The sequence below is a fragment of the Amblyraja radiata genome, chromosome 1 (genome assembly GCF_010909765.2).
Source record: "Amblyraja radiata isolate CabotCenter1 chromosome 1, sAmbRad1.1.pri, whole genome shotgun sequence".
NCBI classification, from domain to species: Eukaryota; Metazoa; Chordata; class Chondrichthyes; order Rajiformes; family Rajidae; genus Amblyraja; species Amblyraja radiata.
In genome coordinates this window covers 182,784,810-182,928,988 of record NC_045956.1, presented here as the reverse complement: position 1 = coordinate 182,928,988, position 144,179 = coordinate 182,784,810, and the positions used below count along the sequence as shown (strand labels likewise).

Here is a 144,179-nt window from a genome sequence, read left to right as displayed (position 1 = left end):
ATTAAAACCTAGTACACCAATATAATATCAGCCATGATCATATTGAATGGCAGTGCAGGCTCGAAGAGCTGAATGGCCTACTCCTGCACCTATTTTCTATGTTTCTATGTTTCTACATGACAATAAACTCACTTGAACTTGATTCTCTGAGATTCTCTGCCACATCTCTGGAATTCTCTGCAACAGAAGGTAGTTGAGGCCAGTTCATTGGCTATATTTAAGAGGGAGTTAGATGTGGCCCTTGTGGTAAAGGGATCAGGGGGTATGGAGAGAAGGCAGGTACAGGATACTGAGTTGGATGATCAGCCATGAGCATATTGAATGGCGGTGCAGGCTCGAAGGGCCGAATGGCCTACTCCTGCACCTATTTTCTATGTTTCTATTCTGCTTCATCCATTCAATAAGAATGCTGAAGGTAGACAAAAATGCTGGAGAAACTAAACATTCGGGTCTCGACCCAAAACGTCACCTATTCCTTCTCTCCATAGATGCTGCCTCACCCGCTGAGTTTCTCCAGCATTTTTGTCTACCTTCGATTTTTCCAGCATCTGCAGTTCTTTCTTAAATAAGAATGCTGATGTGACTTTGGCCATAGCTCCAGTTTCCTCAGTTCAGTTCAGTTCTATTTGTCATATGTAGGTTAACACAGGGTCAACGATACAATGAAATGTGTTTGACGGGTCACCTCAGCAATGATATTACAAGGAGAAAAAAAAGATTTAAAAATAGATAGGATAAAAGTGACATTGGTAGGTAAAAGACAATATTAATAAATAAAATAATCAACATATATGATGTGTTTATGAGTTCAGAATCCTGATGGCCTGATGGTAGAAACTGTTCTTAAGTCTGGTGGTACGTGCAGCCATGCTCCTATATTGTCTGCCTGACGGTAACAATGAGAACAGTCTGCATGCTGGGGGGCTGTGGTCCTTGATGATGTTTGCTCCCATAATTTTTGACTTGCCTACTAGCCTAAACATTCTGTCCATCTTGGCCTTGAATGCTCCTTTTTCCTCAGTCCTTTGTGCCCAAAGGTGATGTCCTGTATGTTCTAAGGTGGATGACGAACCCAACGAGAGATGTGTGGACTTAGCCACAGGTAGGCTGGTGGTTCATGATGGCTGGTGGTTCAAGATAGCCTCCTATTCAAGCTGGCAAACTCGTCGTGGTGTACCAATGCATCCACACTGTGGTCAACTGCTCTTGCGCTGTGCTACCCTGCTGCAGAGTATGCTTGTCCTGTTTCGGAGAGATCATCTCATGCAAAGAAAGTTGATGCAGCTCTTAATGACAGCTGCAGATGCATCACTGGCGGCCTAAAACCAACGGATTTGGATAGCCTGCATGTCTTGGCTAGTATTGCTCCAGCAGGAATCCGCAGATCAGTAGCCGGTGGAACTGAACGTAGTAGGCAAGTTGGGGACACCCACCATTCCTGTCACTCCCATCACACAGCCCCAAAATGGCTGAAGTGGAGGAAGAGTTTCCTTCACACAGTTCAGCCACTGTCACAGTCTCCTCAAGCAACCAATAGACAATAGACAATGGGTGCAGGAGTGGGCCATTCGGCCCTTCGAGCCAGCACCGCCATTCAATGTGATTATGGCTGATCATCCCCAATCAGTACCCCGTTCCTGCCATCTCCCCATATCCCCTGACTCCGCTATTTTTTTTAAAGCCCTATCTAGCTCTCTCTTGAAAGCATCCAGAGACCCTTGCTCCACCGCCGTCTGAGGCAGAGAATTCCACAGACTCACCATTCTCTGTGAGAAAAAGTGTTTCCTCGTCTCCGTTCTAAATGGCTTACTCCTGATTCTTAAACTGTGGCCCCAAAGTGTGGTCTCACTAGGGCTCTGTACTACTGCAGAAGGACCTCTTTGCTCCTATATTCAATTCCTCTTGTTATAAAGGACAGCGTGCCATTCGCTTTCTTCACTGCCTGCTGTATCTGCATGCTTACTTTCATAGACTGATGTACAAGGACCCCCAGATCCCGTTGTACTTCCCCTTTTCCCAACTTGATGCCATTTAGTTAGTAATCTGCTTTCCGGTTTTTGCTACCAAAGTGGATAACCTCACATTTATCCACATTAAACTTCATCTGCCATGCATCTACCCACTCACCCAACCTGTCCAAGTCACCCTGCATTCCCATAGCATCCTCCTCACAGTTCACACTGCCACCCAGCTTTGTGCCATCTGCAAATTTGCTAATGTTACAAGCATCGAAGCAAAGATCATAAAGGCCCAGCTTCCATGGACTGGACGTGTGATCCGGATGGATGAATCCCACATGTCTCGTCAAGTCCTGTACGGTGTTCTGCCACAGGGAAAGAAACCCAGGGAACCTAAACAAATGGTTCAAAGACTGCATCAAGGACCACCTCCAGCATGCAGTCAGTCCAAGCCTCAAAAGGACAGGAAAACCGTGCCAGTGACACGACTGGCTGGCGTGCAACCACTAGGAAGGCAGTCAGCAGTTTTAAGGACAATCGCCAAAGTCCACTCGTTAGTGTGTCAGACAGGAGGAAGGCTGCAGCCCTAAATACTCCCAAAGCGGCCTCTATGTGTGCCCCCCCCCCCCCCCCCCCGCTCCGGCATGTGTGGCTTGCGCATCGGACTCGTGAGGCACACTCGATACCACAAGACATGAGACTGCACAACCGTGCTATCGTCATCTACCACGGGCCACCACCACCATAACATCCTCTGAATCTGGGATCTACAAGCCACTAAACAGAAAAATGGGGCAAACTATATATTTTTTTTAATGGAGTTTGAGATTCCACTGGTGAGACTACACAACATTCAAAACTACAAGATATTGTTATGAGATAGAGTTGAATCATTGAGGCAACATGTGATTGCAGTCTTAGGACTAGGTAAGACATAACAATATCTTGTGTAAGATATCTTGTTTACACAGAGAGTGGTGAATCTCTGGAATTCTCTGCCACAGAATGTAGTTGAGGCCAGTTCATTGGCTATATTTAAGAGGGAGTTAGATGTGGCCCTTGTGGCTAAAGGGATCAGGGGGTATGGAGAGAAAGCAAGTACAGGATACCAAGTTGGATGATCAGCCATGATCATATTGAATGGCGGTGCAGGCTCGAAGGGCCGAATGGCCTACTCCTGCACCTATTTTCTATGTTTCTATGTTTCTAAGGAACTGCAGATGCTTGTTTGAACCGAAGATAGACACAAAAAGCTAGAGTAACTCAGCGGGACAGGCAGCTTCTCTGGAGAGAAGGAACGGGTGACATTTCGGGTCGAGACCATTCCAATCTGAAGACGTTACCCATCCTTTTCTCCAGAGATGCTGCCTGCCTGTCCCGCTGAGTTAATCCAGCTTTTTGTGTCTATCTTCGGTTTCAACCAGCATCTGCAGTTCCTTCTTACACAAGATATTGTTATGTCTTGCCTAGACCTTGGACCGCAGTCACATGTTGCCTCAATGATTCACGGGTAGCTGAAGGAACTTGCCTGAAGATATCAAAACCAGTCTGACTGGAACAACTTCTACTTAATCCTATTTTGTCTACCTATCAGTACGTGCGGCCATATAAATACATTTCAAATCCACAAATATACTGCAGACACTAGTATTAAATGCAAAAGAAAACAATCATGCCTTAACAGGAAAATAATGCATCTGTCTCCTTCAGTTGTGTGATTGAAAATACCTTTAGATTTGGGGAAACAGCCCTTAGATTGGAAAACAGCTAATACTTCCCAACTCAATGTATAGAAACATAGAAAATAGGTGCAGGAGTAGGCCATTCGGCCCTTCGAGACTGCACCGCCATTCAATATGATCATGGCTGATCATCCAACTCAGTATCCTGTACCTGCCTTCTCTCCATACCCCCTGATCCCTTTAGCCACAAGGGCCACATCTAACTCCCTCTTAAATATAGCCAATGAACTGTGGCCTCAACTACCTTCTGTGGCAGAGAGTTCCACAGATTCACCACTCTCTGTGTGAAAAATGTTTTTCTCGTCTCAGTCCTAAAAGATTTCCCCCTTATCCTTAAACTGTGACCCCTTGTTCTGAACTTCCCCAACATCGGGAACAATCTTCCTACATCTAGCCTGTCCAACCCCTTAAGAATGTTGTAAGTTTCTATAAGATCCCCCCTCAATCTTCTAAATTCTAGCGAGTACGCCACATCTCTTCCACTAACATCCCTTCTGTCCCGTTCCAGTCACTCAGCTTATTTTGCCTCTTATCATATGCTCATCGGCCATCCCCGAGTCACCCATTTCCCTTTCATACCCTCTCCCTTCCATGTTGTTCCCTTCCAACCATATCCCTACTTCCACCATTACAGTTAGCCGTTTCGGCAACTAGAACATCCAGGAGCAGAAAAGACCGCAAAAAAAGTTGCGAACACTGCCCAGTCCATCACCGGCTCTGACCTCCGCACCCTTGAAGGGATCTATTGAAATCACCATTGTCATTGGGAAGAAGGTACGGGAGCCTGAAAACTGTAACGTCCAGGTTCAGGAACAGCTTCTTCCCTGCAGCCATCAGGCTATTAAACACAACAACAAATAAGCTCTGAACTACAACAGACTATTATTATTATTGCACTCTATTTGTTTATTTATTGAGTATGTGTGCATGTGTATATATACACACTGAACCTTTTTCGCTCCCGTTATGTACCATGACAACCTACGACAGCACCCACGTCAGGAAAAGTCAACCGACGCTCATTGGCACCAACCCACTGCCGCTAAAATGTTTTGAACATGTTGAAAATCCAGCGACGACCAGAAAGACACTACGACTCTTTGGGCGACTGAGGAGACGACTCATGGCCATGTGGCGACAGCCTAGTCGTCTGGCAGTCGCCTAAAAAAAATAGCTTAATAGCCCTGTCCCACGGTACGAGTTCATTCCAAGAGCTCCCCGATTTTTTTTTTTAAATCACTCGTGGTAAGCACGGAGAATGAACGTAGTGGGTACTTCGGAGCTCGGGGACGTCTCTTAGCTCTAACGGCAGGTGCTCGGGAAGACTCGCTAACGGCAGGTAAGCACGGGAAGACTCGTGAAGATTTTTCAACATGATGAAAAATGTCCACGAGAGCCCCGAGTACCGACGAGCGGCCATTACCGTAAATCTCCGAGTACGAATCAGGGCAAACTCGGGAGAACTCTTGGAATGAACTCGTACTGTGGGACAGGGGTTTAAGTGGGACAGGCCCTTTAATTCAAAAAGGGAGTGAGGAAGAAGGCAAGTACTTACATGCCAGGTGGCTTAACATCTGTCATTGAGGAATTTTTGGCAGCTGTTATTTAAAACCTTAATTCAAGGTAATCACTCAGCCAAAGACAATGTGGTTTTGCGAAAGGGAAACCATGTTTGTCCAATAAGAGTCTGAACGTCAAGTGCCTTGTGAATAAAGGGTGCACTTTTCTTGGATTTCCACAAGGCATTCGATACGTTGCCACATCAAAAAGTCATTGAAGGAAAATATAAATGTGTGTGGGAGGTAACACACTGATGTGAATAAACAAAAACAAAATAACAACAAAGGTACACAAAAATGCTGGAGAAACTCAGCGGGTGCAGCAGCATCTATGGAGCGAAGGAAATAGGCGACGTTTCGGGCCGAAACCCTTCTTCAGACTGATGGGGGGTGGGGGGGAGAAGGAAGGAAAAAGGGAGGAGGAGGAGCCCGAGGGCGGGGGGATGGGAGGAGACAGTTTGAGGGTTAAGGAAGGGGAGGAGACAGCAAGGGCTAGCAAAACTGGGAGAATTCAACGTTCATGCCATCCGGACGCAAGCAACCCAGGCGGAATATGAGGTGCTGTTCCTCCAATTTCCGGTGTTGCTCACTCTGGCGATGGAGGAGACCCAGGACAGAGAGGTCGGATTGGGAATGGGAGGGGGAGTTGAAGTGCTGAGCCACCGGGAGTTCAGGTAGGTTATTGCGGACTGAGCGGAGGTGTTCGGCGAAACGATCGCCAAGCCTGCGCTTAGTCTCCCCGATGTAAATCAGCTGACATCTAGAGCAGTGGATGCAGTAGATGAGGTTGGAGGAGATACAGGTGAACCTCTGTCGCACCTGGAACGACTGCTTGGAGTCCTTGAATGGAGTCGAGGGGGGGAGGTGAAGGGACAGGTGTTGCATTTCTTGCGGTTGCAACGGAAAGTGCCCGGGGAGGGGGTGGTACGGGAGGGAAGGGAAGAATTGACAAGGGAGTTGCGGAGGGAGCGGTAACAACAAAGAGGTTTTCTTCATGATGGGAAGGAGTAATGTGCGACAGGGGCCGCCATTGAAGGCTCCACTTTCCACAATTTGTGTCAATGATTTTGATGAAGGTAACAACGGAACAATAACTACATTTGCTGGTGAAATGAACAGGCAGAAAAATACACTTTTTCTCAGAACGGAGATGAGGAAACACTTTTTCCACACAGTGAGTTGTGAGTGAGTGGAATTATCTGCCTCAGTGGGTGGTGGAGGCAGGTTCTCTGGATACTTTCAAGCGAGAGCTAGATAGGGCACTGCAAGATAGCAGAGTCAGGGGATATGAGGAGAAGGCAGGAACGGGGTACTGATTGGGGATGATCAGCCATGATCACATTGAATGGCAGTGCTGGCTCGAGGGGCCGAATGGCCTACTCCTGCACCTATTGTCTATTGTCTATTATGAACATTGTAAGAAATTTGCAGTTCAGGCCAGAACATTTCATAAGTTGTAAGAGCAGAATTTGGCCATTTGGCCCATCAAGTCTACTCCGCCATTCAATCTTGACTGATCTATCTTTCCCTCTCAACCCCATTCTCCCGACTTCTGACCCATAACCCTTTACACCCTTACTAACGAACAACCCATCATTCTCCACCTTAAAAATGTGGACTCTCCCACCAGTGGAAACATCCTCTCCACATCCACTCCATCTACGCCTTTCATTATTCTGTAAGTTCCAATGAGGTTTCATACTTCATACTTCCTTGTGCAAATGTGTAGGTTCATGAAAAGCAATGTATTCAGGATTGCCACTGTATCATGGACTAGTTATTGTTATCTCCTTAGACTTCACCTACAGGAGAGAGGATAGCAATGGTCCGTGAAGGAGCTGGCTGTAGTTTTGCTGAATGGGTGAGCTCGATACTGTTGAATGGTGCCGCAGCAATAACATCAAATGCCAGGGATGGCGACTGATTCACCAATAAAAGAGTAAAACAGACATCGCCCCAGCTGTTCCACTGATAAATCTTGCAAAAAAAAACGTACCTCTTGATGTGTTGTTGCTGTTTCGCTGTTTCATAAAGTTTCAACAAAGTTTGCTCTCATAAACTTCTGATTCACTTCCTGTGATCAGCACTGAAAGTATGTCTATTGTAATCCATTGCCAGGTAGGTTAGTAATCTTGTTTGGGGCGTAATCTAGTACAAGGCCATCTGTTGGCAAATAATACCTTTTATGTGCAAGAGTCATAAAAATGATGACTTATGCTTCAATAACTGAGGTACTTCTGGTAATACCATTACTTTATCAACTCTGATCAATTTCTAAAGTGCTGTGTAGGAATAGACAATAGACAATAGGTGCACAAGTAGGCCATTTGGCCCTTCGAGCCAGCACCGCCATTCAATGTGATCATGGCTGATCATCCCCAATCAGTACCCCGTTCCTGCCTTCTCCCCATATCCTATCTTTAAGAGCCCCATCTAGCTCTCTCTTGAGACGATCCAGAGAACTGGCCTCCACCGCCCTGAGGCAGAGAATTCCACACTCATCACTCTCTGTGTGAAAAAGTGTTTCCTCGTCTCCTAAATGGCTTACCCCTCATTCTTAAACTGTGGCCCCTGGTTCTGGACTCCCCCAACATCAGGAACATGTTTCCTGCCTCTAGCGTGTCCAAACCCTTAATAATCTTATATGTTTCAATAAGATATCCTCTCGTCCTTCTAAACTCCAGAGTGTACAAGCCCAGACTCCCCATTCTCTCAGCATATGAGCTGCAGATGTTGGTTTACACCGTAGACACAAAAAGCTGGAGTAACTCAGAGGAACGGGTAGCATCTCTGGAGAGAAGGAATGGGTGTCGTTTCGGGTCGAGACCTTTGTGGTTCTTTAATGGAGAATAACAAAGTCTTCACCAATGTATTTTCAATGTTCCAGCACAATTTTAGATCTTGGAGTGATGCATGCTTTTCTATCAAGCTGCTTTCAACTTCTGCTGTAAATATTGATCATGACTTGGAAAACAAATCATCAGGGAAGGCTGTCACTTGAAGTGGATAGTCCCAGCGAGACAGTGAAAATATGCCACGGTATATAGGCCAAAGGACCTGAAAGTCACGTGGTGTCAAGGGTAGGATTGAAATTGCCCGAGATATTATCATCCAACTGGGGCTGCTGGATAGTTGTTCTCAAGAAAACATGAGCCAAGACATGCACCCTGTAAACAAGTCCACCTGGGTGCCTTTTAGCATCAATTTGTTCCTCAGCTCGAGGCCTTCAGTCAGGGCCCAGGCCTCAAAGTGTAGGTCATGAGGTAAGCAACAGATAATGAAATTGTATTTCATTTACGGTGGTTATGGCGGCACGGTGGAGCAGAGGTAGAGTTGCTGCTTTACAGTGACCCGGGTTCGATCCCGACTACGGGTGCTGTCTGTATGGTGTTTGCACGTTCTCCCTGTGACCTGCGTGGGTTTTCTCCGGGTGCTCCAGTTTCCTCCCACATTGCAAAGGCGTACAGGTGAGGAGGTGAATTGGCTTGGTAACATTTTGTGGGTGCTATCCTAGTGTGTGGGATAGTGTTAGTGTGTGGGGGTCGCTGGTCGGCGCTAGCCTGGTGAGCCGAAGGGTCTAATTCCATGCTCTAAACTAAACTAAAACTATTTAATCCTCTCCAGGGACTTTTGCAAACCTCAAAATCATAAGCAGCCCTCATTAACTTTAGGAAGAACTCAGCCGCTCATCAAGTTATACAGCACGGAAACTGGCCTTATGGCCCACCAGGTGTGTGTCAACCAGCGATCCACACACTCCCACACTATCCCATACACACTAGGCTCGCACGCACACAATTTTACCAAGCCAATTAAACAACGAACCTGCCCATGCCAACAAAGATGTCCCCTCCACACTAATCCCACCTGCCCGCACAGGGCCCTTTCCCATCTATGTACCTGTCCAAGTGACTCTTAAATGGTGTTATATTACCTGTCTTAACTACTTCCTCTGGCAGCTCATTCCTGATAAATCCTTCCCCTCTCACCTTAGACCCATGTGTTCTGGTTCTTGGCTCCGCTCCTGTGTAAAAGACTGTGCATTCACCCAATCTATTCACCTCAAGATATTATACACCTCTATAAGGTCACCCCTCGTCTTCCTATGCTCCACGGGATAAAGTTCCAGCCTTCCCAACCTCTCCCTATAGCTCAGGGCCCCAAGTCTTGGCAACATCTCTGCTCTCTTTCCAACTTAACAACAACCTTCCTGTGGCAGAGTGACCAAAACTGAACACAAAACACCAAATAATAATAATAATAATACATTTTATTTGTATAGCGCTTTTCAAGGACTCAAAGTCGCTTCAAATCGAATCAAATACGGCCTCACCAATGCCTTGAACACTTGTAACGTAACATCCCAATTTCTATACTCAATACCCTGGTTGATGAAGGCCAATACACCAAATACCTTTTTCCCCAACCTATCTCCCTGTGACACCACTTTCAAAGAACCACGTACCTGCATTCCTAGATCCCTCTGCTCTACAAAACTCCCCAGAGTCCTAGCAAAGGGCCTGTCCCACCTGGTGATTTTTTCAGCGCCTGCCGGCATCATTGACTGACGTATCGGGCCACTGAAAAAAGTCACAGCGTCATGACATATTGACGCACGGCGTTTCCTCAAGTGTCGCAACATTTTTTTTGTCGCCGCTGGATTTCGAAATGTTTTAAATCTTTTGGCGACCCTGATACGTCAGTCAATGACGCCGGCAGTCGCTGAAAACATCGCCACGTGGGACAGGCCCTTGAAGGTCCTCCCGTTTGACTTTACAAAATGCAACACCTTGTACTTATCTGCGCAAAGCTCCATTAACTATTTTCGAAAAACAAAAACTATTTTAGTGTCATCTTCCAACTCACTAATTAAGCCTTCTACATTCTCATCCAAATCTATCTATATAATTAAAAGTCTCATCTTGACCACTTCCAGTCTGCGCTGTATATTGATTTTAGAAAAGACGTTACCATATATCGCTATGATTTTTGGTCATCTTACTCAGTCCTCCTCCGCTGAGCAGGACGCGAGGGTTTTTCCCATCGATAAAAAAGAAAAATGTTATGAGTGTTTAAAAAACCTTGAGATCCTCTCGCCTGTCAATCACTGCGATGAAAGTAACGCCCCTTACCGGGGCGGGGGGGGGGTTTATCTTCATCGATTCTAGGCTGTGAATCAACTGAACTGTGAGTCTGCAATGTACTTGAAATAAATTATTTGTTAGCCGTTAATGAAAATGAAATGAGTTGTTTGGCCTGCCCTGTGCTTGAAACTGCAATGGCAATGGAAATGAAATCAGCTGTTTGGCTTGGCCTGCCCTGTGCTTGAAACTGCAATGGCAATGGAAAAAAAATGAAAATGGAATCAGCTGCTGGGTTGGCCTGCCCTGTGCTTGAAACTGCAATGGCAATGGAAGTGAAATGAAAACGCAATGAGCTGTTTGGCCTGCCCTGTGCTTGAAACTGCAATGGAAATTGAAATTAAATGAAAATGCAATGTGCTGTTTGGCCTGCAGTGTGCTTGAAATGAAATGGAAATGAAATGAGTTGTTTGGCCTGCCTGAAACCACTAATTTTGGCCCACAAGGCCCCTATTAGCTGAGAAACCAGTCCCTTTTGCCCAAAATGCCCGTATTTGCCCAAAAGGCCCGTGCCAGGCCAGGAAAGTCCAGAAAAAGTGCCTTTCACTGAGATTTTACTCAGACTTTTTTTTAAATAAAGAGCCCCTTTGGCCCATCAGGCCTGTACTAGCCCAGGAGTCCCTTCGGCCCATCAGTAAGTATTCCCCCTGCAAGTATTAAACCTCACCCCAGTATTTTTCTCCCTCCCTTCATTTGCTCCCTGTGAGATCCAGGCCAGGATATACTTTCCCCCTTCATTGCTGTGATCTGCAGAAAAATATGAAAAATTTCTAAAATTGATTCTCCACCCTCTCCCCCTTCTCTCTCTCTCTCTCTCTCTCAGAGTCTCTCATCTGTTTTGGGTAGATTTTCTGGCAGTTTCTGAGCTGCCAGCCCACCAGGCCTGAGTGACTGAGGTGCCAGCCCATCAGGCCTGAGTGACTGAGCTGCCAGCCCAAGAATCCATTAGGCTCACAATGTCCACACTAGCCTTTTGGAAACCAGTCCCTTCGGCCCACAACGCCCATACTAGCACTCCAGAAAGCCCCCCGCCCCCACCACTGGCCACCAATATTGAAAGGTGGAGAGGTGGAATATTGCCAAAACTGGACACAATACTCCAGATGTGTTCTTACCAGAGCCCTATACAACTGCAGAAGAACCTCTTTACTCCTATACTGAAATCCTCTTGTTATGAAGGCCAACATTCCATTAGCTTTCTTCACTGCCTGCTGTACCTGCTCGCCAACTTTAAAATTCATATATATATATATATCTTAACCCTCAGAATCCTCTTGCCTACCACAAATGTTAAGGGGCTGTCCCACTTGGGCGACCTAATTGGCGAGTTTAGAAGAGTTTGAAAAAATGTCATGTTGAAGACCTCCTTCGACGATGTAGAAGACCTCCTTCGACTATGTTGAAGACTAGCTTCGACCAGCTATGACTAATTGGACACCGAATAGTGGACTGGGAAGATGACCTCCTTCGATCTTCTTAGACCTCCCTTCGACTATCTACGACTACCTTCGACTAACATGACGACCTACTACGACTAAACCTACGAGTAAAAAAAAAAAGTATTGATTTTTTCCATGGAGACCTTTTTTTACTCACGGGCATTTTTTAGCATATTGAAAAAAACGCCGCGACCTAGCTGAGGCCTCGAGTACGCGGAGACCACTCTGGAGCATGAAGGAGAGTTTGAAGACCTCCTACGGCAAACTCACCAGAACCCGCGGATTAGGTCGCCCAAGTGGGACAGGCCCTTTGGACGCGCTCGTCTCTAGTTCCCAGGATTTTTCTTCACAGCCCTTCTCAAATAGAGGCACATTAGCCACCTTGCAGTCTTCTGGCATCTCACCAGTTTCTAATGCTGATTTACATATCTCAGCCAGGGCCTGTAATTCGTTAACAGCTACCCAAAGTGCCCTCAGATATACCTGGTCAGGCCTGGGAGATTTCTCCAGCAATTGAGTTTCTCCAGCATTTTTGTGTACCTGGGAGATTTATCTACCTTCATTTATCTACCTTTAAAATGGGCCCTGACCTCGGGTGTTTCAGAGGAAGAGGACTTAACTTTCTGGTGCCTTTCCCCACAGTGGAACTTTTTGATTCTGCTGTGGGGGAACGTTTGTGTTGAACTCTATAATGTGTTGTGTCCATTTTCTTTATTTTTTTTAACCTTTTTCTCTGGTTTGTATGGAAACGTATTATCTATTTTATGTAAAGCACTTTGGTGTCAATGAGAGTTGACTTAAAAAAACGTGCTATATAAATAAAACTTACTTACTTCATTCACCTTAGGATATCTAGCAATTCCTCCACTATAATCGGGGCTGTCCAGAGGACATCTCCATTAACTGTCCCAAATACCCCAGTCTTCATGTCTTTCTCCATGGTAAAAGCAAAGGAGAAATACTAATTGAAGACCATGCTCATCTCCTGCAGTTCTACACAGAGGTGACTGCTTTGGCCTCATATTTTCTCTCTAGTTACCCTCTTTCCTTAAGATCCAGCCATAAAATCTCTGGCTGGGTCAGGCAGCATCTTGAGAGGGAATGGATAGATGACCATGAAGGTGGAGTACATGCCCCAAGTGGAATCGGTTGAGAGCTTCAATTTCCTCGGCATTAATATTATCAACGAACGGTCTTGAACTAACCAAACTGATGCACCAGCCAAGAAGGCACACCAATGCCTCCACTTGCTGAGGAGTCAGAAAATTCATCATGTCTCCAATGATTCTCACAAGGTTCAACAGATGCACCACAGAAGGCGGGTTGCATCACAGCTTGGTTTAGGAACAGCTTCTCTCAAGACCGCAAGGAATTGCATCGAGTAGTAGATCACACAGACCACTATTGACTCCATCTGCACCTCACGCTGCCATGGGAAAGCAGCCAACAAATCAAAGACTTTTCCCACCCTGGTCATTTTCTCTTCTCCCCCAGAGATAAAGGCACAGAAACTTTAACGCATGCACTACCAGACACGGGGACAGCTTCTGTGTTTTAGAAGGAACTGCAGATGCTGGAAAATCGAAGGTACACAAACATGCTGGAGAAACTCAGCGGGTGCAGCAGCATCTATGGAGCGAAGGAAATAGGCAACGTTTCGGGCCGAAACCCTTCTTCAGACTGATCTATCTTCACGGGGACAGCTTCTTCCCTTCTGTTATCAGGCTTCTGAATGGTTAATCCATAAACTAAGGTGCTGTCCAATTCACCTCTGCCCCATTGCGGACATTGGACTTTGTCTACGGAACTGATGCACTGCTATGCTAAGAACAATATTGTGAACTCTGCATCTTCCCCTATGCTCTATCTATTGTACTTGAATTTGATGGCATTTATGTATAGTATTAGCTGTTCTTACTGGATAGTATGCAAAACAGCTTTTCACTGTACCTTGGTATCCATGACAACCATAACCCTAAAGGTTATGTTTAAGTTTATTGGGTTGGGTTGGGTTGGGGGGGGGAAGAGAGAAGAAGAAAACTTGAAAGGAAGTAGAGGTGGGACAAAGTCAGACAAGTGATAGATAGATGCAGGCAAGGGTGGCAAATTAATTGGCAAATGGGTGGTGTAAGTAACAAAGGGATGGCGGATAAGGAGGATAAAATGCAAAGCTGGAGGGGTGATTATGGGTGGAAGGGACCGTGGGGGGAGGGGGGAGAGATGGAACAGTGTGTCTCCTCTTATGTTATCTCCCTCGACATCTCTTTAGTCATTTCCTTTCCTTTATCCTTTAATTGCAACATGACTCTTTGCCTCCAATATTTCCAGTAAGCATTCTATCTACAATTCATGTGTCTGGTTTATACAGAAATAAACTAAACTGGCTGATATACAAGCCTAAAATAAATAGGCTAAGTTCCTACTCCTGCGATCACTCAACTTTTACTGTAAAGGGTCATTCGGCTTCAATGTTACTTCATCTCACGCTGCAAACATATCTTTTAGTGTTGACCTCTAAGGGTCACATACAAATAGTAGTTGTATGCATTTAAACATATCTTTTAGTGTTGACCTATAAGGGTCATGTACAAATAGTAGTTGTATGCATTTAAACATATCTTTTAGTGTTGACCTATAAGGGTCATGTACAAATAGCAGTTGTATGCACTTTAAAAAAAAAATCACAAGATGAATAACATTTTAGGTTAATTAAAAAGTACAGACATTTTCATTAATATTTCCATCAAGACTGTCTCATTTTGCATGTGGCAAAGTGCAAAACATAAAAGAGACAAATTTGAAGTGCATCTCCTATTACAGTCTGGACAACTTTTGCCACACTGAAGACATGAGACTGTAGGCGGGGTAACATTGAGCAACAAAAAAACAAAGTGTTGAAAGAACACAGCGGAGTGAAATAGACAAACAACATTTCAGGTCGGGACTCTCTATCAGCTACCTTTACTCATTATTCCATCAGTCTGAAGAAAGGTGCAACCTGAAACATCATCTGTCCATTTACCACCACAGATGCTGCCTGACAAGTCACGTTCCTCCAGCAGAGTCTGAAGAAGGGTCTCGACCCGAAACATCACCTATTCCGTTTCTCCAGAGAGGCTGTCTGACCGGCTGAGTTACTCCAGCTTTTTGTGTTTAAGAAAGAACTGCAGATGCTGGAAAAATCGAAGGTAGGCAAAAATGCTGGAGAAACTCAGCGGGTGAGGCAGCATCTCTGGAGAGAAGGAATAGGCGACGAAGGAATCGACCCGAAACGTCGCCTATTCCTTCTCTCCATAAATGCTGCCTCACCCGCTGAGTTTCTCTAGCATTTGTGTCTACCTCCAGCTTTTCGTGTCTTCAGTTTAAACCAGCATCTGCAGTCCCTTCCGACACTGATTCAGCAGTTTGGTTTTGCTCAACTATTACCACACTGTAAAATTATCCACACATCAAATAAGATGAGCATGCAGTTTCTAAGTGGTTTTTTAAAATATAATGTTAGGTCAAAATGGAACATTAGAATCGAAGAACTCTGTTCTCTGCTTCAGAGAGCGGTGGAGGCATGTTCTCTGGATGCTTTCAAGAGCGAGCTAGATAGGGCTCTTAAAAATAGCGGAGTCAGGGGATATGAGGAGAAGGCAGGAACGGGGTACTGATTGTGGATGATCAGCCATGATCACATTGAATGGCGGTGCTGGCTCGAAGGGCCAAATGGCCTACTCCTGCACCTATTGTCTATTGTTCTTCTTTGCTATTATGAAAACTTCAAAAAGTAACCAGTAGAAAGCTGGATATTCATTCAAACGTGCAGTCAATTTAAAACACCACCCAAGTTCACTGCCAACCTTAATGATGTACTCAAGCTCTGGAGTGAGTTAGAACTGACAATACGTGATAAACAAACACAATTAGATAAATCATCATGACACAGACAAGTTGGGCCGAAGGGCCTGGTTCCACGCGGTATGACTCTATGAAAACAATTAAATAAACCATCATGACAAAGGCAAGTTGGGCCGAAGGGTCTTTTTCTGTGCTATATAACCGTATCAATTTGTGAAGAAATAGAAAAAGTTCCAAATTCTATCTGCCACTAAGTTTTCAATAACTGCACCTATCATTACTATAACACATTGCTTGTGAATACTAATAATCAAACAAACATCTTTATAAAAGTCCCTCCAGCAAAATAAAACATGCAGGAGCAATTTCAGTTTAAAAAAAATGACAGAGCTTAATAGACAAGAGGAAAATACGCTGGTCAAACCAGATAGATATCACTACTGCAGGCAGTTTAAAGCAGTGGTATGCAGCATTTATGCAGGACTGGGCAGATTATAATACAAATTATCCTGTAAAGTCACTCACATGATTGCATAGTGCTGAACTTCCAGATAGCTGACAAGGCAAAGAGGATTCACATTCCGCTCGAACTCCTTATGGAACCGAAAAGCAAACACCCATGGTCATTTTTCTTGATCATCGTTGCTTTTTACATATTTTTCGTTCATTTGTGGTATGTACCATCTGTATCTGTCGTTTCCCTTTCCCCCTGAATCTCAGTCTGAAGAAGGGTCTCAACCTGAAATGTCGCCTATTCATTTTCTCCAGAGATGCTGCCTGAGTCGCTGAGTTACTCCAGCATTTTGTGTCTATTTTCGGTATAAACCAGCTTCTGCAGTTACCCAAGGTAATTTGGCCACTAAACCCATGCCAGGTTAGATCTAGTATGTGACTACATTCTTTTCAATGAGGTAGATTACATTTCAAGTAATTTTCACAATTCATTTACATTTATTTAATTATTAAATTTAACTGTTAATATGTTTTTGACATTTCCTTGTGTCTTGGACATTTTAATTATGGTAAAGCTGCAGATACTAGAAATCTGATAGACAAACAGAAAATGGAAGTGTTAATCTTTAAGGATCTGTAACATAAACTTTGTCTTTCTTTCCTGTCTATGCACCATGGAAAGCATTTTATCAACTGGAGGGAATTGTGGACGCAGCCCAGACCATCATACAAACCAACCTCCCTTCCATTGATTTCATTTATACCTCACGCTGCCAAGGCAAGGCCAGCAGCATCATCAAGGACGAATCGCACCCTGACCACTCCCTCTTCACCCCTCTCCCATCATGTAATCAGGTACTCATGACTGTGTAGTCGGTCATAGTGCAAACTCCATCATCAAGTTCGCTGACGACACCACTGTTGTGGGACGTATCACTGATGGGGATGAGTCAGAGTATAGAAGAGTGATTGAGCGACTGTCCATATGGTGCCAACACAATAACCTGGCCCTCAACACCAGCAAAACCAAAGAACTGATTGTGGACTTTGGAAGAAGTAGGATGGGGACCCACAGTCCTGTTTATATCAACGGGTTGATGGTTGAAAGGGTCAAGAGCTTCAAATTCCTGGGCGTGCACATCTCTGAAGATCTTTCCTGGTCCGAGAACACTGATGCAATTTTTAAGAAAGCACATCAGTGCCTCTACTTCCTGAGAAGATTACGGAGAGTCGGTTTGTCAAGGAGGACTCTCTAACTTCCACAGGTGCACAATAGAGAGCATGCTGACCGGTTGTATCGTGGCTTGGTTCGGCAACTTGAGTGCCCTGGAGAGGAAAAGACTACAAAAAGTAGTAAACACTGCCCAGTCCATCATCGGCTCTGACCTCCCTTCCACTGGACTGTTTTCTCTGGAGCATAGGAGGCCGAGGGGAGACCTGACAGAAGTATCTAAAATTACAAGATAGAACAGATAATCTTTTTTGCATAGTGTAGATTGGTTTATGCATGACAACCAATCATAGTAGAAATAGCATCACTAACCCCACCCTACTGAGCGATTTATATTAACACCTACTTCCTGTACTGCTCAGTCCTGGAAGCAGTTATGATGTTCTGACAACTAACAATCTGCTGTACTGCTATAGTTTGAATACTGATTAAAGATGATCTTGGATTTTAGAATGTATGACTCAGATTTTTACACATAGAATGAAAATATCCAATACTAGTGGCATCACTTTAAAAATTAAAAAAACATATTTTATGAATGTACAGAGAATGGTAGATGGGGTTAATGGTAAATGAGATATGATTATCATTATGAGAGAGGCATATCGGCACACATGAACATGCAGGGAATAGGGGAATATGGGTCATTGCAAGCAGATGGAATGCATTTAATTTTTCACCATGGTCAGCACAGACATCGTCAGCCAAAGGCCCTGTGCCTGTGCTACATAGATACATAGACAATAGGTGCAGGAGCAGGCAATTTAGCCCATCGAGCCAGCACCGCCATTCAATATGATTATGGTTGATCATCCACAATCAGTACCCCGTTCATGCTTTCTCCCTAAATCTCTTGATTCCGCTAGCCCTAAGACCTCTACCTAACTCTCTTTTGAAAGCATCCAATGAATTGGCCTCCACTGCCTTGTGAGGTAGAGAATTCCACAGACTCACCACTCTCTGGGTGAAAAAGTTTTTTCCTCATCTCCGTTCTAAATGGCCTACCCCTTATTCTTAAACTGTGGCCCCTGGTTCTGGACTCCCCCAACATCGAGAACATGTTTCCTGTATCTAGCATGTCCAATTCCTTAATACTGTTGCACTGTTCGATGTTTCTGATGTTCACCACAAAAGAATGCTTGGCAGTTTTGACAATTGATAGTCCTGTGAGGGTGACTTCACTGGCTGCCTAGCATTTCAGGGGCTAGAGATGGCATTTAAGGCCGTACACGCCACTAAACCCCACTATTTAGGAGCCAGTAATGAGGACAAAGTTGATATTGCTGGCAAGTACAGATAAGTGTGTAGCAATCACAGGCAGGCTCCTACTCTCTGCCAACTCTCACAGTCGGCATGGTAACCATTGAGGAAAGGGCAGGAGGAGAGTGGGGGAAGCAAACAGTAATCTCTGAAGGTTGTTGGACTGAAGGAGATTACAGCTATATATAAGTGCAAGGGAAATATATTGGATAGAAAATTCCCAGAACAGAATGTGATGTTGCAGCTATCCAAGGCTCTGAACAGAAACAATGGAAATTCCTTTGCAAGAAATTGAATAAAATGAAAATTTAAACTACCAGTTCAGTAAGACTCTTCAAAACTTAAGGATGCATGAATAAGAATCATTCTTCTAATTTTATACAGATCTAGACCAAGGGGGACCTGTTGGGTCCGTCCCCTCAACGCGCGGGGGAGGGGGAGAGGGGGGGGCGGAGGAGGGATGCCGGGGGAGGAAGAGAAAGGCTGGGGAGAGAGAGAGGCTGGGGCGGGGGGGGGGGGGGGGGGGGGGGTAAGAGAGAGGGGGAGGGAGACAGAAAGGAGGGGAGGGGAGAGGGGAGGGGAGGAGGAAGAGAGGAGGGAAAGAGAGGAGGGGGGGAGGAGGGAGGGATGGGAGAGAGAGGAGGGGAGGGAGAGAGAGGAGGGTAGAGAGGAGGAGAGGGAGAGAGGAGGGGGGGGAGAGGGGAGGGGAGGGAGAGAGGATAGAGGGGAGAAGAGAGGGGAGGGAGGAAAGAGGGGGGAGAGAGGGGAGGAGGGGAGGGAGGAGAGAGGGGAGAGGAGAGGAGGAGGGAGGGAGAGGAGAGAAGGGGAGGGGAGTCAGGGGGGGGGGGGGGGGGGGGGGGTGTGGGGAGGTGGGGGAGGAACGGGGGAGGGGTAAAGGGGGTGTGTGGGGGGAGGAGGGGGAGGGAGGAAGGGGGGGGGGGGGGGGGAAGAGGGACTCCACTCAGCGACCACGGCACCACACAGCGCCTCCCGACTCCATACAGTGGTTTGCCCGACTCCACACAGCGACTTTCCCGACCACTTTTGCGGACTAAATCAGCACTTGTGGACTCAGTCCCGCCTCCGGGGTTTTATTCTCCAGCGGATGCCGGAAGGGGCGTTACCTTCATGGTGATTGACAGGCGAGAAGACCAATCTGCTGATCTCACGATTTTTTAAATCTTCATAACTTTTATAATATTCCACCGATCGGAAAAAAACTTGGTGCGCTTAGAGGAGAACGTAAACAAGAAGTGGTCAAGATGAGTGTTTTTGTAATGGTGTAGATAGATAGGGTGCCTAGAACAACTGCCTGGAGTGGTGATAGAGGCAAATGCAACAGCGACATTTAAAACAACAGACAATAGGTGCAGGAGTAGGCCATTCGGCCCTTCGAGCCAGCACCTCCTTTCAATATGATCATGGCTGATCATCCATTCCTGTTCCTGCATGCTCCTCATATCCCCTGACTCCGCTATCTTTAAGAGTTCTATCTAACTCTCTCTTGAAAGCATCCAGAGAATTGCCCTCCACTGCCTTCTGAGGCAGAGAATTCCACAGATTCACAACTCTCTGTGTGAAAAAGTGTTTCCTCATCTCCATTCTAAATGGTCTACCCCTAATTCTTAAACTGTGGCCCCTGGTTCTGGACTCCCCCAACATTGGGAACATGTTTCCTGCATCTAGAGTGCACAATAATCTTATATGTTTCAATCCGATCCCCTCTCATCTAAATTCCAGAGTATACAAGCCCAGCCGCTCCATTCATTCACATATGACAGTCCTGCCATCCTGGGAATTAACCTTGTGAAACTACGCTGCACTCCCTCAATAGCAAGAATGTCCTTCCTCGAATTTGGAGACCAAAACTGCACACAATACTCCAGGTGTGATCTCACTAGGGCCCTGTACAACTGCAGAAGGACCTCTTTGCTCCTGTACTCAACTCCTCTTGTTATGAAGGCCAACATGCCATTAACCTTCTTCACTGCCTGCTATACCTGCATACTTACTTTCAGTGACTGATGAACAAGGATCCCCAGATCCCATTGTATTTCCCCTTTTCCCCCAACTTGACAGCATTCAGATAATAATCTGCCTTCCTGTTTTTGCCACCAAAGTGGACAACCTCACATTTATGCACATTAAACTGCATCTACCATGCATCTGCCCACTCACCCAACCTGTCCAAGTCACCCTGCATCCTCATAGCATCCTCCTCACATTTCACACTGTCACCCAGCTTTGTGTCAGCTGTAAATTTGCTATTTGCTATTCCTTCGCTCCATAGATGCTGCCTCTCCTGCTGAGTTTCTCCAGCATTTTTGTCCACCTGCAAATTTGCTAATGTTACTTTTAATCCCTTCATTCTAATCATTAATGTGTATTGTAAATAGCAGCGATCCCAGCACCGAGCCATGTGGTACCCCGCTAGTCACTGCCTGCCATTCTGAAAGGGACCCGTTAATAAGCAGCCTGCCACCGAACCAAAGGGCAAAAAAGCTTTTCACTGTACCTTGGTACACGTGACGATAAACGAAAGTAACCACAAAAATGATTTAAAATACAATCAACTTTCATTGGAAACGAAATCAGCCGTCTAGGTCCTGAGACCTACCACCATATTCAAGTGAGGGTTAATGATCCTAGTGGCGGCGCGGCTCTGGCTGCAGCGGCTCTCCGGCAGTCCTGTTTGTTTTGTGTTTTTTGTGTTTTTTGGGTTGTTTATTTTCGTTTTGGTTAGTCTAGTTTTGGTTTTTAGTTTGTGTTTTGGAGGGGGGGGGGTTGAAACGGGGCTTGCTGTCTCTCCCTGCGGGGGAATGCGACTTTTTTGTCGTATTCCCCTTCTCTGCCTCCGTCTGCGCTGAGGCCTAATGGCGGAGCTGGCGACCTCGAGGCTCAGGGGGCAGAGCCCGCCAGGACTCGCACTGAGCTCGCTCCCGTGAGGACGGCCCGGCTCGGGGCTGGAACAGGGCTTCCGTGAGGGGCTGTGACGCTCCCGTGAGGACGGCGGGCCCGAGGAAGGAACGGTGCTCCCGTCGGAGTGGCCGAGCTCTGGGAGGTACGGCGCTCCCAGCCCGAGGGAGGAGCGGCGCCCGGTCGGGGCAGCCAAGCCCGAGGGAGAAGCGGTGCCCAGTCGGGGCGGCCCAGCCCGAGGGAGGAGCGGCGCCCAGTCGGGGCGGCCCAGCCCGAGGGAGGAGCGGCGCCCATGTCGGGGCGGCCCAGCCCGAGGGAGGAGCGGTGCCCAGTCGGGGCGGCCTGGCGCGAGGCTGAGACGGTAACGGCACTCACGTGAGGGCGATCCGGCTCGGGGCTGGAACGATGCTCCGGTGGCTGGGACGGTGTTCTGGTGGCGGTGGCCTGAGTCCGGGGTTCGGCCGCGGGCCAGCGGCTGCGTCAGCAGGACTGGTGGGTGGCAGCTTCGACCACCCCGGGCCGCGGTGTTTGTGCCGCGGGACAGTTGTAACATCGCCCGGGGGGTATCGCCTCAGCGCAGAGGGAGAAGAGGAGGGAAGAGACTGCAGCCCTAAGACTTTTGCCTCCATCACAGTGAGGAGATGTTGGGTGGACTCACTGTGGTGGATGTTAATATGTGTTTATTGTTGTTTTTTATTGTATTGTATTGTATGTATGACTGCTTCAATTTTGTTCAGACTTCGGTCTGAATGACAATAAAAGGCTATCTAATCTAAATATCTAATCTAATCTAATGTTGAGAACATCAGAATCAGATTTTATTTGCCAAGTATGTTTTGCAACATACGAGGAATTTCACTGGCCAGGTCAGTCATACAATTAAAAGCAACAGACTCAAAAACACATTTTAACATGAACATCCGCCACAGTGACTCCTACACATTCCTCACTGTGATGGAAGGCGAAATAAAGTTCAAGTCTCTTCCTTTGTTCTTCGTCGGTCGGGGGCCTCGAGCCCCTCCGTTGACGGGATGGTCTTAACTCCCGTAGCCGGCAGCGTTCGGGCCCTCTGTGTCGAGGCGTTCAGCTCCTGCATCGGGGGGTTGTCAGCTCCCCTGCGCCGGGCGATCGAACCTCGCATCGGGGCTGGTGAACCTTCTGCGGCGTTTGAGTTCCAGACTAGCCTCTCGGGAGATTGCAGGCCGCGGTGGGAGCGATCCCAGGCAAGAGATCCGCTCCGATGTTAAGTCCGCGCCCCGCGGTGGGGCACAAGACAGTCCGAGGCGGCTCCCAGCTCCAGCGATGGTAGGCCGCAAAGCCCGGAGAATGTGATCCGAAAAATGATCACATCTCTGGGAAGGTAAGGACTTGAAAAAAAGTTTCCCTCGATCCCCCCCCCCCTCCCCCCACATTAAACAAACCGAAGAACATAAAAACAAACTTTTAAACAGACGCTAAAAATAACAAACAGTTGAAAAAAACTAACAGACTGACGCCAGGGCTGGCCATCTCCCCGACGTCCCAGGTGGTCTTAGCCTGGGTGAGGCAATTCTTCAATGAATTGAGGATTTGATGGCGGCAACATTAGCTCTAGATCTCCAGTGCTTTGATTTATCTGCAGTGGTCCCAAGGGGTGGGAGACTGCAACCTTCTCGTGGTCCACCCTGTTTCGACTAATGCAATCAACCCGACGTGCACAAACAGAAGATCAAATAGAGAAAACTTACCTACAACTTTAGGCTGTGCACGCCATACGCAAGAAGAAGAAGTTGTCCCAAAACATAGAATCGCAAAGCCTGTTGGTTAACAACTCAAACTATCCTTTTATTAAATAATCTGCACAGCATGTTGTTAATGTGGATTGCTGCTGAGACGCCCAGGGTTTTGTACTTGGACAAAACACAAAGTGCTGGAGGAACACAGTGGATCAGGCAGCATCTGTGGAGGGAATGGACTGACAACTTTTCAGGTCGGAACCCTTCAGAGTTTTCTACCTGGTTGCCCACTGCTATTATTCAATTTTTGTTTAAGTCCAAATGTCAGGCAAATATCTCATCACTGTTCCTTCCACTGTTGTTTAAAGTAATTAAATATTGAACACATAAATATCGTGAAGGGTGGTTTACATACACAGCCAGTGGAGAGGCGTGAACATGGGAATATGGCTATTAAGTAAGAAGGTCAAATCATGTTAAGTGGGTTCCAATCCAGCTACAAATGGAATATGTAATGAAATGAACAGCAGGGCATTGATGAAAGTAATTTTGACATTTATTTTTCAAGTTGTTATTCTTGACAGTGCAAACTAATACCAGAACTGATCACAATGTACATTTTAATACAAGTTGGTATGGTTTGATATATTATTGGCGTTTACTGAGATAGAGTGAGAAACGTTGTGTGCTGTCCTGTTAAATCATACAGCAGGCAGTGAAGAAAGAGAATGACATGTTGGCCTTTATAACAAGAGGATCGAATATAGGAGCAAAGAGGTCCTTCTGCAGTTGTACAGGGCCCTAGTGAGACCACACCTGTAGTATTGTGTGCAGTTTTGGTCCCCTAATTTGAGGAAGGACATTCTTGCTATTGAGGGAGTGCAGCGTAGGTTTACAAGGTTAATTCCCGGGATGGCCGGACTGTCATATGCTGAGAGAATGGAGCGGCTGGGCTTGTACACTCTGGAGTTTAGAAGGATGAGAGGATATCTCATTGAAACATAAGATTGTTAAGGGCTTGGACAAACTAGAGTGATGAGTGACGAGTCTGTGGAATTCTCTGCCTCAGAGGGCGGTGGAGGCAGATTCTCTGGATGCTTTCAAAAGAGAACTAGATAGGGCTCTTAAAAATAGTGGAGTCAGGGGATACGAGGAGAAAGCAGGACGGGGTACTGATTGGGGATGATCAGCCATGATCACATTGAATGGCGGTGCTGGCTCGAAGGGCCAAATGACCTATTGTCTATTGTGATAGGAAGCTCTCTACGCGCATCTGTAGAAGTCGATAAGAGTCGTTGTGAACATGTGAACGACGTACCCGCCATGTTAATTCTCCGTGCTTACCATGAGTTTGATTTTTTTTTTTAAACTTGGGAGAGCTCTTGGAATGAACTCGTACCGTCGGACAGGGCTATAAAGATCCTGGGTTAAGAATGAAGTTTAGTTCAGATCAGGACCCTTCTTCACATTGACTGTAGGCATATCAGCCAGGTCCTTCAGCCCAAATCACCCATGCCGACCAAGGTGCCCCATCTAAGCTAGTCCCAGCAGTCCCTCTAAAGCTCTCTTATCCCTGTTCAAATGTTTATTCAATGTGATAGTAGCCGTCTTAACTACCTCCTCTGGCAGCTTGTTCTGTATACCTGCCTCCCTTTGTGCAGAAAAGTTACCCTTCAGTTGCACCCCCTCACCTCCCCTTCCCCTCACCTTATACCCAAGTCCTCTGGTTCTTGATTCTCCTACCCTGGGTAAAAGACTGTTCATTTACCCTATCCATTCCTCTCATACACCTCTATATGATCAACCCTCATCCTCTTCCTCAAACTCTCCCTGAACTCGAGAGATCAAGCTCAGGCCCTTGATTCCTGGCAACATCCTCAGAAATCTTCTCGGCACCCTTACCAGCTTAACATCATATACTTATAAAATAGATTGAATAGGTTGGGTAAATTGTCACTGGAACATCAGAGGTTGAAGGGTGACAAATTTAAACAGGCATACATTGGGTAGACAGGGTAAGAGGTGTGGGGGGACGGGGGCTAAAATTGTTGGGCATGGTGAGAATGAATTTAAAGGCAATCACAAGAGCAAGCTTCTTCAGAGAGTAATGGCTTACATTGAATGAGACAACAGATGCAGGAGTAGGCCATTCGGCCCTTCGAGCCAGCACCCCCATTCAATGTGATCGTGGCTGATCATCCCCAATCAGTACCCCGTTCCTGCCTTCTACCCATATCCCCTGACTCCGCTATCTTCAAGAGCCCTATCTAGCTCTCTCTTGAAAGCATCCAGAGAACTTGCCTCAACCGCCCTCTGAGGCAGAGAATTCCACTCTCACAGCACATTAGAAGCAGTTACAATTAGCTGAGGGATTTGCACTGTTTTGCACTGCGGATGTTTTCACACAGAGAATGGTGAATCTCTGGAACTCCCTGCCACAGAGGGTAGTCGAGGCCAGTTTATTGGCTATATTTAAGAGGGAGTTAGATGTGGCCCTTGTGGCTAAGGGGATCAGAGGGTATGGAGAGAAGGCAGGTACGGGATACTGAGTTGGATGATCAGCCATGATCATATTGAATGGCGGTGCAGGCTCGAAGGGCCGAATGGCCTACTCCTGCACCTAATTTCTATGTTTCTATGTTTCTATGCACCTAATATGGGCAAATGAGATCAGCACATCACATTAAGCATGAACAAATTGGGCCAAAGGGCCTATCTATCTCTGTGCTGTACAAATATGTTCATGCCAATAATATTAGCTTCAATTGATGTTTATAGTAATTCACAATTCAGATAGATTCTTGAATTCAGAGGTACAAACATTTCTGGTATTGGTACATTATTACCATGTGGTATATAGTTTCCCAAAAATGCACACTAGTTTTGAGAATCTAAGAACAATTGCAGCATTTAATTCCTTCCCCAGAGGACAATGGCTTCTCCAGCTCGGCAAGACGATATTGTTTTGTGTTCCAGAAATGCAGCAGAGGATTTTGAACACGTTGTTACCAATCCCGCAGGAATTGTTGTTTACTTATCATTAGGGCACATCTATCTAGTTGCTATTTTTTTCCCATGCACTGTTAGCTCTGGGATAGGATCACCAGTTAGTGACAGCTACTAACAGGAGGTCCTCCCGCTTTTTCATGCAACAAGAAAATCTGAATAAAACTGCCTGCATGACATTGAAATACTCTAATGGTTCAAAAGTTTACTATTAAATCAGGTCATGTTCACGCACAAAGTCGGTCTTGTCTTCAGAGAATCCAGTACAGAGAACTGTATTCATGCTAACTCTAATCAGATTAATGGCCAATTGTTAAGCACCGTGCATATTTGCATTCATTGCAAGGTAGCAAGTTTGCACAACATTATGTCGTGTTTTATGGCGCATCTCAAACTGTTTCAGGAAAACATTAGCGTCAAATATTAAAGCGGAACCCACAGCAGGCAATAGGGATGAAAAAGCTCGAGAGATATAAAGGAAGCAGGGAATAATTTAAACAAGAAATTAAGACGTCTAAAAGGGGCCATGAAATTCCAATGACAAGTAGGGTCAAGGAGAATCAATCAAGGCAGTTTATGAGTATTAGGAGCAAGTGGGCAGGCTGCGAAAGGGTGGGTCCACCCAAGTAAAAAGGTGCGGAGTGCCATAGGAAGTGGGCGAGGTCCCCAACGTGTACTTTGCACTGGTATACACCGAGGAGAGGGACATTGATGATGGTGAGATTAGGGAGCGGCATGTTGACATTCAACGTCATGCTGATATTAAAAAGGTGGCGATGTTGGGTGTCTGGAAAAACATTAAAGTGGATAAGACCGCATCTTCTTCTTAGGCCCCCTTCGGTCATGGCTGACCATGGGTGTCTCCAGGGTGCTATTTCCTATATGGAGGACGCCTGTGCGCGACTTCGTTTCACGTGGGGAGACTTGTGCACAGACAGCCACCCCACGGTCCTTGACGGATCTGGGTCAGGATCCAGTGGCATGGAGTCCAAGACGACTGGAGACCCATTTCCGCTGCAGCCTTCATCCGCCTTCCCAGCCGTTGTGACGCTCCACTAAGGTCAGCCATCATCCTCCGCCTGTTCCACCGTTGAGGTCTTGGTTGGATTGCTATTTGTCAGAGACCTCCCCCTCGACCTTACCACCATGGGTGGCCCTACCAGGAGCATAGATAGCTCCAGACGGCATCGCTCTCTGGACCACACAAGCTTCTCCACCACGACAAGGTGACAATCCACGGAGAAGACTGCATGGCCTGATGAGATCTATCACAAGATAAGGAAGCAAGGGAGAAGATTGTTGGGGTTTCCACGGAACTCTGTATCCTTTTTAGACACAGGCAAGATGCCAGAAGACTGAATAATTGACAATATTGTTATTTTGTTCAAGGTAATAGGGATGAACCTAAAAGCTCTATGCCAATGAATGACAGGAAAATTACTCCAGAATACCCTTAGGGACAGTAATTACTTGCATCTGAAAAAGCATGGACATTAAGAATAGTCAACATGGTTTGTGTGGGGGTAGTCCAGTCTCAGAAACTTACCTTTTTTATTAAAAAAGTGATGAAAATGACTGTTGAGAAGAAAGCAGTGGATGTTGTCTGCATTGACTGGTGAAGCATTTTACCAGCTCCTCAGAATCGGCTGATCCAGAAGATTAAGTCACAATAGGAGCATTGATGCATAGAAGGATCTTTTGGGTGCAAGTTCACAGCAGCCCATAAAGTGACAGACAGTGCAAGTGGATACAGTGGTAAAGAAGAAATAAAGAAGGGATTACAGCATGCTTGCTTACATTAGTTGAGGGATTAAGTATGAAAGTCAGGTTGCAGTTGTACAAAGCCATGTTTGGAGAATTGAGTGGTATTTCGATCACCACACTATAGGAAAGATATGGAGACTTTGTTATCTTTATACCAGTTTTAGGAAACATTTCATGTCCATGTGTGATAGGAGCAGAATTAGGCCATTTGGCCCATCAGGTCTACCCCGCCACTCAATCATGGCTGATCATTCTCACCCTCTTAACCACATTCTCCTGTCTTCTCCCCATAACCCCCGACACCCGTACTAATCAAGATTCTATCTTTAGTTTAGTTTAGAGATACAGCACGGAAACAGGCCCTTCGGGCCACCGGGTACACGCCGATCAGCGATCCCCGCACATTAACACTATCCCACACCCACTAGGGACAATTTTCACATTTACCAAGCCAATTAACCTACAAACCTGTACGTCTTTGGAGTGTGGGAGGAAACCGAAGATCTTGGAGAAAAAACCCACGCAGGTCGCAGAGAAAACATACAAACTCCGTATTGACAGCACCCATAGTGGGGATCGAACCTGGGTATCCGGCGTTGCATTCGCTGTAAGGCTGCAACAGAGTGGTGAATCTTTGGAATTCTCTGCCACAGAAGGTAGTTGAGGCCAGTTCATTGGCTATATTTAAGAGGGAGTTAGATGTGGCCCTTGTTGCTAAAGGGATCAGGGGGTATGGAGAGAAGGCAGGTACAGGATACTGAGTTGGATGATCAGCCATGATCATATTGAATGGCTGTGCAGGCTCGAAGGGCCGAATGGCCTACTCCTGCACCTATTTTCTATGTTTCTATGCAACACTACCGCTGCGCCACCGTGACTGCCATCAGAGGATTTTGCTCTCAAATGAAAGTCTTCTGTCCATGTTCATTATTGTATGTAGCATCATATTCTGCATATTTTCTCTTTAACACAAGCAAAGTTTATCTACTGCATGTGTAGGATGAAACTGCAGATGCTGGTTTACACTAAAGATAAACAAAATACTGAAGTAACTCAGCAGGACAGGCAGCATCTCTGGAGAAAAGGAATGGGTGACGTTTCAGACAAGTCTCAACCAGAAACGTCACACATTCCTTCTTTATCCATTGTATACTGGCAAAGCAAGAAGGGGATGATTTAATGGGAACCAGAGGGAATTTTTTTCACACCAAAAGTGATCGGTACATGGAATGAGCTGTCAGAGGAAGTCGTTCAGACAGGTACTATAACAACATTAAAGAGATATTTGTTTACGAAGGAACTGCAGATGCTGGAAAAATCGAAAGTAGACAAAAAATGCTGGAGAAACTGAACGGGTGAGGCAGCATCTATGGAGGGAAGGTATAGGCGACATTTCAGGTCAAGACCCTTCATCAGACTGATTGATGACTGTCAGTCTGTATTTGGACAGGTACAAGTAGGAAAGGTTCATAAGTTAGATGTGTAGCCATTCGGCCCATCGTCTACTCCACAGGGGTAGAGGTTTAGTAGAACAAGCTTAGATGGGGCATCTTGGTCTGAATCGGCAAGTTGGGCCGAAGCGCCCGTTTCCATGCTATACGACTATGACACTGTGACAGTAAAAACAATTTTTCAGTGGTATTAACAGTTAGGAATTACTCTATATCAAAATAGGGAATACATAGGGTGGACAAAATCATGAGAGGAATAGATCGGGTAGACGTGAAGAATCCCTTGCACATAGTAGGGGAATCGAAAACCAGAGGACATCGGTTTAAGGTGAGCGGGCAAAGATTTAATAGGAACCCGAGGGGTAACTTTCTAAACACAAAGGGTGGTTGGTGTATGGAATGAGCTGCCGGAGGGGGTAGATAGGGAAGGAACTATTGCAACGTTTAAGAAACATTTAGACAGGTACACGGATAGGACAGGTTTAGAGGGATATGGGCCAATCGCTGGCAGGTGGGATTAGTGTAGATGTGGGCAAGTTGGGCCGAAGGACCCGTTGTCACACTGTGAGACTCTATGACTCTATCTGAAAGACAACTTCTTTCCTCAGCTTTTTACCTTAGTAACATCAAAAGATACATCCAATAACTCCATAAATGTGCAGCTCCAAAGAAAAAAAGGCAAAGTGTTGAAGTTGGTATTGGGGATTGGACACAAACTTTCAAGACCATTTGCCATTTTCTGAACTTACTTGCCGGATTTTGTAATTAAAATTAGAAGAAAAACTGAAATCAAAGTAGAAAATAAAAGGAACCTGCAGCAGCATCTGTGGAAAAAATAAACCAGGTTAACATTTCAGGTTGAAGAATATTTGTCAGAACATGAATCATTGACTTTAACATTGCACAAATGCTGGCTGACTTGCTGTTGCCAGCATTTAGTGTTATTCAATCTTGGTATTGGTTTATTGTTATCTAGAGTACTGAGATGCAGCGAAAAACTATGTTTTGTGTTTTCTCCAGGTAAAAACACCCATATATGGTTACATTTAAAACCATCAGTACAACAGATAGTGCAAAGAGAATGGAAAAGAGAATCTGCACAAAGTGCAGATAAAAGTAAAAGGCAAGGGGTGCAATGAGGTAGACTAGGAGATTGGAACTAGCTCCCAATGGCCCTGTCCCACTGTACGAGTTCATTCCAAGTGCTCTCCCGAGTTTAAAAAAAATATCAAACTTGTGGTAAGCACATAGAAAGAACGTAGCGGGTACGTCGGAGCTCGGGGACGTCTCTTAGAGACTCGTAACGTTAATGGCAGTTGCTCGGGAAGACTCGCTAACGGCAGGTAAGCACGGGAAGACTCGTGAAGATTTTTCAACATGTTGAAAAATGTCCACGAGAGCCCCGAGTACTTACGAGCGGCCATTACTGTAAATCTCCGAGTTCGAATAAGGGCAAACTCGGGGAGAACTCTTGAATGAACTCGTACAGTGGGACAGGGCTTTTAGCTTATGAGAAGTCCATACAAGAGTCCAATAACAATGGAGAAGACGTTGTTTGTGAATCTGTTGATTCATGCCTTTAAGCTTCCGTATCTTCTACCTTGGCTGCTTTCACGAGGCAGCATGAAGTGTAGATGGAGTCGACGGGTGTGGGGAGAGGCTTGTCTGTGTGATAGACTGAGCTGCATCCACAACTCTGCAATTTTTTGCAATCTTGGGCAGAACAGTTGCCAAACCAAGCTGCGATGCAACCCTACAGGATGTTTTCCACAGTGCATCTGTAAAAATCACTAAGTGGTTTGAAACACTCTTGGTTATGAGAAATGTAATTGAAAAAATAAAATTTGCAACAAATATCTTAAAAGCAAACCAATGTTTTTATGACATAGAGTACATATGTGTGTGCCTGTGACATAGATCTTTGCCTGTGTGTGAATGTGTGTGAGTGATTGGTGGTGGTCGGAGGGGCCGTAGGCGCAGATTGGCAGCCACGCTTCCGTCAGTCTGCCCCAGGGCAGCTGTGGCTACAGAAGTAGCTTACCACCACCGAGTGTGACTGAGGAGTGAATGAATAATGCGATGTAAAGCGCCTTGAGTATTAGAAAGGCGCTATATAAATCCCATCCATTATACAGTTTGCAGAAGCAGCTTTAACATTGCATTTTAAGTAACCAAAGATTACTTGAAATGGATACTCAAATACAGTGTTGTCCATTCATCACCAATTAAAATGCAGAACAAAAAAATCTTTGAGCCTTGTATCTGCCTCAAGATCTGATGCAATCTCCAATTATAACTGAATAAATTAAACAATACACATTTTTACATTGATTCCAAAAATGTGCACAACTCCTTTTAAGTCACATATGCAAGAAAACAGCTTCCAGAAGGAGGTCAGCCCTGCTGCTCGTGACACCAGCCAGGCACATATTTGCAAGCTGTTCCTCGACATAGATCTTTTACTCCTGTTTTGATGGATTGCATCCATTTAAAAGGCAGAAGGGTATGGAAAAAATCTATAACACCTAATAATCATTTAAGCGCAGCACTAAGGAAGAGAGAAAAGCTGTGTTGAGGTATGAGCAGCTAAAATAAGGCTTTCCCTACTCAAATGAATTTTTGTATAATCACATGACATTATCTGAAAAAGGATCTCGACAGGACCCGTCACCCATTCCTTCTCTCCTGAGATGTTGCCTGTCCTGCTGAGTTACTACAGCTATCTTCTGTGATTCTCTTAAATACTTAGGTATGTTATGGACATTTATAGCTAAAAATACCTAATTGAGATTTGTTGGACACTTCCATGTTATCTGTCAACATCACACTGCAGTTCGGAAGAAGATCCACCTCAAACATTAACTGTGACAAACAGCAACATCAAAAACCGCAATGTTAATTATGTTTGCCTTCAAGGCAAGAGTCAAGTGAGTTTAACTATCATATGCGCAAGGAATAGACCATGAAATTCCTACTTGCTGCAACTTTTCAAGCACATTAAATGCAACATACAAAAAATAGATATACGATAAATTATTAGTTATACCAAGTGACTAGACCATAATCATGCAATTTGAAGTGGTGTAAACTATAAAACACATAACTGTTCATTGCTGAGGCAAGGTTGTGCTTAGGAATGTGCAGAATGGTACAAAAGTTTAACAGTTTACAAAAAGCTGCTCTTGAACATGGAGGAAATAATTGGCAAGCTCCTGTACCTTCTTCCCAGTGGTAGCAGTGAGATGAGAGCATATTGAGACCAAGAGATAAGTCATGATCAAAACTGAACAGCAGAAGAGGCTTGAAGGACTGATTAATCTATGCCTCCCCCTCTTGTGTCCTCAAGTCATTTTTGTTACACAAACAAAATCTCTATTCCGTGAAAACTGACAGTCGCAGATAAACAGCTGAAATTTCAACTGGAGAAGTGTGAGGGTTAGACAGTGTTTGGGGGCAGGAGCATTTTGTGGGAGTAGTGGTGATTGTATTCATGGGCCATAGTTCCATGGCAGCCGGAAGTGGATATTAGTTGCAATTAGATTCTGGTCGCAGGCATCTGCTGCAAGTGGCGGGCTGCAACCCGGAAGGGCGTACGGGAAAACAACAAGCCCTTAGGTGTGCGGCTAGCAGCCTCCTGGGTAAGGATGCTGCGGCCAGTAAGTTAGGGAACACCAAAGGTGCATGAACACCAAATGTCAGGCTTGCAACTTAACCCACCTTGTGATGAGAGTATTAACCACGGTGTACATACCAAATGTCTCACGGCAATGAAGGGCACGTTCCCACAAGAGTTGACTTGAAACAACGCTGTATCTCTACATCGGCGAGGCCAAGCGCGGGCTTGGCGGTCACTTCGCCCAACACCTCCGCTCAGTTCGTATTAACCAACCTGATCTCCCGGTTGCTCAGCACTTCAACTCCCCCTCACATTCCCAATCTGATCTTTCTGTCCTGGGCCTCCTCCATTGTCAGAGTGAGGCCCACCGCAAATTGGAGGAACAGCACCTCATATTTCACTTAGGTAGTTTACACCCCAGCGGTATGAACATTGACTTCTCTAATTTTAGATAGCTCTTGCTTTCTCCTTCCTTCCCCTCCCCATTCCCAGCTCCCCCATAAAGCCTACTGTCTCTGTTTCTTCCTTTCTTTCCCCCCCCCCCCCCCCCCCCCCCCCCGGGCATCAATCCGAAGAAGGGTCTCGACCCGAAACGTCGCCTAATCCTTCTCTCCATAGATGCTGCCTCAGCCGCTGAGTTTCTCCAGTATTTTTTGTCAAGTTCAAGTTACAAGTTACATTTATTGTCACATGGACCAATTGGTACAGTGAGATTTGAGTTGCCATACAGCCATACAATTAAAAAAAAACACAATACATGAGAGAGTTTAACATGAACATCCTCCACAGCGGAATCAACGTCTCCCACTGTGAGGGAAGGCAATAAAGTTCAACCATCTACCTGTATTTCACCCTGTTGATCCAATGCAATGTCACCATGATATCAAGATCATGAAGGTACACAAAAAAGCTGGAGAAACTCAGCGGGTGCAGCAGCAGCTATGGAGCGAAGGAAATAGGCAACGTTTCGGGCCGAAACCCTTCTTCAGACCATGAACACCTGCTCCAACTGATGGGACTACTGGAGTAAAGGCCCTGTCCCACTTTTCCGAGTTACTCACGAACTCTTCCGAGTTTTCCCCTTGATTCGAACTCGGTGAATTACGATAATAGCCGTTCGTAGGTACTCGGGGCTATTTTTTTAACTCGTGGACATTTTTCAACATGTTGAGAAAACGTCCCGACTCACCTGATGCCCCGAGTTCCTACGGCTGGCATTACGAGCCGCTACGAAACATCTACAGACTCCTACGGCCTCCTACTTGCTCGCTACCGACATTCCCCGAGTTCGAATCAAGGGGAAAACTCGGGAGAGTTCGTGAGTAACTCGGGAAAGTGGGACAGGGGCTTAACATTGCACTTTCACCAACCCTAACCCACAGTGACCTCCATCCCACGCCCCAACACCGGCTTAGTGGTGTAGGGGGATAAAGAGTAAGCCACAAGGTGTGTAAAACCTCGGAAAGCGTACTCATTTTGAGTGTTATATATAGTATGATCCAATTTGATTGAATGGAATGCAAAGTAAACCTTAATCACTGCACCTTGGTACATGTGGTAGCGCACAGATTGGATGCAGACTGCAGTGGCAGAGTAGCAATGAAGGACTCCCACAACAGCATCTGTCCAGGCTGACCCAGCAACTTCCAACCCAGTGCTGCCGCTAGGACGACAGCCCTTTATGGCCAAGGCTACATTTTTAACAACCATGTTTCTTCCCAGTTGTTACCAGTCAACAGAACCATCCTACCACAACTGGAGAGCGGGGCGGGAGATTGCAACCTTCACGTGGTCCGCCCTGTTTCGACGAATGCAATCAACCTGGCGTGCACAATTAAATAAGATCAAATAGTACAAGTTGTCCCACAACTTTAGGCTGTGCACGCCATACGCAAGAAGAACTGGAGATCAGTCCTGAACTACTATCTAACTCATTGGAAACCCTGGGACTATCTTCGACCAGACTTTACTGGCTTTATCTTGCACTAAACGTGACTCACATTATTCCCTTTATCATGTAGCTCGACACTGTGAAGTGCTTGATTGTAATCATGTATTGTTTTTCCGCTGACTAGATAACATGCAAGAAAAGCTTTTCACTGACAATAAACTGAACGGAAACTAAACTAACCTTGGGCTTGAATCATACAAAATGGCGCCAGAAATGTGGCAACTCTTGTATACGGTCTCAGTATAATGGACTATTCCTACAAATGAGAGTTCTTGTTCTCACGTCAAGAAGAGGAACATCCAAACTCCAGAGTTAGTTACACAAAAGGAAACTCCAAAAATGGAAATTCTAGATTACAACTCTCTCTACTGTTTCTACAATTAGTCTACCACCATTCAAATGAAAATCTATAGTGCATCCAGAAAAATGGATCCTGTCCATGTTTATCTTCAGTGGATGCAAGGGTGACTTACCCAGTCAACCAGGAGATTTAAAATGTGGAAATACACAGACGCTATTCAGCCTAGCGTGTTTGTCAATAAATAATCTGTATATAGCCACTAGTTTTGTGACAACAGTTTTAGAGACAGCTGCTTAATAGCTGCCTAAGAGTGCAATAATAAATACTTTATTGATCCCCTCAGGGAAATTCAGATGTCCAGAAGCCCCCAACCAACAAACCCACAGATTCAAAACGAACGCAGACAGAAAATACATAGAATACAATGTGGACACTACCTGAGAGCAATAAATACTTAAAAAGACCAATAATTAACAGTTAAAAATTAAAAATTGCAAAATGCATCCCCCTACTGCCTAGCGGTCCGAATTATAAAATCTAATGGCTGCAGGGGTGAAGGATCTCCTGAACCGCTCCGTTCTACAGGGCAGGGAGAGGAGCCGGTTGTTGTTCCAAGTGCTCTTTTGACTCTCCAGAATTACATGCAGGGGATGCCCGGGGTTTTTCAGGATGACCTGCACCTTGTGCCTTATACGCCTCTCAAGCACATCCATCCCAGAGTCTACTCTCCCCTCCAGCACTGAGCTAGCTTGGACCAGCTTCTTGTTGTTTTTTGCACTAATGCTGTTGCCCCAGCAGACAACAGCGTAGAAAATAACGCTTGCAACCACAGTGTTATAAAACATGTGCAGCATCTCATTACACACATTGAAGGTTTTGAGCCTACTGAGGAAAAAGAGTCTGCTCTGGCCTTTTTTGTAAAGGGAGTCAGAGTTGACAGACCAGTCCAGTTTGTTGTCAAGGTGCACTCCAAGGTATTTATATGTCTGCGCCACCTCAATGTCAGCCCCTGCAGCGTTGACCGGCTGAAGGGGGAGCTTGGACCTGCCAAAGTTAACCACCATCTCTTTAGTCTTAGTTGTGTTCAGGATGAGACAGTTCTCTTCACTCCAGGCACAAAAGGCACTGGTCAAGTTCCTGTATTCCTCCTCCTGCCCGTTCCTTACACATGCCACAATCGAAATAGAAGGTTTCATGCTGAGATTTTGGATAACGAATACAGATATCACATCTGTGATGCAGGCTGAATATCTACCTCCCCCATTCAAAAGCCACAGTATAAATGCGAATACCATGGTTAGCAAGTTTGGGGATGATTCTAAAATTGATGGCATAGTGAACAGCGGTTATCTACAGTTACAGCAAGATCAGCTGGGCCAATGAGCCGACAATGACAGTTAGAATTTAATAAGCGAGTTCGGTATTCCGAAAAACGCAAGGAGTCAAAGGTCACTTGCGATAACATTCTCGGCAACTGTGCTGCTGCATGTATACAGACCTGCGTTTTATCCATAGTCGGGATCGAACACGGGTCTGCTGCGCTGCAAGCGTTGTTGAATTGCTACTGGACCATCTCCGTCCCCTCCCGAGTGTCCCATTCCTTCCTGGGGACCGGGGTGACCCTGGACTGATGGGACACCGACCTGGAGCAGTGGTGGCTCAGGCTTACAGCCAGCGCGGGGAAGGTGGTGAGAAGGGAAACATTTAAAAAGGGACCCGAGAGGCAACATTTTCCACCGAGGAAGGTATGCGCGGAACAAGCCACTAGAGGAAATGGTAGAGAGCGGTACAGTAACAACATTTAGAAAACACTCGGACAGGTACAAGGAAAGGAAAGATTAATTCATAAGTGATAGGAGCAGAATTAGGCCATTTGGCCCCTCAAGTCTACTCCACCATTCAATTATGGCTGTTCTATCTTTCCCTCTTAACTTCATTCTCCTGTCTTCTCCCCATAACCCTTGACAAAAATCTATCTATCTATCTCTGCCTTAAAAATATCTATTGTCGGCCTCAACAGCCTTCGGTGGCAAATAATTTCACAGATTCACTGATCCTCTGACTAAAGAAAGTCCTCCTCATCTCCTTCCTGAAGGAACGTCTTTTAATTCTGAGGCAATGACCTCTCGTCATAGATAGAAGGGATGTTATGAAGGGATTTTGGCCAGGCGCCGGCAAGTGGGACTAGTTCGGTTTAGCAACTTGGTCGGCATGGATGATCACGCCTATTCCCGTACTATGCAAGTCTATGACTCTATGAATGAGTTCAAGCAAGAATGCAATTTATGAAATAAGACTTGAAAGTTGTGCACATGTATTGTCACATGACTGGATTGTTTTTGAGAAGAAATATATAATTTCCAGGGGCATTAACGTGTGCAGTTCACAGTTGAACATGGGGCTACTTGTGACAAAGTACACAGTAGGTGGCTGAGGTATTGGAGCTGTGAATAACAAACACTTCATTTGCAGGGTACAAGTGCCAACACTGATGATGAAGCTGGCAGCATAATAGTGGTAAAGTAAATAGGACATTGTATTAATTTCAAAAGTACATTGCTTCTCTCGTTCTGCCTCAAAATATTCTTCTATAAATTGTGCTCTTATTACTAGAGATAGTCTGCTGCAAGTAGACAAATGCCCGAAGGCTGGACTTTGCAAGATGGATGAATTGTTCCATGCAAGCATACATTAAGTGTTTCAAGTGTTATTTAAAAAAATATAATTCCTCTAATTTATAATCATATTCCTTTATCAAAGCAATCAGAAATTATCCTTCAAACAACAACAGTATGGGAAAAGCATAATTCCAGCCAAACTGCAAAATGTTCTACCCATTAGCACAATGGAAATGTTACAAATAAATTTTCAACATTGCAACAAAGGTAATTTTACCGTGGTTCATCTCCAGAAGTTACAACTGTATTTATATTTACTGGATATTAAATATGAATAAGAATCTGAAATGGAAGATGCACGATTCAGTGGATAAAAGCTCAATGCTGCAGTCATGAAACCTTCTGATCAGAGCTTATTTTTCTTCAAATGTAGTTTACAAATTAAATAAAACAATCTTCATCAACGATGCCACAATGTCAATTTAGCCAAGTAGGGTTGGGTAGAATTATGCTATCAACAACAAATCTACTTGTAGTTTAAGAAGGAACTGCAGATGCTGGAAAATCGAAGGTACACGAAAATGCTGGAGAAACTCAGCGGGTGCAGCAGCATCTATGGAGCGAAGGAAATAGGCAACGTTTCGGGCCGAAACCCTTCTACTTGTAGGTTGTGGAAGCAGAAACTGCAGATGCCGATTTGCACCGAAGATAGACACAAACAGCTGGAGTAACTCGCCGGTACAGGCAGCATCTCTGAAGAGGATGACACCACTGGGTTACTCTAGCATTTTGCGTCTATCTACGTGTAGGCTGTTTAGCTGGTTGTTTTATTTTGAGCCAAGAAATGGGGTAATGTGTATTTGCATCCCAAAATGCACGTCAAAAGGTATGGAGAGTGGCCACCTCTCTGCCTACCCCTTGGACCATCTTGGACTATGATATTTTTAAATCGTCCATCCTCCCATTCCAAAGGCCAATGATCAACTGGTCAATGATCAAGTGAGAAAGTATGAGTCAGTGTTGGTGGCAGTAAGTAACTGGCAACTTAAGGATATTACAAAAAGTCAATTAGGTAACTATAGAAAATGTCCTTGAACTTCCCTAAACATGAAAAAAAAATCTGCGGTAGAACACAGGGTGCTGGAATAACTCAGCAGGTCAGGCAATATATTTGGTGGACAAAGAATGCTGGAGAAACTCGGGTGAGGCAGCATCTATGGAGAGAAGGAATTGGCGACGTTTCGGGTAGAGAATCTTTTTCAGTCTGAAGAATGGTCTCGACCCGAAATGTCGCCAATTCCTTCTCTCCGTCGATGCTGTCTCCCCCGCTGAGTTTCTCCAGCATTTTTGTCTACCTTCGATTGTTCCAGCATCTGCAGTTCCTTCTGAAACATAACCCTTTCATGTGCTGGGTTTTCAGAATAGATATACAGTTGGTTCCACATCCAATTCACCAGCTCTGCAAATTTCTCTTTAAACAGGCATCCAATTTCCTGTGCTCCCTGGTGGATCTAACCAATGCACGCCCCTATTTGAAGAACAAGCAAAGGATTCATCCTGAGAAATTAGCCAGTACTTTTTTGACAATCAACGTCTCTCTAAGTAAATTAGATAGTCGTTATCGCAGTATTAATTGTGGAAACTTGTTGTGTTCATAATGCCTGCCACGTTCACACATCACAACTGCAATACAGAACATTTTCAACATATTTATTTAACTCCAAAGCACATTAGGGTGTGAAAGTCACCGTGGAACGGCACAACACATGAGCCTGAAATCTGCAACATCCAGGTTCAGGAACAGCCACTTCCCCACAGCCATCAGACTATTAAACACAACTTCAAACAAACTCTGAACTATAGCAGCCTATTGCACTTTATCTGTTTATTTATGTGTGTGTATATATATATATATCAGATCAGTGGGACCATATACTATATATATATACCTATCTATCATAATACTATATATATAGTCAATATATATATATATATATCTATCTGCTACTATATCTATATCTATATCTATATATATATTCTATAGTATATGGTCCCACTGATCTGATCTGTATTTATGCCTACAATATTCTGTTGTGCTGCAGAAAGCAAGAATGTCATTGTCTTATCTGGGACACAGGACAATAAACTCTCTTGACTTGACTCGACATACAAAGAGTTTTTATTTTTATTTCAGAGACATTTTTATATTTTGAGCTCAGAGCTGCTACTCCACGCACTGTTTTTTTGCCACTCCAAGCTCTCAAAATTGTTACCTTCCAGCAGTCTGACATTCATATTTAAATATTTAAAATCTGGGCAAGCTGCCTGCTGCGAGGGTAGAGCAGGCAGGTGCCACGGCAATGACCCAAAGAGAGAAAGACTGCGGGAGATCACATGTTGGACCCGTCTCATAATCAGCTCAAAAACATGCACTATATTTTAGCAACTTCAGTTCTCTGCTGCTGATTTTGTTGCAACTGCGTGGACCGAGTTGTGTGCCTCCTAGCTTCCGCGTTTCCCTGCATTAAAAAGTAACATCAGTGCAAAGCGATTCACCCAGAGCAGATAAACAGGTCTTGCATTTTTTTTTTCTTTGTGAACTAAGTATCACACTAATCATTTCACGGACGAAAACAACGCATGGCCAAGCGATCCCCCGAAATCTCTCGTTAGGCACACGTGTATGTCAATTAGTTGCATTAATTTCAATAGGAAAAATATAGTTAGGAGAAATACATAAAAGCAGAAAGCAACACCTACCATTGTAAGAGATAGTTTTCCTGGGAAGTAATTCCTTAACCAAGGCCAAAACGAAGACATGGATTGGACACAGAATGGCAACGTAAACAACAAGAACCACCACACGTCCTCCCTTCATCGTGTTGCTTCTATTTAAAACGGCTTTATAACAATATTTTCCAGTTGGGTTTTTTTTCTTGCTTCTTGTACAATCGGACAGAGAAGAGCAAAGTACAAAGACAACCGACCAGGTGTTTGAAATAACACAGCCAGCAGCTCCTTTCCTTCTTCGATGTCTTTAAAACTACTTTTCCTTGTTTTGCATCTGATTGTCGTTCGGTCGCGAATCCTCCACTGTGGCGAAACTTTTTATCTGCTTAAAAACCATGACTTATGTCGACATTCGGACGTATCACGCAGTTGCCTTTTTTTTTATTGTTACTGCATGGAGCATTGCAACAGCGCCAGGTAGCGAAAGGCACTTGAATCGGAGGGGCGGGCCCGATTCTTTGAGTCACAGTTTTCTAAGTACCTAAGAAAACTCCACCCTCTCATTTGTTCCCTACAAAAAGAATACAAGTGATCTCGTTACTGAACTGGAAGTATTTTCTTAGTGCAATACCTAATACAAACATTGCAACATCTGATTCTACCTTCCCGTGTTAATAGATGCAAGTTAACTCGTCAATAAAAAAAATATATGCAGATAGAGATATATATTCGTGATGCTATGAGGGAAACCCAGTGGGGCGTTTCTTCCAAAAAAAAAATCACAAGCTAAAGACCCGCTGAGTTTCCCCAGCAATTTTGTGTACCTTCGATATTCCAGCATCTGCAGTTCCTTTTTGAACACGACCTCCCTTGAGATCCTGCTTCCTCAAGCAACAATCTAAAATGCTGGTGGTCTTTAGCTGGGTTTTCAAGATGACTGGAGGCAAAGAGTTTCGGTCGTATGCGATTTCTTGGAGACTGCAGAAATTAAGTAATGTTCTGCAAAAAAAATAAATAGTTTTTTGGATATTTTGTTGTTTAACTTGAAAAATACCACGAATGAAGCGAAAGGGACAGGGTGACGGATGGGGCGGGAGACGCCTACATGATGAAATCCCAAATCTCAGCTACTGATACATGGCGTCGACCAGAAACGCCGACAATGACTCCCCCCTCAAATGATGCAGCTCTATCTGTCACTCCTCGAGAATCTGTTTTAACCCCCCAGTTTGGCACGGTGTGATGAGTAGCTTCTTCAATGGGCTTGCAATTCCTTCCTTGGTCGCAATCTCCTCTGACGCCAGTGCATCTATTTTAACAGACTGATTCTTAAACAAGGCATCGAGGAAATCAGACTGGGATTCTGTAGCCCAGCAGGAGGCATCCGAATAACAGGACATCCCCCACGTCCCTACTACAGTTAGTCAGAAGAAGGGTCCCAACCCGAAACGCCACCGGTTAATTCCCTGCACAGATGCTGCCTTTAACCCACTGAGTTAGTTACTCCAGCACTTTGTGCTTTGCTCAAGATTCAAGTGGCTGCAGCTCCTTGTGTCTCAATAGACAATAGGTGCAGGAGTAGGCCATTCGGCCCTTCGAGCCAGCACCACAATTAAATGTGATCATGGCTGATCATCCCCAATCAGTACCCCGTTCCTGCCTTCTCCCAACATCCCCTGACTCCGCTATTTTTAAGAGCCCTATCTAGCTCTCTTGAAAGTATCCAGAGAACCGGCCTCCATCGCCCTCTGAGGCAGAGAATTCCACAGACTCACCATTCTCTGTGAGAGTCTCCACCTCAATCTTTTCGGTTTGAAGAGGTACATCAACTGAAGCCTTTCAGCTCCAGTTAGTGTATGGTTCAGCCCAAAGATAGTATCTTTGGTTCAGCCTAACGCACCGAATAGCCACCTACTGGAATGCACGGGGGAATGTGAAACTGCAGCAACTTGCATTACTAGGTTAACAAAAAACATTGGAACACTCAACAGATATGGAAAGTGTTTGGAAGTGTTTAGCAGATGTGGAAAAAAACAGAGCTAGCGTTTCAGGTCATCCGATTTTTCTTCCACAGATTCTGCCTGACCAGATGGCATTAACTTTTTCTTTAACTATTGATTTGCATTTATTTACTTTTTAATATCAGAATAGCAATCAGACACCACATACACGACAGTAGAAAGAGCAAGAGGGATGATGGATTAAATTGCGTTCATATGGCAAAAGGGGAACAAAGGCACAATTTCACAAAGGTAGATAATAGAGGAACATCATTGGAAGAATTATGAGTTGTCAGTCAATTTAAAAGCCACAGTGAAGTTGTGGAATTGTGATACAGAATGGTTGCAGACAAAGAATGTCATACACAATGTTGGTTGTTATGGAGGATGGAAACCATACCAGAGGAACTGAAACATTAGGTAGTGAGAGTGTCAGATAAAAATCTGGCTGATCATACATTCGGGTCACTGAAGAGGAACGGAAAACTGGATACAGGCTAGAAGTTTGCAAAGATGAATTTTCTGAGGAAATTCAGGAAGTGAAATAAAGCAAAAATGTTGGAATATCTAGGTCAGGCAGTATCTATATTGAAAGAAATTGAGTTAATCTCTCAGATTAGTCGATCTTGTTTTGAAAGGGGCAGTACACAAGTAAGGCAATGTGGCCATCTAGTCTTCCAATCTAGTTGGAATGGAGTTTAAAGGGAAAGAGTTGGGCAAGAGAGAGACGTGGGTGAGGACAAAGCATGGGAGCTTTGGGGACGCAGGAATTGCAGATGCTGGATCTTTGAGCAAAAAAAGTTTCTAGAGCAACTCAGTGGGTAAGGCAGCATCTGTGAAAGTGGTTCCCTCAATCTGAAGCAGAACCCGTCCCAGATGTGATCTCACTCGCTGAGTTCTTCCAGCACCTTGTGTTTTGCTCAAGGTTCCAATATCTGCAGTTTCTTGCCTCCATCTGTGGAGGGAAATAGACGGACGATGTTAGGGTCTCAACTGTTCTTCAGACTGAGGAAGAGAAGCTTTGTGCTTGGGTAGCGAATGGAAGAGGAACTATAGCCTTAAGGAATGTCCTTGACTGAACAAATAACAGACAACTTGATGGCAAATAACTGAATGAACTCCTGATAGTTGCTACCACAGCACTGACTATGGGAAGGGGCAGGAAGTAAGCTAACCAGTTATTACTGCAATTAAACACCAATGTCTGTGGAATTCTCTGCCTCAGAGGGCGGTGGAGGCAGGTTCTCTTGATGCTTTCAAGAGAGAGCTAGATAGGTCTCTTAAAGATAGCGGAGTCAGAGGATATGGGGAGAAGGCAGGAACGGGGTACTGATTGGGGATGATCAGCCATGATCACATTGAATGGCAGTGCTGGCTCGAAGGGCCAAATGGGCTACTCCTGCACCTATTGTCTATTGTCTATTGTAATGCAAAAAGGAAATCATATGCATGTAGTTGTCGTTGTTTTCCTTCACAATTCTTTTAATGTCCTATTTTTCATCTCACCTGAATTACTGACTCTAAAAAGATATATAAACAAATCCAAATTTTTAATGCTACCAAAATCTGGATTTATCCAGTCAATCTTCTTCCTTGTTTGATTCATTATTAATGGAATCCTTCACCTCTCCCAGTCTACCTTCTACCCATAACAAATACCTGTATAATATCCAAGTTGACATAATAACCAAAGATGATTTATCTTGTACCATTTCCTACTGTTGTCAACTTTAGCTGTTATCTATAATCTATGTAGTTCGGTCCTTAAATATTTCAAGTAGATTAAATGTAGATATCTCTATACCTATAAAAGTCTCATCTTGTGTGTGTGTGTGTGTGTGTGTGTGTGTGTGTGTGTGTGTGTGTGTGTGTGTGTGTGTGTGTGTGTGTGTACATGTGTTTTCGTATTTTCGCCAAAACGTTACGCGGTAGGGCTTAAATTTTTACGTATTCTGACACATTTTCCACCTCCACGCAGTGATCAGGTTCACTTAAGATTTGATCCTATATTTCACGTTATTGGTGAATAATTGTTTTTTTAAAGACATAACGGCCTTTTTAACCACCTTTCACACACAGATTCTTCAACCAGCTTCGACTGTTGACTTCACAATGAGGTGTGTGGGCACCATGGCTCTGGTCGACGCCTGTTTCACACACGGCCACCCGTGGTCTCCCTCGGTCGGATCCCCGGGTGCTCCATCCTCATCGCCCCTCCCTTGCTCCCTCCCACTGCGCGGTGCTCCCTCCTCACCACCCCTCCCTCCCTCCCATACACTTCCCATCGCGGGCCAAATATGATTTGAAAGTAATACGGCCAACTCTCAACACCACAGTAAAGGAATTCAATCCCACTTACAGACCAGCTTCTAAAGTTATTCAAGGTCTTTCTGTAACTTTACATTCTTGACAACAGCTCAGAAACCGCAGATAACTCAATGCACGTAGTTCTGAAATTTGCTCTGAGGAGAAGGACCAAAATTGCAAAGCCATAAAGTTATCCCCTCCATCCCACACAACCCCCCCTCCCCCCTCCGCCCAAACCCTCCCCCACATCCCGCTGCCCCCCACACACCCCCGTGTTGCATTGGGAGAATGGGATAATAATAATAATAAATTTTATTTTCGGGCGCCTTTCAAAGTCTCAAGGACACCTTACAGAAATTAACAGAAGAGAAAAAACATATAGTCAGAATTAAATAAATAATAAGGACATCACCAGCACACAAATTAAAGACAGAAATCGCTCCAAATACAAAAAATCAAAAAACACAATGTGAAGAGAGAGCAGCGGCAGCTAAAGCGCGCCAGCGTTCACTCTCCCTTCCGACAGCCATCTTGGACACAGACTAACATATTAACTTACACACAAAAAAAAGGCACAGGGGGTATCCAGTCCCCATCCCCAGTTCACCCAAAGTCAGACCTATTGAGGCCACCGCAATTGCCTCTACGGAGGCCCGATGTTCCTGGCCGTTCTGGCCGGGTGGTGTTGCCCCGGCGTCGGGAGAGTCCTCACAGCGGCTGGGCCACCTGGAACGGCCGCTTCCTAGCTGGGGACCGCGGCTCCCGAAGCAGATAAGGCCGCGAGTAAGCAGATAAGGCCCTTCACCCCACATTAAAAAGTCTATTTTTCCCACAAACAAAGCACAGGACTCATTAGAACTACAAAAAAAAAAGAATTGAACGGACGGCTGCTGGTTAGCAGCCGTTCCCCAAGATGGCTCCTCCTCGTTACTCTCATTGGGGGAACCGGTGAGTGTTGGAATATTGCATTAGAAACATAGAAACATAGAAAATAGGTGCAGGAATTGGTCATTTGGCCCTTCGAGCCTGCACCGCCATTCAATATGATCATGGCTGATCCTCTAACTTAGTATCCTGTACCTGCCTTCTCTCCATACCCCCTGATCCCTTTAGCCACGAGGGCCACATCTAACTCCCTCTTAAATATTGCCAATGAACTGGCCTCAACTACCTTCTGTGGCAGAGAATTCCAGAGATTCACCATTCTCTGTGTGAAAAATGTTTTTCTCATCTCGGTCCTAAAAGATTTCCCCCTTATCCTTAAACTGTGACCCCTTGTTCTGGACTTCTCCAAGGAACAATCTTCCTGCATCTAGCCTGTCCAACCCCATAAGAATTTTGTAAATTTGTATAAGATCCCCCCTCAATCTTCTAAATTCTAGCGAGTACAAGCCGAGTCTATCCAGTCTTTCTTCATTGGGGGAGCAGACCCAATGGGTCTGCACTTGGTCTTGTAGACATTAAAGGGATAGGTAGACAAAAATGCTGGAGAAACTCAGAGGATGCAGCAGCATCTATGGAGCGAAGGGAATAGGCAACGTTTCAGGAAACGTTGCCTATTTCCTTCGCTCGATAGATGCTGCTGCACCCGCTGAGTTTTTCCAGCATTTTTGTCTACCTTCGATTTTCCAGCATCTACAGTTCCTTCTTAAACATTAAAGGGATAGGAATGTGTTTACACAACTCCATGCAAACCAGTGTAATGCTAGTGAAAATCTCGTTAACGCACAGCAAAGTCATTTTACACATGTCTCTGGGAACACTGGCGCACATTGGGAATTTTATCTCCTTATCTATCAAAGGAATTTTTGTTCCCTGACACTTTTTCCCCTAGTGTAAGGTTCCCATAAATTGTACTCGAGCATGCAAAATTTCTCTGGTGCGATTTTTAACCTTAGTGACCTGTAAACAATAGTTCTTATTTACTCAAAGGAGAAACCAATTTTACGAACAACAAAACAATGCTGTTGAAAAAGTTCAGATTGCTTTCTTTGTCCTCACTTCTGACCTCCAATTCAACTTCTTGTGCCGAGTCTGCTTTATGCAGGAAGGTTACAGCCATGTTCACTATTTTGTAGCTTCAGAATCATTCCAGGCTGCTCCAGCTAAACTCTACCCAATATCACAATTTATTGCTAACCCTGTAATAGCGAGGTCAGTTAAATTACTTAATTTACTATTCCTTCGGCATACAAGTGGCCAGAGAGGTTGCACAGATTTTTTATCTACATTGTAGGCTTTCTTAAAGTACAGTCATTCAGAAACTAAAGATGAGTGCAGATATCTCCCTGGAGATTTCTGCCAGGGGCATCTAGTTTTAGCTCTCCATGGCATTCCACACAAATCAAACACAACCAGTTTATTTAGTTTATCCCAAACTTGTACGGTCACATTCAGAAGGGCATTTTGCTGGGAAATCGAAAAGGTATTTTCTAAATCTTGTAATTGAAATTCTTGTTCCTTCAAACAGCATTAAGCCCCTCTCCCACTTAGGAGACCTAAACAGCAACCTCTGGTGACCTTGCCCGCCACCCAAGGTTTCCATGAGGTCACCGGAGGTTTTGGTCATTCTTCCTAATGGTCGAAAGTGGTTTCCGCGTGGTCGAGGCTTCATCTAGGTTGCTGCTATTTTTTCATCATGATTAAAACAGGCCTCGACTAAAAATAGGTTGCCATTTTAAACATCGATAATTTTTTAGTCGCTGGTCTAGTCGAAGCCGGTTTTCCTCATAGTCGAAGAAGGTTTCAACATATGTGTGGGAGGTGGTAGGAGGTTGCAGGTCACCTCAACCTTGATTTTTTTTGGGGGTTTCAGGCAAGGTCACCAGAGGTTGATGTTTAGGTCTCCTAAGTGGGACAGGGGCTTTACATAGCTTTTGGAATACCAAGATTCCAAAGTGCCACATCTAACAGCACTGCTGTCCCACATTTCCTGTCATCCAAATTCAATCCTGATCTCCAGCGTTGTCTATATTGTGTGAGAGAATCAGGAGAGAGTTAATGGAAACCTGGAGAGAATAAATTGGGATTGGGGTAAATGGGTGCTTGATGGACGCCAGTGGCCCCCTAAGGACTTGTTTTCCCACCGCGTGACTTCATGATTAAATTACAAGGCCACGATGCTGCATAAATAATTAATAAAACTACCACCTTTGGCAGAGGTACCAGGACAAGGATGTAATTCAAAGTGGTTTCAGAAAGCACAGCGTTACAAAAAGCTCAATAGGCAAAGCCAAGATTCAAGATTCAGGATTCAAGATTCAATTTAATTGTCACATGTACCAATTAAGGTACAGTGAAATTTGAGTTATATGGCCAATTTCAAGAATTAGAATAAGTAGATCTTTCATTGAGAAGAATATTAACAGTTACAGATGGACTAACTTAAGATCTGAATGGTGACACAAGTTTAGTTTAGTTTGGAGATAAGAGTGGAAACATGCCCTTCGGCCCACCGTGTCCACTCCGACCAAGAAGCACCCGCACACTAGTTCTATCCAACATGCTAGGGACAATTTACAGAGGCCAATTAACCTACAAACCTGCATGTCTTTGGAATGTGGAGAAAACCCACGTGGTCACAGGGAGAATGGACAAACTCCGAATAAGGTATGGAAGTTGAACTGCTAATCCTCAGTTCCTTGTTTTACTGTCTGTAACATATACAAGGAACATCCAGTTGCAAGTCTGCTTTCAGTGGCCAGCGCCACACAGTGGATTGGTCACTAACATATCTGTTCTACTTCCTGTTTTAATTGGACCCAAAAATTGTTAAGACTTATTGCCTTCATTGAGGAAAGGAATATGTTAGCTTAATACTCTGCAACAAAAGTAAAATAAATTATAGACACAAAGAGCTGGAGTAACGCAGCGGGTCAGGCAACATCTCTGGAGAAAAAGGATGAGAAACGTTTCAGATTGCGACCCTCATTCTGAAGAAGGGGCCCGATCCAAATCGTCACCCATTCAAGTCTGAAGAAGGGTCCCGACCCAAAACGTCACCTATCCTAAGTGTGAAGACGGGTTCCGAATCAAAAGGTTACCTATCCCGAGTCTGAAGAAAGGTCCTGACCCAAAACATCATTAATTCTTTTTCTCCAGAGATGCTGCCTGTCCTGCTGAGTTACTCCAGCATTTGGGGTCTATCTGGTTTAAACCAGCATCTGCAGTTCCTTCCTGCACCTAACCATAGTTTCAGATGCACAGTAGCTCAAGATGACGGTAGACAAAAATGCTGGAGAAACTCAGCGGGTGAGGCAGCATCTATGGAGTGAAGGAAATAGGCAACTTTTCGGGTCAATAGACAATAGACAATAGGTGCAGGAGTAGGCCATTTGGCCCTTCGAGCCAGCACCGCCATTCAATGTGATCATGGCTGATCATCCCCAATCAGTACCCCGTTCCTGCCTTTTCCCCATATCCCCTGACTCTGCTATTTTTAAGAGCCCTATCTAGCTCTCTCTTGAAAGCATCCAGAGAACCTGCCTCCACCGCCCTCTGAGGCAGAGAATTCCACAGACTCACCACTCTCTGTGAGAAAAAGTGTTTTCTCGTCTCCGTTCTAAATGGCTTACTCCTTATTCTTAAGCTGTGGCCCCTGGTTCTGGACTCCCCCAACATCGGGAACATGTTTCCTGTCTCTAGCGTGTCCAAGCCCTTAACAATCTTATATGTTTCAAACCATAATAGACCATAAGCGAGAAAGCATTGTTGAAAGACCGTTAGTATGCTACATGCCTCTGATATTCCCAGTGTTATCAATTTTGGGTCTGGTTCTAATGGGATTACAAACACAAAATGTTTACATCTGTTGTTTTGAATATCCAAATTATATTTGCTTATTAGACCAGGTGCAGACCTGTTGGGCCCGTCCCCCAGGGCAGGGGTTCACGTTGTGACGCCAGTGATCCCCATTGTGACACGAGTCATGGTCAGCCATGGGGGGCCTACAAATTCTTGACTGAACAGTGACCTGAAAGACAATGTGGTTACCCAACTGTCTTCTTAGAGGAATTGCATTTATTCTTTTCTTTCTTACAAACAAGACCACATAATCCAAATACTTGCAATTTTATGTGAATAATATATTTGGATTTATTAACATTAAACAATCATCAAACAATCCCTGATATGATTGTCCAGAGCACAATTAATGCTTGTGAAAGTGAATTTACAGCTTACCTAATTTCAATGTATTGTGCCGTGTTGAGATGCCTCTATAAACAGACTATAAGCAGCAGGCAGAGCAGCAGGGGGAGCTGGAACATTCCACGTGATGCTGGATGTAACACCAAGGTGTCTCACACCTTGTCTAAGAGCAAAGCACTCAGTAAATGGAAGATCTGATTAAGAGGCCAAGCATGCAGGAGAGATTAATACCTATTTGGGGATACAAAACATTTTTATCATCATTTCGAAGTAATTGCTCCACCGGAAAGTATTTAAATGATTTCAAATGAAATATAAAATATGTAAGCCATTATTCAAATGTATCTAAACATCTAAACGTATGTGTTGTGATTCAACATATAACGCTCGCATCTCTCAGTAAAATTCCTACACATTCAAGCGTATCTGTTGTGACTCAATGTATAACACTCTCATCTCGAAATAAAATTTTTGTGGGTTCAAATCTCACTGCAAAATCACATATTTGCACATAATCTGGAATGGTATTTTGGAGTGAAACTGCGGGAATGCTACACAGTTGAACCATATACAATAAACCAACACTTTGTATGAGTCCCAACCTATCTAGTCTCTCCTCAACTCAAGCCCTCCAGTCCCAGGAACATCTGTGCAAATCTTTTCTGCACCCTCTCTAGGTTCATGACATCCGAGAGTATGGGAACCAGAACCACACGGAACCGTTCCAGGGTGTACAGCAACAGTTTCCTAAGAGTGGTGACACACATAAAGGATGAAGAAGATATCTGGCATGCTTGTCTTCATCAGTCAAGTGTCAAGAATGTTTTATTGTCATATGTCCCAGATAGAACAATGAAATTCTTACTTGCTGCAGCACAACAGAATATGTAATCATAAATAATAATATAACAAAAACTCAGAAACCCCCCCCAAACAATAACAGTGCAATAATAATAATAATCTATTGTAGTTCATAGCTTATGAGGTTTAATAGCCTGATGGCTGTAGGGAAGAAGCTGTTCCTGAACCTGGATGCTACAGTTCCCAGGCTCCTGTACCTTCTTCCAGGTGGCAGTGGTGAGATGAGTGTGTGGCCAGGATGGTGCGGGTCTTTGATGATGTTGGCTGCCTTTTTGAGGCAGCGACTACGATAGATCCCTTCGATGGTGGGGAGGTCAGAGCCGGTGATGGCCTGGGCAGTGTTTACAACTTTTTGCAGTCTTTTCCGCTCCTGGACATCCTAGTTGCCGAACCAAGCCACGATGCAAGCAGTCAACATGCTCTCTACTGTGCATCTGTAGAAGTTCAAGAGAATCCTCATTGACATACCGAATCTCCGTAATCTTCCCAGGAAGTAGAGGCGCTGATATGCTTTCTTTATGATTGCTTCAGTGTGCTGGGTCCAGGAAAGATCGTCGGAAATCTGCACGCCCAGGAATTTGAAGTTGTTGACTCTCCCCACCATCGTCCCATTGATATAATCAGGACAGTGAGCAAAGGAGTTGTAATGTTATCAATGCAACTTTGCCTTTGAACGCACTTCAGATACTGGGCACAGTTCTGGTTGCCCTACTATTGGAACAATGTTAAGCTGGAAAGAGCACAGGAAAAATTCACAAGGATGTTACCCAGAACTAGAGGGCTTGAGTTACATGAAGAGGCAGGGACATGTTTGGAGTATCGCAGATTGAGGGATGTCCTTCACGCAGTCGGCATTGGTTTGCATGGGCGTATTGGTCTGAAGAGCCTGTTTCCATACTTTATAACCTTATGACTGTGACACTAAAAAGATTAACAAAATGATTCTGTGATGCAAAATTTAGGTGCATGGATAGAATGGAGAAGTTAGCATTGTGCTCTTTGGAGCAAAGGACAGAGCAAGGGAATCTGACAGAAGTATTTATAATTTTTCAGGTACAGTGAGAGAAAAAAATGTTCCCTGCGGTAGAAAGGTCAATAAACAAGGAAAATAGAATAAATGTGACTGGTGATTGACAATAACAAAAGTAAAAAGCATGTTTTTATACTGTACATTCCAGGATCTGGAATATACTTTCAGCACTTCAAGCAAGACAGATTCAATTGTTTTGTTCAAATAGGAGCCAAGTAAATTTAGGTTTATTATATTATCATGTGTACAGAGTTATAGTGAAAAGCTTTATTTTGCCAGCTATCTGATTAGATCAGATAATACTGTACACGAATACAATAAAGTCAAACTCAAGTACAATAGACAATAGGTGCAGGAGTAGGCCATTTGGCCCTTCGAGCCAGCACCGCCATTCAATGTGATCATGGATGATCATCCCCAATCAGTACCCCGTTCCTGCCTTCTCCCATATCCCCTGACTGCGCTATTTTTAAGAGCCCTATCTAGCTCTCTCTTGAAAGCATCCAGAGAACCTGCCTCCACCGCCCTCTGAGGCAGAGAATTCCACAGACTCACCACTCTCTGTGAGAAAAAGTGTTTCCCTCGTCTCCATTCTAAACAGCTTACTCCTTATTCTTAAACTGTGGCCCCTGGTTCTGGACTCCCCCAACTCCGGGAACTTGTTTCCTGCCTCTAGTGTGTCCAAGCCCTGAACAATCTTGTATGTTTCAATGAGATAGCCTCTCATCCTTCTAAACTCCAGAGTATACAAGCCCAGCTGCTCCATTCTCTCAGCATATGACAGTTCCGCCATCCCGGGAATTAACCTTGTAGAGCAATAGAGCAAAGGGGAAGATACAGATGGACGAATATAGTTCTCAGCATTGCAGCACACCAGTTCTACAAACAAAAGTCCAACATCCATAATACTGGATAAACTGGACAGTTCACTAGTTTATGGAAGGATAATTCAGAAGCCTAATAACTGAGAGGAAGAATTTGTCCCCGAGTCTGGTGGTGCGTGCTTTCAAGCTTCTATACTTTCTGTCAGAAGGGAGGCGCAAAGACTGGGATGGTGTATGTAAATCCAATAGAGGGTGTCTTGTCTGTGTGATGGACTGGGCTAATCCATAACACTCTGCAATTTCTCACGGTCTTGGGCAAACCCGTTCCCAAACGAATCTATGATGTAATGTGAAAGTATGCTTTTATGATGCATCTGTGGAAGTTTCAAGTTATTGAAAACTTCCTCCGTCTCCTAAGGGCTTGGTGGCATTTGTGCGCCTTCTTGGTAACAGACAGATCATCAGCAACATTAATGTCATGGAAACTCATGGAAACTCAGCCATTTCCACTTTGGCACCATTTACGCGGATTGAGGCTTGTATTCACCTGCACGTTGATAACTAGGTACCTCATCTTGCTGTCATTGTCTTCACACGGTTACTTCAGGTTGTTGTCTTCACATGGTTACTAAATTTGCCTTCCTGTACTCCGTCTCGTCATCAGATCTCGTCACGATCTGGCACACTAGCGATGTCACCTGTAAATTTGTAGATGTAGTTAAAGTCAAATTTCAGTCGTGAGTATATTGGGTGTATAATGCATTAGACAATAGACAATAGACAATAGGTGCAGGAGTAGGCCATTTGGCCCTTCGAGCCAGCACCGCCATTCAATGTGATCATGGATGATCATCCCCAATCAGCATTCTTGTGGGGCATTGAGAACTATTGTGGAGAAGATGTTGTCACCTGTGGGTCAGAAAGATGATGATCCAGTGGTAGAAGGGGCTGCTGATTTCGAGATCCATGAGTTTGGATGGGATTATGGTGCTGAAGGCAGAGCTGTAGTTGATATATGGGAGTCTAAAGTAGTCCTTGTTGTCCAGGTGTTCCAGAAACATGTTTAGGACCAGGGAGATAGTGCCTGATGTGGATCTGTTATACAGTAATGGTTAGCAAACTACAATGGATGGGAGACTGGAGTTAATGTGCACCATCTCCAGTCTACACAATAATGGATGTCAGGGACACTGGACAGTAGTTATTAAGGCACACTACCTTTTCTTTGGCACCGAGAGGATAGTAGGTGGTGGCGACCTCAGAATCAGAGGAAGTTAGGAGGTTGCAGGGTGACTTGGACAGGTTGAGTGAGTGGGCAGATGTGTGGCAGATGCAGTATAATATAGATAAATGTGAGGTTATCCACTTTGGCGGCAAAAACAAGGGGGCAGATTATTATCTCAATGGGGTTAGGTTAGGCAAGGGGGAGGTGCAGCGAGACCTGGGCGTCCTTGTACACCAGTCACTGAAAGTTGGCGTGCAGGTACAGCAGGCAGTGAAGAAAGCTAATGGAATGTTGGCCTTCATAACAAGAGGATTTCAGTATAGGAGTAAAGAGGTTCTTCTGCAGTTGTATAAGGCTCTGGTGAGACCACATCTGGAGTATTGTGTCCAGTTTTGGTCTCATAATTTGAGGAAGGACATCCTTGTGATTGAGGCAGTGCAGCGTAGGTTCACGAGATTGATCCCTGGGATGGCAGGACTATCATATGAGGAAAGATTGAAAAGACTAGGCTTGTATTCACTGGAGTTTAGAAGGATGAGGGGAATCTTATAGAAACATATAAAATTATAAAAAGATGCAGGAAAAATGTTCCCAATGTTGGGCAAGTCCAGAACCAGGGGCCACAGTCTTAGATTAAAGGGGAAGCCATTTAAGACTGAGATGAGAAAAACCGTTTTCACCCAGTTGTGAATTTGTGGAATTCCCTGCCACAGAGGGCAGAGGAGGCCAAATCACTGGATGGATTTAAGAGAGAGTGGATAGAGCTCTAGGAGCTAGTCGAATCAAGGGATATGGGGTGAAGGCAGGCACGGGTTATTGATTGGGGATGACCAGCCATGATCACAAAGAATGGCGGTGCAGGCTCGAAGGGCCGAATGGCCTCCTCCTGCACCTATTTTCTATGTTTTGAATCAGAAGCATTTGAAAATAAAAATTGATGTCAAGGAATGGGGAATAAGTAACACACTGGGTCAGGCAGCATCTCTGGAGAACATGGATGGGTTACCTTTTGGGTTGGGACTTTTCTTAAAATTGAAGAAGGGTTCCAACGCAAAACATCCCCCTTCTATGTTCTCAAGAGATGCTGCCTAACCCGTTGAGTTACTCCAGTACTTTGTCTCTGTTAAAATTCTGGAAATATTTTATCATAGTAAAAATAAATGGACTAGAGGTACATGTTATAGTAAACCAAAACAGCACTACCATGTGCATTAGCAAAGAAAGGAAAGATCAAGAACCCCACTCCTCCAGCAAACACTGGCCGGAATACAACAGCAAGCTCAATATTGGATCCTGAAGCCACTTATTCATTATCTGATAGGATCTCAGATATAATCAACCTCTCCTGGAGCTCCCATTATCCCCAAGTAGGGTTTGGTCAACATTTAAAACAGTAATATTAGTAGTGCATCCTGTGAATGTTCATTTCCCTTCACCAAAATATTTTCTCTTCACCCCCTCTAAAGCATCAAGATTTTTTCACCCTCTCCAATGTATCAAAAGAAGGCAGTGTGGGGCTAACTGAATCATGGGATATGGGGAGAAAGCAGGAACGAGGTACTGATTGTGGATGGTCAGCCATGATCATATTGAATGGCGGGCGGTGCTGGCTCGAAGAGCCGAATGGCCTCTTCCTGCACCTATTTTCTGTTTCTAAACCTTTTTATCGCTCTCCCCTCACCCAGTGCATCAAGATTTCCTCTCTACCCACCCTCCCCAATGCATCAAAAGACTTGCTCTTCCTCCCCCCCACAACACACTTGCTCTCTTCCCCCACATTAAAATATTTTTCTCATCACTCCCTCAAAATATTTTTCTCATCACTCCCACTCATTCATCAAAACATTTTTCATGCCCTCCTAAAAAATAATTTATTTCCTCATTTCCTCCAATGCATCAAAAGATTTCTTAATCCTTTCTCCCACCCCGCCCCAAAATATTTTTTCATCCCCTCCCAAATGCAAATAAGTTATTTCTCCCCACCCCTCCCAATGCATCCCTCTCTCTTCTTACTCCCCTTCCTCCAGTACATCAAAAGATTTGATTCACCCTCGCCCTCCAAATGCAAAGATTCTTTCTCTCCCATCGCTCCCAATGCATCAAAAGATTTCCCCTCTCTTCTTTCTCCCCTTCCCCCAGTGCACCAAAAGAAGTTTCATCCCCCCTGCAAAGAAGTTTTCTCTCCTCATCCCTCCCGATGCATCAAAAAAATGTCCTCTCTCTCCCTTCCCAGTGCATCAAAATATTTTATTTCACCCCTGCCCCCCCAAATGCAGTTCTCCCCACCCCTCCAAATACATCAAGATTTCCTCTCTTCTTTCTCCCCTTCAGTGCATCAAAAAAATTGTTTCACTCCCCCCAATGCAAAAACGTTTTCTCTCCTCATCCCTCCTTATGCATCAATAATGTCCTCTCTCTTCTTTCTCCCCTCAACCCAATGCATCAAAATGTTTGATCCATCCCCTTCCCTGAATACAAAGTTTTCTCTCCTCATCATTCCCAATGCATCAAAAAATGTCTTCTCTCTCTCTCTCTTCTTTCCCTCCTTAACCCAGCGCATCAAAAGATTTGATTCACCCTCACAATGCAAAGATCCTCCCCCATCACTCCCAATGCATCAAAAGATTTCCTCTTTTCTTTCTCCCCTTCCCAGTGCATCAAAAAAGTTTCACCCCCCCCAAATGCAAAGAGGTTTTCTCTCCTCATCACTCCCAATGCATCAAAAATGTCCTCTCTCTTTCTCCCCTTAACCCAATGCATCAAAATGTTTGTTCCATCCCCTTCCCCAAATGCAGTTTTCTCTCCTTATCCCTCCCAATGCGTAAAAATATTTCCTCCCTTCTTTCAAAACTTTTCCTCTCTTTTTTGTCCCCTCCCAAATGCAGTTTTCTCTCATCCTTCCCATTGCATCAAAAAATACTCCCTCTTTTTTCTCCCCTTAACCCAGTGCATCAAAAATGTTTGTTTCATCCCCTGCGCCAAATGCAAAGATGTTTTCTCTCCTCAACCCTCCCAATGCATAAAAATATTTCCTCTTCTTTCTCCCCTTCCCCAGTGCATCCAAATATTTTTTTTATCCCCTCCCAAATGCAATGTTTTCTCTCCTCATCCTTCCCAATGCATCAAAAGATTTCTTCTCTTCTTTCTTGAGGGGGGATCTTATAGAAACTTACAAAGGGGTTGGACAGTGTGAGAAAAGGGTTAATAGAGATGGTTGATTTATACTAGAACTCTGAAATATAACTTTGAAAGAAATAAGGTGTCAGCAGAAGCCAGACTGCTAGTAGAATAGAAAGTAACGATATAAAGAACAGACAGAAATTCTAGATTAAAAAGTAGCAATAGAAATACTTCAGCAGGAGATTTGAAAGAAGTGAAAGTTGAGAAGTACAAAAGATCAAACAGATCTACGCATGCCTAATGAACTTACATGAATATGTACACACACCTACTATGACAAGATGCCTAATTTAAATGCACATGCGATGCATGTAATAGGAGGTAACCTTGACGTCAGGGGAGGTGTCTTTGACGTTCTCGTGGGAATCTTGGCTTTATGTTATGATTGGAAGAAGCTCAATGGGGAGGGATGAGGGTGTGACAAAAGTGAAATGAAAATGTATAAAGATAGAAAGCATCTTCATCTTCGGTGTGTCTCTAGAGGGCGACAGAGGGGCACCCTTTTCTGCGCAGAAATGTAATAAATAAGATAAACTTGTTTCTCTGACTTTGTCTCTGAGCATTTGTGAATTTGAATCTCACAGACAGGTTAGATGCAGGAAGATTGTTCCCGATGTTGGGGAAGTCCAGAACAAGGGGTCACAGTTTAAGGGGGAAATCCTTTAGGACTGAGATGAGAAAAACATTTTTCACACAAAGAGTGGTGAATCTGTGGAATTCTCTGCCACAGAAGGTAGTTGAGGCCAAAGATTATAGATGCTATAAGATCTTTGGTTGAGGCCAGTTCATTGGCTATATTTAAGAGGGAGTTAGATGTGGCCCTTGTGGCTAAAGGGATCAGGGGGTATGGAGAGAAGGCAGGTACAGGATACTGAGTTGGATGATCAGCCATGATCATATTGAATGACGGTGCAGGCTCGAAGGGCCGAATGGCCTACTCCTGCACCTATTTTCTATGTTTTCTCCCCTTCCCCCATTGCATCAAAAGATGCTTCAACCCCACCCCCCCCCCGCAAAAAAAGCTTTATCTCCTCATCCCGGCCAATGCATCAAAAAATGTCCTCTCTCTCTCTCATCTTTCTCTCTTTAACCCAGTGCATCAAAATGTTTGTTCCATCCCCTGCCCCAAATGCAGATGTTTTTTCTCCTCATCATGTATCAAAAAAATTCCCCTCTCAGATTTCTCCCCTTAACCCAGTGCATCAAAATGTTTGTTTCATCCCCTGCCCCAAATACACAGAAGTTTTCTCTCCACAACCCTCACAATGCATAAACCATTTTTAAAAATCTCTCACTCTCTCTCCCTCCTGCCCCTCTCCCTGGGTCCGGGTAACGGGCACAGGTCCGCCGCTCAGGGGGCAGCTGCCGCCCACTGATGGAGGGGGAGGGGCGCAGCGCCCGGCCAGCGCGAGCAAAGCGGCCCAGCCCAGCCCAGCCCAACATTCTAGAATCTTTCGGCCCAGCCGCCGCTTCCAACCAACCAACCGCCACCGCCGCCTCGCGCCCGGCCCAGCCTGGCCCCGCCCTTTTGACAACAGGTGGGGACAAAGGCGGGAAGCGGCCGCGTGCGGAACAGGTGAGGCAGGTGAGACAGGTGAGGCCAATCAAGGTGGACCCCAGGCTAGTCTAACCGGCATAAAGCAATTAAACAAAACACAGGTAACCCCCACACAAATACTGGGATTTTCGTTTACAGAAAGCATTATAAACCACTTGACCTCAGATAATTATTCAATGTAATTTTAAACATTTAATGTCTACTTTCGCATAATTTCACGTAAATGTCTTCATCTTTTTGATGCTTTCCCATTTCTCCTTCAATTTTCAGAAAGCATTATATATAATTATTAAATGTAATTTTATCATTAGATAAAAGATAATTATTAAATGTGATTTTATCATTAGATAAAAGATAATTATTAAATGTAATTTTACATTTGATATGTAAATTATAGATAATTACAGATAATGTAAATCAGATAATTATTAAATGTAATTTTATCCTTATTTTCTCGTCATTTCACGTAAATGTCACCTTCTTTATGCTTGCACATATTTTTCTATCTTTAATTTTTAGAAAGCATTATAAGCATTTTGCCTTAGATGTCCAATGTAATTTTAAATATTGTATCTTTTTTCTTAATTTCATGTAAATGCCTTCACCTTTTTTTGCTTGCCTATTTCTCTTTGCCTTTAATTTTCAGAAAGCATTAAAAAACATTTTACTTCAGATAATTATTCAATGTAATCTTAAATATTTTATTTTTTCATAATATCACGAAAATGACTTAATCTTTTTTATGCTTGAGCTTTTCTCTTTGCACACTTCAACACACCTTTCAAACAGTCAGAACAAACATAAATGGGACACTTTCCAGTAAAAATTGTTCAATTGTTCTTTCTTATCATCACCTAATAAAGGTACAGTGACATTATTTTGTGCATACCATAAAAATGTACAGCAAAATATAGGTACAGGGTACAATGATATTATTTTATTGCATACAGCTCAGTAAGGTATTGCCGTACCAAATGAAGTAAACTATATTTATTTTTAAACATAATGCAATGTGGAAACAGGCCCTTCGGCCCAACTTGCCCACACCGCCCAACAATGTCCCAGCTACACTAGTCCCACCTGCCCGCGTTTGGCCCACATCCCTCTAAACGGTTTGGCCCATATCCCTCTAAACCTGTCCTACCCATGCACCTGTCTAACTGTTTCTTAAACGTTGGGATAGTCCCTGCCTCAACTACCTCCTCCGGCAGCACATTCCATACATCCACCTGTACTTCCTGCGGCAGCTGAGGAAGTACAATCTGCCACAGGCAATGATGGTCCAATTCTACACGGCCATTGTAGCGTCTGTCGTCACCTTCTTCTTCATGGTCTGGTTTGGCTCAGCTACCAAGCACGACATCTGGAGGCTGCAGCGAATTGTTTGATCGGCTCAGGGGCGGAAATCCCGGGGGGGGCAGCCCCCCCCCCCCTGTTTTGAGAGGTGGGGGACGATCCCCCCCATTTTTTGTAATCCAGATTTTAAAACTCGGTGAAATCTCCGCTTTCCGAGACAGGAGGTGGGACTGCTGATCGAGGGCGCCGATTGGACGAGAGAGACGTCGGTCAGCAGACAATGGGGGCTGGACATGATTATTCAGCGCGATCATTGGAGGAGGGTGGTGTCGGTCAGAGGCGGACGTAGGGGGGTGGGACTGAGGATAGAGCGCGGTGATTGGAGGAGGGAGACGTGCAAAAACACCCTCGGCAGCCCTGGACACAGACCTGCGCCTCATCCGCAGCCAGGATCAATCCTGGTCTCCTGCGCTGCAATTGCTGCCGAACCGCCACTGTCCCCACTCGAATGCCCCCCTGGGGGTGGCCAGAGACGTCGGGAGTCAGACAGGAGCTGTGCCCGTAGGCCCACAACCAGCGCAGAGAAGCAGCGCTAAACCCAGCTCAACTCTGCTTGTCCCACCAGGTTAACCTACAGCCCTGCCTGGACTTACGGGAAATATGGCCCAGGTTTACAGCCAGCGCAGTGAAGCAGCGCTAGCTCCACGACTCCAGGCTGGTGTCCCATCAGTCCAGGCAGGGCTGTAGGTTAACCCGGCAAGACAGGCAGAGTTGAGCTGCATTTAGCGCTGGATTGAGCCTCCGAAGCCTCGGGTATGTGAGTGTGCGCATGCGGGCGCGGCTGTCAAGAAATTCTGTCCCCCCTGTCCCCCGGTCCCCCCATATTTTGAAAGCGATTTCCGTGCCTGGATTAGCTGAGAAGGTTATTGGCTGCAACCTTTCCTCCATTGACGAACTGTACACTGCAAGGGCCAGGAAGCGAAAGGGTAAGATCACTTCCCTCTGGAAGGCTATTCCAGACTGTCAAAGCTGCCACAGTCAGACATAAAAACATATTTTTTCCATGAGTAGTAGACCAAAAATATGTAGCCTTCTTTTGCTCTAGTATTTTATTTAATTCACATGTTTAATCGATAATATTTCATTTTTAATGTTTAATGTTTTATGTGTCATTCCTAACTGTCACTGTATGTCATGTCACTTGCGGGCGGAACACCAAGGCAAATTCTTTGCATGTGAATACTTGGTCAATAAACTTATTCATTCATTCACTTTGTGTGTAAAGGTTACCCCTCAGATACCTATTAAATCTTTTCCCCTTCACCTTAAACCTATGTTCCTGGTCCTCGATTCCCCTACTCTGGGCAGGACACTGTGCACGAGACTCTATCCCTCTCTTAATTTTTTTACACCTCTATAAGATCATCCTCTTGCGCTCCAAGGAATGCTCCCAGTCTGACCAATCTCTTACTAATCCGAGGAAAGACTGCAGGAAGATTGTTCCCGTTGTTGGGGAAGTCCAGAACAAGGGGTCACAGTTTAAGGATAAGGGGGAAATCTTTTAGGACCGAGATGAGAAAAACATTTTTCACACAGAGTGGTGAATCTCTGGAATTCTCTGCCACAGAAGGTAGTTGAGGCCAGTTCATTGGCTATATTTAAGAGGGAGTTAGATGTGGCCCTTGTGGCTAAAGGGATCAGGGGGTATGGAGAGAAGGCAGGTACAGGATACTGAGTTGGATGATCAGCCATGATCATATTGAATGGCGATGCAGGCCCGAAGGGCCGAATGGCCTACTCCTGCACCTATTTTCTATGTTTCTATAGCTCTTGAGTCCTGGCAACATCCTCATAAATCTTCCCTGTACCGTTTCCAGCTTGACAACATCCTTCCTATAACATGGTGCCCAGAACTGAATTCAATACTCTAAATGCTGCCTCGCCAACGTCTTACAGCTGCAACATGACCTCCCAATCGTGTCTTCATCTTTTTTATACTTGCCTATTTCTCTTGTACACACTTCAAACATGCCTTTAAAACATTCAAAAAGCCAATGTTTTTTTTAACTAAAAAGGGCACACTCTCTAGTGAAAATGGCTCGATAGTTCTTTGTTACCACATGTCCATTGGTACGGTGAAATTCTTTTTTGCGTACTGTTCAGTAAAGTATTGCCACACCAAATGAAGTTAACTAAATTTAAGTATTTTTAAATATAATATCTAATTGAAATACAAAGCACAGATTGAGTAGTTTTGCTGGCAACTTGTCATAAGCATTTATACGATAGATAATGAAAGGTAGACAAAAAAGCTGGAGAAACTCAGCGGGTGAGGCAGCATCTATGGAGCGAAGAAATAGGCAATGTTTCGGGTCGATACCCTTCTTCAGACTGATGTGGGTGGGGGGGGGAAAGAATGGAAGATGCGGAGACAGTCGGCTGGGGGAGAGCTGGGAAGGGGAGGGCAAGGAAAGAGAATGCAAGGACTACCTGAAATTGGAGAAGCCAATGTTCATACTGCTGGGGTGTAAACTACTCAAGCGAAATATGAGGTGCTGCTCCTCCAATTTGCAGTGGGACACTCTGGCCATGGAGGAGGCCCAGGGCAGAAAGGTCGGATTTGGAATGGGAGGGGGAGTTGAAGTGCTGAGCCACCGGGAGATCAGGTTGGTTATTGAGAACTGAGCGGTGGTATTGGGCGAAGCGATCGCCAAGCCTGCGCTTGGTCTCACTGATGTAGAGCAGTGATAATGATACGATAGATAATGATTATTTATCACATCTACAAATTAATTTTGGCAATATATTAGCATTTATTGTGATTTTTTCTATGCAAGTGTGTAAACTACATTTACTGGCATGTTTCTTTTCTGATTTTCTGATGGGAACGGAGATGTATACAGATTGGATGCCCGTCATAAACATAAAATACAACAGATCTATTATTATTTTCCTAAGTAAACCCTTAGCTCCTAACCATACAACATAGAATTTTATTTCCTGGTGCAGTACTTAGCCTTAAAGACTATTAGGTGCCATGTTTGAACTAATTTCTGTTCTCATCACTTGCTGAGCGTGATAGAATTGTACAACATAAAAACTGGCCCTGCAGCTCACCGAGTCCATGCTGACTATGAACCACCCATGTACACCCAGTTCCACAATAATCCCTTTCTTTCTATTCTCCCCATATCCCTATCAACTGCTCCCTGGTTCTACCACCCATCTCCCCACACTAGGACATCTCGTATGACCTTCTCCATTTTAACAACTTCCAATTCCTGGCCCTCATCGTCACCAGTCACTGGACATCCAATCTATATATATCTCCGTACCCATCAGGAAGGCTGTAGATTGAGTGCATGTGAACCAATCACACACAAGCCAGCACCACTAACTCCACCCCTTCACAACACCCATACTAACACTCTTACTAACGCCCCACCCCGGCACTTGGGTTCGAGCAGCTAGGGTGTACTGACGACCAGTTATCCTAGTGCTGCTAAGAGATGATTAAAGACGTGTTTAAACCACGCAATGACTTTGGCTACTATTTACATGGCGTCAGAAGAGGGCTGACCCTCTTTTCTGTATAACGGTTTTTATTTTTATCATTTTGGGGAGTTTTGTCTTACTTTACGATGGCCTCCTCTTGTCGAAAGCCTGACCCTCTTGTTTTTGATGTGGATATCAGCGAACGCTGGGCAACGTTTGGCCGCGCACACTGCCACTGACGTTACGCTTCAAACCCTCTCATCCATCATCAAAACAGGCTGGCCAGACAAACGATCCGACACGCCCACAGAGGTACAGCCGTACTTCCTGGTACGTGATGAACTGGTGGTACAGGATGGTGTTGTGGTTAAGGGTCACAAGGTGGTGATACCCTCATCATTGCGAGATGAATACTTCAAAGAGGCACACAGCGGTCACCCAGGGGCTGATTCTACACTGGCACGCGCTCGTGGTCTGTTCTACTGGCCGTGGATGGTCAAGTACATCCGGGACCGCATAGCCTCCTGCCCCACTTGCAACAACCTTGCGCTTCATCAGCAGCGGCAGCCCCTTCTGCAACAACCACCACCAGCACTGCCCTGGACGTCGCTGGCGGCAGATATTTTCGAATGGTACGGAAAGCACTATCTCGTTCTGGTCGACTCCTTTTCTAACTGGTTTGAACTTGACGAACTGACCTCCCTCACGTCTGAGATGGTCATCAAGAAGCTGAAGAGACACTTCTCCGCCTATGGCATTCCTGTTTGCCTGAGAACCGACAACGGTCGGCAGTTCACCAGCCACATGTTCCAGCTTTTCGCAGACCGATGGAACTTCCAGCACGTCACGAGCAGTCCCGAGTATCCGCAGAGTAATGGACTTGCTGAACGCGCTGTCAGAAGTGCCAAGCACTTGCTGGAGGGAGCACGCATCTCCAAGTCGGACGTCTATCTCGATCTCCTGAATCTTAGAAACATTTCCAGGGACGGCACCCTGGGATCGCCGGCACAGCGCCTGATGTCAAGATTGACGAGGTCTCCGGTCCACACCGCACAACAGCAGCTGGTTCCTCATGCGTTGGAGTCTGCCATTATCCAGAAACGTCTCCAAGAGAGGCAGAGCATCCAGAAACGATCATACGACAGTTCCAGCAGACCACTCATGCCTCTACTGCCGGGGCAGGTCGTCCGTCTACGAACTTCGACTGGACATTCCCGTCTGGGCACTGTTGTCAGCCCGACTAACGAGCCACGATCCTACATGGTGGACTGTGAGGGAGCGGTTTACTGGAGAAGTCGACAACACCTGCTTGCTGTGAGGGAGCCCCGCCCACCGCCTGCTGGTCCCTATGCTCCGCCGCTCCAGTTCCAGATGCCTTCTGCGATGTCTCCCACCCGTCCCCGCATGCCTTACACCCCTCCTCGTCCCTCGGTCTCCACTAACCACGGGGTCTCACCTACCGCATGTCTTCCTTTTCGGTCCCCACAAACCTCTCCCGCGCCATTCTCACCTCCTGGATCTCCGTCCCATCTTTCGGGAAAGGGGGGGGAGGGTTGGGTCTGCACGCGCTCGGGACGCGTTAGCAGACCACCAGACAGATATGGCGAGTATGTTTAACTCCATGGCATGGGTACCCTTTCCACACTTAATCCCAAGGGGGAAGGATGTAGCTTGAGTGCATGTGAACCAATCACACACAAGCCAGCACCACTAACTCCACCCCCTCACAACACCCATACTAACACTCTTACTAACGCCCCACCCCGGCACTTGGGTTCGAGCAGCTAGGGTGTACTGACGACCAGTTATCCTAGTGCTGCTAAGAGATTAGTCTGAAGAAGGGTTTCGGCCCGAAACGTCGCCTATTTCCTTCGCTCCATAGATGCTGCTGCACCCGCTGAGTTTCTCCAGCAATTTTGTGTACCTAAGAGATTATTAAATACGTGTTTAAACCACGCAATGACTTTGGCTCTTGTTTACAAAGGCCGAAGGACCCTCCATTTCTTTCTCTCTCCTTCGCCCTATGTGAGGATGCTGTTCATAGACTTCAGTTCAGCCTTCAACACGATAGTCCCCACCAGACTGGCCGAGAAGCTGCTGGAATTGGGGCTCAACACCCCCCTGTGTGCCTGGGTCCTGGACTTTCTCACCACCAGGTAGTCAAGATGGGGGGAAATACATCAAAATCCCTCACCCTGAGCACAGGATCCCCCCAGGGTTGCGTCCTCAGCCCCCTACTGTACTCCCTATACACACATGACTGTGTGGCTAGGTTCAGCTCCAACTCGATAATCAAGTTTGCTGATGACACTGTGATGGTGGGCCTGATCTTGGATAACGATGAGAAGGCCTACCAGGAGGAGGTGGCTGATCTGGCACTCTGGTGTCAGGACAACAGCCTCCTCTTGAATATCAAAAAAACTAAGGAGCTGATCGTGGACTTTAGGAGGGCACATCATCCGAGGACGTACACACCATTGAAGATAAATGGGGATACTATGGGTAGGGTGAGCTGCTTTAAATACCTGGGAGTCCACATCTCTGAGGATATGACATGGACATCACATGCTGCAGCACTCGTGAGTAAGGCAAGGCAGCGCCTTTACCACCTCAGGCAATTGAGGAAATTCAGAGTGTCTCTGAGGATCCTCCAGTGCTTCTACTCAGCGGCTGTAGAAAGCATCTTGTCCGGAAATATCACGATTTGGTTTGGGAACTGCTCTGCCCAGGACAAGAAGGCTCTGCAGAGAGTAGTGAGTTCGGCCGAACGCACTGGGGGAACTACACGCCTCCCTGCAGGAGCTATACATCAGAAGGTGCAACTCCAGAGCCAACAAGATCATGGGAGACCCCTTCCACCCCTGCAACGGACTGTTCCAGCTGCTACGGTCAGGCAAACGCCTCCGTTGCCATGCTGTGAGAACGGAGAGGATGAGAAGGAGTTTCTTCCCAGAGGTCATTAGAACTGTAAACTCCTATCTCTCCTTTAGCTGATCTCCCGGTGACTAACTTTACTGAACCATTTTACTGTTGTGTGGTGTCTTTTTAAAATTGCTGTTTTTTTCCTTTTCTTCCCTCCCACAAATATGTAATATGTGAATATGTGCTTCTGTTCCATTCTGTTTGTAGTTTGTTTGTTTGTTTTTCTGCACAATCTGCGAGCATTGCCACTTTTCATTTCACTGCACATCTCGTATGTGTATGTGACGAATAAACTTGACTTGACTTGACTTGAAAAACTTGTTCTTAGTCTGAACAACTTTCTACAAATCAAAGGTGTAGCCATGGGCACTTTCATGGGCCCCTGCTGCATCTGCCTTTTTGTTAGCTACGTGGAGATGTCCTTGTTCCAAATCTACTCCTGTAACTTTCGCCACCACATCATTAAGTACATTGGTGCTGCCCCCTGCATCTGTGCAGAACTCAATTTCATAAACCTCCACACCTCTCACAAATTCACTTGGACTTTTTGTGACACTTATAATATATAACCATAGAACAATGACAGCACAGAAGTAGGCCATCTCGGCCCTTCTAGTCCGTGCTGAACACTTATTCTCACCTAGTCCCATCTACCTGCACTCAGACCATAACCCTCCATTCCTTTCCCGTCCATATACGTATCCAATTTATTTTTAAATGATAAAACCGAACCTGCGTCCACCACTTCTACTGGAAGCTCATTCCACGCAGCTACCACTCTGAGTAAAGAAGTTCCCCCTCACGTTACCGCTAAACTTCTGTCCCTTAATTCTCAAATCATTCTTTCCCCTTTCTGGAACTCTGCTCCATCTCAGGAGATAAACTATCCATTGACATTTACTATAAATCTACTTATTCCAACAATTATCTAGACAATACCTTCTCCCACCCTTTCTGCAGCTCTCAACCCTCATCTTCATCTCTTCCAATCCTGTATTTCTGCTCTCAGCTTCCCTCCCCACTGACAGAAAGAGGATGAGTCCTCTTGGTCTAGACCTTTTACCCTTCCAACTTCTTCATCCAGCATATCATTCTTCGTCACCACCACCAGGTATACACAAATTACACTACCGGTCACATATTTCCCATCCCACTGCTTTTTTCTCTGCAGAGACCTCTCTCCAGGTCTACCTGGTTTCCTCATTCCATACTGCCCATGCACTAGGGCTCAGTCTGTGTGTCCAAGCAGATTGCTGTATGTGGAATTATAGAAAAATAGTATAAACAGAACTGCTGAAAGATATACCAGCAAATTGAGGAGGCCTTCAGGAAAAACTGGTAGGGAGGGATGTGAGGGAATGGAGTAATGACCTCCAGTGCTTTAGTTTGAGCATTAACTTCAATGGAATACAGTTTACAGTTTCGTTTATTGTCACGTGTATCGAGGTACAGTGAAAAGCTTTTGTTGAGTGCTATCCAGTCAGCGGAAAGACAATACAATATAATACAATATATATTGTCATTTGAACCTCAGTGAGACTCAAACGAAACTTTGTTTCTACAGCCATACAAACAAAAACGATTCATACTAGACACACAACCAATTTAATCAACACAAACATCCATCACAGTGAACCTCCTCACTGTGATGGAAGGCAAAGTCTCTTCTCTCCCCTGCTCTCCATTTTTCTCCCGATGTTGAAGCCCCAAACGGGCGATGGTAAGTCCCACGACCATTTTAGGCCGCGCCGGGCGATGTACGGCCCCGCTCCAGGCCCAAAAGTCACAATGTTGGAGCCCCCGGAGGGCGCTGGAATGTCCCGCGGCCATTAAAGCCGCGCCGGGCGATGCATGGCCCCGCTCCGGGTCGTTCCAACCCCGCGACACAGGCTGGAGAAGTTGCGTTGCGGGAGCTCCGGAAAGCGGTCTCTCACCCGGACCCGCGAGCTCCTGATGTCCCAGTCCACCGGACGTGCGGCTGCAGCTGGAGCCTCCAAGCTCCAGGGTTGAGCCGAAGCAGCGAGCCACCACCACTCCCCACGCTCCGAGGCCGGCCAGCCCCATGATGGTAAGTCCGCAGCTCCGCAGGCTCTGCGACTGGAGCCCCCAGGTCGTTCCGGCTAGAGGCCGCTCCACGGTGCTGGAAAATGGTCGGGTCTCCCGTGCAGGGAAGAGATTTTTTAAAGTTTCCCCCTCCCTCGCCCCACCCCCCACATAAACACAGTTAAAAACAGTATTGAAAAAACACAACAACTTAATTTAACTAGACAAAAAAAAAAAAAAAGACAGACAGGCTGTAGGGGCCGCTGCAACAGTGTCGTGCCGCCAATCGGGCCATTTACAGTGTATAGATACATGATGAGGGAAAAACGTTTAGTGCAAGGTAAAGCCAGCAAAGGATAGTCCGAGCGTCACCAAAGAGGTAGATAGTAGTTCAGCACTGCTTGCTGGGTGTGGTAGGATGGTTCAGTTGCCTGATAACAACTGGAAAGAAACTGTACCTGAATCTGGAGGTGTGCATTTTCACACTTCTATACCACTTGCCTGATGGGAGAGAGAAGAATAGGGAGTGGCCAGGGTGTGACCCGTCCTTGATTATGCTGGTGGCCTTGCTGGGGCAGAATCTCTATACTTATAAAACTCTGATCTTGGATGTGTGTGTATTTGTGTGTGTGTGTGTGTGTGATGTTCGTGTGCGTTTCACATCTCGAAAACACGACGGGCTAATGGTGACATTTTTACATATTCCGATAGAGATTTACGCCATGATATAAAAATCGCCTTATCTGAAAATGTTATGCTTTATTTCTAGAGTTATTTATGAAAATGTTCACAAATCTCAAATAACTTAGAAAATAAACGCTCGCTGATGACGTCACAATGGATCTGACTGCTTGCCTCTACTCGCGCTGCGAGTGACGTCACCCCTGTTCTGTCTTCTGTACTTCTAGGCTTCTTAACTTTTACTTCTTTAAATTTGTCACTTAGCATTTTTAACCTGCTGCTCAGGTTGTGCTGCGCGCTCCGCTGGACTCCTTGAAGTTCTAGAGCATGGCGACGGTGGTCGTTATCGCCGCGTGGGTGAGGGTGCGGGGCAGCGCAATGGGAAGGTGGCTGTGGCGGCCATTACTCCCTCTGGGAGAGGCCATCTATGGAGTTCTGCGATTCCTCGGTCGATCGCAGGGACTCGGGGAATGGTGACGCCTTTTCCTCGCTGGTGATCCCGATCCCACCTGGCGATCTCTGGCCAGCACGGGGGACGACCTCCTCTCCGTCTCCCTCGCCCGATCGTCTGTCACGCGGGTGGGTGGGTTTCCCCTCGCGGAAGCCACGATCGGCTGGCCCTCTGCTGCTTTTGACCGTCCTCAAATCGCACCCGCCCCCGGCCTCCCTCGAGACTCCGCCGTCTGCTCGCCATGGGCCCCGCAGCCAGCTCGGTCGCAGCCTGCTCGCCCGCCCGGCTCCCCTCCATCTCTCCTCCTCTCCACCCTTCCACTCCCCCCCTCTTCCTCTCCCCCCTTCCTCCTCTCCCCCCCTCCTTCCTCACCCTCTCTCCCCCCTCTCTACCCCCCTCCTCTCTCCCCCCTCCTCCTCCCCCTCCTCTCTCCCCTCCTCCTCTCCCCCCTCCCCCTCCCCCTCCTCTCCCCCCTCTACTTTCTCTCCCCTCCCCCCTCTACCCCCCTCCCCTCTCCTCTCTCCCCCTCCCCCTCTCTCCCCCTTCTCTCTCTCTCCCCCTCTCCCCCTCACCTTCTGCCCCCTCTCCCCTCCACCTCCCTCCCCCTCCCTTTACCCCCCTCTCCCCCCACCACTCCCCCTGTGTGTGGGGGGGGTGGTTAGTATGTGTGTGACACCGCAGTCCGACCCTTCCCCCCCCCCGCCCCGCAACCACGCCGTTGAGGGGACGGGACCCAACGGGTCCCACTTGGTCTACTAAGATATAAATGGAGTCAATAGAAGGGAAGTTGGTTTGTATGATGGTTTGGGCTGCGTCCACAATTCGCTGCAATTTTTTGCAGTCTTGGATGGAGCTGTTCCCAAACGTGCGATGCATCCTGATAAAATACTTTCTATGGTGACATCGACAACAAGGTTATTGTAAAGAGGCACTTAATACTGCAATTCCTGCTATGCTGAGAAGGTAATGATAAGATTTGACTTAAATTCACTTAATAAGAGAATTCTAATGAAGTAGCAATTGATGTTTCATGCCCCAAACCATCAAGTGCTGCTCTCTACCTTCAGATTTACATTAAAGTGGCACATGGAATTCTAATTTACATTTGTTTTTCTGGCAACAGTTTTGCATCTTAAATTCAGAGTTTTGCATCTATATTTCATGAAGACCATTAGAAATATATCACTAATGTGGAATCCTGACAAGTTGAGCGTTGTGATTTTTGGGCTGTTACCAGCCATTTCATCAGAGTTAAGGTCTCTCTGCTGAAACTGTATCTATCCACTGTGCTTCATATATCCCTATCAAATTCTTGGAAGTCTTTGAAGTAAATAGTTTCATCCATTTTCTACATTATCTTTTATTAATTATGTTTAGCAGTATTATTCCGTATTATGTAAAAATTCTTTAAGATATTTGTCTGGTCAGTGCATGTTTTTCAACTATGTTAATTGTTTAGGAATGTGTAAGAAGGAACTACAGATACTGGTTTAAACCGAAGATAGACACAAAATGCTGGAGTAACTCAGTGGGGCAGGCAGCTTCACTGGAGGGAAGGAATGGGTGATGTTTCAGGTCGAGACTCTTCTACAGACTAGTCGGGTGAAAGGGAAACGAGAGATATAGACAGTGACGTAGAGAAATATAGAACAAATGAATGAAAGATATGTATAAAAGTAACGATGATAAAGGAAACAGGCCATTGTTTGCTGTTCGCTAGGTGAGAACGGGAACCTGGTGCAACTTGGGTGGTGGAGGGATGGATAGGTAGGGAGGGCAGGGGTTACTTGAAGTTAGAGAAATCAATATTCATACCACTGGGTTGTAAGCTGCCCAAGTGAAATATGAGATGCTGTTCCTCCAATTTGCAATTAGCCTTACTCTGACAATGGAGGAGGTCTAGGACAGAATGGGAAGGGGAATTAAAGTGGTTGGGAACCGGGAGATCAAGTAGGTCCAGGCGGACTGAGCGAAGGTGGTCAGCGAAGCAATAGCCCAGTCTCGCCGATGTATAAGAGTCCACATATTGAACAACGGATACAGTAGGAGGAGGAGGTTGGAGGAGGTGCGTGAACCTTTGCCTAACCTGAAAAGACTGTTGTGGTCCCTGGACTGAGTCGAGGAAGGAGATATAGGGAAAGTTGTTGCATCTCCCACGGTTGCAAAGGAAGGTACCTGGGGAGGGAATGGTTTGAATGGGAAGGGATGAGTTAACCAGGGAGTTGCAGAGGGTCGGTCTCTGCGGAAGGCAGAATGGGGTGGAGATGGAAGCTGTGAATCGTGGTGGGATCCCATTGGAGGTGGCGAAAATGTTGGAGGATTATTTGTTGTATGCGACGGCTGATGGGGTGGAAGGTAAGGACTAGGAGGGAGTCTGTCCATGTTGTGACTAGGGGAAGGGGGAACAAGGGTGCAGCTGCAGGCTACTGAGGAGACACATATGAGGGCCTCATCTATGATGGAAGAGGGGAACCCCCGTTCTCTAAAGAATGAGGACATCTCGGATGTCTTGATATGGAACACCTCATCTGCGGCGTAGACTGAGGAATTGGGAGTAGGGGATGGAGTCTTTGCAGGAAGCAGGATGGGAAGAGGTGTAGTCGAGATAATTGTGGGTGTCAGTGGGCTTGTAATAGAAGTCAGTCGATAGTCTATCTACTGTGATGGAGACGGTGAGATCAAGACAGGGGAGGGAGGTGTCGGAGATGGTCCAAGTGAATTTGAGTGCAGGATGGAAATTGGCGGTGAGTTCTGAATGGGTGCAGGAGGTAGCACTGATGCAGTCGTCAATGTAACAGAGATAGTGTTCGGGGATGGAGCCAGTGTACTTCTGGAACAGGGAGTGTTCAACATACCCTATTGTTGGTCATTTCTATCATCTCCTTGGAATGACTTGTCTAGAGACATACAGCATGAGAAAAGACCCCTCGGTCCAACTTGCCCGTATTGGCCAAGATGCTACATCTACACTAGTCCCACCGTGTTTTGCCCATACCCCTTTAAACTTTTCCTATCAATGTACCTATCCAAATGTCTTTTAACTATTGTTACAGTACCCGGCTCAACTACCTCCTTTGACATCTCGTTCCATATACCCTCTGTGTGAAAATCTTATATTTTTGTTTTAGGTTTTTTCTAAATTAAGGCACTCATCACAGAACAACACAGTAGCTCAGCGAGTAGAGCTGTTGTCTCACAGCAACTGAGACCCAAGTTCGTTCTTGACCTTGGAGGCTGTCTGTGGGGAGCTTGTGCGTTCTTCCCGTGACTGCGTTGGTTTCCTCCGGGTGCTCTAGTTTCCTCCCTCATCCCAAAAACAGGCGGGTGTGCAGAGTAATTGGCCTTTGCAAATTGACCATAGTGTGCATGGAGTGGATGAGAAAGTAGGATAACAATACTAGTGTGAATGGTAATCGACGGTCAACATGACCTCAGTGGGCTGAAGGGCCTGTTTGCATGCTGTATCTTTCAAATTCTGTTATGGTATTGTTCAAGAAAAACTAATATCCACCTAACCAAGTCATAGCTTTCCTATCCAATTTTAGTGGATATCATTTGGTGATTATTTTCCGATGATCTATAGATTGGTGCTAATTTTCCAATGTTCCATAGACTCTGGATCAGTTCAATAGACAATAGACAATAGGTGCAGCAGTAGGCCATTTGGCCCTTCGAGCCAGCACCGCCATTCAATGTGATCATGGCTGATCATCCCCAATCAGTACCCCGTTCCTGCCTTCTCCCCATATCCCCTGATTCCGCTATTTTTAAGCCCTATCTAGCTCTCTCTTGAAAGAGAGAGAGCCTGCCTCCACCGCCCTCTGAGGCGGAGAATTCCACAGACTCACCACTCTCTGTGAGAAAAAGTGTTTCCTCGTCTCCGTTCTAAATGGCTTACTCCTTATTCTTAAACTGTGGCCCCTGGTTCTGGACTCCCCCAACATCGGGAACATGTTTCCTGCCTCTAGCGTGTCCAAGCCCTTAACAATCTTATATGTTTCAATGAGATACCCTCTCATCCTTCTAAACTCCAGAGTGTACAAGCCCAGCTGCTCCATTCTCTCAGCATATGACAGTCCCGCCATCCCGGGAATTAACCTTGTAAACCTATGCTGCACTCCCTCAATAGCAAGAATGTCCTTCCTCAAATTCGGGGACCAAAACTGCACACAATACTGCAGGTTGCCCTCCAGGTTCCTGTGGACTGGAGGGTAACTAATGTAACTTTACTTTTTAAGAAAGCAGGGAGAGCGAAAACAGGGAATTATTGACCAGTTAGCCTTACATCGGTAGCGGGGAAGATGCTTGAGTCCATTATTAAAGATGTAGCAGCAGCGCATTAAGAAAGCAGTGACAGGATTGGTCAAAGACAGCACAGATTTATGACGGGGAAATCGTACTTGACTAATCTTCTGGAATGTTTTGAGGATGTAACAAGTAGAATGGATAAGGGAGAGCCAGTGGATGTGGTGTATCTGGACTCAAAAAGCCTTTGACAAGGTCCCAAATTAGAGCACATGGTATTGGGGGTAGGGTGACATGGATAGAGAACTGGTTGGCAGACAGGAAGCAAAGAGTAGAAATTAATGTGTTATTTTCAGAATGGCAGGCAGTGACTAGTGGGGTGCCGCAAGGCTTTGTGCTGGGACCCCAGTCATTTACAATATATACTAGACTAAGTGGAACCCATTGGGTCCCATGTTCACACGGAAGGGCTGGTCCTCCAATGCAATATTCCACCTCTCCACCAATTCCAATATTGGTGGCCAGTGGGGGGTGAGGAGGGCTTTCTGGAGCGCTAGTATGGATGTTGTGGGCTGAAGGGACTGGTTTCCAGAGGGCTAGTATGGACATTGTGGGCCAAATGGATTCTTGGGGTGGCAGCTCAGTCACTCAAGCCTGAAGTGCTGGCAGCTCACTAACGGCTGGTGGGCTGGCAGTTGATTCACGGCTATTCCTTGAAATTCCATTTCAAGCAGAGTGCAATTCCACCAAACTCAAGTGCAGTTTCATACCACTTCAAGCAGGATCCAAGTCCACTAAACTCAAGTGCAATTTCCTACCACTTCAAGCCGGGTGCAAGGCCACCAAACTCAAGTGTAGTTTCCTACCACTTCAAGCAGGGTGCAGGACCACAAAACGCAAGTGCAGTTTCCTACCACTTCATGCAGGGTGCAAGGCAGGCATGTGCCGTGAGTAATTACTCAGGGTAGGCAGTCAGTCGGCTTTAAAAAAAAAATTAAACCGCCCATGCGCAGATTGTTCTCTCCCTAAAAAAAAATAAAACAATAAAAACAGTAACAATTCAATTTGCCCAAGGCTTCCTAGTCTCCTTTATTCTGAATTACTGAATAACCATATAACCATATAACAATTACAGCACGGAAACAGGCCATCTCGACCCTTCTAGTCCGTGCCGAACACGTATTCTCCCCTAGTCCCATATACCTGCGCTCCGACCATAACCCTCCATTCCTTTCCCGTCCATATAACTATCCAATTTATTTTTAAATGATAAAAACGAACCTGCCTCCACCACCTTCACTGGAAGCTCATTCCACACAGCCACCACTCTCTGAGTAAAGAAGTTCCCCCTCATGTTACCCCTAAACTTCTGTCCCTTAATTCTCAAGTCATGTCCCCTTGTTTGAATCTTCCCTACTCTCAGTGGGAAAAGCTTATCCACGTCAACTCTGTCTATCCCTCTCATCATTTTAAAGACCTCTATCAAGTCCCCCCTTAACCTTCTGCGCTCCAAAGAATAAAGCCCTAACTTGTTCAACCTTTCCCTGTAACTTAGTTGCTGAAACCCAGGCAACATTCTAGTAAATCTCCTCTGTACTCTCTATTTTGTTGACATCCTTCCTATAATTAGGCGACCAAAATTGCACACCATACTCCAGAATTGGCCTCAACAATGCCTTGTACAATTTTAACATTACATCCCAACTTCTATACTCAATGCTCTGATTTATAAAGGCCAGCACACCAAAAGCTTTCTTTACCACCCTATCTACATGAGATTCCACTTTCAGGGAACTGTGCACAGTTATTCCCAGATCCCTCTGTTCACCTGCATTCTTCAATTCCCTACCATTTACCATGTACGTCCTATTTTGATTTGTCCTGCCAAGATGCAGCACCTCACACTTATCAGCATTAAACTCCATCTGCCATCTTTCAGCCCACTCTTCCAACTGGCATAAATCTCTCTGTAGACTTTGAAAATCTACTTCATTATCCACAACCCCACCTATCTTAGTATCATCTGCATATTTACTAATCCAATTTACCACACCATCATCCAGATCATTGATGTACATGACAAACAACAGTGGACCCAACACAGATCCCTGTGGCACCCCACTAGTCACTGGCCTCCAACCTGACAAACAACCATCCACCATTACTCTCTGGCATCTCCCATTCAGCCACTGTTGAATCCATCTTGCTACTCCACCATTAATACCCAACCATTGAACCTTCTTAACCAACCTTCCATGAGGAACCTTGTGGACAGCAGCGGAGACCCGGCTCGGCACAGAAGCTGCGGTGGCGGCAGCAGCAGCAGCAGCGGCGGAGACCCGACTCGGCCCTGGAGTTGTGGCGGAGGCAGCAACCACCCGCGGAGTTTGAACCGTCGCCTCGGCGCAGAGGGAGAACAAAGGGGGAAGAGACAGAGACAGAGACTTTAAGATTTTGCCTTCCACCACAGTGAGGAGGTGTTTGGTGAACTCACTGTGGTGGATGTTAAATTTGTGTTGATTGTGTGTTTTTGCCATTTTTAAAAATTATATGTATGACTGCAGGGAAACAAAATTTCGTTCAGACCGAAAGGTCTGAATGACAATAAAACGAATCTAATCTAATCTAATCTAATCTAAGTCAAAGGCCTTACTGAAGTCCATATATACAACATCCACTGCTTTACCCTCATCAATTTCCTGAGTAACCTCTTCAAAAAATTCAAGAAGATTAGTCAAACATGACCTTCCAGGCACAAATCCATGTTGACTGTTCCTAATCAGACCCTGTTTATCCAGATGCTAATATATATTATCTCTAAGTATCCTTTCCATTAATTTGCCCACCTCTGACGTCAAATTAACAGGTCTATAATTGCTAGGTTTACTCTTAGACCCCTTTTTAAACAATGGAACAACATGCGCAGTACGCCAATCCTCCGGTACTATTCCCGTTTCTAATGACATTTGAAATATTTCTGTCATAGCCCCTGCTATTTCTACACTAACTTCCCTCAATGTCCTAGGGAATATCCTGTCCGGACCTGGAGACTTATCCACTTTTATATTTCTCAAAAGTGTCAGTACTTCCTCTTCTTTGAATCTCATAGTTTCCATAGCTACTCTACTTGTTTCCCTTACCTCACATAATTCAATATCCCTCTCCTTGGTGAATACCGAAGAAAATAAATTGTTCAATATCTCCCCCATCTCTTTTGGCTCTGCAGATAGCTGTCTACTCTGACTCTCTAATGGACCAATTTTATCCCTCGTTATCCTTTTGCTATTAATATAGCTGTAGAAACCCTTTGGATTTACTTTCACCTTACTTGCCAAAGCAACCTCATATCTTTTAGCTTTTCTAATTTCTTTCTTAAGATTCTTTTTACATTCTTTATACTCCTCAGGCACCTCATTTACTCCATGCTGCCTATAATTATTGTAGATCTCTCTCTTTTTCCGAACCAAGTGTCCAATTTCCCTTGAAAACCATGGCTCTTTCCAATTTTTACTATTTCCTTTCAACCGAACAGGGACATAAAGATTCTGTACTCTTAAAATTTCACCTTTAAATGTCCTCCATTTCTCTTCCACATCTTTCCCATAAAACAAACTGTCCCAATTTACTCCTTTTAAATCCTTTCGCATCTCCTCAAAGTTAGCCTTTCTCCAATCAAAAATCTCAACCCTAGGTCCAGTTCTGACCCTCTCCATAATTATATTGAAACTAATGGTATTGTGATCACTGGCCCCGAACTGTTCCCCAACGCATACCTCTGCCACCTGACCCGTCTCATTTCCTAACAGGAGGTCCAGCACCGCCCCTTCTCTAGTAGGTACTTCTATGTATTGCTGCAAAAAACTATCCTGCACACATTTTATAAACTCCAACCCATCCAGCCCATTTACAGAATGTGTTTCCCAGTCTATGTGTGGAAAATTGAAATCTCCCACAATCACTACCTTGTGCTTACTACTAATATCTGCAATCTCCTTACATATTTGCTCTTCCAATTCTCGCTCCCCATTTGGCGGTCTATAATACACCCCTATAAGTGTTGCTACCCCTTTCCCATTTCTCAGTTCCACCCAAATAGATTCCCTAGACGAGCCCTCTAATCTATCCTGCCAAAGCACTGCTGTAATATCTTCCCTGATAAGCAATGCAACACCTCCACCTCTTGCCCCTCCAATTCTATCACACCTGAAGCAACGAAATCCTGGAATATTTAGTTTCCAATCACAGCCCTCCTGCAACCATGTTTCACTGATCGCCACAACATCATACTTCCAGGTGTTAATCCAGGCTCGAAGTTCATCCACCTTTCTTACAATGCTCCTAGCATTAAAATATACACATGGGTGGGGGGTGAAGGGTGATGGCAGGTGGAGAGATGGTGGGAAAAACGGGAGCACAGGGAAAAGTTGAATCAGTTGTCATCTAATTGAATGACAACACTTGTTCAAGGGGCCAATTGGGGGGAGAGTTCCTTTCACAGCGTGTGGAGAGTCTGTGCCAGGGGTAAAGTTGCGGGGAGAGCAGGAGTGTTGAGAAGGAGGGGGTCGGGGATAATGCCAGCAACTCACTCACTCACCGCTGCCACAGCTCTCTGGGCGCGAAGCCACCGCATTGTAGCCGGGGGTAGAATCAGCTCGGGGAGCTGCGAGCGGCCGCCGGGACCCGACAGCAAAACTGGCTGCCACTTCAGCTCCTTCTGCCGCCCCGCTCACCTCTGGCAATGCTCTCCGTCTGAACACCTCTCACCGGCAGGAGAGAGGTTTTTAGACGGAGAGCTGCCAGAGGTGAGTGGGGGCTGGCAGAAGGCGCTGAGATGGCGGCCGGTTCCGCTGTCCGGCCCGGCGTCCACTCGCAGCCACCCGAGCTACTTCTCCCCCTCGCCTCAATGTGGTGGCTCCGTGCAAGGAGCGTCGCAAGTAGGTTACTGGTATGATCCAGATTCCCTCCTTCACAACGCTCCTACTCTCCCCGCAACTTTACCCCGGGCCAGACTCCTCAAACGCTGTGAAAGGAGCTCTCCCCACACCCCAGGAAATACGGCATTTAAAAACAAGAAATGTACTTACCACATCAATGGTTCACAAACTTCATTCTTCTCTCTCTGTTCCATAAGATCCACTTAAAATAATGCCAATCCATATTTGAAAACCCCGCCAGGAAACTGGCGCTGCGCATGCGCAGTAGCCTATTGCGCCTGTGCAGTGCTGCAAAGGCAGAATTTCAACTGCCTTCAGCTCCGCTTGAAATTGACGGCTTCCAGCAGCGCGTGACAGCACGTGGGCTGCACAGACCTTCAAGGGTTACAAGCGCTGCGGATGAAAGGCACGGAGAATTATGCCTACCTAAGAGATCGATCTCTTAGATAGGCATAATTCTCCCATGCCTTTACTATTTATATTTAGTAATTACAATGTTATAATTTTAGTTAGGGTAGGCAGTGCCTACCTTGCCTACCCTGACGGCACATGCCTGGTGCAAGGCCACCAAACTCAAGTGCAGTTTCATGCCACTTCAAGCAGGGTGCAAGGCCACCAAATTCAAGTGCAGTTTCATGCCACTTCAAGCAGGGTTCAAGGCCACCAAATTCAAGTGCAGTTTCATGCCATTTCAAGCAGGGTGCAAGGCCACCAAATTCAAGTGCAGTTTCATGCAACCAAGCAGGGTGCAAGGTCACCAAATTCAAGTACAGTTTCGTACCACTTCAAGCAAAGTGAAACCACCATAAAATCTCCATAAAACCATTTAGCTCTTAGGGCTAAAGGAGTCAAAGGATATGGGGAAAAAGCAGGAACGGGATACTGATTTTAGATGATCAGCCATGATCATATTGAATGGCTCGAAGGGCTGAATGGCCTACTCCTGCACCTATTTTTCTATGTTTATCTAGTACCATAATGGTAGCACAGTAGTGCATCTAGTAGAGCTGCGATCTTGCAGCACCAGAGACACTGGTTCAATCCTGACCTCAGGTGCTGTCTGTGTTTTCACTGTGTCCACAGAAGGCTCTTTTACGTTTAAAAAAAGTGCACTAAGTGCTGAGGTAACTCAGCAGGTCAGAAGGAGAACATGGATAGGTAATGTTTCAGGTCGGGACTCTTGTTCAGACATGTGGTGGGGAGGGGGAGGGGGTATACTGAAAGCTGGAAGAGAGCGGGGGCAGGACAACGCCTGGCGAGTGAAAGATGGATAGGGGTGGGGGGTGGGTGATAGGCAAATCGTTGGACAAAGCTGAAAAGACAAAAGGTGTGAGAAAGGGATAGAAGAGGTATGAATTGTGAAACCAGAGAAATATAGGTTGAATGGGAGAAATGGGCCAGAGTCCAGGTGGGGTATAGGGAAGAGGGGGGTGGGGAGGTGGGATAGTTAGAAGAAAAAGAAACAAGAGATTGTTTCAAGAGTTAATTACCTACAGGTTGTAAAGTACCGAAGTTATCGTACCGAGATGCTGTTCCTCCAGTTTGCATGTTGCCTCATTCTGGCATTGGAGAAGCCCCAGGACAGACAGGTCAGTATGGGAATGGGAAGGGAAGTTAAAATGATGAGCGACTGGGAGATCTGACTGGCCGTGGTGGATTGAGCGCAAGTGTTCTCTTTAGTTTTTCTCTCACCTTCCAAAGACATTTGTGTAGTTCGGTTAATTGTCAACAGTAAATTTCTATAAGCATGTAAGTGAGTTGACGAGTAGAACGAAAATGGGATTAATGTTGGATTAGTTTAAATGGTTATTTGATTGTTGGCACAGACTCGGTGGAATGAAAGACCGGTTTCTGTTCTTTATCTCTCTATGACTATTCTTGGCTAGTTTGCTGAAGAGTTATTCATCAATCATCACTGTCTTGAATTTAGAACATTTTGTTTCTTGGCACTAATTGCCTTTTAAAATATTTTAAATGTATAATAACTATTAGTCACATTATCTCGTTAAAATTTGAAAGCATAGCTCTTGACTTAGAAGTGAATATCTATAAACTACAGTTTATCTATGAAATACAAATCTGCACGCACTGGCAATATAAAAACAAAAATAGAACATCATGCAAGCACTCAATAGGTCAAGCAGATGGTGGTCCTTGACTTGAAATATCATTTTTGTTTATCTCCCACTCCCACTGATTGTTTCCAACATTTCATGCTTAGTTTCAGTTTTGCCTGTTTACAAGCCTTAAGCAGGAATTCCCACCTTGCCAATGTGCATCCTAAAAGCATATTCAATTGCAACAATTGGCAATTACGAATATTATTAGTGAATATCACATGATCATTTTGAATAAGGGGTTGGACAGGCTAGATGCAGGAAGATTATTCCCGATGTTGAGGAAGTCCAGAACTAGGGGTCACAGTTTAAGGATAAGAGGGAAGTATTTTAGGACCGTGATGAGAAAATCATTTTTTACACAGAGAGTGGTGAATCTGTGGAATTCTCCGCCACAGAAGGTAGTTGAGGCCAGTTCATTGGCTATATTTAAGAGGGATTTAGATGTGGCCCTTGTGGCTAAAGGGATCGGGGGGTATGGAGAGAAGGCAGGGATGGGATACTGAGTTGGATGATCAGCCATGATCATATCGAATGGCGGTGCAGGCTCGAAGGGCCGAATGGCCTACTCCTGCACCTATTTCCTAGGTTTCTATGAAGTGATTAAGGACAGCACAGTGGCGCAGCGGTAGAGTTGCTGCATTACAGCTCCAGGGACCTACGTTCGATCATGACTAAGGGCGCTGTCTGTACGGAGTTTGTACATTCTCCCCGTGATCGTGTTGGTTTTCACCGGATGCTCCGGTTTCCTCCCATATTCCATACTAACTTTAATTAATCAACACAGCTTTAGCATTTCCAAACCAAAGGCAACACAGCTTTAGCATTTCCAAACCAAAGGCAACACAGCTTTAGCATTTCCAAACCAAAGGCAACACAGCTTTAGCATTTCCAAACTATATTTTCAAACCACATTAAGGGCACTGACAGGTCAATAAAACCACTCACAGTTTAGTAGACATGTGTTCAGTGTTATTTACAGTTCAGACTGAGGGACGTGGCCTTCTCGCTCCCCCATCTTGCAGAGACTGATTGAAGCACAACACTTCCGGGTTTTATAGTCCCTCCGGAAGGGGCGTGGCCTTCAGGAAAGGGAATCTCAACATTTTTTAAACACTAATAATTCTTTTATTTTTCATCGATGGAAAAATTCCTCTTGTCCTGCGCAGCGGAGGGGGACGCTGAGTAAGATGGCCAAAAGTCACAGCCGTAAGTGGCAGCATTTTTACTAAAATCAATATACAGAACAACAGGAAGTGGTCAAGATCAGACTTTTAGTCATATCCGAGGGAAATTAGGTACTTGAGGATGGGAGATGTGTGTGTAAGAAGGGGGGGGGGGGGGTGAGCAGGGTGACTGAGGCGGGATAATGGGAAGTATGGGTGCAAACCTGGGTGAACACAGGAATGAGAGGGAGTAAGAGGCGTATTACTTAAAATTTGTTCATACTTATATTGTTATTTGTTATATTGATTGTATTGGGAAGGGTGATTATAGGGTGATGGGTTGTATATATGACTAAGATACTGTATAGTATATGAGGGTTTTTTCTTTTCTTTTTCTTTTTTTTTGTATGACTTTGTAAATATTTGATTAGTGTATAAATGTAAATAATTTGGTGTACATATAGTGGCTGGTGTACATATGGTGTACATATAGCTGCTAAATTTGTATAAGATAATTACGAGCAGTTGAATAAGGGGTGGGAATTAATAAGCTTTGGCTTCTTCCTGCTCCTTTTCGGACACATATGATTTCATTTATTTATAGATATTGTTTATGACACCATATAAATATTCTTGTTTTGTTTTTTGTATGCTGTTTCACACTTGCTTTTTATTATTTTATTCTGTTCGAAGTAAATAATAAAATAAATAAATAAATAAATAGATACCATTGGATTGTAAGATGCCCAAGCAGAATAAGAAATGCTGTTCCTCGAGTTTGCATGTGGCCTCATTCTGGCAATGAAGGAGGCCAAAGACAGAAAGGTCCGTATGACATGGGTATTAAAATGGTTAGCAACCAGAAGATTCAGCAGGCCTAGCTATGTGGTGTGGTACTTTATTTGTCACATGTACCGAGGTAGATGTACATGTCTATCTATCTCCAGTGAAATTCATTTTTGTATACAGTTCAGTACAAGCATCACTATACATAAGCACATAGATAAGCATCTGAGATGCAAATGTATAGCAATAATTCACTGAAACAGTAACAGAGTCGTCAGTTTGGCCCCATCTTCAAGTCCCAGATGGGTAAGTGCAGGGTTCTTGACCTGACCATGAAGGCCCGTTGTCCTGGCATCGTTGCAGAGTCAACCTGGCCAAGCGTAGCCATTGGTGTCCTCCACCGCTGTAGGCCACGCCCGCAAAAGAACAAGGCAAATTTATATGACATGGAAGATAGACTCAAAATGATGGACTAACTCAGCGGGACAGGCAGCATCTCTGGATAGAATGAATGGATGACGTTTTGGGTCGAAACCCTTCTTCAGACTGAGAGTCAGGGGAGAGGGTGAAACGAGACATCTAAACAGATGACGGTCAAGGAAAATGTAGAATAGATCATTGTTAGCTGGGAGAAGGTGACAACAAAGCAAACAGAGATAAAATGTAATCTGGTAATATCATGGTTACTGTTACTCAGATTGAAGTTTTCCTTGTAATTCAAATTAATTTAATTGCTTGAATCTAACTTCCCAAGCTGCCTTGGTGGGATTCATACTCATGCCTTGCGATCAATTGTCCAGAACTCTGGCTACTGCTCCATTAAGTTAACCACTAATTTGATATTATTGTTAATGCACACTACCATATCCATATGGGATATACTGGTGCTTTGTAAGGACGAGTCATTGTTTCGTGGAAATGATGCTTAATCTTTCAGACAGTAATTCCCCAAACTATATATCTTGGCGGCACTTTAAGGATTATTTCCTTTTAAACTGCTGGATCATATTCTGTTGATGTTTTGAGCAAAATGTTTTTAAATTACTTTCCACTCTCTAATTTTTCCTTTTCTGAGTTTCATGATTTAATGCACAAGTGTAACACAAGATTCTGACTCAAGGAGATGGCAGTTAATAAAAGGCAAATTATTGCTGTGTGGAACATTTTCCTCTTTACCACAATCATAATTGAGGTTTTTTGTTTATAATGGCCTTTAGCCTGAAAGCTCTTGCCTTTTAGCCAGATACTTCTCAGAGTGCTATCAAAGAAAATATTTAACATAATTTAGACTGCAACTACTGGTTTATAAAATAGGCACAAACTGCTGGAGTAACTCAGCAGGTCAGACAGTCAAAGTCAAAGTCAAATTTATTTGTCACATGCACCAACGAAGGTGCAGTGAAATGAATTTGCCAGCAGCGATACACTTAAAAAAAGAACACACAATACACAATAGAATTTAACTCAAACATCCACCACAGCATTCTTCACTGGTGAAAGGCAACAAGGTTCAGTCAGTCCTCCTCCTTTGTTATTTGTTCATCCGTGATCGGGGCCATAAACCCTCCGTAGTCACATCTATGGATGGTCAGATGTCCAGGCCCTCTCGTCGGGATGATCAAACCTCTGACGTCGGGACGGTCGAACACTTTCCTACCGGAGACCGCAGCTTCAGGATGTTATAGGCTGCAGGCCGGCGGTTGGAGTTCTTCTCCGGGGTTCCCTGGCAAGGGATCCCAGACTCCGGATGGTATGTCCACACCACGCCCGCGGCTAGAAGCTTTGCAGACCACAGCCCCATGATGCCAAAGTCACTAGGCCAGCGATCGGAGCACTCCTCTCTGGCAACCCCCGGCAGGAATTTGCCCCTGCTCCACGATGGCAAAGGCCACGCTGTGCCCGCTGCTGAAGCTCTGGGCCCAACTCCGGGAAAGGCCGTTCAAATACAAGCTGTTAGGCCGCGAGGGAGGTGACATGGAAAATATCGACTCTCCGTCGAGGAGGCGGTTTCCATCTCCCCCCCCCCCCCCCCCGAGAGACACTAAAACAAACATTTGGACACACTAAAAAAACAAAAACATTGAAATAACGAACACGCTGCTGGCAGGGCAGCCGACTCACAGACCCCCCAACCGACCATTAGTATCTTTGGAGAACATAGGTGACATTTTGGGTTGGGACCCTTTTAACTCTTTAAGCTCCGCCCACAAGTAACATGACATACAGTGACAGTTACGAATTACTCAAAAATTAAACATTAATAATAATAAAACATTAATGATAAAACACCATTGATCAAGCATAGAAACATAGAAAATATAGGTGCAGGAGTAGGCCATTCGGCCCTTCGAGCCTGCACCACCATTCAATATGATCATGGCTGATCATTCAACTCAGTATCCTGTACCTGCCTTCTCTCCATACCCCCTGATCCCTTTAGCCACAAGGGCCACATCTAACTCCCTCTTAAATATAGCCAATGAACTGGCCTCAACTACCTCTGTGGCAGAGAGTTCCAGAGATTCACCACTCTCATGTGAACCAACAAAATACCAGATCAAAGGGAGACTACAGATTTTTGGCTGTTGAGTAGAGCAACTACTCGTGGATAAAAACTGTTTTTATGTCTGGCTGTGGCAGCTTTGACATTCCGGAGTCGCCTTCCAGAGGGAAGTGATTCAAAGAGTTTGTGGCCAGGGTGAGAGGGGTCAGAGATGATCTTACCCGCTCGCTTCCTGGCCCTTGCAGTGTACAGTTCATCAATGGAGGGAAGGTTGCAGCCAATAACCTTCTCTGCTGATCGGACGACCATGATGGAGAAGGTGAGAACAGACTACGATGGCCGTGTAGAATTGGACCATCATTGCCTGTGGCAGATTGTGCTTCCTCAGCTGCCGCAGGAAGTACATCCTCTGTTGTGCCTTTTTGACTGTGGAGTCGATGGTAGCCCCCCACTTACCCATAGGTCCCAATACTCACCACTCCCGAGAGAGGGAGGGGGGTAGAGAGGAAGAGGCGGCAGAGAGGGAGGGGGGTAGAGAGGGGGAGGGGGGTAGAGAGGGAGAGGGAGGGGGATGGGTTAGAGAGGGAGGGGCAGGAGGTAGAGAGGAAGAGGGAGGGGAGTAGAGAGGGAATGAAGAGGATGGGGGAGGGTGGTAGAGAGGCAGAGAGGGAGGGGGAAGAGATCCTACACCATCATCCTCTTCATTTCCCTCATCCTCCTCCCATCCCCTGCCCCAGGACCTACCTAGGTCACAGAGCAGCGCCAGGGCCTAGAACTCGGCCTGGTTCTCGTACTCAACCCGGCCCAGGCTGTAGACCCAGGCTCGTCCTTGGTTCCAGCGGCAGCCTCCAGCTGTCAGCTCGGCCGCCACCTGGGCTCCAGTGCAAGTTCCGACTTCACTGTCCCTGACCCTGGACCCAGGCTCGTCCTTGGTTCCAGCAGTGACTTCTTTAGCCCCATTACAGCCCCATCATGGCCCCATCCCAAGCCCCGGGCTCGGTTCTCACTCCAGCTCGAGCACCAGGCTCAGCTCCAACCAGGGCCCGTGGCTGCACCCTCGCCAGCAGGTGTTGGGCGCCGGCAGCCGCCGCATGAGCGCTGGAGTGGCCCTCCCTCTCGGAGTGCCCCATCCTGCCTTGCGAGTCCATTTTCGGGCTGTTTTTAAAACGTTAAAGGATTAGAAAGTTCGGAAATATAAGTGGGAATACATTTATCACCTCGAGGGGGGAAATGTGAGTAGAATGTGTTAAAATGGGAAGGCTGTGGCCTAGCGTTTGTAAGGAAATGAGAATCAAACAGATTGTGCTCAGATGACACACACCAAAACTAACAAAACATATTACTTTTTTCATCAATTGTGGTCTTCATCTGTAGGATTGCCTGAACTATAAATTTTCTTTGAAATGAATTCAGAAAGATTAATGTCGGAGAACAGGAACAGCTTTAATAATAAAGCCAACTCTGCTATAATGACGAGGCAGCCATCTCGAATACTTGTGGTGGATGTTACACCTCCTTTCTGGGCAGACGTTTGCTCCAATCTCTGTGAATCCTTAGAAAACTTCTTTGCTTTAGCCTGCAGCTTGGGTGGGTCATGCCGCCTGCCTCTCTTCAGTCTTTACGTGGTTCACAATCAACAGGAATGTCTTCTCCCTTTTGTGGTATGTAAAAATAGCATACATAGGCAATATAGTTTAGTTTTTTTAGTTTAGTTTAGAGATACAGCGCGGGAAACAGGCCTTTCGGCCCACCAAATCCACACCGACCAGCGATCCTCGCACACTAACACTATCCTACACACACTAGGAACAATGTACCAAGCCATATTGACCAATACGTCTTTGGAGTGTGTGAGGAAACGGCAGATCCCGGGGTAAACCCACGCAGGTCATGGGGAGAACGTACAAACGCCGTACAGACAGCGCCCGTAATCAAGATCAAACCCTGGTCTCTGGCACTGTAAGGCTGCAACTCTACCACTTCACCAGCGTGCCGCCCTTATCGCTGCACCACCGTGCTGCCCTATATAAGTAGATCTCATTTAGTTATCGGTCTTCTCGCTATTTGAAAATAAGAAACGGTTTGAATTCAAAGTTTACAAATCCACTCAACAACAATAATGATGCAGTGAAACGACACCTTGTCTCGCTCTACAACCCAGATGATACAATACTCTTGTTTTATTGTATAAAGCCCAAGTTGTTCAGCAGCCAGAGTTAACCACAGAAATCTGGCTGCTCTCCAATAAGCAACATTAATAGAAGTTTGGGTTTTCTAGGAGTGTTTAAATCGGAATTTACTAGAGGATTTTAAAAAATGTTTACTTTTGAAGATTTTATCCTTGTAAGAGTGAGGAATTTCCTCCTGTGCCGATAAATACGAATGATTACGGAGAAATTACATCAAATTGGCATTTCTTCAACGTTCAAAATAATAATAAGATTTATTCATGGTTTTATAGAATTGTACAGAAAAGAAGCAGGCAGTTCGGCCCAATGCTTATCTACATTTCCCTTTGTCCAAATGTGGCTATATGTTTCCAAATCTTTCCTATCCATGTGTCTTTTAAACATTGGAATTGCACTCGCATCTACAACCTCCTTGTTTTAACCCACCACCCTTTGAGTCAAAACCATGCACCACAGATCAATTTTAAATATTTTCCCTCTCACCTTAAACCTGTACCAAGTGTACTAAGTCACTAACCATGGCACCTACGTTATCCAAATCAATTATATATGAAGTAGAATAAAGGATCCAGCACTGATCTCTGTGACTTGTTTCCAATCTAAAATAACAACCCTCCACTATCACCCTGTGTCCTGCCACCAAGCCAATTTTATGTCCAATTAGCTTGCCCAGGATCCCATATCTTCAAACCTTCTGGACCTGCCTACCACTTGAGACCTTGTCAAAGGCCTTGTTAAAGTCCACGTGAACAATGACGACTGCCCTGCTCTTGCCAAACCTCCTGGTCACCTCCTAAAAAAACCTCTGGCGGGTTGAGACGAGAGTCGAATTTCAAAATCAGTTTTATTAACAAAATGATTAAATCAACGGAGTAACACAACACGGCCAATACAAAGGTCAAACCACAACTGTGGTTGAGAACGACTGAAGGGGCATCGCCCAGAAAGCGCGTGAACACAAACCCCTCCCCATAGTCACGCGACCAAAACACCTGACCGCAGGGTTCGATTACTTGCGGGCACCAGCAGGTGCCGCTACACCTCAATAAAATTTGTGAGACGATCTCCAACAAACAAAATCTATTGGTTTTGTAATATTTTATGCTTTTGAGTTAGTGACCATGGCAAAGTTTATTCACTCTGTCTATTTCCCACATGGTCTTATACACCTCAAAATATCATCCCTCATCCTCCTGCACTTCAAGGAATAAAGTCCTAGCCTGCCCAACCTCTCCCCATAGCTCAGCCCCCAAGTCCTGGCAACATCCTCGTAAATCTTTGCACTCTTTTCAAATTAACAACATCCTTGGAGGTGAGGGGGGGAGGGGGGAGAGGAAGGGAGGAGGGGAGGAGAAGAAGGGGAGAGGAGGAAGGAGGAGAGGAGGAGGGAAGGAGCGGGGGGGGGAGCAGCGGGGGGAGCGGGTAACAGCGGGGAGAAGTGGGGGGAGCAGCGGGAAGGAGCATGGGGGAGCAGCGGGTGGGAGTGGGTAGCAGTGGGGAGGAGTGGGTAGCAACGGGGGGGAGCGGGCATCAACCAAAGGACTGCAAGTTCTTTGGAATTGTGAACATTTTCATAAATAACTCGAGAAATAAAGCATGAATTTTTCAGATAAGGCGATTCCAGGACGAAAATCTCTACCGGAATATGTTAAAATTTTACCGTTAGCGCGTCGTCTTTTCGGGAAGACGTGATTATACACAAACAAACAAATACACACACAAATACATACATCCACATATAAGATCAGACTTTTAAGTATATAATAGAAGATAAGGGAGTAAATGAAGAATGCAAATCGTTTAAAGTTGCTCTTGACCATCTCAGCAGTTACAGCATTATATAGCTAACCCAGCAGTATGAATATTGACCTCCAACTTCATAAGCTTTGCTTTCCCTCTCCATCCCTCCCCATCTTAGTTCTCTAGTCTGACTGTCCTCCTGATTTAATTTTAGATTTGTATGCTCTGTTGTCACCTTCCCCTAGCTAACAATGATCTATTCTCCATTTCCTTGATCTCCATCCCCTTTGATGTCTGGTTTTCACACTTTACCCTTCCATATCTCTGCGTCTCCGTCTCCCCTGACTCTCAGTCTGAACAAGGGTCTCGACTCAAAACATCACCCATTCCTTCTATCTAGAGATGCTACCTGTCCCACTGAGTTACTCCAGCATTTTGTGTCTATCTTCAGTATAAACTAGTAGCTGCCTGCCGTCTCACCTGGATAAGGTTTGTCAAATGATTGGGAATCATTTTGGGATAGGAACACCTAAAGCATACGAAGGAATGTAAATAAGAAAACAGAGGCAAAAGAAACTGCAGAGGAATGTCTTAACACAATTTCTTTATGAACTGGAGTCAAGTCAAGTCAAGTTTATTCGTCACATACACATACGAGATGTGCGGTGAAATGATTGAGTAATTTTTGAAATTGTAATTTTTCTTCCTATGTAGCAAGTGAAAGGAAATTTTCTCAAGCTGCACTCATGCATATCAGAACTGAGATCAATGCCAAAAGAAGGATGTTTGCGTGAAAAGCCAGGCTCGTTAAAGCACGCTGTGGAGGATGGCCTCTTACAGTTTAAGCAGTACATGAGGCACGTGACTATAGGTGGATCACTGAATAGCTGCACAGTGGAGGTATGAAAACTTCCTTCAAACTATTTTATAGCCTCATTATCAACATTATAAATGGTGACAAATGGAATTTAATCCAGACAATGGTATGGTAATACACTTCGGGAGGTCACATTCTTGCAGGGCAGATAGAGTTAACTGTAGGGACCTGAGGCTCATTGGCATAAGGAAAGACCTTGAGTATGAGTCCATAATTCCCTGAAAGTGGCAACACAGAGGGATAGGGTTCTAAAAGAGGTATTTGGAATGTTTACCTTCCTAGGCCAAGGCATTGAGTATAAGTGTTGGGATGTCCAGACTCAGGAATAGCTTTTGTTATCAGGCTTCTGAATGGTCCTTCCATAAGCTAGATTCACCTCTACTCCATTGCGGAGATTGGATGTTACCTATGGAAATGATGTGCTACAACGCTGAGAACGATATTCTGCACTCAGTATCTTTCCTTTTGCTCTATATAATGTACTCGAGGTTGACTTCATTTTATTTATGTATAGTATTATCTGACCTGTTTGGATAGCATTTCACTGTAACTAGAACTAGAAACTAGAAGATTAGATTATGAGATCTTCTGTATCTAGAGCTAGAGGAATGGAGGGGCAGGACAGAGCCATGCCTTGTCAGGACCTTCCATGCTTTGTCCTGCCTCCCCCCCCCCCCTTTAAAACTCTTCAAGACCTGCCCTGCTTTGTCCTGGCCCTCAAGGTCCTGCCATGCTTTGTCTTGCCCCTCCAATCTTCTTGCTTTCTTTCTCCTCACCCCTGCAATTAATCTGGAGAAGTGTCCTGATCCATTACCTATCCATGTTTTCCAGGGATGCTTCCTGACCTGTTGAGGTACTCCAGTGGCTTTCCAATGTTTAGACAGATGTGGGCCTAGCTTAGATGGGGCATATTGGTCGACATGGACAAGTTATGTTGAAGGGTCTGTTTCCATGCTGTATGGACTCCATGCACTCTCTAAATTAATTTCTAGACTTGGTGCCCTCATCCCACAAAAACAAATAAATAAAGTAATTGTGTGTTTGTAATATTAAGTGCAATGCATTTACGACATTACCTACTTTTCCTAAACATTTCTGTTTATTCTAAACCAGTAGTTTTGTTACTGAAATTTATAGAAATTGCTTGAAACTGCTGCCAAGAAATTGAACCTATTTGTGTCTTAATTTTAAATTGTACATTAAAATCTTTTTGCTCATTTCAATATGTTGACATATGTAGGAACAGTTCCTGTGGATTGGAAGGTAGCTAATGTTATCCCACTTTTTTTAAGAAAGGAGGGAGAGAGAAATAGTAAGATTAAACGAGAACTTACCAGTTTGAAGTTTGATCGTTATTTTATGAGGAGTAACGTTGAGGGAATACGTGAAGAACCCCGCCAGGACGCATGCGTGTCATTCTTCAAAGCAGCGGTGTGAAATCACAGATAACTGTAATGACTAAACATAGTAAGATTAGAGAAGAGATACCAGTTGAGTATATGATCAAGGGTGGGAGCGGAGGGCACGTATTCCCTCAACGTTACTCCTCATAAAATAACGATCAAACTTCAAACTGGTAAGTTCTCGTTTAATCTTACTATTTTACTTCGGAGTCACGTGAGTGACTACGTGAAGATTTTAAAGCTCTGTGATTTCATGCCGTGGAAACAAGTCCATGCATCACATCTGCCTTGATTATGGGGAGAATAGAGTTAACATCATTAGACATCAATACGATATTGAAACCCAACGATAAATATATTAACACCAATTATTGCCCCTATTTATGGGGTAAATTATATTACAGAACTTAAATTTGTTTCTGCAAATGTTCCAGGTTCAATGACTGGTTTGTTATAAAGTCGTTGGAAAGTTTCCTCCGTTGACCATCCTGCTGTCTTGAGGATTTGGTCCATAGGAACGTCCAACTTCATAGCTGCCGATGTAGCTGCAGCCCTGGTGGAGTGAGATTTAAAATGCTAGTGTCTACTCCAGCCTTTATTAGGACCTTTTTTAGCCACCTAGAGATGGTCTGGACTGTCACTGTTTTGAGTGGCTGTTTGTAGCTGATTAAAGTGACATTTCTTTCCCTCTGATGATCTAAGTATACTCCATATATAATAGTAAGTGTGTTACAATACAGAGACGACCATCTGTCGGGTAGGCCCTGAATTCTGTTTTTAGGCCTGCTGACCCCTGTCTGTTCTGTTTGACTATTTCATTGATGTGAAAAGTTAAATTTCCAGATGAAATAATCATGTTGTCCAGCCTTAGTTTCTGTAGTGACTGGACCCTTTGTGCCGTGACCAAGGCCATCAGCATGACTGTTTTCATAGTCAGTTTCTGTAGGGACAGAGCTGTAGCTGGAGACCAGTTTCTTAACATGGTCAGTACAATGCTCACATCCCATATTTGGGAGTACCTGGTTCTTGGGGGATTAACATTAAAATGCCCCTCATGAGTTTGGTTACCAGGGTGTGTCCCAACAGAATGCCGCTCTGTTCCTTGCCACAGGTATGTTGACAGAGCACTTCTGGCGCAGTTGATGGCACTATGACTGAGCCTCTCATCGTAATGGAGGCTTGCCAGGAATTGCAGAACAGACGGGATGTTCATAGATCTGTGGGTGATGTTTATTGTTGTGACAGTACTTCCCATTTCTTGATGACACCAAGTACTGTTTTTTGGTGGACTGTCTGTGGGCCGCTGAAATAATATCCACTGTTCGGTCCGTCAGTCCCAGGTGTAGTAGAGGTGCTTTCAACTCTATAAATTAATAGGTTTATATAATTATGACATGGGTAACTACCCCTTGTTGCGGGAAGAACCAGTAAATTAGGTCTATGATGGATGGTGATGCATGGTTCTAAAACCATGTCGTGTATCACCGGGACCCATGGTTGAGTAGGCCAATCGGGTACTATCAAAATACCGGACGTGGAGTCTACTGTATATTCCTAAATACCCGACTGATGAGGCAGAAGGAGGGAATGCATAAATAAATAATCCCCCAATGCAGCGAAAATGCATCTGTACCACTGCCCCAGGTTCTGGTTCCCATGAACATAATTCGATAACTGGTGAGAGCATGGATGCGAATAGGTCGATATCTGGTGTTCCATACCGTGCTGTAATTTCAGCAATACATTTTTTATCCAACATCCATTCAGTGTTTTCATAGAATTAGCGTGACCTGTTGTCTGCCACTAATTCAGTTTACCTGGTAAGTAGGTAGCTGATATCCAAATATCTCTCTGGATACACTATTGCCAAATTGTGTTGGCCAGATTGTCACATGATGTCGATATGTTTCCACCCATATGGTTGATATATGCTACCACGGTGGTGTTGTCAATTTGTAGTCTAAAATGCTGGTGATATAACCCAGAACAATATGACTTAAAGCCATGGAATGCACTCAACATTCCCAGGTAGTTTATGCCCAGTGTTTGTAATAATGATGCCTCCTGTGCATTCCATCTCCCCCACAGCTGGAGATGGAATTGGTAGCATCCCATCCAAGTGCACTGGCATCAGTATGTAGTTCCATAGACGGGTAGCTGATAATGTTTGGATCGGAACAATGCCTAATGTTATGTTTCCACCATTTTAGTTCCATTGTGGCCTCTGTTGGTAGCTTCATTGGTCTGTCAGAATGACCCCCATAATTTTTGAGTGCACGAATGTTTGCCCTCTGTAATTTTTGATAATGTAAAGGTCCGATTTGTGTGGCTGGAAACGCAGCCAATATAATGCCAATTATTCTTGCTACCAGTCGGATGGATGGTTTTGTTTTGCTGCAAGCCTCCATTAAGGCTGTAACCTTTTCTTTCGGCAAAGTCACTGACATGTGAACTGTGCTAAGGGTGTACCGCAGATGATCCATTATGTTAAATAACATCTGTGGTCACCTCTAATGGGTACTGTATAGTAAGCATCTTTTAATACGATGCTTGCCATGTAGTAACCTAGGAATCAATTGCTTAGCAGCAACAAAGGTTCCCATCTAGTAATGAATATATAGTATGAAGGTATTCAAATTAGTCAAATCTATGATGATGTGGCAACCACCATCTAGTTTATGATAAAGATTTTGGACACGAATTCCTGTGATTCGTGTTGGATATCCTCCATTATTCCTTTTTTATATGGGCACTGTAGTTCAGCATGCGCTTTTGATTTTTTCTTTGCCTGTAAGCACGAACATTTGGTTCGGTACATGCTGAACTGGAGGATTATGTTTTGTATAAATTCTATGGTATAACCCTATACTTCTGAAAATATAAGTGTCGGTAGTTAATTTATTCCATGCATCCAGATAGAATTGTAGTCTCCCACCAACCTCGTAAGGAACCAGACCCACCTACCTCCATGGTTACTATTGGTAGGTTTGTTACTTTTTCGGCATCCTCCGTGGACGTTGAGGTGCCGGTGTCTGGATCTGTAGTTGGGTCGGTGTTGAGGGTTAGCGCATTCCCCAGGAAGTAGTTTTTAGACGTTGCTTTAATGAGCCCCAGGGTTTTACCCTCTTTGTCAAGTTCTTTTACCTGTTTTGATAAGTTGCCTCCAAATAGTAATATTGGTGGTTTGGAGGTTCCAGGTTTGCATAGGCCTGCAAATTAGGGTCTAAAGCCGGTTGGATGGCACTTCTTCTAATGCTGTTTACTCGTATTGGTAGTTGCAAAATAAAGCCAGTGCATCCTGGTGATCTTGTGTCATGTCTTTTTTGTTTATTGTGCGGGCGAAACCCGTAATTCCCGCTGTTAGGACTTTCAGAACTTTCTGTTGTTTCAAGTCCCTGGCTCTGCCATGTTTTCAAATACACTGGTTGACACTGGGAACATTCAGTGTTTTGCAGTTCCCTGATGGTAAGTGTCTTCCAATAGGTTTTCTTGCACCCCATGTGCACTAGGGGTATGTTCTGCACCCCTCTTCAGGTTCAGCCCAGAATTGACCCCCTATACTCCCCTCTGATGAGGGAGAAACACTGTGCAGCCCTACAAGAGGTACTGCTGTAGGACTTACTAGCTGCCCCCTGTGACTAGTCTCCATCTCCTGGAGCAGGTAAGTGGCAGGCGCTCCAGCTGGCTCCGATGCTCTCGGGCACTGGCCACCTGCTGCTGCTTCAGTTCCTGCAGCCGCTCCAACCGGCTCCAATGCTCATGGTCACTGGCCGTCGTGGCTGCTCCTGAAGCCGCTACTCCTGAAGCCGCTCCTGCTCCAGTTCCTGCAGCCGCTCCAACCGGCTCCAATGCTCACGGGCACTGGCCGTCGCGGCTGCTCCTGAAGCCGCTCCTGCTCCAGCTCCTGCAGTCAGCCTAGGATTGACCCACCTGCTGCTGCTTCAGTTCCTGCAGCCGCTCCAACCGGCTCCAATGCTCATGGTCACTGGCCGTCGTGGCTGCTCCTGAAGCCGCTACTCCTGAAGCCGCTCCTGCTCCAGTTCCTGCAGCCGCTCCAACCGGCTCCAATGCTCACGGGCACTGGCCGTCGCGGCTGCTCCTGAAGCCGCTCCTGCTCCAGCTCCTGCAGTCAGCCTAGGATTGACCCTCCGTGCTCCCCTCTGATGAGGGAGAAACACTGTGCAGCCCCACAAGAGGTACTGCTGTGGGGCTTACTAACTGCCCACTGTGGCTAGCCTCCATCTCCCGGAGCCTGCCACTTTGGAGTATTTCCTCCAGCAGCCGCGCCAACCGGCTCCAATGCTCACGGGCACTGGCCGTCGCGGCTGCTTTTGAAGCTGTTCCTCCTGCAGCCGCTCCAATCGGCTCCAATGCTCACGGGCACTGGCCGTCGCGGCTGCATTGTTCCCCGCTCCCAGCCGCTCCAACCGGCTCCAATGCTCACGGGCACTGGCCGTCGCGGCTGCTTTTGAAGCTGCTCCTCCTGCAGCCGCTCCAACCGGCTCCAATGCTCACAGGCACTGGCCGTCGCGGCTGCTTTGTTCCCCGCTCCCAGCCGCTACAACCGGCTCCAATGCACACGGGCACTGGCCGCTCGCGGCTGCTCCTAAAGCCGCTCCAACTGGCCCCAATGCGCACGGGCACTGGCCGCTCGCGGCTATTCAGAGTCGGACTCATCGGAGTCAACGTCTCTGTTGGTTTTTTGCTTCGCTCTACCGCCCGGCCGTGGCCGGTGCGGGAGCGAAGTCGGGCACAGCTGTTCCCATTACGGGAGATTGGCGTGCCATTGGCTGCTGCTGCCGGCTGCCCGCAACTCCGCGGTTCTTCCCCGCCAGCTTTCCCGCAGCCTTCGTGGATCTGGTCCATGTCTCCACCTGTAAGGTAAGTGGAAGGAACGCAGAGTCTCCTTACCTGCTGTTCCCGACTTTCAATTCTGGAACGCAGTCTCCTTACCTGCTGTTCCCGGCTTTCCATTTTTGCCGCTAAGGGGAACGTCGTTCCCCCTGCTGTGACTCGTTGCAATGCGTGTAGCGATATGACACGCATGCGTCCTGGCGGGGTTCTTCACGTAGTCACTCACGTGACTCCGAAGTAAAATCAGGGAATTATAGACCAGTTAGCCTGACATCGGTGGTGGGGAATACGCTGGAGTCAATTATAAAAGATGAAATAGCAGCACATTTATATAGCAGTAACAGGATTGGTCCGAGTCAGCATGGATTTACGAAGGGGAAATCATGCTTGCCTAATCTTCTGGAATTTTTTGAGGATGTAACTAGGAAAATGGACAAGGGAGAGCCAGTGGATGTAGTGCACCTGGACTTTCAGAAAGCCTTTGTTAAGGTCCCACATAGGAGATTAGTGGGAAAAATTAGAGCACATGGTATCGGGGGTATGGTACTGACATGGATAGAAAATTGATTGGCAGACAGGAAACAAAGAGTGGGGATTAATGGGTCCCTTTCAGAATGGCAGGCAGTAACTATTGGGGTACCGCAAGGCTCGGTGCTGGGACCGCAGTTAATTACAATATTAATTAATGATTTAGATGAAGGGATTAAAAGAATTACCCTTTTAGCAAATTTGCAGATGACACAAAGCTGGGTGGCAGTGTGAACTGTGAGGAGGATGTTATGAGGATGCTGGGCGACTTGGACAGATTGGGTGAGTGGGCAAATGCATGGCAGATACAGTTTAATGTGGATAAATATGAGGTTATCCACTTTGGTGGCAAGAACAGGAAGGCAGATTATTATCTGAATGGTGTCATGTTAGGAAAAGGGGAAGTACAACAAGATCTGCGGGGTCCTTGTTCATTGGTCAATGAAAGTAAGCATGCAGGTACAGCAGAAGAAAGCTAATGGCATGTTGGCCTTCATAACAAGGGTAGTTGAGTATAGGAGCAAAGAGGTCCTTCTGCAGTTGTACAGGGCCCTAGTGAGACCACACCTGGAGTATTGTGTGTAGTTTTGATGTCCAAATTTGAGGATGGACATTCTTCCTATTGACAAAGTGCATCGTAGGTTCACGAGGTTAATTCCCAGGATGGCGGGACTGTCATATGTTGTAAGAATGGAGCGATTGGGCTTGTATACACTAGAATTTAGAAGAATGAGAGGGGATCTTATTGAAACATAAGATTATTAAGGGATTCCACAAGCTAGAGGCAGGAAACATGTTTCCGATGTTGGGGGCGTCCAGAACCAGGGGCCACAGTTTAAGAATAAGGGGTTGGCCATTTAGAACGGAGATGAGGAAAAACTTTATCACCCAGCGAGTTTTGAATCTGTGGATTTCTCTGTGGAGGCCAATTCTCGCGATGCTTTCAAGCGAGAGTTAGGTAGAGCTCTTAAAGATAGCGGAGTCAGGGGATATGGGGAGAAGGCAGGAACGGGGTACTGATTGTGGATGATCAGCCATGATCACAGTGAATGGCAGTGCTGGCTCGAAAGGCCGAATGGCCTTCTCCTGCACCTATTGTCTGTTATATATATTGTTTATTGACATCAATTTCATGTTGAGGTATTTCTCATCTGGAAAGTGAACTGGGCACGTCCAGTTGCAATTCATTCTAGCTGGTGTCATTTCCCTGTTGTATTTCACACGTGACAACATCATCAATGTGCACAGTCAATGCTTCTGAATTACTGTCAGAAATTGGATCAAAGGTTTGTAACCTATAACCTTTGTTTTTCACTCACTGTTAAACAAGGAATAAAACACTGCAAGTCAGGAACCATATGTAATTTAATGGGTCCCGGTGGGCAGATCAATTTTTTGTTTCTAAATCCTTCATATTCATTTTCATGTGCTGCCTTTTTGTACATCTGCAGCACAGAGAAAGATCAAAGTATCTCAAGAGTCTCGAGTGTTTAGTGCAAAACCAAAGTATGTAATGCATCTAAGACATAGTCCAGTGTAGATCCTTGTTGCTGACGTAAGGTTGTGGTTAGTGCTTTGCAGTTCAAGAGCATTGTACACAGACCAAGTTTTTCATATTGGGCTCGTACCATTTGCCTGCATTTGGCCCATAGCCCTCTAAATCAGGGGTTCCCAACCTTTTTTGTCCCGTTTACCCCAGGCAACTTTAATAGCACATATAAATGTTATTTCACTTATTTAATGATGAACTTAACTAATGATGAACCTATAACCGGTATACCGGAACCAAACACAGTCAGTCACTGAGAAAAAATATGTTCAAATCCAGAATCAACAAATTTACCCCCTGGGTAGGCAAAATGTACCTCCTGGGGGGTAAATTTACCCCAGGTTGGGAACCCTTGCTCTGAATACTTTCTATCCATATATCTGTGCAAGTGTCTTTTAAAAATTGTATCCACTTCCATAGTTTCCTCTGGCAACTCATTTTAGATACGGACTACCCTGAGTGAAAAGGTTGACCCTGAGGTCTCTCTGAAATCTCTATCTCTCACCTTAAACCTATGACCTCTAGTTTTAGAATCCTTGAACCTGAAAAAAAATGTGAGCATGTGGCGGCCCCTGGCGGTGAGCCACGCACAGTGCGAACCCTCGGCTCTGGAGGGGGGAGTCACGTGTCTGGGTGACGGGAGGAGCATGTCACGGGGCTCCCCTGGGAGTATTTAAGGTCGGGCACGCCCATGCTTTGGGCGTGGTAGTAGGGAGCTGTATGGTAGCGAACAATATAGATTTATCGGCTTAGACAAACTTTGTGTCCCGCCTCATTCTTGGCTGGACTGTTTTGAGTCCCGCCACAAGCATTCACTTTAACCATGCCCTCATGAACTTGTACACCTCAATGAGTTCAGCCCCAGCCTCTTACCTTCCAAAGAAAGGAGTCTCGGCTGTCTAACCTCTCCATATAACTCAAGCCCGCAAGCCCAGGTAACATCCTGATGAATTTCTTCCACATCCTTTCGAACAATGACATCTTAACCCAGAGACCCGGGTTCAATCCCGACTACGGATGCTGTCTGTATGGAGTTTGTACATTCTCCCCATGACCTGCGTGGGTTTTCTCCGAGATCTTTGGTTTCCTCCCACACTCCAAAGACGTACAGGTTTGTGGGTTAATTGGCTTGGTAAATGGAAAAATTGTCCCTAGTGGGTGTAGGATGGTGTTAATGTACAGGGATCGCTGGTCGGTGCGGACCCGGTGGGCCGAAGGGCCTGTTTCCGTGTTGTATCTCTAAAATAAACTAAACTAAAAAAACGAAAAATCTTTCCTATAGCCGGGCAACCAGAACTGCACATTGTACTCCAAGTGTGGTCTCACCAACAACTTGTACAGCTGCATCATGTCCCAACTTGTGTACTCAATACCCGACACAACAATTAAATGTGTTCTGTAAATGACATGACAGCTATGAGTCTACAAATAACTGCTGAATGTAAACACATGGATTACATTTCAGTGCCCTGGAAAAGCACCATAGCAGTCTCTTGAAGAAAGTCCCACTTTTCAATTTTTGTATGGTGACTCCAAATTTCTGTAAAATCACATAAGCTTAAAAAGAAACGACAAAATAATGACTGATTTAGTATGATTTATACTTAAATAGTCTAACGGGAAACTAGTGAGTTTGAGGTATAGAATGAATCAGGAAGTCATGATGCAGCTTTATCAGGTTTTGATTGGGCCACATTTAGAGTATTGTGTGCAGGGAGGATGTGGAAGCTTTGGAGAAGGGGAAGAAGTGGTTTACCAGAATGCTGCCTGGCTTAGAGGATATTACTATAAGGAGAGGTTGGTCAAACTTGGATTGTATTGTAATTGGAGATCCTTGAACTATCTTTAATTGGACTTTATCTTTGGTGGCAAAAACAGGAAGGCAGATTACTATCTAAATGGTGTCATGTTGGGAAAAGGGGAAGTACAACGGGATCTGGGTGTCCTTGTTCACCAGTACATGAAAGGAAGCATGCAGGTACAGCAGGCAGTCAAGAAAGCGAATGGCAGGTTGGCCTTCATAACAAGAGGAGTTGGGTATAGGAGCAAAGAGGTCCTTCTGCAGTTGTACAGGACCCTAGTGAGACCACACCTGGAGTATTGTGTGCAGTTTTGGTCCCCTAATCTGAGGAAGGACGTTCTTGCTATTGAGGGAGTGCAGCGCAGGTTCACGAGGTTAATTCCCGGGATGGTGGGACTGTTACATACTGAGAGAATGGAGCGGCTGGGCTTGTATACTCTGGAATTTAGAAGGATGAGAGGATCCTATTGATGTAAGATTATTAAGGGTTTAGACACGCTAGAGGCAGGAAACATATTCCTGATGTTGAGGGAGTCCAGAACCAGGGGTCATAGTTTAAGAATAAGGGGTAAAGCATTTAGAACGGAGATGAGGAAACACTTTTTCACACAGAGAGTTGTGAGTCTGTGGAATTCTCTGCCTCAGAGGGTGGTGGAGGCAGGTTCTCTGGATGCTTTCAAGAGTGAGCGAGATAGGGCTTTTAAAGATAGCGGAGTCAGGGGATGTGGGGAGAAGGCAGGAACGGGGTACTGATTATGGATGATCAGCCATGATCACATTGAATGGTGGTGCTGGCTCAAAGGGCCGATTGGCCTACTCCTGCACCTACTGTCTATTGTCTATCTTGCACTAAATGTTGTACCCTTAATCCTTTATCTGTGCACTGTGGATGGCTTGATTGTAATCATGTATAATCTTTTCTTTGACTGACTAACATGCAAATAAAAGCTTTACACGAAGGTCTTCAATTATTTTCACGTGACAATAATAAATGAAACTAAACTAAACTAAACTTTAAAAAAATGAGCACCTCTCTGAAGAAGCGTCCCGACCTGAAACATCACCTACAGTCTGAATGTGTTGTAAGGAACTGGCGATGCTGGTTTAAACCGAAGATAGACACAAAAAGCTGGAGTAACTCAGAGGGAGGCAGCATCTTTGGGGAGAAGGAATGGGTGATATTTTGGGTCGAGACCCTTCTTCAGACTAGTCAGGGGAAAGGGAAACGAGAGATATAGGAACACTAACCCAAACCCTATAGCCTGAAGAACGGTCCCAACCTGAAACGTCACCTATAGTCTAAAGAAGGTTCCCAGCCCAAAAGGTTGCCTATAGTGTGAAGAAGATACGACCTTCAGAAAGCCATCTCAAACGTAAAGAGATTCTTACGAACTAATCTGGAGACTCAGATGCATGCCGGGCAACGTTAACCATTTCCTCCAAATCCAAGCTATGGCCACGCGTATGGGCCCCAGCTATGCCTGCCTCTTTGTAGGGTACGTCAAACAATCCCTGTTCGAGGCGTACCGTGGCCCTATCCCCCGAACTCGTCCCCCGCTACATGGACGACTGCATTGTTGCTACCTCCAGCAGCCATGCAGAACTCAATGACTTCTTCCATTTCACCACTAATTTCCATCCGGCACTCAAATTCACCTGGACCATTTCCAACATCTCCCTACCATTTCTAGATCTCACTGTCTCCATCACAGGTAACAGACTACTGACCGAAGGTACACAAAATTGCTGGAGGAACTCAGCGGGTGCAGCAGCATCTATGGAGCGAAGGAAATAGGCGACGTTTCGGGCCGAAACCCTTCTTCAAGACTACTGACCGACATCTACTATAAACCCACTGACTCCCATAGCTATCTACTACACTTCTTCCCATCTTGCTTCCTGTAAGGACTCTATCCCCTACTCCCAATTCCTCCCTCTATGCCGCATCTGCACCCAGGATGAGGTGTTCCAGACCAGGGCATCGGAGATGTCCTCATTCTTTAGATAACGATGGTTCCCCTCTTCTGTTATAGATGAGGCTCTCACCAGGGTCTCCGCAGTATCCCGCAGCTCCGCTCTTACTCCCCATCCCCCTACTCGTAACAAGGACAGAGTCCCCCTTATCCCAACTTCCACCCCATCAGCCATCACATACAACATATAATCCTCGCCACCTCCAACGGGATCCTACCACTGGCCACATCTTCCCATCTCCTCCTCTTCATGCTTTCCGCAGAGACCGTACCCTCCTTAACTCCCTGATCAATTCGTCCCTTCCCACCCAAACCACCCCCTCCCTGGGTTCTTTTCATTGCAACCACAGGAAATGCTACACTTGGGGCTTTACCTCCCTCCTCGACTCCATCCAAGGACCCAAGCTGTCTTTTCAGATGAGGCAGAGGTTCACCTGCACCTCTTCCAACCACATCTTCTGCATCCGCTGTTCCACGTGTCAACTTCTCTACATCGGCGAGACCAAGCAAAGACTCGACGATCGCTTTGCCCGACGCCTCCGCTCAGTTCGCACTAACCAACCTGATCTCCCGGTGGCTCAGCACTTCATTTCCCCCTACCATTCCGAATCCGACCTTTCTGTCCTGGGCCTCCTGCATGGCCAGAGTGAGGCCCAGTGCAAATTGGAGGAACAGCACCTCATATTTCACTTAGGTAGTTTACACCCCAGCGGTATGAACATTGACTTCTCTAATTTCAGATAGTCCTTGCTTTCTCGCTCCTTCCCCTCCCCCCTTCCCAACCCTTCTCGACCCAAAAAGTCACCTTTTCCTTCTCTCCATAGATGCTGTCTCGCCCGCTGTTCCTCCAGCATTTTTGTCTACCTTTCATTTATTTCTATACTCACCTCAAAAGGGAGAACAACTATGTATCTCAACGAGCCCCCACACCCCCGACAAAATGGTGATCACAATCTCCAAAGTCGACATTATAAGATCATGACGATGAACCTTTGGAAAATATCTGGCCCAGGTGGTGTCATAAGGTTAGAAGGGATAGGAGCAGAATTAGGCCATTCGGCCCATCAAGTCTACTCCGCCATTCGATCATGGGAACAGGCCCTTCAGACCACCAAGTCCACGCCTTAGTTCTATGTTCTCCCACTTAGTCATCCACTTCCTACACTCTAGGAGCAATTTACAAAGCGTCCAAGTAATCTGTACATCTTTGGGAACTTCAATGGTTCAATGGTTCTTTATTATCTTGAACAGCACAGTGAAATCTTTTGCCCAACCCACAAATGCACAGTTGCCATATTTTGGCATCGATTACAAAGAGAAAGTTCAAAGTCCGGTCCACATGCTTTGAAGTACTGGAGCACCCCCGGTGCAGGTAAGCCCCAAGCTGCTGCAGGCCCACAACCCGACACCCCTTTCCTTGCCTGACCGCCTTTTGTGGAAACTGGAGCACCCGGATGTTCCTAATCAACCATTGTCTCTATTTATTTATTGCCTTTGCAGATTACAGTACTTACCAGCCAGCCTGGAAAACAAGTGGTGAAGCAGCTTGAATCAGGTCTCAGCGAGACTGATTTAGTCAGTGTTAGGCGCTTACAGGTACTGCATGTATCCAGATGCAATACAATGGAATTGATGGACATGCCTTGCAGCACACAGTCTGTCCCATCTGATCAAGAAAGCAACTCTGATGGTTTGTATTTGGAGTAAGAATAATTTATTTATTTCAGTTACCGACCGTTTTTATTCAAAGCTACCTGTATTCCTTATTGAACTTTTTGAAAGAAATTAGGTCATTCAGCAAACTTCAGCAACCAAAATTGAAAACTTGCTGATCTGTGTGGCTTAGTATTACATTGACATACTTGCACACACAGCCACCGGACAAGCTCAAATATGTTGATTCAGTATTTTTTGTCACCCACATTAATAGGGTAGATTTTAACTTACAGTTGTGGAAAATAAGTCATAGCGTGATACAGTGTGGAAACAGGCCCTTCAGCCCAACTTGCCCACACCAACCAACATGCCCCAGCTACACTAGTCACATCTGACCGCATTTGGTCAACATCCATCTAAACCTGTCCAATCTACAGTATGTATTTGTCTAACTGTTTCTTAAATGATGGGGATATTCCCTGCCTCAACTACCTCCTCTGGCAGCTTGTTCCATACATCCACCACCCTTTGTGTGAAAAACTTACCCTTCAGATTTTTATTAAATCTTTTCCCCTTCACCTTAAACCTATGTCCTCGATTCACCTACTCTAGGCAAGAAACTCTGCGCATCTACCCAATCTATCCCTCTCATAATTGTATACACCTCAATAAGGAAAGAATGTTTCGGCTGGTGGGAGAGTCTAGGACCAGAGGTCTTCAGCCTCAGAATTAAAGGGTGTTCCTTTAGAAAGGATGTGAGGAGGAGCTTCTTTAGTCAGAGGGTAGTTAATCTGTGGAACTCATTGCCACAGAGGGCTGTGGAGGACAAGGCAGTGGATATTTTTAAGGCAGAGATAGACAAATTCTTGATTAGAACGGGTGTCAAGGGTTATGGGGAGAAGGCAGAAAAATGGGACTAGGAGGCTGAGATCAGCCATGATTGAATGGCGGAGTAGACTCGATGGGCCGAATGGCCTAATTCTACTCCTATAACTTGTGAAAGTGAAGATCACCCCTCGTGACTCCTGCGCTCCAAGGAATAGTCCCAGCCTCAATCTCTCCCTATAGCTCAGACTCTCCGGCCCTGGCAACATCCTTGTAAATCTTCTTTGTATCCTTGCCAGCTTGACAACATTTTTTCTATAGCAAATTTTAGCAACAGTGATAGCAAATCTTGTATCTATCTACATTAGCCTCAAATTTATAAATAAATTATGAACAAATATTTTTATGATCTGAACCTTTATTTTTATTTACACGAATTAAGAACTTTTTATTTGAAGCTCTTCTGTCTCAGACTCAGGAAACCAAAACTAAATGTCTGTAACATTAGTATATTTATATAAATATGCCTCTGTTTTTGTTAATGTTCCTACACCCATATCAACCCATTGGGCAAGAGCTCAATTTTTTCCAAAAAGCATGCTCGAACTTCATTAAAAGACTCTGGTTTCCATTACTGTTATTCATTGATTGCACATCTGCTTGGGGTCGGAAGCGGATGAGGGCAGGAATTATGTATCTGTGTAACACGAGCCAGTCAACCTCATAAAATGGAGTTACTGTAAACCCTGGCTCCAACCACAGTGTGATTTTGAAGAGACTTGTGCTTGCAACTATTTCAGGCAGGGCAGCCACATTCTCTGATTGTGTGTGTAGATCCTTTTTTTCATAAAACATATTACGGTACAGCTCAGGAACAGCCCCTTCAGCCCACAATGTCCGTGCTAACCTTAATGTCAAGACAAACTGATTTTATCTGTGTGCACGTAATCCAAATCCCTCTATTCGCAGCATACCCAGGTGTCGAACTAAAAGTCTCTTAAATGCCATTGTTGTATCTTCGTCCACTAGCAGTTCTGCCAACGTGTTCCAGGTACCCACCACCCTCTTTGTAAAAACAAAACTTGTCCTGCACAAGCTTGTATTCTCATTTTACTTATGATATATAATGAGGCGGTTTAGCTCATTGGTTTGTGCCATGGTTATCAGAGCAATGGCATCAATCCCATTTCCCAATTGTACCCTATTCTCTCTCACATACCCATCGGCTACCTGCATTCTTAATGCCACCTACCTGCATTAGGTGACATTTACTTGTTAAGTCAAGTCAAGTCTCATTTATTTATATAGCACATTTAAAAAACAACTCTCGTTGGCCAAAGTGCTTTACATTTGTTATAAGAATAGTATAAACAAACAAACTACATACATATATACATATAGCCCTCGCTCAGTGGACGTCAGGAAAGGCTTGAGAGTATAGATAGGTTTTTAGTCTTGACTTAAAGGAGTCGATGGAGGGGGCAGTTCTGATGGGAAAGGGGATGCTGTTCCACAGTCTAGGAGCTGCAACCGCAAAGGCGCGGTCGCCCCTACTAACCTGCACAATTTTGGAATATGAGAGGAAAATGCAAAATCCTAGCAAATATCAGGTGGTTGCAGGGAAAAAGTGCAAGTACATACAAACAGGACCAGAGTTCAGCAGTGGCCGATGAACTTGAGAGCTTTAGAGATGTGAGTCAGCAGCACTAACTGTGGTGACATCCTTTACAAGTACTAGGAAAAAGTTCCTGCAAAGAGCAAAATGGTAAAGGCTAAATAATCTGATTTCATGATTTTTGTAAGAGATAAATATTGGTCGGGTGCTTTGGACATTTTCCTCATTTGTTTCATTCTGAGCCCTTTGGTTCTTGGTTCTTTCCTAAATGGATACAGCTGTCTCTATTTCCTTTGCTTAGACTCTTCATGATTTTGAATCTCTATCATAACTTGTGGGCGGCATGGTGGCGCAGTGGTAGAGTTATTACCTTACAGATCCAGAGACCCGGGTTCGATCCTGACTACGGGTGCTGTCTGTATGGAGTTTGTATCTTCTCCCCGTGAGTTTTCTCCCACACTCCAAAGACGTACAGGTTTGTAGACTAATTGGCTTGGTATAATTGTAAATTGTCCCTAGTGTGTGAAAGATACTGTTAGAGTGCGGGGATTGCTGCTCAACACAGGCCGTAGGGCCTGTACCCACACTGTATCTCTAAACTAAACTCCTCGCATTCTCCTTCCTTCCACGGAGAACTCCAGCTTCTCCAGCCAATCCTGTTAACCAAAGTCTCCCATCTCTGGAATCTTCTATGTAAATTCTTTCTGAATTCACTCTATCATTCCACTTCCCGCAGTTTAGGCATAAGCTCAGGGGCGACCGCGCCTTTGCGGTTGCAGCTCCTAGACTGTGGAACAGCATCCCTCTTCCCATCAGAACTGCCCCTTCCATCGACTCTTTTAAGTCGAGGCTTAAAACTCATCTTTACTCTCAAGCCTTTCTTGATGTCTTCTGAGGGAGGGCTATATGTATTTATTTATGTATGTACTTAATCTATGAACCACAGTTGTATAACGTTAGTACCTCCACCAATGTAAAGCACTTTGGTCAACGAGAGTTGTTTTTTAAATGTGCTATAGAAATAAAAGTGACTTGACTTGACTTAACTTACAAAATCATGAGAAGAATAGATTTGGTAGACGCACAGTTTCTTGCCCAGAGTAGAGGAATCGAGGACCAGAGGACATAGGTTTATGGTGAAGGGGGAAGGATTTAATATGAACCTGATAGGTAACCTTTTTACGCAAAGGGTGGTGGGTGTATGGAACGTGCTGCCGGAGGAGGTAGTTGAGGCAGGTATTATCGCAACTTTCAAGAAATATTAAGACAGGTACATGGATACGACAGGTTTAGAGGGATATTGGCCAAATGCAGGCAGGTAGGACTGGTGTAGATGAAACATGTTGGCTGGTGTGGGCAAGTTGGGCCGACGGGGCCAGTTTCCACGCTGTAAGATTCTATGACTAAACCATAATTCAGCACCGAATCTATGGCTTAAAATGAGCATCAAAGGATTGAGTGAGATCAATACAACTATTTGAGGGGATCAGCAAGGAAGAGAGGACCTTCTTTGAGGGGTTGAATGCATCACCATATCTCCTGGGGATCTGAGGGAGGACTTCTCTAACATGAATCTCTAAGAGAAACGACATCTCAGGCACTTCTCGACATAAAGGTGTGGTAACTTAGCTTCAGAACCAGCAGCAATCACATCTCCAAATTTGGACCAGGCCATGAGTCGGACACCATCAGACTTTTAAGGCGCAGGCAGTAGCAATCTTGCCAGTTGCCTCAATCTACACAATAACGATTAACTTACAATGAAATTAGATAAAGCAACATAAGGTTCAGCTGCAGAATGCTATGCTGGAATGTGGTAGATATGGAAAATATGAAAAGGGAAAATGTTTTGCAGAACATTTCTGGCGAAGTGATTGAACTTCTACTTGCTTGACTCTTAATGCTCGATTCCACTACCACAACGAGCCTTTTTTGTTTTTGACCTTCGAACCACCACTCAGGGAACAACACTACTGAATAAAATACAAAGTGCTGGAATAACTCAGCGTGTCTGGCAGCATCTGTGGAGGGCACAAAATGCTGGAGTAACTCAGATGGTTTCTCTGGAGAACAGAAAACTGTTCTCTGGCTACAGAGTAATCAATATATAAAAACAAACAAACAAACTAATTATAGTGCAAAGATAAAAACAGTTCCCCCAAGTCCATAGTGAAATCAAAGCAGTTTGTAGTTTGTAGTTTTGTTAGATTTCATAGTGTCAATATCCTGATGATTGTTGGGAAAAATCTGCTCCTGAATCTGGACGTAAAGTTTTCAGACTCCCGTACCCTCTTCTCGATGGCAGGGGTGAAATGAGAGCATGAACAGAGTGGTGTGGATCTCTGATGATGCTGGCTTCCTTTTTGAGTTTCATTCGAACTTCTCGATAATATTCCTCTTATTGTGCATTACTTTGGTTTCCGGATTAAACTTTGCTTTCTAACCAAATCACAAGACCCTGATATGGGACATTACAATTAATGCATACTGATACATCTGTCAATAAGTAAGATTCAGAGTGAGTGGGATCAAAAGGTAAGATCTATAAAATAATAATTATTATAGATCAAAAGGTAAGATCTATAAAAGAATGCAAGGCAGGTTGAGAATAAATAACCAAAAGGATTAGAATGCAAAATGAAATTGGCAATGTGACAATTACAGAATTAAACACTACATTGCTGAGAACTATATTCTGCACTCTGTATATTCACCTGTTTCTCCATCCATTGTACTTGAGTTTGAACTGAGTATGTAACTAACATATCTGATCTGTATGGATAAGCATGAAAAACAAAGCTTCTCACTGTATCTCAGTACGTGATAATAATATATTGCAAATGGGAAAAATAGGAATATTTGGGAAATTGTTCTCAATTGAATGAAAGTTCAAAAAGATCACATTAAGCCATATGTAGCATGGAAACATGCCCTTTGACCAAACTTGCTCATGTCGACCAAGATGCCCCATCTATAGCCCCACCTGCCCGCGTTTGGCCTGTATCCATCAAAACCTGTCCTATCGTGATGGATAGAAATGTTGTGCATCTGTCACAACGTGAACTCCCCAATTTAAGTTGGCCAGGCCATCCCAAACATAATTTCCCATCAGCTAGTGAATGATACTGTAGACCCTTCATGAAACATGGTTCATAAATTCAAGGAGCAGAATTAAGTAATTTAGCCCAAAACAACTACTCCGCTATTCAATCGTAGCTTATCTATCTTTCCCTCTCAATCCCATTATCCTGCCTTCTTCCCATAATCCTTGACACCCTTACTAATCACTGTCTACTAGTCAGCACTGTTTTTTCATATTTCCTTATTTAATCAACGCGTTTTTCTGTGCAGATTGCTCCATCCTGGGGACAGATATCGACCTGCAGACAATTGGAAATGACACAGTCAGTCTGGATAGTTTCTTCAAGAGTTGGTTGCACAACCATGAAACAGATAAGGAACATCTCCATTTGTTGCTTCCAGATACACGTCTTCCCAGATCTGCAGAAAGAAGTAATCAAAGAAGCAATCTAGGAAAATAACTATTTTGAGGCAACTTGAGCACATTTAGATTAAAAAGCAAAATGTATTTAATCTTTTTGCAAATATTACACTTCCCACCGTTCCTTTCTTTCATCTGTCACCCGCTCCCACTCTGGTGTGCAACTTTCTGTTTCTTTATCCCCACTCATATAGCCCTCTCCCATCACCCAGTCCAATATTTACTTGTATCCCCTCTTTTCCCTGCCACTGAACCCTTCCACCGATATCCCTGCCTCGGCATTACATTTCACTCCTCTTCTCGTATCTGACACCTTTTTGTCTCCTTTTCACCTCTAGCCTTTGTCACTATCTCAGCCCATCTGTCAACCCCCCCCCCCCCACTAACCTTTATCCATCTATCACTTGCCAGGCTTTGTCCCACCTCATCTCACTTTTCCAGCTTTCTCCACCCTGCTCCATCAGTCTGAAAAAGGGTCTTGAACAGAAACACCTTCAGCGCTTAGTGTTTTGCTCAAGATTCCAGCTTTGGCAGTCTCTTCCCATTCACGCTGGGCCTCACTGTCGCAGTGCAAGAGGCTGTGGTCAGGTCAGAATGGGAATGGGATCAAAGTGGCATGCTGTCACTCCTGTGGACTAGGTGTTTCGGGTCAAGACCCTTTTTCAGACTGATGGAGCAGGGGGGAGAAAGCTGGAAAGGTGAGATGAGGTGGGACAAAGCCTGGAAAGTCATAGATGGATAAAAGTTAGGGGGGGGGGGGGGGGGGTGTTTGACAGATGGGCTGAGACAGTGACAAAGGCTAGATTGGGAAATAAAAGCAATCTCCCAATCTGTATTTGGTTTCTCCAATGTAGACGAGACCACATTATGAACACCGAATACAGTGCATTAGATTGGAAGAAGTGCAAGAGAATGGCAGCTTCACCTAAAAAGACTTCGGGCCCATAGATGGTGGCAAGGGAAGAGGTGAATGGGCAGGTGTAGCAGTCTGAAGAAGGGTCTCAATACGAAGCGTCATCTGACAATGTTCTCCAGATACGCCTCCTGACCTGCTGAGTTACTCCAGCACTTTGTGTCCTTTTGCGGCATTTGTGTCCAGTTGTGTGGAAAGTTGCCATGGGACAGAAGTAGTGAGTAGGGATGGAAGAGGGATCAAGGAAATTGTGAAGTAAGTGGTCCCCGTGAAATACAAAGGTGTGGAGATGAAAAGATTGAAACTGGGAAAAAGAAATGCCAACTTTACATGAGGCAGAATGAGAGGATATTCAATCAAAAAAAAAGCTACAAAGTGCTGGAGCTCTTTCAGGTCTCCCTCCCCCACAACAGCCTGGAGAAGGATTCTGACTGAAACATCAGCACAAATGCATTGATCAACTTCCATTTTGACCCAAGTGAAAATAGAAGTTGACTCAGTGGGTCAGGCAGTATTTGTAGAGGGAATGAATAGGTTTGGACACAAAACCCATTGAGTTTGTGTTTTACTCAACGTTCCAGCATCTGAAGTTCATTGTGTCTCCATTAAGACCAAAGATCATAGAGAACTATGTTATGACCTGTTTGTCTCCAGCCTCCCCCCCACTACGGAAAGAGGCCCAGCATTCAATATATTCAAACGAGGCGCTTTGTGGGAGTGGTGGCGCCTAACGGCAGCGGCTCGACTACAGTCGTCTGTCTTTTTTTATTTTTGTCTTGTTAAATGTATGTCTTTGAGTTAGTTTTTATTATTTTTTTAGCTGTGTATATGTGGGGGGGTGGTGGGGGGGGCTGTGGGGGAAACCGTTTAAATCTCTTCCCTGTGCGGGGCCCCGACTATTCCCTGTCGGGTCTCGGATGTCGTTGGGCCTAACATCGTGGAGCTGGCGGCAACCTCCGGCCGGGACTAACCTGAGGGCTCCAGTTGCAGAGCCTGCGGAACTGACATCGCGGAGCTGGCCAACTTCGGAGCGGGAAGAGCTGTGGTGGCGTGCGGCGGCTGCGACCCGACTTTTGGAGTTCGGAGGCACCGGCCGCAGACCCGGTGGACGGGAACATCGGGAGCTCGCAGGTCCCTGGTGGGAGACCGCTTTTCCGAGCTCCGCAACGGCGACTTCTCCCGCTGGAATCGCGGGTTTAAGGACATGGAGCCGGGGCCTAACATCGCCCGGTGTGGCTTAAACGGCCTCAGGACTTACCATCGCCCGCCGGGGGCTTTAACATCGGAGCCCCAGTTCGCCTCGACACTGCAGTTGGACTGCTGGACCGTGGGAGAAGGAACAAAGGGAAGAGATAAAGACTTTGCCTTCCATCACAGTGAGGAGATGTTGGAGACTCACTGTGATGGATGTTTATGTAAACTGTGTTAAGTGTGGGTCTTGGATTGTTTTGTAATGTAAAAACTGTAGAAATGACATTTCGTTCAAACCTAGGTTTGAATGACAATAAATAGCATTCTATTCTATTCTATTTGCACCCCTCCAGAAGAAACATTGAATTCTTCAGGTAAATTATTATTGTTTCCCATTATCACGATTGTGACTTCTTCTCACCATGTTCCTACAAAATGGCCTGCTAATGCTCATTATCACCTAATCTGTCTACACCAAGAGGCTTTTATCATGCAAAAAACAAAGTGCTGAAGGAATTTAGTGGGTCAGGCAGCATCACCAGAAGGGAAAGGACCAGGATTACTGGGATGTTTAGTAGAGATACAGCATGGAAACAGGCCCTTCACCTTACCAAGTCCATGGCGATCATTGATCACCCGCTCACACTGATTCTATGTTATCCCTCTTTCATAACCACTCCCTACACTAGGGACAATTTACAGAGGCCGAGTAACCTACAAACCCACATATCTTTAGTACTTGGGAGACATACAGACAGCACCAAAGGTTATGATCAAACCCAGGTCTCTAGTCCTACTAGCTGTGCTACTATGCCGCCCTAAAAGTAGGAATGTCAGGAAATGGTGGGAGAAATGTGTGTGCATCAAGATGAAGGGGGGGGGGGGGGTTAAATACTTGAAATTGGAGAATTCAATGTTCATACCGATAGCTTATAAGCTACTCATGTGGATATGAGGTGTTATATTTTCACAGAACTTCATATTGGGTTAATATGGAGCTATGTTAATTTAGGCATCCAAAAATTATAAACAAAGTCTTAAGGCCCTTTATTAGGATGGTTATTCCTCTTGTGACTACGTGTCACATAGGGTCTAGTAATGATCTGTAAACATAGAAAATAGGTGCAGGAGTAGGCCATTCGGCCCTTCGAGCCTGCACCGCCATTCAATATGATCATGGCTGATCATCCAACTCAGTATCCTGTACCTGCCTCTCTCCATACAGTATCAGTGTGGCAAGAAAATGGACAGCAGGAGGAACTCAGTGGGTCAGGCAGCCTCTGTGAAGCAAAATGGATAGATGTTTTGTGTTGTGACCCTTGTTTTGTCTGTCCATTTCCTTCCAGGTGCCCCTCTCCCACTGACTTCCTCCAGCTGTCTGTTTTTTGCTCACAATTCCGGTAACTGCAGTTTTTTGTGGCTTCATTGTCGATAATTCTGTTCTGTGGTTGTTGATATTAAAATCATTTATTAATTTTGGATGCACAATCTCAGATTGTAATCTCAGATTGTGCACTCTTGTTTTTTAGATGTTTGTTTTGGATTTTAGCTGTGATCATGTCAGAGGGCGGTGGAGGCAGGTTCTCTGGATGCTTTCAAGCGAGAGCTAGACAGGGCTCTTAAAAATAGCGGAGTCAGGGGATATGGGGAGAAGGCAGGAACAGGGTACTGATTGGGGATGATCAGCCATGATCACATTGAATGGTGGTGCTGACTCGAGGGGCCGAATGGCCTACTCCTGCACCTATTGTCTATTGAGTCGTTATGGTCTCTACGGGGGGGAATGGACAGAGAAGGATCATACCGACTCTCAACAAATGTAACATGATCACTGCTGAAATGGACAGACAACGTTTCGGATTGGGACCCTTGTCAGTTTGATTTAGAAAAGATCTAATGTCAATGTATGGTCTTCTAATATGACCTTTTCTCAAATACAGCTTGCCTGAAATGTGATGTTCAGGAGCGAATCATCAGTCCTGCCCTCCTTCCTGGATCTATTGACTTCACTGAGAGAACCGAGAGTCTCAAAGACATCCAAAAGATTAACAAAGCAGCAAATTCAGGAGCCCTCCAGTACAAACTCCAAGTTATAAAGTATGCTGATATTTTTTGATGTTATGCTAAAGATTAGACAGTACCTCTTAGAGAGAGAGAGTCATAGAGTGATACAGAGTGGAAACGGGCCTTCGACCCAACTTGCCCACACCGGCCAACAATGTCTCAGCTACACTAGTCCCAGCTGCCTGCGCTTGGTCCAGATCCGTCCAAACCTGTCCTATCCATGTACCTGTCTAACTATCTCTTAAACAATGGGATGGTCTCAGCCTCAACTACCTTCTCTGGCAGCTTGTTCCATACACCCACCACCCTTTGTGTGAAAAAGTCACCCCTCGGATTCCTATTAAATCTTTTCCCCTTCATATGTCCTCTGCTCCTTGATTCTCCTACTCTGGGCAAGAGACTCTGTGCATCTACCCGATCTATTCCTCTCATTATGCGTGGTTCTCTTCAAGCTGTTGACTTTATGGCCAGGTACCATCTTTTCTCTTGGTAGAGCCCTTTGATGAGGTACTTGGGAGGCTGATGAGACAAGTGCATTTGAAATAATCTATATGAAATTTGGGAAGTCCTTTGAGGCGATGAATAAAACCTGTGGGATACAAGGGAGAATGGTAAATTGGACTCATAATTGGGTTAGTTGATCCTAGGCCACACACCATCCTGGCCACACACGCATCTCACCACTGCCATCAGGAAGAAGGTACAGGAGCCTGAAAACTGTAACGTTCAGTTTCAGGAACAGCTTCTTCCCTACAGCCATCAGGCTATTAAACACAACAACAAATAAGCTCTGAGCTCTGAACTGTAAAAGACTATTATTATTTGTTATTTGCACTATATTTGTTATTTATTGAACTGTGACTTTTATTTCCCCGTTATGTACAATGTTTACATATTCACATATTCTGTTGTGCTGCAGCAAGTAAGAATTTTATTGTCCCGTCCGGGGCATATGACAATGAAACACACTTGACTCTTGAAAGGATAATGGCTCAATAGATTCAAGACAAGAGTGTTTTATTGTCATATGTCCCAGACAGAACAATGGAATTCTTACTTGCAGCAGCACAACAGAATATACAAACATAGTACTCTCTAAACAATATAACAAACTAGATAAACAAGTTCTGAGTGTGCATATGCATATATACAAACAAAAAGATAAATCCCCCAGAGCTTATTTTGTAATTAGAAGGCCACGGTAATGTTTTAATAAACTCAGTATCCCTCTTCTGCATTTTGCAGTATATGTCAATGATTTAGATTTGAGGTTGAGTTTAGTTTATTGTCACGTGTACCGAGGTACAGTGAAAAGCTGGATAAAGAAGATTGCGGATGACTGAGTGAAGAGAGTCGAGTTGAGTTTATTGTCACAAGCACAATGATGGTGAGGTGCAGGTCCATTATCAAGCAAGGAAAATACATGTATATTTCCCCAAGTTATTTCACAATTCTTTCAGATTCCATGAAATATTTTCATAGTAAGTCCCGGTAGATATGTGCTGTGATATCAAATACAAAATCTCTTTTACATTAATTAATTGATTAATCTTGATTGAGGGCTAGATCTCTGATAAAAATTCTTACCTTGCAGAGCTCTGAAGTCAGATGGTGTCTGTGAATCCGTATTATATGGGCTTCCACTTATCATCAGACCCACAAACTGCTGGAAGCTAGACTGGGATGAATTGGAATCAAACCACCAAAACTTTCATGCTCTCTGTCACACCTTGAAGGTAGGAGTAATGAATTGACTAGGTTTATATTCACTGGGCTTATATTCACTGGAATTTAGAAATAAACACAATTATTAAGTGTTTAAGAAGGAACTGCAGATGCTGGCAAATCGAAGGTAGACAAAAGTGCTGGAGAAACTCAGCGGGTGCAGCAGCATCTATGGAGCGAAGGAAATAAGCAACGTTTCGGGCTGAAACCCTTCTTCATACATTTATTAAGGAATTGGACAGGCTAGATACAGGAAAAATGTTCCAGATGTTGGGGGAGTGCTGAATCAGGGGTCACTGTTTTAGAATAAGGGGTAGGCCATTTAGGTCTGAGATGAGGAGAAACTTTTCCACCCAGAGAGTTGTGAATTTGGAATTCTCTGCCACAGAATGGAAGCCAATTCACTGGATATATTCAAGAGAGAGTTGGATACAGCTCCTGGGGCTAACGGAATCAAGGGATATGAGGAGAAAGCAGGAACGAGGTACTGATTCTGGATGATCAGCCATGATCATATTGAATGGCGGTGCTGGCTTGAAGGGCCGAATGGCCTACTCCTGCACCTATTTTTCGATGTTTCTAAGAAGTAGAAATCACTATCACTCAGTTGCTACAAATGTAGAACTAGTAGCAGCAATATATCCACATATTAAGGATTAATTTTGTGTTGATTGTAATGCCTACACAAGGGATGAGATGATATAAGAGATTGTGTATTGAAATGCCTGCTCAGTTTAGTGAATATTACAACATACATCAGAAAATAAATCTTCTTCGTGCATATGGTGTGCACAGCCTAAAGTTGTACGACAACTTGTTCTATTTGATCTTATTTGATTGTGCACGCCGGGTTGATTGCATTCGTCGAAACAGGGTGCACGTGAAGGTTGCAATCTTCCATCCCTAGAAGATAAATCAGTCCAATACTTGCATAGATTGCATAATTTAAACTGACTACTTTCAACAACAAAGTTACTCAAGTTTAATAAAACATGCCTGTACGACTCTTTCATAACCTTAAAGTGAATGTTTAGTAGTGAACTTTAAAGTAGTTTCTGTTAATCGTGCTCACATATGCCCTAAAAAAGAATGCTGAAGTAATTAGCGGTCAGGGCAGTGACGGAAATCACTATCAAAATATGGAGGGGACAGGGGACAGGAGGGGACACAATTTCTTGGGGGCCGCGCGCGCACACTCACACGCGAGGCTTCGAAGGCTTCTGCAGTGGGCAATGCGAACGGTAATTACAGCTCAATCCAGTGCTAAATGCAGCTCAACTCTGCCTGTCTCGCCGGGTTAACTTTCAGCCCTGCCTAGACTGACGGAATACCAGTGTGGAGCTGTGGAGCTAGCGCTGCTTCTCCGCTCTGGCTGTAAGCCTGGGCCATATTTCCCGTAAGTCCAGGCAGGGCTGTAGGTTTACCCGGCGGGAGTTGAGCTGGGTTTAGCACTGCTTCTCTGCACTGCCTGTGGGCCTGGGGGCACCGCGCCTGTCTGACTCCCGACGTCTCTTGCCACCAGCAGGCGGGGAGGGTGGGAAGCACTCGGGTGGGGACGGGGATAGTCCAGTGGTGGTTCGGCAGCGATTGCAGTGCCGGATAGCCGGCCAGGATCGATCCTGGCTGCAGATGAGGCGCAGGTCTGTGTCCAGGGATGCCGGAGTGACCCTATGACCTGGGCATGTCTCCCTCCTCCAATCACCGCACTCAATCCTCAGTTCCACCCCCCTACTTCCGCCTTTGACCGACGCCTCCTTCCTCCAATCATCACGCTGAATCATCATGTCCTGCCCCCATTGCCTGCTGACCGACGTCTCTCTCATCCAATCGGCGCCCCCGACCATCAGTCCCACCCCCACTGTCTCGCGGAAAGTGGAGATTTCACCGGGTTTTAAAATACGGATTACAAAACATGGGGGGGATCGTCCCCCACCTCTCAAAACAGAGGGGGGACGTGACCCACCTGGTCTCCCCGAGATTTCCGCCGCTGGGTCAGGCAACATCTCTGGACAACATTGAAAGGTGTCGTTTTGGGTCGGGACATTTCAGACTAGGTTTGAAGAATCAAGTTGGTCTGAAGAAGTTGCCTGACCCGCTGAGATACTCCAGCATTTTGTGTCTCTTTTATAAACCAGCATCTACAGTTCTTTGTTTCTTCACATAGGCCTGTTGTTAACAGATGATAGTAGACGCCCCTCAAACAAGGGGAGGGATATTACCCCAGGGAGCCACAAGAGTGGCCAGGGTGATCATGAGTATGATTATAATTTTTGGAAACACTAACAAATGTAACGATAACAAATGTATGTATAGCTGTGGAGAAAATCGGTGGAATTTATCACAGTTCTTATTTTGTACATATTTTTTATCCTGAAAACAGTTTATTATGAATAATTTTTAAAAATCCTTCTCGGATCAGCATGTAAAGAATCATTATCTTAACAAAATACAAAGAATAGAAAGTCATATTGGATTGACAAATTTAATTTGACCATCCCACTCCCTCTCTGACCATACATAATTTCTAATAACTCTTTAGAGAACATTGAACAGTACAGCTCAAGAACAGGCCCTTATGCCCACATGGTCATCTTCTTGTGTTTGGCATGCCGTGCAGAGCCTGAAGTTGTAGGACAACTTGCTCTATTTGACCTTATTTGATTGTGCAAGCCATGTTGATTGCATTCGTTGAAACAGGGCGGACCACGTGAAGGTTGCAATCTCCCACCTCTGCCCACATTGCCACCATGATAGAGTGGAGTCTGGATAGAGTAGATGTGGAGAGGATGTTTCCACTAGTGGGAGAGTCTAGGACCAGAAGGCCATAGCCTCAGAATAAAACTTCGAGTGGGGGCTCCGTTGAGTATGGCTGCCCTGCCTTTCAACCTTTTCTTTATTTTTAGTTTGTTAGTGTGTTTGTTTTGGAGGTCTTCTAGTCTTTTTATGTGGGGTATGGTGGGGGGGGGGGAGGGGAAACCTTTTTTCTCAGTCCCTGCCTGGTCGGATGTGCGGCTTTCCTTCGAGCCTGATGATTGCGTGGCTGCGCTGTTGTACCAACACGGAGCAAGCGATGCCTTACCCGGGTCGCCGTGTGGTAAGCTCTCGCCGAGATCGCCAGTGTCGGAGCTCCGACCAGCGCGGCCTGTAGACTTCGGGAGCCTCGGTCTTGTGTAGGAAGCGGCAGTTCCAGACACTCCAAGTCGCTGCCAGTGTTCTCCCGACGCCGGAGCTCCATCATCCGGCGAGAAGGCCTGTATCTTAGGGGGCGCTGTCCTGTGCACGGTTGCCCAGCCAGCAGCTGTCCTGTCCTTTCATCTTTTTTTTCATATTTTTAGTTAGTTTAGTGTTTTGTTTTTAGGAGTTCTAGCTTTTTTATGTGTGGGGGAGGGGGGAGGGGAAGGGGGAAACTAATTTTCAGGGTCCCTACCTGGTCGGAGATGCAGCTTTTCTCCGGGCTGCACTCTTGGCCCGTCCTCGCGGGCCTGGAGCGGCGTTTCCTGAGGGGACCGCCCAGAACCTCGGCGTCGGCATCGGCGGCGGCGGCATCGGCGGCACCGGCATTGGCATCGGCGGAGCTGCAGGTCTGAGGATGGCGGTGCAGCGCTGGAGCGCCATTGCGGGGCGGGCGGTGCCTTGCCTGGGTCGCTGAACTGGAACTCCGGTGAGCTGGGTCCGTTGCGGAGCTGCGGGTCTGTGGAACGGCTGCGGGCGGCGGCGCTGAACTTTCCATCGGGAGCCTGGGATTTGTCAGTTGAGCTCCATTCGGCGCGGCCTTGTCGGCTCCGGAAGCCACGGTCTCGAGTAAGGAGGCGGCCGTTCCAGGGTTCCCAAGCCGCTGAGAGGACTCTCCCGACGCCGGTACAACATCACCCGGCAAGGACGGCCTGGAACATCGGGCCTCCGTAGAGGCAACTGTGGAGGCCTCAATAGGCCCGACTATGGGGGAACTGGGGTTGGGGACTGGACTTTGTGCCTTCCCTCATAATGGGAACCATTGTGGGGGGATGTTTTCATGTTAAAGTTCTTTAGTATTGTCATGTTTGTATTCTTTTTTTATGTGCTGCATTGGCATAACAAATTCCACCAGCCTGGCTGTGTGGTCATTAAAAGAATCAATCAATCAATCAATCAATCAACATCGGGCCTCCGTCGCGGCGACTGCGGAGGCCTCAATAGGCCCAACCATGGGTGAACAAGGGGAAGAGGACTGGACTTTGTGCCTTCCCTCACAGTGGGAACCATTGTGGGGGGATTTTATGTTTGGTGTTAAATTCTTTAATGTTATGTTTTACTTTTATTGGTGTGCTGCAAATGGCAACTCAAATTTCACTGCACCAATTGGTGTACGTGACAAAAAATGTCCTTTGTCCTGTCATTGTCCTTAAAAGGATGTTCCTTTAGGAAAGAGGTGAGGAATGTCGTGTCAGAGGGTGGTGAATCTGTGGAATTCATTACCACAGAAGGCTGTGGAGGCCTTCAATGGATATTTTAAAGATAGATAGATTCTTGATTAGTACGGGTGTCAGGGGTTATGGGCGGAAGGCAGGAAAATGGCCAGAGATAGATCAGACATGATTGAATGGCGGAGTAGACTTGATGGGCCAAATGGCTCAATTCTGCTCCTATCACATGAACATGAATATATGAGAGTTAAGATAGATTGAATGGGTAGAGAATCATGGGGAGTAAAAACACAGCACTGAGTACAATGACTGCAAAGTCCATTATTACGCTATAATATTTGACCAAATTCCGAATAATGAAGTAAAACGAAACACAGCAGAATCTGGTTTTGCCACTAGAGGGATTTATATAATATTCACAGCGTACTGAGGCCATCATGTGACATAATCCATTTACTGCAGAGATTTTGAAAAGCCATGGTTTGTGTGTGTGTATGAAACTACTGCTGTAATCATTATTTCCCATGAGATAGACCTATTTTTTGCTTCCAGATTTCTCATTCTAAATAGAAATTCTAAATATGAACACAAATTTTGACGGACTATATTATAACGTATATTGGTTAAAGCAGACGGACCACCGGACTACCGATAGCCACACTTTCCACATCCACTCTTTCGATGCCTTTCACTATTCTGTACGTTTCAATGAGGTGTCCCCTCATCCTTCTAAACTCCAGCGAGTACAGGCCCATTGCCGACAAACGCTCATCATATGCGCTTTTTGCCCAGCCATCCAAGCCACCGCCAACTCACGCCGCTTCCAGGCTGGACCTTCTGCCACCACCGCCGGCCCAAGTTTAAGTTTACATTTATTGTCACATGCACCAATTGGTACGGTGAAATTGGGTTACCATACAGCCATACGAATAAAAAAAAGAACACAACACACGATAGAGTTTAACATAAACATCCCCACACAGCAGAATCAAAGTTTCCCACTGTGAGGGAAGGCAATAAAGTTCAGTCATCTTCCTCTTTGTCCACCCGTGGTCGGGGCCTCCTGAGCCCTCCGCAGTCACTGCAACGGGCAGCCCGATGTTCAGGCCCTCTCGCCGGGATGATTGGAACTCCGACGTCGGAATGGAAGAACATTCTCAGCAGCTTGGAGTTCCGCTTCTTACCGGAGACCGCGGCTCCCGAAGTCCACAGGCCGAGCTGGGTGGAGATTCAACACTGGCGGCCCTCGGCAAAGGGGTCACCAGGACTCCGCGATGTTGAAGTCAGCGCCGCCCGCGGCGGGAAGCTCCGCAACCACAACTCCACGGTGTTAAACACCAGTCCCAACACTCCGGCGCTTCAACAAGCGATCCCCGGTAAGGCATCGCCCACTCCGCGATGGTAAATCAGTGCTGTGCCGCCGCCGAAGCTCTGAAAGGCCGCGCTAATCCAGATGGTGGAGGGGGTCGAAGACGCGACTCGGAAAATAGTCGCATCCTCGCCAGGAAGTGACTGAGAAACTGTTTCCCCCTTACCCTCCCCTCCTCCCCCACATAAAAAGACTGAGAAACCTCCAAAACATACTTTTTAAACAGACTAAACATAACAAAAAGTTAAAATACAGACAGACTGTAGGCAGAGGTTGCCATCATACGGCGCCCCTGGTGGCAATTGCCCACACAGCTTCATCGGCCGTAACCAGGCTCCTCCGAACCTCCTCTACACTCCGGCCAGCCACGGGCCGCAACTCTGCCGATCCTCGCCTCTGCCAGCAGGCCAGGGCTTTCAACGCACCTTGATTCCAGTCCCAGTCCCAGACCGAGAGTCTAAAGAATGGTGTCGACCTGAAATATCACCGATCCATGTTCTCCAGGGATGCTGCCTGACCTGCTATATTACTCCAGCACTTTATGTCCTTTGGGTATTAACCAACAACTGCAGTTCTGTATTTCTACTCCTTATACAATAATAAACCCATACTTGGTTATAGCAGACAATTGGCAATATCAAACCTTCTGCGCTCCATGGAATAAGATCCTAGCCTACTCAACCTCTCTCTATAACTCAGCCCCTGAATTCCTGGCAACATCATCGTAAGTCATCTCTGTAAATCTTCCAGCTTAATGACATCCTTGCTATAGCAGGGTGAACACTAGTTCACTAGTACTCTAGATGCAGCCTCACCAACGTCTTGTACAGCTATAACATAACTTATGTAAGAAGGAACTGCAGATGCTGGTTTACATCGAAGATAGACACAAAATGCTGGAGTAACTCAGCGGGTCAGGCTACATCTCTGGAGAAAATGTTGACGTTTTACCAGTTGAGACCCTACATCAGGGCGGCATGGTGGCGTAGCGGTAGAACTACTGCCTTACAGCTCCAGAGACCTGGGTTCGATCCTGACTATGAATGCTTATCTGTACGGAATTTGTACATCCCCCGTGACCTGTGTGGGTTTTCTCAGAGATCTTCGGTTTTCTCCCATACTCCAAAGATGTACAGGTTTTTTTAGATAAATTGGCTTGGTATAAATGTAAAATTGTCCCTAGTGTGTTTGTGGTGGTGTTAATGTGCAGGGATCGCTGATCGGTGCGGACTGAGTGGGCCGAAGGGCCTGTTTCCACATTGTATCTCTGAACTAAACTAAACTAAACTAAAAAATCAGACCCGGGTCTCAACCCGAAAAGTCACCTAGTTCATTTTTTTCCAGAGATGCTGCCTGACCAGCTGAGTTTCTCCAGCATCTTGTGTAACATAACATGTTAACTTTTATACTCAATACTCTTGCTGATGAAGGCCAATGTAATAAAAGCATTCTTTACCACCCTATCTACCTGTGACTACAGGTAGATTTTATAGGCTACATGAATATGCAAGTCCATTCTTTGTTATTTCATATTTCAGAAAAGAGACTGGATACTTCTCGCTCGTTCTGAACCTCAGGTTATGGGAACTACATGGTCTGTTCACGTTGACTGCTATTACGTCATACTGCCGTCGACCACTCTGACCCTCTTGGTGAGGCCAGTGGCGGTACAGGAGCTCCTTTTACCCTGTGATCTTCCTTTCAGATTTGACGAGCCACCCGAAGCAGCCCTAAGTAAAATAGAGGTAAGTCACTGCTCTGGTCGTAGAGTCATGCAGCATAGTAAATAGTCCCTTCGGCCCAATGTGCCCACATCATCCAATATGTCCCAACTACACTTTGTGGTGAATCTGTGGAATTAATTATCACAGAAGGCTGTGGAGGCCAAGTCAATGGATAGATAGATTCTCGCTTAGTACGGGTGTCAGGGATTATGGGGAGAAGGCAGGAGAATGCAGTTAAGCAGGAAAGGTCGATCAGCCATAATTGAATGGAGAAGTAGACTTAATGGGTTGAATGGCCTAATTCTGCTGCTATCACTTCTGAACTTATGAACTTACACTAGCCCCATTTGGCATATATCCCTCTAAACCAATCCGAACCATGTACCAGTCTAAATGTTTTTTAAAAGTTGTGATAGTACCTGCCTCAATTATCTTCTCCGGCACCTTGTTCCATACACCCACCACCCTCTGTGTGAAAAAGTTACCCCTCAGGTTCCTATTAAATTTTTCCCCCTCATCTTTAACCTATGGCCTCTAGTTCTCGATTGCCCTACTCTGGGCAAGAGACTGCGTTTACCCAATCTAGTGGTCATTTGTAAATTCTTGGGAAGCAGCGACAGTAAAGGTGTGCAATCATTTACCCCTAAATAAGGGTGGCACCGTGGAGCAGCGGTAGAGACCAAGGTTCAATCCCGACTACGGCTGCTGTCTGTAGCGAGTTTGTACGTTCTCCCTGTGACCTGCATTTTCTCCGATATCTTCGGTTTCCTCCCACACTCTAAAGACGTACAGGTTTGTAGGTTAATTAGCTTGGTAAAATGTTAAAAAATTTGTCCCTAGTGTGTGTAGGAGAGTGTTAGTGTGCGGGGATCGCTGATCGGCGCGGACCTGGTGGGCCGAAGGGCCTGTTTCCGCACTGTATCTCTAAACTAAACTAAACTATAGAACATAGAACAGTAGACCACAGGAACACGGCCTTTGGCCCACAATGTCCATGCCAAACATGATGTCAAGTAAAACTAACCTGATCCATATCCCTCCATTGCCTGCATATCCACGTGCCCATCTTAAATCCTCCTTAATACCACTATCATATCTGCCTCCACCACATCACTGCCAACGCATTACAGCCATCCATCACTCTTTGCATCGCACCACATCAACTTTAAACTTTCCCACTTGGACGGGAACATGGCAAAGTCAAAGTCAAAGTTTCCTTTATTGTCATTCAGACCTTTCGGTCTGAATGAAATTTTGTTGCCTTGCAGTCATTCATATAATAAAATAACAAAACACACAATAAACACAAATTTAACATCCACCATAGAAACATAAAAACACAGTGAGTTCACCAGGCACCTCCTCACTGTGATGGAAGGCAAAAGTCTTAAAGTCTTTGTCTCTTCCCTCCTTGTTCTCCCTCTGCTGAGGCGATCCAGGCCTCCGATGTTGTGACCCCACCGGGTGATGGTAAGTAAGTTCCGCGGCTCAACCGTGCTCCACGAACGGGCCGGTTCAAACTCCGCAGCCTGGGGTGGTAGAAGCTGCCGAATTCCAGTCCAACGGCCGAACCTGTTGTTGCGGGAGCTCCGGAAAAAACAGGTCACCAACCTGTGACCTGCGAGCTCCCGACGATATCGTCCACTGGCCCGCGGCCGAACCTCCGAAGTCGGGTCCCCGCCGAACGCCGGAACGCCGCCTCAGCCCCGAGTCGGACCGTCGCCGCCTCAGCCCCGAGTCGGGCCACCGCCGCCTCAGCTCCGAGTCGTGCCGCCGCCGCCGTAACACAGCCTCAGCTCCGAGTCGGGCCGCCGGTGCCGGAACGCCGCCTCAGCTCCGAGTCGGGCCGCCACCACCTCAGCTCCGAGTTGGGCCGCCGCCGGAAAGCCGCCTCAGCTCCGAGTCGGGCCGCCGCCGGAAAGCCGCCTCAGCCCCGAAGTCGGCCAGCACGCAGTTATTAAATCAGACTCAAAAGCCAGTTCTTATGGCAAAATCTTTCCAGCAGAGCACTCAAACCTTTAAAGCTGAGTCTCACGTTGCGAGTTGACACAAGAGGTACCCCGAGTTAAAACTCGTGGTAATAACGTGCGATTAACGTACGGAACACGTGGACGCAACTTAGAGACTCGTGGCGCTAACGGCAGGTACTCGTGAAACTTGTCAACTCTTGGTCGGTGTTTCTGTCTTTCTCCACTCATTGTTGGTCCTATCTGTCACCACCCCCACCTACACCCCTCTGCTTCCCGGCCATGTGTGTGATCCCTTCCCTCCCCTCTCCTGCTCCCCGCCCATTGCACAAGAGGTACCCCGTCCTGACGTCTCCGGCCACCACCCTGGACAGGAGCTAAGACTGGGAACTGTACCGCCCTTGCCCCCTCCCTCTGCCACTGCAAACAACCCCACTCTCCTGCTCACCTAACCCACCCACCCCACCCCCCCCTACCCCCACCTTTCCCTCCCAACTACAGTCCCGTCCCGACCCCCTGGGAAACTGAAGGGAGCGACTGCCCCGGGGCGACTGGCACTGACCAGCTGGCATCGCCGACGAGAAGACAGTGCAAAGCCCCCGCACCACAAGAGTAAAATTGACTCGTGGAAAATTTTACACATGTTTGATTTTTTGCAAGAGTTGACAAGTTTCACGAGTACCTGCCGTTAGCGCCACGAGTCTCTAAGTTGCGTCCACGAGCTCCGTACGTTAATCGTACGTTATTACCACGAGTTTTAACTCGGGGTACCTCTTGTGTCAACTCGCAACGTGAGACTCAGCTATTAATGGTTGCAAGGTCAGTACAGAGGTTGACCAGATTTAATTGACTTACCATTGCATTGTAATTAGATCACACAGCACTGTTTCGTTCAACACTATGCATTTGATAATTAACCCAGAGTGAATCACATATACAATCAGACTATTTGGGAATTTTGAATGACATACCTTATAGTCACAAAGTAATTGACATATGGGAGGTATGTGATCCCAATGTAACATTCTCTGTGGAGAATGTCCGGGAAACCGAGGCTATATCATCTTGTGTGCAACCTCCCTCGGCCATAATCCTTCAGCACTTATCTGCGAGACCTCCGGGTAACTAAAACTGCTCTCCAGCAACCATTCCCACGGTCTGCTGCACCACTGCTCTCCTTGTATAGCTAGTTTCCATATCTCTTCATTCAGCAATGCTACAATCCCTCCTATTATAATAACAGAAGAAGTTGGGTCTTCAACCTATTGGACAAATCATTGGACATTGGACAAATCATTGGACAAAGTCAGCATGGATTTATGAAAGGTAAATCATGTCTGATGAATCTTATAGAATTTTTCGAGGATGTAATTAGTAGAGTGGATAAGGGAGAACCAGTGGATGAGTTAGATCTGGATTTTCAGAAGGCTTTCGACATGGTCCCACAGACGAGATTAGTATGCAAACTTAAAGCACATGGTATTGGGGGTTCAGTATTGATGTGGATAGAGAACTGGCTGGCAGACAGGAAACAAAGAGTAGGAGTAAACGGGTCCTTTTCACAATGGCAGGCAGTGACTAGTGGGGTACCGCAAGGCTCAGTGCTGGGACGCCAGCTATTTACAATATATATTAATGATTTGGACGAGGGAACTGAATGCAACATCTCCAAGTTTGCGGATGACACTAAGCTGGGGGGCAGTGTTAGCTGTGAGGAGGATGCTAGGAGGCTGCAAGGTGACTTGGATAGGCTGGGTGAGTGGGCAAATACATGGCAGATGATGTGGATAAATATGAGGTTATCCACTTTGGTGGCAGAAACAGGAAAGTAGACTATTATTTGAATGGTGGCCGATTAGGAAAAGGGGAGATGCAACGAGACCTGGGTGTCATGGTACACCAGTCATTGAAAGTAGGCATGCAGGTGCAGCAGGCAGTGAAGAAAGCGAATGGTATGTTAGCATTCATAGCAAAAGGATTTGAGTATAGGAGCAGGGAGGTTCTACTGCAGTTGTACAGGGTCTTGGTGAGTGTGTAAAAAAAACTTGCTCCGCACATCTCCTTTAAACATTCCGCTCTGACCATAAAGCTACACTCTTTTGACAATCAGATAGATTGTCTTCCCTATCTATGTCTTTCATAATTTTAGATATTTCTATCAGGTCTGTGTTGATTCTGCTCTACTGAATCACTTTAAGACATTACAAATTCCGAATAGAAAACAATCATAACAATATTAAATGTAACTATTCTTAAGCAGCAGTTTATCCACTATCCAACAAGCACTCCAGCCCAAAGGGTCTATATCATGTGAACTATGCAAATAGGAAGATCCTGGTAAAAGTCAAAAATGAAACAATGGCATTTACACAATCTGTACACATCTGGAAATTAACATGCTGCGATCTCCCTCTTCATTCATACTACATGTTTGTACTATGTTTACATATCTGGAGTAACTCAGCGGTTCAGACAGCATCTCTGGAGAAAAGGAATAGGTGACGTTTTGAGTCGAAACCCTTCTTCAGACCCTTCTTGAGCCGAAACGTCACCTATTCCTTCTCTCCAGAGATGCTGTATAACGTGGGGGAAAGGGGAAGTACAACGGGATCTGGGGGTCCTTGTACATCAGTCTATGAAAGTAAGCATGCAGGTACAGCAGGCAGTAAAGAAAGCGAATGGCATGTTGACGAATGGCATGTTTATAACAAGAGGAATCGAATATAGGAGCAAAGAGGTCCTTCTGCAGTTGTACAGAGCCCTAGTGAGACCACACCTGGAATATTGTGTGCAGTTTTGGTCCCCTAATTTGAGGAAGGACATTCTTGCTATTGAGGGAGTGCAGCGTAGGTTTACAAGGTTAATTCCCGGGATGGCGGGACTGTCATATGCTGAGAGAATGGAGCAGCTGGGCTTGAACACTCTGGGGTTTAGAAGGATGAGAAGGGATCTCATTGAAACATATAAGAATGTTAAGGGCTTGGACACTCTAGAGGCAGGAAACATGTTCCCGATGTTGGGGGAGTCCAGAACCAGGGGCCACAGTTTAAGAATAAGGAGTAAGCCATTTAGAACGGAGACGAGGAAACACATTTTCTCACAGAGAGTGGTGAGTCTGTGGAATTCTCTGCCTCGGAGGGCGATGGAGGCAGGTTCTCTGTATGCTTTCAAGAGAGAGCTAGATAGGGCTCTTAAAAATAGCGGAGTCAGGGGATATGGGGAGAAGGCAGGAACAGGGGTACTGATTGGGGATGATCAGCCATGATCACATTGAATGGCGGTGCTGGCTCGAAGGGCCAAATGGCCTGCTCCTGCACCTATTGTCTATAGTCTCTGTCTATTGTCTATGCTGTTTGACCCGCAGAGTTACTCCAGCATTTTGTGCTTATCTTCAGTTTAAACCAGCATCTGCAGTTCCTTCCTACATGTTTACATATCTGTTGTGTTGCTGCAAGTTAGAATTTCATTGTTGTGTTTCGGTACATATGACAATAATTTTTTCCAGTGGAGTAGGGTAGCATTACAAGGTGCCAAATATTCTTCGATGCTGGTTTTCCTTGAGTTAATAAAACAGAAACTTGAAAGGTTTTCTTTTATACTTTTAAAGGAGATATTGGATGGACTTGATGTAGAATCGACATATAACCCATTGAGACTGAAAAGTAATCTGTATAAGCATCTCAGAGGAACTTTAGTTAAAACTCCCTATCGTCAGCAACCAAAGCAAGTGCAACGAAGAGAACAACATCATCCTGAACAGCTGCACAGACAGGTATTTATCTTCACTTTAAATTAGTGACCTAGTTATTCACGATTATTAACCTGGATAAAGAACATCTTCCCAAAATAAAAGAGTAAAAAGCTTTGACAATATTTCTTCCTCAAGGAGGGTTATTTTCTCAGATTCAGCATTTCTTCAGGGATTGGACTGGCTAGATGCAGGAAAAATGTTCCCGATGTTGGGGAAGTCCAGAACCAGGGGTCACAGTTTAAGAATGGCCATTTAGGACTGTGATGAGGAAACACTCTTTCACCCAGAGAGTTGGGAATCTGTGGAATTCTCTGCCACAGAGGGCAGTGGAGGCCAATTCACTGGATGTTTTCAAGAGAGAGTTAGATTTAGATCTTAGGACTAACGGAATCAAGGGATATGGGGAGAAAGCAGGAATGGTGTACTGGTTTTAGATGATCAGCCATGATCATATTGAATGGCAGTGCTGGCTCGAAGGGCTGAATGGCCTACTCATGCATCTATTTTCTATATTTCTATTCTATGTTTCTATGTTTAAAACCTCAGTTATTAAAGAACAAAATTGATTATTAAAAGCAATTGCCACCTCTGTGGGTGCAGGAGGTTACTGGGACTGTAGTAGTAACATCATTTGGCGTTGAGCATTTGTCAGACATCACACTTCAATGCTCTACAAGTCATTGGTGAGACCACATGGAGTACTGTGTAGGAAGGAACTTCAAGCAACCCTTGCTTTCTCTCTTTCTCTGTCCCTCCCCCACCCTAGTTCTCCGACTAGTTTCACTGTCCTGATTAATTTTACTGTTTGTATACCTCGTTGTCACCTTCCCCATAGCCAACAATGAACCATTCTATATTTCCTTGATCATCGACTGCTTTGATCTGTGATTTTCACACCCTTCCATATCTCTCGTTTCCCTCCCCCCGACGCTCAGTCTGAAGAAGGGTCTTGACCTGAAACATCACCTATTCCTTCTCTGTAGAGATGCTGCCTGTCCCGATGAGTTACTCCAGCATTTTGTGTCTATCTTGGAGTACTGTGTTGCCCAGTTCTAAGAAAATGTCATTAAGTTGGAAAAAATGCAGAAGAGATTCATTAAGATGTTACTTAATTAAATGCCGGTTTGAGTTATAGGGAGAGATTGGATAGGCTGTGACTTTTTTCTTTGAAGCATAGGAGGCTGAGGGTGACATTGAGGTGTACATGCACATGAGGGGCATATTGAAATGAACACTCACAGTTTTTTTTTTCCCGTAGAGGATTCTAAAACTAGAGGACATACGCAAGAGAGAGTTAGATTTAACTCTTAGGGCTAAAGGAATCAAGGGATATGGGGAGAAAGCAGGAATGGGGTACTGATTTTAGATGATCAGCCATACTCATGCACCTATTTTTCTATGTTTCTATGCTTCAGGTGAGAGATTTAAGAGGGATCTTAGGGATAAGGTTTTCACTCAGAGGGTAGTCTGTATCTGGAATGAGGTGCCAGAGGAAGCTGTAGAAGTGTATACAACTAAGAATTTAAAAAAAACGTTTGACAGGTATATGGATAGGATGGGTTTAGATGGATATGGGCCAAAGGCGGGTATATAGGACTAGCCCAGCATGCCAACTTGGATCGCATGGTCCAGATGGGCTGAAGGGACAGTTTCCGTGCTGTGTACCTCTATGACTATATTGCTTACACATTGTGAGGAACCCACATTGACTGCAAATGCAAGAGCAGGCATTATGGGGAGGATGTAGGTCTGGCCTTACATAAGGTCCCGTCTTCACATGGGTTACATTTGGTACGGGAATTGCAAAACTAAGTTATATGGTCCTAATATATTCTCTCAAGGTAAGCGTTTCTTTCATTTGGGTTGTGGAGAATGTAGAGAGAGTATTAGCTGACCATTTCAATCCTGATCTATGTTGGCATGATGTATTTTTGAGAGCCAGATAGAAATTGTGCCTTCTTTCATTTCTGACAGATTTGAGGGAAAAATCTACCAAATATGCAGTGGTACAGAAGATATTTTGATTTCCTCCGTAATATTGGTGGTATCTGTGATTTCTGAGGAAGTTAAGGCATTGGAGTGCTTGGTCCGAGCTTAAATGTGATTGAACTAAGACAAATTATTGGTGATATTTACACTTATGAACATGAAGTTCTCAACTATCTGCACTTCAGCACCAATGATGCTGATTGGGGCATTTACTACACTCCTCTTTCAGAAAATAACTAGCTCCTTCATCTTGCTGCTATTGAGGGAAAGGTTGTTTTAGAGGTTGTGTTACTGAGCTCTCCTTCCTGTGGTGCGTCTCAGCATTGTTTGAAATTGGTCCACTAGATGGTGTCATCTGCAAACATGTAGATGGGAGATAGACACAAAGAGCTGGAGAAAAGGAATAGATGACGTTTCGGGTCAGAAAAAAGGGTCTCGACCCAAAACATCACCTATTCCTTTCCCCGAGAGATGCTGTCTGATCCACTAAGTTACTACAGCTTTTTGTGTCTGTCTTCGATTTAAACCAGCATCTGCAGTTCCTTCCTACACAACATGTAGATGGATTTAGAGCGAATTTGGCCGCACAGTGTGAGTGCATATGGGTTAGAGTAGGAGACTGAGAATGCATCCTTACTGGATACTGGTGTTAAGAATTATCGTGGACAATGTTTTGTTGCCTGTCTCTGAGTCAAGTTGAGAACAGTTGTAGTCTGTCTTCAGTTTAAACTAGCATCTGCAGTTCCTCCTACACATACAGTTGTAGAAGATACACAGAGTCCTAGAAGCAGGAGTTTGGGCATGAGTTTGGTTGGAATGGTGTTGATTGCAGGGCTATAGTCAATCGTAGGGCCAGGGAGGTGGCATCTGCTGTGGAGCTGTGGCAGTGATGAATGAATTGTAGAGGATTAAAGCTGACTGAGAAACTAGGGTTGATGTACACCATGACCAGCCTCTCAAAGACTAGCTTGGGTAGGCACCTTGTGTAAGAACGAACTGCGGATGCTGGTTTAAATGGAAGGTAGACACAAAATGCTGGAGTAACTCAGACTGAAGAAGGGTCTCGACCTGAAACGTTGGCCATTCCTTCTCTCCAGAGATGCTGCATGTCCCGCTGAGTTGCTCCAGCATTGTGGGTAGGCACCTTGGTCAGCATGAATGAATTGGCCAAAGGCCCTGTTCCCATGCTGCATATCTGAATGATTTGGAGCATAGGAAACTGAAGGGTGATCTGAAAGAGGTGTATAATATCATGAGGGATATCGATAAAATTAATGTTCACAATCTTTTTCTCAGGGAAGAGTAATCAAAAACTAGGGGGCATTGGTTTATAGTTTATAAGCCCCGGGATAACATCCCCGCTTTTATATTCTAGTCCTCTCAATATTTACCTTCCTTACTACTAATTCCAACTTGCAAATGAATCCTTTGGGAATACTGCACCAGCACCCCCAAATCCTTTTGCACCTCCGATTTCTGAATCCTCATTTAGAAAATAGTTTACGCCTTTATTTGTACCTGTACTACCAAAGTGCGTGATCATACACTTTGCAACATTGTATTCTATCGGCCATTTCTCTGCCCACTCTCCCAACCTGTCCAAGTCCTTCTGCAGATTCCTTGCTTCATCTACACTACTTGCCCCATTACCTATTTTTGCATCATACACAAACTTTGCCACAAAGCCATCAATTCTATCATCCAAATCATTAATATACAATCTGAAAAGTAGTGAACCCAACACTGACCTCTGCGGAACACCACTAGCTGCAATGCAGAAAAGGTCCCCTTTATTCCCGCTCTTTGCCTTCTGCCATGTAGCCAATCTTTTATCGATGCTAGTATCTTTCCTCTAATACCATGGGCTCTTATCTTCTTTAGCAGCCTTACACGCCACTTTATCAAAGACTGTGACAATCAGTTCAGTTTAGTTTATAGTTTAGTGTACCGAGGTACAGTGAAAAGCTTTTGTTGCCTGCTAACCAGCCAGCGGAAAGACAATACATGATTACAATTGAGCCATTCGCAATAATAAACCTAAACCTAAGTTACAGTGTGCAGAATATAGTTCTCAGCATTATAGCTCAACATTTCCAGAGACAAAGTCCTAAGTCCGCAATGGTATAGAGGTGAATTCGACAGTACCCAAGCTTGTAATCTATTGTGACAGTACCCTCTGTGATCATCCATTATATGGTTATATGGTTATGAAAGGATCGTTCAGAAGCCTGAAAACAGAGGGGGAGAAGCTGTTCCTGAGCCTGGTGGTGTTCGTTTTCAAGTTTCTGTACCTTCTGCCCAACGTGAGCATGGAGATGGAGGAATGACCAGAGTGGGAAATGTATTTGTTTATGTTGGCTGCTTTCCCAAAACAGCTTGAAGTGTAAATGGAGGCAGTGATGGGCAGAATGGCCTGAGCGATAGCCCGGGCTAAATCTACTGTACAATTCTCTGCAATTTCTTGTTGTCTTGAGTAGAGTTGTTTCCAAACCTAGCTGTGATGCTACCTGACAGTATGCTTTCTCCAAGGCCCAGGAATTTGGAGATGTGTTTGGATGGGATTATTGACAATAGGTGCAAGAGTAGGCCATTCGGCCCTTTGAGCCAGCACCGCCATTCACTATGATCATCCACAATCAGTACCCCGTTCCTGCCTTCTCCCCATATCCCTTGATTCCGCTGTCGTTAAGAGCTCTATCCCCCTCCCATTCCGAATCCGACCTTTCTGTCCTGTGCCTCCTCCATGGCCAGAGTGAGTCCCACCGTAAATTGGAGGAGCAGTCCCTCATATTTCGCTTGGTTAGTTTACACCCCAGCGGTATGAATATTGACTTTTCCAATTTCAGGTAGTCCTTCCTCCTTCCCCTCCCCTTCCCAACTCTCCCACAGGCCACTGTCTCCGCCTCTTCCTTTCTTCTTGCCTCCCCCCCCCCCTTCCCCCCCACATCAGTCTGAAGAAAGATCTCGATCCGAAACATCACCCATTCCTTCGCTCCATAGATGCTGCCTCACCCGCTGAGTTTCTCCAGCAATTTTGTCTACCTGCTCATATTACTTTCTTCAGTAACTTATATAAATATACATTTACAGCTTGCAAAGTTCCATTTAGTTTATATTACATGCCCTTTTTGCTAAAGGATGTGTTTCTGTGCAAAATTTTTGCTTTGATTAGTTTAGAGGCATAGCGTGGGAACAGGCCCTTCAGCCCACTGAGTCTGCACTGACCTATCCTATACACACTAGGGACAATTTACAATTTTACCAAAGGCAATTAACTAACAAACCTGTACATCTTTGGAGTGTGGGAAGAAACCGGGGCACCCAGAGAAAACCCACGCAGGTCACGGGGAGAACTTACAAACTCCGTACAGACAGCGCCCGTAGTCAGGATCGAATTTGGATCTGTGGCTCTATAAGGCAGCAAGTCTACCGCTGTGCCACCATGCCACCGTTTAGCCATTTAGTTCATGTTGGATGTGACCACAAGGAGGTTAAAAACCGTATCTTTTGGTAAGCAATGATTACCCAATGCTAGTGCTACCACAAGGTCGTCTAAATAGAGGCATGTACATTCACTTAGAATCAGATATTTTCACAAACTTTTACTTGTTAGCTGTTTTGACCAATAAGTTAAACATTGTTAATGCTAATAATAATTGCAAATTATTATTGAATTTTCATCAGTATTCACCAAAGGAACATGGAGATGGTGAGTTCCGGGAAGGATGTGTTGATATTCTAGAGGGCATGTTGAAGTATGTCTTTGGAGTGTGGGAGGAAACCAGACGGCAGCAACTCTACTGCTGTGACACTGTGCTGCCCTTGTTAAAAAAAGTTAAAAATATACCTACTTTGTACTTTTGAAAAGGTCATGCCCCAACCAGTTACATCCTAAAATAACCATGAGTTTTATATATTTCATTGTTCCTCAAATTTTGCATATTAAAATGTACCAATAGTGAAACTGGCAGGTGCTGTACCACCATATTCAGGGACAGTTTCTTCCCAGCTGTTATCAGGCAACTGAACTGTCCTATCACCAACTAGAGAGCGGTCCTGACCTCTCATCTACCTCATTGGAGATCCTTGGAGTATCTTTAATCAGACTTTACTGGACTTTACCAGTTAGTTTATTGTCACACATGTACCGAGGTACAGTGAAAAGCTTTTGTTGCGTGCTAACCAGTCAGTGGAAAGACAATACACGATTACAATCGAGCCATTTACAGTGTATAGATGCATGATAAGGGAATAATGTTTAGTGCAAGGTAAAGCCAGTAAAGTCCGATCAAGATAGTCTGAGGGTCACCAATGAGGTAGATAGTAGTTCAGGACTGCTCCTCTAGTTGTGGTAGGATGGTTCAGTTGTCTGATACCAGCTGGGAAGAAACTGTCCCTGAATCTGGAGGTGTGTGTTTTCACATTGAGACCTTTTGCCCGATGGGAGATGGGAGATGTAATTTAGGATCTACTGAATCCCACGACAGAAAGCAAAGAACGAACAACACTCAGCTGTGTCACGTTTATTCCAGAAGCCCCTTTTACCTACATTCTTACCAATCATAACCCTGCACCTAATTTCTATGTTTCTATGTTTCTATGTGTGCAGATAAGGCCAATCAGTGCGTCTGACTTTGGCATTGTTATTGAGCTCTTGTGGCTGGACCTTCTCGTGAGGGGCTGTATGCAAAACCAACATGGGCGAAGGTGACACAGCTCCCCCCTCAGCCTCCGAGTCATACAAGGTGGCAACTGCCTGGCTTTGTCCTGTCCCGTACCGGTCTGGCGGGTTGATTTTACGGCCTGATCTTGTTTGGTACTGCATTGTGGGAGGTCTTTGATCGGAAGTGTTTGGATCTTGTGACTTCGCCGGTTCGCTGGGTGAGTTAGTTGGTTGGTTCTCAACGTATGCTGGCTTTAACCGGTCGACGGATGCGGTGTCAGTTTTTCCATTCCGATAGATCACAAAGCTTTTGGGTAGGCGTTGGACAACTTGTTAGGGGCCATCATACACTTGTTGAAGCTCCGCTTGGCTTCATTCTCAACAAATTTCTAATTGCTGGTCTTAGCTGGACAATGTCATCCATATAAGCAAAGTGGTCACGTTCAACATCTCCCTGGTGTCCTTGTCGACAAATGGGCACATCCAGAATCTTTCTTGACTCAGTCTTAGTCACAGGGAATGGTTGATCGACTTCTTGATCAGGAGGTCTTGCCGTTGGTGGTCGCAAATCACACTGATCGTGATGATGATATAACACATCTTCTTCCAACACTATACCACAGAACTCACGAGGAATCCTGACATCACCATGGCTTGAACCTCCAATAGGACCATATGACGGCAGTGAAAGATCTTCATAAAAGTATTCTGGATTCATGTGATGATGTTGAGAGAAAATGTCATTAGTTCTGGATGTGGAGACCCTTTGCAGTGGCAGTGGTGGTACAAGTGTGGTATTTTTTACTGAATGATGCAAAGGCACTTACAGGATTACGGCCAGTCTGATGAAGAATTAGTTCTTCTGGGAAAGGTTATTCGCAGAATTCACAAGGCAACATCTCACCTGTGGCAAAGAGGTAGAGGAAAAGAATAACAACCATATGAGACCCAAGCCTGAGTATAATTTTCAAGATAACGTTGGAGACTGGTTTAAAAAGCAACATGGGCGTGAAGGTCCCACATAACTAAAGCAAGAAATGAGCCTTTGCACTAAATGTTATTCCCTTTATCCTGTATCTGTACACTGTGGACAGCTCGATTGTAATCACATATAGTCGTTATGCTGACTGAATAGCACACAACTAAAATACATTGTCTGAAGAAGGGTCTCGACCCGAAACGTCACACCATTCCTTCTCTCCAGAGATGCTGCCTGTCCCGCTGAGTTACTCCAGCATTTTGTGTCTACCTTCGATTTAAACCAGCATCTGCAGTTCATTCGTACACAAAAATATTTTCACTGTACCTTAGTATACATCACACGAAACTAAACTAAACTAGTTTTAGCTGCTCAATGGTAGGCCTGTATTAAAATTCCTAGTGGGCTGCTCATCACTGTTAACAGGCCAGCAAGCAATTCAAAGGTATTTTTGAGGTCTTTATTGCTCCAGCAATATATACATTATTATGACAAAAAGTGATTCTAATAAACGATTTGGATGAAAACATAGATGGGCTGATTAGTAAGTTGGCAGGCAACACAAAAATCAGCAGAGTTATAGATAGTGAAGAAAGGCTGTCACAAACTGATATAGATACAAAAGACAGAAGCAAAATGCTGGAGTAACTCAGCGGGTCAGGCAGCATCTCTGGAGAAAAGGTATAGGTGACGTCTTGGGTCGAGACCCTTCTTCAGTCTGAAGAAGGGTCTCGACCCGAAACGTCACCTATTCCTTTCTGTCTTTGGTTTAAACTAACATCTGCAGTTCCTCCCTACACATTGATTTTGATACAGTTGGAATTGTGGGCAGGGAAATGGCAGATGAAGCTTAATCCGGCAAGTGTGTGGTGATGCACTTAGGGAAGTAAAATGTGAGAGAAAAATATACATTAACTGGAAGGACCCTAAAGGGCCTGTCCCACTTGGGCATCATTCGCATGTCGTGCGTCGTGACATGTAAATGATGTCGCGGAAATGAAGCCCAATTGGGACAGGCCCTTTAGGAGCACTGTGTTCGCAGTATGTGGCAACACAGGTACATAGGGTGGTAAAGAAGACATATGGCTTACTCGCGTTCGGTCAGTCTGTTGAGTGTGACAGCTGTTACAAAGTAAAACTTTGGTTCGACCGTATTTGGAATCTTGTGTCCACTTCTGGTTTTCCCATTACAGGAAGGGTGAAGAGGCTTTGGAGAGAATGCCTGAAAGGTTCATCAGGCTGTCTGTCCCGCTGAGTTACTCCATCAACTTGCGTCTATCTTCAGTTTAAACCAGCATCTGCAGTTCATTTCCCCAGGCTCTTGTCTGAATTGGAGTGTGTTAATTGTAGGGAGAGGTTGGAAAAACTTGGATTATTTTCTCTGGAGTGTTGGAGGCTGGGGGGAGAACTAATTGGAGTATTTAAAATTATGAGAGGTAGAGACAGGGTAGATAGTCATTGAAAGGTTCTGTCCAAAAACGTTACTAATCAATTTTCTCCAGAGATGCTGCCTGATCTCTCCTCCAACCTCATCTACTGCATCCGCTGCTCTAGATGTCAGCTGATTTACATCGGTGAGACCAAGCGTAGGTTGGGCGATCGTTTCGCCGAACACCTCCGCTCAGTCCGCAATAACCTACCTGACCTCCCGGTAGCTCAGCACTTCAACTCCCCCTCCCATTCCCAATCCGACCTCTCTGTCCTGGGTCTCCTCCATTGCCAGAGTGAGCAACAGCGGAAATTGGAGGAACAGCACCTCATATTCCGTCTGGGGACCTTGCGTCCTTATGGCATTAACATTGAATTCTCCCAATTTGGCTAGCCCTTGCTGTCTCCTCCCCTTCCTTAACCCTCTAGCTGTCTCCTCCCACCCTCCCATCCGCCCGCCCTCGGGCTCCTCCTCCTCCTCCCCTTTTCCTTCCTTCTCCCCCACCCCCCATCAGTCTGAAGAAGGGTTTCGGCCCGAAACGTCGCCTATTTCCTTCGCTCCATAGATGCTGCTGCACCCGCTGAGTTTCCCCAGCAATTTTGTGTACCTGCTGCCTGACCTGCTGAGTTACTTCAGCACTTTGTGCCATTTCTTTGTAAACCAACATCTACAGTGCCTTGTGTCTGGATAGTTATGGGCCTGTCCCACTTAGGCGACTGCTGGCGACTAGGTTGTTGCCACATGGTCGCCGGGGTGCCGCCTGTATTGTCGTGAGTCGTCTTCTCAGTTGCCCAAAGAGTTGTAGCGTCTTTCTGGTCGCCGCTGGATTTTCAACACGTTGAACATTTTTTGGAGACAGTTGGTGACAGTGGGTTTGATGCCAATGAGCGTAGCTTGACTTCCCCTGATGTCCCCTTGTTGCCAGGTTAACCAAGGCTGTCTGAAGAAGGGTTTCGGCCCAAAACGTTGCCTATTTCCTTTGCTCCATAGATGCTGCTGCACCCGCTGAGTTTCTCCAGCATTTTTGTGTACCTTCAATTTTCCAGCATCTGCAGTTCCTTCTTAATAACCAAGGCTGTCGCCAGGTTAACGTAGGTTGTTGCCGGTGCTAACTTCGGGGTTTTTTTTTGTTGTTAAAATAATGATTCTATTTCAAATTTTATGTTGTAGTGGGGGTTCAGTCGCCGGTTTTTCAGCGACCTGCTACGATTATGACAGTCACCGGCAGTTGTCTAAAAATAGCCTAAGTGGGACAGGCCCATGAGGATTTTTTCCCAGGTGGGAATGTCAAATACTAGAGGCCTGATTGGGGATGATCGGCCATGATCACATTGAATGGCGATGCTGTCTCGAAGGGCCGAATGGCCTACTCCTGCACCTATTGTCTGTTGTCTATTGTCTATTGCCATAGCTATAAAGTGAAAATAGAAAAGTTTAAAGGAGATTTCTAAGATACGTTTTTTACCCACAGAGAGTTGGGTGTCTGGAACATGCTGCCAGGGGAAGTGGTGGAAACAAATACGATAGCAACATTTAAGAGGCATTTATTCAGACACATGAACAAGCAGGGAATTGAGGACAATGAATCATATCAGACGTACACGTACAGTTTAAATTAGCATCATGTTGGACAGACATTATGGGCCTACGATTTATTCCTGTTCAGTACTGATCTTTGTTTCTGTGTGTAAATATTAGCCCCCAAATTTCTAATGGCAACAGAAAATTCCACAACTAATACCTAAATTGTCCCCGATGTTGTCCAGAACAAGGGGTCACAGTTTAAGGATAAAGGGGAAATCTTTTAGGACCGAGATGAGAAAAACACTTTTCACACAGAGAGAGGTGAATCTGTGGAATTCTCTGCCACAGAATGTAGTTGAGGCCAGTTCATTGGCTATATTTAACGGGGAGTTAGATGTGGCCCTTGTGGCTAAAGGGATCAGGGGGTATGGAGAGGGCAGGTACAGGATACCGAGTTGGATGATCAGCCATGATCATATTGAATGGCGGTGCATGCTCGAAGGGCCGAATGGCCTACTCCTGCACCTATTTTCTATGTTTCTAAAAAGCACCAAAGAACTGGCGAAGCTGCATTAATAAGCTAAGCTATACAAACAACATTTTTTTAATAGTGTCTTTAATGTAGCAATTAATGTCTAGCAAGGAAAACATGTTAACACCAAACTAAACACAAATGCAATGAAACAAATTATCGAGCAAGGCACTTGAGATCTTAATTAAACGTTGTGCAATGTACTTGTGTGTGCACAACCATGCCGGGAAGGCCCTACCCACAAGGTAAAGTGGTGAAATAAAAGGTTGCAGTTGAAGAAATTTGACTATACATTTCATGCTCTGTTTTGTTTTATTTCCATATCTTTACAAACTTGCTTGTAAAGAATGAAATAGAAACTAGCAGATCTGAATTTGAAAACAGGTCCTAAGATTTGAACTTAGATATCCAAATTAGTTTTTTAGTTTAGAGATACAGTGCAGAAACAGGCCCTTTCAGCTCACAGGGTCCGCACCGACCAGCGAACCCCGCACATTAACACTATCCTACACCCACGAGGGACATTCTTTACATTTACCACGGCATTTACCACGCCTACAACCTGTACGTCTTTGGAGTGGGAGGAAACCGAAGATGTCGGAGAAAACCCACGCAGGTTACGGGGAGAACGTACAAACTCCGTACAGACAGCACTCTTGGTTGGGATCAAACCCGGGTCTCCGGCGCTGCATTCGCTGTAAGGCAGCAACTCTACCGCTGCACCACCGTGACCACCCTCTTCTGTTGCCAGGATCTCTTGGACTTTGGTCGATTAAAACAAGGCGTTTATTTTATCACAGTCTTCCTCTTAAAGGTTATGTTCCTTGGCCCAGTAGAACTCCAGTGCATTGTGAATCTAGGTCATGAATGGCTGTAACTGCAGCTGCCATTCCCAAAGTTTCGAAATGTCCTTCCTATATCTCTGCGCTCCTGAAAATATATTCCTTTACGTGCGCTTTTGATTACCTACCATATATGTATCAGCAACTTGTTATTTTTTTTGTTTGATAATGCTTTTTGTAAGTGCCCTGCCATATAAACAATGACTGGCGCTAGCTGTCCCATTAAACTCAGATGACACATGTGTCATGCGTTAATACCTTTTAAGATAAGATAAAGATGAGATAAAACGTTATTCATCCCCGGAGGGATATTGGTCTGCCGCCAGTCACAGTACACAAAGTACACAAAAACTTGAAATTTAAAGTGAAAACAAGGAGAAAAGGACAAACGACTGACTGTTGTCTGGTTTTCTTCACCAGAACAAATGAACAAACAAACAAACACAGACTTATCCCCTGGGCAGAGGATTCTAAACTACGGTGCCCCCCCCACACCACACGGGTTCCCCCTTTGTTCTCCCACCGTCCCTCACGGTGGTCCTCCCACACTAGGTCCCTATTGTTCTTCATGGCAGTTCCCCAATGTCGGGTCTCCATTGTCTTCCCCTCCCCCCTCACTCTCATCGACCGCGAGGCCCCCACCGCCACCGAGGCACCCGCTGCCGCCGCCGAGGCACCCGCTGCCGCCGCCGCCGAGTTGGAGAAATAAGAGATTGCAGATGCTGAAATTTAGAACCAAAAAAACAAGCTCACTCTGCGGTCTGCGGTGCTTCTGGCTGCGGCGCGGCGGGAACTTTAAATCTTCGACTGCCGGCCTGCGGCTTACACCAACCTGAAGCTGCAGTCTCCGGTGGGGGAAGCACTGTTTCAGGACTTACCTGGACTTTCACTCATCTGGATGCCCGCAGCGGCGGCTGCGGAGGGTGGAGGTCCCGACCACGGGGGAAAGTGGAGGAGGACTGGCCAAATGTTGTGCCTTCCACCACAGTGATGAATGCTGTGGTGGATGTTTGTGTTAAATTTTGATTGCATTTTTGTGTGTTCTTTTTCATTGTACCGCTGCTGGAAAATTCATTTCACTTGCACTTTATGTGCAAGTGACGAATAAAACCGTATTGTATTGTATTGTAAGCTGCTGGAGGAACTCAGCAGGATAAGCACCATGTGTGGAGGGAGACAGGCAGTTGACATTTTGGGTGGAGACCCTTCATCTGGTCTGATTTGACAGGCTTGAGATCCTCCAGGACCTCAATGTTTTGCTCATTTATAATTCTTTGATGCCAGAACACCATTAATTTCCACTAGGGCATCAGCAGACAGTGGTGGCTGATGATAACCCACTCCAGATTCCTGCTACTAACACCGAGTTGGAAAAATAAGAGATTGCAGAAGCTGAAATTTAGATCAAAATAAACAAGCTGCTGGAGGAACTCAGCAAGATAGGCACCATCTGTGGAGATTAAACACCTCCCTGTTTAACCCATTGATAGAAAGGCTAATTTCTTGCTTTAGTTGCAGCCTTGACTGAGATATAGTATGGGCAGCACAGTGGCACAGCTGGTACAGTGCCAGAGATCCGGGTTTCGAGTGCTGTTTGTGTGGAGTTTGCATGTTCTCACGGTGACTGCATGGGTTTCCTCCGAGTGCTCTGGTTAATTGGCCTATGTTAATTGCCACTAGTAGGTAGGAAGTGGATGAGAAAGTAAAATTACATAGAACTACTATGAGCGGGTGGTCGGCGTGGACTCGGTAGGCCAAATGGCCAGTTTCCATGTTTTTGTGATACACCATTAATTGGATGGCACGGTGGCGCAGTGGTAGAGTTGCTGCCTTGCAGCACTAGAGAACTGGGTTCGATCCTGACTACGCCTGTACAGAGCTTGTACCTTCTCCCCGTGATCTGCATGGGTTTTCTCCGAGATCTTCGGTTTCCTCCCACACTCCAAAGACGTAAAGGTTTGTAGGTTAATTGGCTTGGTGTAATTGTAAATTGTCCCTGGTGTGTGTAGGATAGTGTGCGGGGATGGCTGGTCGGCACGTACCCAGTGGGCCGAAGGGCCTGTTTCCACGCATTATCTTTAAACTAAACTAAACATTTTTTAATTAAATAGAAGAGTACTGCACGGGAACAGGCCTCATGGGCCACAATGTCCATGCTGAAGGTGAGGCCAGGTTAAATTATAACTCGAAATTGTATCTCTAAACTAAACTAAACCTAATTGTCTCCTTTTTGTTTCCTCTCCAGCAACAGCACAGGCCAAACCAGACTAAAATGAAAGCTACAGTGGCTCCCCTCCCGTTAGTCCGTCAGCCCACCAATCAGTCTAGGAACCTCAGGCCTACATTATCTGTAAGCACCTGTTCTTATAGAACCGCCACCTTTTCAGATGAAGATGAGTTTTTGTCAGGCTTATGATATACTGTTTGCCTTGGCTTTTGTAAACCAGTATTAAAGTGCTAGAACGTAATTAATGTTGAATTCTGACTTACGGGTTGTACAATGCAGAGTGATATGTTGTATTTTATGGACAGAAATTATATTATTTTCACAGCACTGGGTTACATGACCATTGGTAAATGCTTCTGTTAAAGTTTTCAATCACTGCTGATCTTTATGGATTGAATGTTATCCAGTATGGATTGCCAGTCCCTGACTTGGTCATCACAGTTAGAGAACAGGAAGGGTGTGATTAGAGCCCCAAAAGAGTATTCTAGTTACACAAAAATGCTGGAGAAACTCAGCGGGTGCAGCAGCATCTATGGAGCGAAGGAAATGGGTGACGTTTCGGCCCGAAACGTCACCCATTTCCTTTGCTCCATAGATGCTGCTGCATCCGCTGAGTTTCTCCAGCATTTTTGTGTACCTTCGATCTTCCAGCATCTGCAGTTCCTTCTTGAACACAGAGTATTCTAGTTGTTATGGCAGATACACCCATGTTGGAGGAGAGAAGACATTTTGCAGTTCATCTAAATAGAATACTTGATTTGGACATTCCAGATGTGGACACTGGGTGTCCAAAATGAAAAATGTTTGCTTTATAGACAATAGACAATAGGTGCAGGAGTAGGCCCTTCGGCCCTTCGAGCCAGCACTGCCATTCAATGTGATAATAACTGATCATCCACAATCAGTACC

The 144,179-nt window shown here is 45.3% G+C and overlaps 2 protein-coding genes across 3 annotated transcripts in view; one reads left to right on the top strand and one right to left on the bottom strand.

Annotated features, from left to right (window-relative positions):
* The window catches only part of sema4f (ssemaphorin 4F), a 146,345-nt gene extending 104,924 nt beyond the window's left edge, over window positions 1–41,421 (bottom strand). For both annotated transcript variants that reach the window (XM_033035806.1, XM_033035817.1), the window contains exon 1: window positions 40,725–41,421. In XM_033035806.1, the coding sequence (XP_032891697.1) occupies window positions 40,725–40,842 (118 nt within the window). In that variant the 5' untranslated portion in view covers window positions 40,843–41,421. The remainder of the gene's footprint in view (window positions 1–40,724) is intronic.
* A 45,466-nt stretch (window positions 41,422–86,887) lies between these two features.
* LOC116987538 (meiosis 1 associated protein) lies at window positions 86,888–143,459 on the top strand. The gene is made up of 9 exons (XM_033043691.1): window positions 86,888–87,127; window positions 90,110–90,295; window positions 103,881–104,070; window positions 109,828–110,001; window positions 114,023–114,179; window positions 115,741–115,882; window positions 123,182–123,388; window positions 128,942–129,106; window positions 143,289–143,459. The coding sequence occupies exons 1-9, from the start codon at window positions 86,888–86,890 to the stop codon at window positions 143,457–143,459; spliced, it is 1,632 nt and encodes a 543-aa protein (XP_032899582.1).
* The last annotated feature ends 720 nt before the right edge of the window (window positions 143,460–144,179 follow it).

Bases quoted from the DNA above. Each gene is read 5' to 3' on its own strand.
- LOC116987538 (XM_033043691.1), top strand. From the start codon at position 86,888: ATGTCGGAGAACAGGAACAGCTTTAATAATAAAGCCAACTCTGCTATA. The intron at 87,128-90,109 runs GTATGTAAAAAT...CTTCCTATGTAG, and splicing joins AATGTCTTCTCCCTTTTGTG to CAAGTGAAAGGAAATTTTCT. The intron at 90,296-103,880 runs GTATGAAAACTT...TTGCCTTTGCAG, and splicing joins TGAATAGCTGCACAGTGGAG to ATTACAGTACTTACCAGCCA.